At 36.0% G+C, this 144,179-nt stretch overlaps 8 protein-coding genes and 1 long non-coding RNA gene across 20 annotated transcripts in view; 3 read left to right on the top strand and 6 right to left on the bottom strand.

The window, feature by feature from the left end:
- Positions 1–40,893, top strand: part of nectin3b (nectin cell adhesion molecule 3b) — a 112,321-nt gene extending 71,428 nt beyond the window's left edge. The window contains exons 6-8 of the mRNA XM_068215860.2: positions 20,794–20,938; positions 35,327–35,432; positions 37,462–40,893. Coding sequence (XP_068071961.2) covers positions 20,794–20,938; positions 35,327–35,432; positions 37,462–37,629 — 419 coding nt within the window. The 3' untranslated portion in view covers positions 37,630–40,893. The remainder of the gene's footprint in view (positions 1–20,793; positions 20,939–35,326; positions 35,433–37,461) is intronic.
- A 19,672-nt stretch (positions 40,894–60,565) lies between these two features.
- Positions 60,566–73,228, bottom strand: rtn2b (reticulon 2b). Of its 4 annotated transcripts, none has more exons than XM_073934800.1 (8): positions 72,820–73,228; positions 71,108–71,315; positions 67,730–67,868; positions 64,704–64,773; positions 64,509–64,555; positions 64,218–64,276; positions 62,150–62,553; positions 60,566–61,314 (listed from the first exon to the last, which is right to left on the bottom strand). In XM_073934800.1, the coding sequence occupies exons 2-7, from the start codon at positions 71,185–71,187 to the stop codon at positions 62,463–62,465; spliced, it is 486 nt and encodes a 161-aa protein (XP_073790901.1). In that variant the 5' UTR covers positions 71,188–71,315; positions 72,820–73,228; the 3' UTR covers positions 60,566–61,314; positions 62,150–62,462.
- Positions 73,229–74,261: 1,033 nt separating this feature from the next.
- On the top strand, positions 74,262–78,829 carry ppm1nb (protein phosphatase, Mg2+/Mn2+ dependent, 1Nb (putative)). The gene is given in 6 exon segments (NM_001103117.1): positions 74,262–74,963; positions 75,399–75,970; positions 76,876–76,993; positions 77,129–77,243; positions 78,542–78,605; positions 78,709–78,829. Coding segments are annotated over 6 exon segments (1,308 nt in total). The 5' UTR covers positions 74,262–74,551; the 3' UTR covers positions 78,736–78,829.
- A 4,024-nt stretch (positions 78,830–82,853) lies between these two features.
- kcnk12l (potassium channel, subfamily K, member 12 like) lies at positions 82,854–91,700 on the bottom strand. Its single transcript, XM_021469073.3, has 3 exons — positions 90,747–91,700; positions 89,599–90,388; positions 82,854–86,987 (listed from the first exon to the last, which is right to left on the bottom strand). The coding sequence occupies exons 2-3, from the start codon at positions 89,999–90,001 to the stop codon at positions 85,978–85,980; spliced, it is 1,413 nt and encodes a 470-aa protein (XP_021324748.2). The 5' UTR covers positions 90,002–90,388; positions 90,747–91,700; the 3' UTR covers positions 82,854–85,977.
- Positions 91,701–96,997: 5,297 nt separating this feature from the next.
- On the bottom strand, positions 96,998–101,156 carry si:ch211-191j22.3. The gene is given in 3 exon segments (NR_131904.1): positions 96,998–97,574; positions 100,664–100,795; positions 100,973–101,156. It is a non-coding gene; the product is annotated as a si:ch211-191j22.3 (long non-coding RNA).
- A 408-nt stretch (positions 101,157–101,564) lies between these two features.
- On the bottom strand, positions 101,565–106,536 carry sdhaf1 (succinate dehydrogenase complex assembly factor 1). Its single transcript, XM_002665941.8, has 2 exons — positions 106,398–106,536; positions 101,565–103,564 (listed from the first exon to the last, which is right to left on the bottom strand). Exon 2 carries the CDS (start codon positions 103,518–103,520, stop codon positions 103,257–103,259), a length of 264 nt encoding a protein of 87 aa, XP_002665987.2. The 5' UTR covers positions 103,521–103,564; positions 106,398–106,536; the 3' UTR covers positions 101,565–103,256.
- A 1,497-nt stretch (positions 106,537–108,033) lies between these two features.
- Positions 108,034–120,399, bottom strand: qpctlb (glutaminyl-peptide cyclotransferase-like b). Its single transcript, XM_001921843.6, has 8 exons — positions 119,908–120,399; positions 119,457–119,702; positions 117,608–117,754; positions 117,210–117,503; positions 114,446–114,607; positions 112,562–112,661; positions 111,529–111,645; positions 108,034–109,553 (listed from the first exon to the last, which is right to left on the bottom strand). Exons 2-8 carry the CDS (start codon positions 119,664–119,666, stop codon positions 109,408–109,410), a joined length of 1,176 nt encoding a protein of 391 aa, XP_001921878.1. The 5' UTR covers positions 119,667–119,702; positions 119,908–120,399; the 3' UTR covers positions 108,034–109,407.
- A 154-nt stretch (positions 120,400–120,553) lies between these two features.
- meiosin (meiosis initiator) lies at positions 120,554–128,075 on the top strand. 2 transcript variants are annotated; one of them, XM_068216040.2, is made up of 10 exons: positions 120,554–120,904; positions 121,856–121,961; positions 122,054–122,140; positions 122,227–122,433; positions 122,533–122,620; positions 123,310–123,515; positions 123,757–123,839; positions 124,499–124,725; positions 125,717–125,806; positions 125,939–128,075. In XM_068216040.2, exons 2-10 carry the CDS (start codon positions 121,871–121,873, stop codon positions 126,081–126,083), a joined length of 1,224 nt encoding a protein of 407 aa, XP_068072141.2. In that variant the 5' UTR covers positions 120,554–120,904; positions 121,856–121,870; the 3' UTR covers positions 126,084–128,075. The 2 variants fall into 2 exon arrangements, with proteins under 2 accessions (XP_068072141.2, XP_073791396.1); XM_073935295.1 differs by lacking the exon at positions 120,554–120,904 and having other exon boundaries at positions 121,849–121,961.
- A 603-nt stretch (positions 128,076–128,678) lies between these two features.
- On the bottom strand, positions 128,679–142,918 carry LOC101882370 (uncharacterized). 8 transcript variants are annotated; one of them, XM_073935286.1, is made up of 12 exons: positions 142,512–142,918; positions 142,263–142,391; positions 142,083–142,195; positions 141,880–141,992; positions 139,232–139,527; positions 136,293–136,778; positions 132,058–132,229; positions 131,808–131,940; positions 131,594–131,725; positions 129,863–129,983; positions 129,607–129,688; positions 128,679–129,514 (listed from the first exon to the last, which is right to left on the bottom strand). In XM_073935286.1, exons 2-12 carry the CDS (start codon positions 142,373–142,375, stop codon positions 129,374–129,376), a joined length of 1,902 nt encoding a protein of 633 aa, XP_073791387.1. In that variant the 5' UTR covers positions 142,376–142,391; positions 142,512–142,918; the 3' UTR covers positions 128,679–129,373. The 8 variants fall into 8 exon arrangements, with proteins under 8 accessions (XP_073791387.1, XP_073791390.1, XP_073791391.1 ...); XM_073935289.1 differs by having other exon boundaries at positions 142,095–142,195; positions 142,512–142,693; XM_073935290.1 differs by having other exon boundaries at positions 132,067–132,229; positions 142,095–142,195; positions 142,512–142,693.
- Between the last annotated feature and the right edge of the window lie 1,261 nt (positions 142,919–144,179).

Below are 144,179 nucleotides of genomic sequence, written 5' to 3'. Positions count from 1 at the left end.
ATTTGCTTTTAACATTGACTTTTAAAGAACTGCTGCTAAACGTATGCCATTCTGTAATCAAGTTAGGATCTATGTGAATATACAGCAGTTAATGTAAGCTTTAATTTTGAAGTTTTTTTTTTTTCTGTATTTTTGATCAAATAAGAGTGTCCTGGGAGAGAATAAGATGCTTCTTTCAAAAACATGCAAATTGACCTCAGACTTTTGAATGATAAAAATTTGGCTGGTTTGTTTTTACCCAAATTTTGAAGATTTTTAACCTTGGGTATTTGGGTTGAATTAACCCAGCATTTTTTGACAATATAATGTTCAAGTTAAAATTAGTGTTTTTTTTTTTTTTTCCTGTTTTGTTTGAATCAATGAATTAACCGTTTATATGTATTTGTAGAGTGACCGGGTGTTCTATTTTCCCAAAACATCAGTTCTGTATTAGTGTCCTTGTTACCGTTCATGTTTTGTGTCTTGTTTTTCTTTATATAAAAAAATATGTTAATTGCTGCGTGCTATAATTGTCATCTTGTCACACAGGAATTATGGATAACCATAATAAATGGTAGGAAGTCAAGAGCAATATTACCATTCAATCACATTTCATATTGAACAAGCAGCTGTTTAAGGCGAGCGCTATGTGCTATGACATCTAATTCCAATGTCAGTAATGGAGAGCACAAAGGTGAAGTTGGACACTAAAAAAAGTTTACTGGGCATGATTGAGAAAAAAAAAATGCTTCTAGAAACCAAAAAAAAAAAAAAAAAAGCAAGAACCATTATAAGGACCCAATCCAATTTTACAAAATGTACTCTTTTAAAGAATTGCTGAGTCTTAAGCACAGACTAACTTTGGTTATGTCATAAACTCGGCTGTGTCACATAACCATATCTTTACCAGAGGAAAGCTGTTCAGTATTCAAAACTCTAGCGAGAAGGATAAATGGAAAGCAACTTTTGCAGAATATATTTTATAAATAATATATCCATCCTGACTGCCTGTTCTGGATCCACTTAGAGAAATCTGATCACCCTTATGTATTTGTCAATTTTTATATCAGGAAATCACATTGTGAACAATTCAGATTCCTTCACAGACCATCAGTCTGGAATCAAAGCCTCCTCTTATGAACAAAAGTATTTTTATTCTCAACTATAACACCAAAATCCTCTTCTTAGAAAAGACAGTATACAGACACATTCATTCCTTCAGGTGTGTTAAGCCCAGGTTACTGTTTAATTCGCTAGAAAGGGATGTTGACCCACTGATAATAACAATGTCACTCATTATACGATTAGTCACCGTGTCACGGGTGAGGAGGTCACTGTTTGAATGCATCTTCAGAGGGACAGTGTCACCTACCAGCCCCCTATCTACCGACTCCTGTCAGGGCCTCTGATTGGTTATATTAGTCTGGTAGAATAGTTTTGTTTGCCACAGCCTCATTCCAGGCTGTTGGCACCATCCCCATGGCAACAGACTCTTTCTGGGCTTCTGATAGAGCTTGTTCTCCTTAGGGAAACCTGTGTCTCGCTCTCCGTCACTGAGGGGGAAAAGACAGACCACAGAGTGGATCGAAGGGCAAATTTCTTTATTTTTAATTCATTATTTTAAAAAGTGTGTTGACGTACTACCAATGAACAACTGTATTTTCGTTACCTAATGTTAATAGATGTGTGATAATTGTATTGTTCATTGTTAGTTCATGTTAAAAAAATTAATTATCTAACATAAATGATTACAACCTTATTGTAAAGTGTTGCCCTTAGTTTTATAGTGTCATATGAAAGTGTCAAAGTCATATGTTTGAAATTTAGAGACAAATTATTAACAGATGACCTTCACAGGCTTAACAGTGGCCTTCAGTCACATGATGTTTAATCAGTCAAACAATCAAACTTTATTAACATAGCACCTTATTACATGGAGGAGGTTGCCCAAAGTGCTTTACAGTATTAAAAACAATATTAAACATTAAAACACGTAAGATAGTAAAAAAAACAAGTCTCAATAAAACAGTATTTTGTACTACCGGTCGCTTAACCTGCAGTCTTTGAGTCCTAAAGCCTGGTTTATACTTTTGCGTCAAGTGATCGGCGTAACCCGCTGAACATGCAATGCGTGTTACCATGCATTTATCGTTCTGCGCACTATTTCTGTTGCTCTGCAATAACACTTCCTAAATGCTAGCTGGCAGTGAGATGTTTATGTTCCTCTGTGTCGAGTTTCTTTGCTCACATTGTTTTTTCTGAGCGCTACCTTAATGTACAAGTTTCTTAAACTTACTCATTTTGAGGCTGGAACTGGTGGACGTGCAATAACATTAATCATAAGGTAAACACAAAACAACAGTCTCCATCTGGAGCTCCTTCACAGGACTCCACACTTGTAAACATTCGCTGCATCGGGTTTGCGTGGCTCTCACCTATGCCCACACTGGTCAGGACTACCAAGCAGACCAATCACAGAGTTTGCGCTACACATCATTGCGATGTGTAGTTACATTTTTTGAGAAGTGTGCGTCAGCATTGCTGACAGTCACGGCAAGGGCTATGCATCCAAACATGCAGAAGAATAAATCAACCTTAATGCTCTAGTGATGTGAAGGGGATATTATACTGTCAGTGAGCGCCGTCTTTTCTTAAGCCAAGTTCCTAACTCTCTGTTGTCATTAAAAATTTCATGGCACTTTTCGTAAAAAGTAGGGGTGTAACCCTGATGTCCTGGCCAAATTCCCTCCATTGGCCCTTACCCATCTTGGCCTCTCGTTCCCATCCACCAAATTAGCTCCATTACGGTCTCTCCACTCCCCCTGTAGCTGGTGTGCCGTCACATCATCTAAGTGGATGCTGCATACTGGGGGTGGTGTGGATATAATATTTTTAGATTACGCTGGCTCAAATGTTTTGACTTTGGCAAGAAGGCGAAGCTGGAAAAAATATGCCTTGATCGCTGAATTAACCTGTTTATCAAATTTTAAACTACTGTCCAAACTCACTCCCAAAATTTTAACTTCGACATGGGGAGAAGTTAAAATAATTTGAGGGTAACTCTTTAGGCAGATTTGAGTTGCCCAACACAATCCATTCTGTTTTGTCTTCGTTAAGAGAAAGTTCTGTGATAGCCAAAGTTTGATGTCAACTAAACATCTGTACAGAGAATCTAGTGTACCTGAAGAGTCTGACGCAACAGGGAGATAGATTTAAACATTGTCAGCATACAGATGAAAGGAGACATTATGATTGACCCTAACGGTAGCATGTATAATGAAAATAAAACGGGGCCCAAAACAAAACCTTGTGGAACACCAGAAGTCAATGGAGCTGGAGAAGTGACGTTATCAGCCATAACTGTGAAACTACAACCAGTTAAAAAAGATCTAAACCAATCTAACACAGGCCCCTGTAGGCCAACCTGATGGGCCAAGCGAGACAGGAGGACTGAGTGGTTCAAAGTATCAAAAGCAGCGGTGTGAATGATAAAAACTAATAAAAGTTTTCTGTGGAATTGCCTGATTTAAAATGAGCAAATACTGTAGTGTCACACCAGAGGACACAGTTGTTGACAGCAACTAAAAGAGTCAGGTTTCTGTTTTTAGAAATGTATGAATGTGAAAAAAAATTATTGTGATTTGCTAAAATAGCCACTTGTTAAATTAAGCCTGAGGTATTTATTAACGTTTTTATGATTTTCTTTTTAATTTGTAAGAGTTGTAGTTTCTTAAACTATGCTTAAGACGATCATACCAGATTCGAGATTTGGCTCAAAAATGTAACAAGATATATGCACATGGAAGACAGAAATGTTTAACTATTTCCTGATTTTAAAAATGATGATACTAATTATATACATTTTTGTACCATACAGGTAAAAATTAGTACCTTTTGGGCACACTTTTCTACATTTTGTGGTTAATGTTTATACGCTTAATGCACTAAATGGTACACATTGGTACTTTTTTAGGTATTAATATGTATTTTTAAGGACCTGTTAGGAACATTAATGTACCTTTTCAAAAGGTACCGCCCCAGTGACTGATTTTGTATCTTGATTTCTGAGAGTGTATTTGATGATGCAGAAGCAACGTCACAACATTCCATATAAAGGCATACTTTTACATAAATACATAATATAAATTATTTAATGAATTCATAAATGTGATATAAATTTACCTTTCTTCCATTTGCCATAAGGCTTTAAAAGTTAAAAATTGCTGAAATGTTATAATGTACTTTTTTGTAGTATTAATATATTTCTAAAGATATGAAGCATGCTGAATTTTGTGTTAAAGCATGTGTTTATTTTAATTTTCTTCAGCATTTTTTGTGTGTGATTTTTGTTTTTATGTGTTTGTTGTGTCATCATTGGGCTGTGCAGTGCGTGGCATGGTTACCTCACAGCAAGATGGTCGTTAGTTAGAGCCTCGGCTGGGTCAGTTGGTGTTTTACTGTGGAGTTTGCATGTTCTCTCCGTGTTTGCGTGGGTTTCAGACAACCAAAATGAAGAAAGAACAGGCTGAATTCTGAGAACAAGAGAGGGATGTTGAGCAAAAAGGTGAAGACAAAGATGATCCAAAGTTAAGCAGCAGAAACACAAGGAAAATCTGTGTGGTAAAGGTGAACCATGCCTTTAAAAAAATCTGTGAAAGTCTGTTAAAGATGGTCAAAATGATAGATCACCGCCTTTTCTTTCTTTCTTTTTTCTCCCCCTCTTCCGAAGAGAATATTTCCTTTGGAAAATTTGTCATTTGCAACATTCTCCCTCTCGGATATCCATCTTTTATGACATATTTTTCCAGTAATACATCACAGTGGTCGTGAAATCGTTCCCTCAGTGGTAGGCTGTTATTAAATGTTCACTGCTCCATTTTACAGACTCTCACATTTATCAGACATAGAACACTGGAAAGCGTTACTGTACTTTATTATTTCGCAGTCACAGATGTACTAGGTTGCTATATTAACTGGCCTTCTGTTGGTTCTTTAGATGTTGTGTTAACCTCACTAAAATGAAAGTATATTTAAACAGAAGGATGCAAGCTTTTCTTTTTACTTCATGGTAAATTGTTATTCTAGGGTTTTAAAGATAAACTTTTCAGCTAAATGTGTTCATTAGCCATGCTTCTCTACAAACCCAAGGGGAAATTTATCAGCATGGCAGCAGTATTGGCATTAATCTTATAAGAATTGAAAGTGAGACGTTTAATTTCTTTTTCTTTTCTTTTTTCACAGTGTTTGATGGTTTTGTAATCGATCTGTTTAGAGTAGATTTTTAGATTAGGGCAGTTATTGCTTATAAAAATAAAAATAAAAACCTTTAGTGTATGTATTCATGCATGCATGACTGCTAAATGTGCATCAGTGTAAATAAATGAATATTTTATATTTCAAATCTAAGGAACGAATTCCGATAGGACAGTTAATAATGTTTACAAATTTGCTATTCATTTTCTCAACCTCATTTTATCCATGATTTAGTAGTTTGTTTGTTTGTTTGTTCATTTTTTTGTTTGTTTGTTTGTTTTTTGAGTATAATATTAATGATTTTTTTTTTCTTTTCTTGAAACTGTGGTCCTTGGTGATTTTAAAACATGGAAGAAGAAAGAAGAATAAACATACACCCAAATCAAAGTTAATACCCTTGGCTCCTGATAATACGTTAATGTCTTATAAATTGAAACTAAAGTCTTATTTAGATTAGTTAAACAATATGATCTTTAATCCACAACCTCTTCAGTTTGTTCCAATAAGAACTAAATGTATAATGGATTTTGAATTCCTGGCTTCAGTTACATTTCAATTAAGCTAGCAAATGGGATACAGATGGGATAATTTTTTTCATTTAAATTGAAAATCAAAAGTTACACCCTAACGTATAAAGTCAACTTTATTTCTGTAAAGGTGCAGTAGGTGATTGTCTTCAGAAACATTTGTTGTTGTGCTGGTTTAAAGTCTCTTTACATTCCAAAAGTAATGATTAAAATAAATGATCTAAATGTATTTTTTATGATTTTTTATACTCTGGGTAAGGCATAAGACTAAAAACATTTTGTCCAATTAAAATTTGGTTTGGCCGATAATTCCCGTAATTCTGATAAGGACCTCACACTGTCTGTAAACAAATGTAGATTTGTACATCTGCACACTCCGTTCACAGACTGATCTGCCGTTTATGTGTGCACATGCGTTCACATGCGCGAAAGAGAAAGTGACAGCAGTAAAAACAAATGCTGAATCAAAACATTTTAAAATCCCGAATCAATAGTGGACTGGCCGTAGCCAGGAGGGGTTTAGGTGGTTCGAGAGGCCCACCCCTTACAGACAAAGTTTCCTAAATTTGTTCCATACACAAGCTCATTTGTCCTATTTTGACTGCTATGCCATAATAAATTGTGAAAATAACCATCAAAGAAGGCTTTCCAAGCAGAATTCTATTTTGGCTGTTGCTTCAGCGTGTTTGCCTAATAAATGACAATAAGCTAGTTTTTAATTTAAAACTTGAGCAGCATCCTTTTCTCTAATGATATATAATGTTTTGAATTTGTATTTGAAAAATCACATACATCAAAAAGTGTGGTTGATGACCATCTGACAAGCTAATCCAGCAAAAATTAGTGCTTAAAAAGTACTTAAAGAGCCCCTATTATGGGTTTTTGAGAATGACCTTCCATGCAGTGTGTAACACAGCTAGTCAAGTGAAATATCCAGCTAAGGCTTAAATCTAAAAGTGCACAGTGTTTAAAACTATTGATTCATTTATAAAAGATTCGACTCATAGTGCTTCAAATAAATCGTCTGGATAACAAGTCTTTAGCCGTTTCAGCGTGACGTTGATGCGAAACTTAACCCCCACCCAATTGTTGCACGCGCAAACCCTGAAAAATATAAACCTGCGGCCCCGCCCACAAACACAGTTGCAAAGAAAAAGAGTAAGACAAGTCACGAAGATGCTGTAGCTGGATATTATTGGAAGTGTGAGAAAAAGTTACGGTTATTTTCTCTACCCAAGGATGAAACTGAAGAGTCAGTGGTTGAGGTTTATTTTTGCAAAAATACCTCAGCATTATAGCTTCTTAGAGTGCTTCTGCAATCTACATGTTTACAACGGGGGATTCGTTGGCCGTTTGTTTACGGAAGGAGCAGAAAAGACTATTAATGTAAGGGACTTGTCAGAGCTCCACAGGAACTTTATCAGTTGATGGATCAGTGGATCATGAATCATTTTCTTCCTCCATTTCAAAAGTATGAGTAAATGGTTGCCTCCTTGTTTTCTCTAGCTTGCAAATTATGTACTTAATTGTGTTTTGTTACTTTTATCCGCTTGTACTGTATCTGGTTAACTCTTTATACGCTCATATCGCGTCTAATGCCATGTTGAAAACATGACATGTGCCACTTTGTTTACAGATTTAAATGCGTTTGTGAGCTCGCGTTCCACTGCCATTTGTCGCTGTTATGGCCACCGTCAGCTGTTCTTACACAGGTGCAGCGGTCAAGTTTCAGAATATTTCAGCTTTTGCCGCTGTGTGGATTAATACTGAATGTGTTTAGTTTAAAACTTTATTAATCCCCTTAGGGCAATTCATTTCGACATGGTGGTGCTTCACATATAGAATAACAAAAATGACACACTTAACACTATAAACATCGACACTTAACAGCAAGTTCAAAATACAAATAATAGTCCATCGATTAACTACATTTATTACATATCCTAATTGCTTCAGGCACAAAAGTAAATTTATAACGATTTGTGGAACATCTTACTGTCCTTAGACGTCGACCAAAGGGCATCCACTCAAAATGTTTATTTAGGGGGTGTGTGCTGTCTCCTAGTATTTTATGTGCCATCATCAACACCTGCTGTTCGTAATAGACTTCGCAGGAAAACTCCCAAAATCTTTGAATACAAATTAACGATGCCTTGAAGACGATTCTTGTTTTTATGGACAGTGAAGAAAACCAACAAAATAAAGGAAAAGGACAAAATACTTTCAATAAATGAATTAAGAATAACTGTGTCACTGGGTCTTAAGAATAACTGTGTCACTGTTTTACTTATGGTTAAGAAATTTTGGGAGTTTTCCAGGATAGATAACAAAATGGGTGGGTGGCTGGAGATGGGTCTGAAATACAGGAGACTCCCGGGAAAAACTGGAGTGTTGGCAGGTATGCTCACACACACTGCACTCTGACTACTTCAATATTGTTGATAAACTGTTCTTGGCATTTCACTCTGTTTCGGGCTGAACGCTGTCGACCAATCGCAACACTCTTTCATCGTCCAATCAGCGCAGATTAGCTTTAGAGTAAGGAAGGCTTTGGGAACAAATGAGCTGCTGAGCAATTCATATAGGAGTCGCTGGGAGAATCAGGTTAAAATAAATGCTTATTATAAGACAATAAAAGTGTTTTTGACCTAGCATGCATAAAAGCTTGTTGGAGACCCTTAAAACCAAAATATGACGCTTTTTAATGTATAATAGGGGCTCTTTAAACCTCACAATTAAATAGAAAATGAAGCTAATAACTGCAAAAAGGTCCATATTTAAAGATAAATGTACCACCCCTTTCACTAGGCTAGGCTTGGGGTTACTTTTGCACACTGGTGGAAGGATGACACCATGGCTGAAGTATTTCTTTTAGACAGGTAATTTTATGTTTTAAAACCATTTTAGCTTAAGCAGAGAGCTTAGAATGACCAAAAGGCGACAATCAATAGAACGTTCCAATGCAACAGCACCGGATTCCGCCATTTGAGTGAAATCGGTAGGCTGTCCATTGAATCTTATTGCTGTTGTGATGGCAAGCAGCTGCTTTGTTTATTTATTTATTTTTTTAAAGCCCATTAAAGCTGAGATACAACCTGACAGACGACAATACAACACTTACTCTCACAATCAGCATCATTTAATAGTTTATTGTACAGAGTTATAATATGCTGTTGTTTTATTGGAATTTTCATTCCAAAATGGCCACCACACCCTCTAGTGGCTGTTTCCCAAATCGCACTTAAGTGTTGCCTCTTGGTAATTCTTTGCTCTTTGGCTTAAGTAGCTTGTATTGTTTTACAAATGGGTTACATGCAAAGAAGTGCTGTTCAGCCACTGAAATCTTTCGAAGAAAGATTCATGTGACTATTTTAAATTACAAAAGGGAACATTTACAGCATCGATAATTCATTCATTCAATTTCTTTTCAGCTTAGTCCCTTAATTAATCCGGGGTTGCCACAGCGGAATGAACCGCCAACTTTTCCAGCAAGTTTTTACACAACGGATGTTCTTCCAGCCGCAACCCATCTCAGGAAAGCCTCGCTAATGTTGATTTTTATTTAGTTTAACAACAAAACATCAGTAAATAGAGCTATTCTGCCTAGCCTGCTTTAGAGGAGGCAGTATAATCACTCTCATAGGAGAATTTCGTTTTCACAATCCAAAATAAATAAAGTTATCCGACATGTGCGCCGATAGCTCCACCCCTTCAGCCACACGAGCAAAACTCATTGCTTGTGTGAAGTGTCCAACACTACACACTACATTGTACTGGTCGAATGAGTGCATTAGTAATTAATGTGCACTTCTTGAGTGTAAGAGTTTTCAGTGTAAGCACACTACTTACACTATTTATACTACAAAAAGGCGTAGAACAGTGCATACGTATGCGATTTGGGACACATCTAGAGTTGAAGTAGCTTTACAGATATAAGCATGCACTAGAAGTATGACAGGTGACATTGACGTTTTGTTGGATGGGTGCATAGATGACGGGAAGATCAGACAGATGAATAGTCAAGCACTTAGTGATTTGAGAGACCACCCAGAATCAGCTGCTCTTCTCGACACTTGTGTAAACTACAGCCCTTCATAAAAACCTGTCCGTTTAAACAATGGCAGCCTCAACAGAAGACGACCTCTGACTCTTGACCTCTCTGTCTCTCTTCAGTCTTAACAGCAAAACCTCTCGATGTGACTCAAGAGCTGCTCTTCCTCCTGTCTTCCGACCTCTTTTAGGAGAGATGTGTTATATTGAACGGCCATTGAGCTCTTCTGGTCAGCGGCATCATAAACCTTTGCCCTTTTCAAGGACGTTTCTCCAGCTCGTTCCATTGGCTTGCAAACTGCACTTTAGCTTCGCAGTAATTAAAACTCATGGCTCGCTAACACAAAACGGAAACCCTTTCCTGTCCAACACAGACAAACTCCCTACCTGCACTCCAATATGGCTATCAGGTGTCAGGCAGCAGGGAGGGCCAGCTTTCCCCATGTAACTTTTACCAGAATGCATTGTGGTGATTCTCCCCCACCCAGCTCCTGTTATCCAAACCCGCTGAGAGTGTTGAATGAGTTACGGGCTGTCTGTGTCTGATACCACAATCTGAGACCCATAACAGACCATCTAAGAGAAACACCTGATCCCTTTAATCAGGTTTAAAAATGCCTGCCACCCCTGAACCGACTCTAAGCGAGTGTGAACTCATTTAATCCTCCTTTGCTCTGGGATCACCTCTGCTCTGAGCCGTGAATTTCTCTGTCAGTTTCCAGAAAGCGTAAATCTGCTTGGTAAACATCTCTAAGAAGGGGATGAGAGCTGCTTTAAAGGATACGGTTCAGGTCTGGGCTCACCTGTGAAAGGTCTTTAGTCCAGTGGGGTTAAAGCGAGATGCTAAAAGGCCACTGAATTATGGTCAGGGCACTTTAGCAGCACCAAAAACAGAGATAAAAGATTAAAACTGACTTCTGAAGATGCTTGAGGATTGTAGAGCCTTAGGTAAAAAGCTTTTAAAAAGATATTATTTTACTGTATTCCAAAAACTTCAATCCCTTCATTTATATAGTATTATTTGTTGTAAATGGCTTTAAAGAATAGAAAGAAAGACTGATAGATATATAGACAGATAGACGGATGTCGGACTTATAATTCTATATGACTTATCTTTCTAGTGTGTTTTTACTCTTTGCTAATGCTAACGTGTGTTTATTATATCAATATTCAGCAAGTAAACCAAATCATCTAGAGCTTTATTATTTGTGTTTTGTGAGGTGGATGTAGTGCAGTTGAGGGACAGTTTTAACCCTTGGCGATGTGAACTGTACAGGGGTCTTGTGACTCGCTGTGGGGGGCCCATCTGTGGTATTACCCGCCAGACGGTAGAATGATGGCCTCTCCCTGCCCCCAGCCTCAGCCCTGCCATCATCCCTGACCATTGTTCCTGTACACTCAACCACATATAATCCCAAATGAAGTTAAACCTCCTGAAAACATCTACAGGGCAATAAATAGCTATGTGCTAATTGGTAATAAAAGAGTGTGGGGGCTAGTGAGGGGATATTAGTCAAGAAACAGGGTAACTGATGTTAGGAACGTTCTCATTTAGTTATTAGTTAAGTTATTCTGCTTAATCTCTTAATCACTTGGAGATTGTGATTATACATGGCACAAATAGCTAACAAGTTCTTTAATTTTGTTAATTTTTACATAAGCCGTGATCAGTTTAGCACAATTTTAAACAAATCTATACATTGTCATTGGTCTAGTGAAGCATAAAGCACCATTTACTAAGAAGTTACTTTCAATCCATGTTACTTTTTTTGTTTTTTTTGGGTTAATTTAAAACAGGACTGGTAAAGGGAGCCAGCTGAAGGTGGGTGAGTGAGATTTTGTAACAAAATCTGAGTCACTTTTGTTACCCAGGATAAGGAAATGTTTCACCTTAATTCAGAATATCAGATTGAACAGGTTTCTTTTGAAATGGCTGGATTTCACTTTCCATTTGTCACAGAGCAGTACTACTACAGTGGGTGACACTTCAAAAGCACCATTACCGCTGTGTGTGGTGTCGCTACGGCACTGGGGGGTTAGAAACATGTTTTTAGGTGTAACCCTGGCGGCCAACAGAGCTTAACGCACTGCAATTTAAGAAAGCACATGCAATTACACAAAACACCAGCAAATAAAGAAATGATCTTCATCAATTTGACAGCCTATGTGTTGCAAATTGGTCACAACCAGAGGTGGAAAGAGTAATAAAATCTTCTACTTAAGTAAAAGTACTGTTACTTCCAACAATATGTACTTAAGTAAAAGTAAAGTTACGTGTCTATAAATCTACTTAAGTAAAAGTAAAAAATAACTCATTAAAAATGTACTCATGAGTAAAGAGTAAAGAGGAACTATTTCTCAATAGGGACAAAGCAATATAAATCTCCAATTAGTTGTTTCATTTGTAATAAGTAACTTTAGAAATTAAAGACCAATAACAAAAAATTATATAATTATTTAAAATATTTTACAGATTATCCTATTTATCAATTTATCCAAAATTCACTAATTCTAATGCAACATCTGCTGTGTTAGCTAAATGGGCTATATGCACACAGACCTAATTTTCAGCCAGGCAGCCCAAGGGCTTCCGGTGAACTGTCTTTTCATTACAAAATTGTCACGTTTAAGATCTGATTTCTTTAAAAATCAGCGATCTTCACTGCCTGTTAGATATACGATATGAAGTGGATCTCAGATCAGACAGGAAGCACTGCATTAATGTCCATTCCCAGTGTCCTGGCCAAATTTCCTCCATAGGCCCTTACCCATCATGGCCTCCCAATCATCCTCATCCACCGAATTGGCTCTATCACTATCTCTCAACACTGGCGCTGTTGTCCTGTGGCTGCCGTCGCATCATCCAAGTGGATGCTGCACACTGGTGGTGGTGTGGAGAGAACCCCCCTCCCCTCTTGATTGTGAAGCACTTTGGATGTATGGCCAAACATTAAATGCACTATATAAATATACAATACATTAAATTAGAGTCATGAGAGTAGAACAGATCTAGTATGCTGCCTTCTGATATTGCCGTATGGACTTGCTGAGCACAAATCTGTTTAATCAACACTTTGCCAAACCTCAAATTCAGTGCCAAACTTTTCACCAACGCCTTTCCATCCCAGCTCAGTTTCCCTCCCCGATCTTCTAACACCTTCTGCCCTTGACCTCCTGCTCTCACTGTCTTTACTCGTCCAGCACCAGCTCCTCTCAGCCCCCGTGAACCGGACGTGGGCTCCGCAGGCCAAATATTTACCGCCTGCTACACTTAAACGATCACTATTGAATAACTTGTGACTGAACATCCTGTTCTGTTCTCCAAGGAGAGCAGAGGTGAACTAACAGTACAAAAGCTGCAGTAATTATTGGTTTGCCGGCCATAAAACCTTAAGGGAAAACACTCAATAATATGTTCAATTGATTTTTGCTGGGGGGGGCTTAAGAAGGCAAAAAAAATGCAAATGCTGAATCCTCAACTGCTGTTTTTTATTTTTTTTATTTTGATGGACATTGTTGGGGTGATACAGTGTTATTATTTCTCCCTCATGTCCGAGAAGTCTTTTAATTGTCTCTCTTTGAGTTTAATTGCTCTTAATTAATGGATGTAATCCTTTTACAGGAGCCCCGTTGTGGAGGTAACAAGCTTGCGATCTCACCAACCTCATTGATTCTGGTGAACTTGCTAAATGAAGTTGCGCAAGAGTGTGAAACTCGGCATAAAAGTGAAGGAGAGCAGGTAGTAATGACCGCAAATGAGAGAGGAAGGAGTGCAGCAAAGCATAAGAGCTCTGCGGGGTGGGAGAGACAGTAACAGCACGCTTTAAAGAAGGGCAGCATGAGGTCCTAATTACTGAGGCTCAAAGCGGCTGAAAACGGCTTGCCCATGCCAACCGCTGCATAACCAACCCACCCATCCACCTGACCCATCACCACAACAATCATACATTGCCCATTCTGTCTGACTCTTGATTAATCATCGCTCCAACATTCATTCTACTCCAAACTACACTCAATCATTGACATCAGGAGAAAGATTTGATAAAACTTTGCTTTGAAGGTGCCCTTTAGACATTCTGTTGACTGTAGTTGTGTTTCCACTTAGTATTAACATGCATTCGCTCTCTCTTTGGACTGCTTGTTTGGGATTTCATCATGCTTTATATCACTTTCTTGGGATCACTTACAGTTGGGCCATCAACAACTATTACTGAATTGAAATCACATTATGAACAAGTAAGGTGCATGGGAATGACAGTGTGCTGGTGGCACCATGAGTTATTTTGTAGCACAGCAAAACATGAATGCCTTGTTATTGCTCTCTTATCACACATTCCATAAAAATCATGAGTTTGTTCAGTTCCCAGCCAGCAAAATTCATATGGTTCAAATCCGACTCACACCAGACACTTACATCTGGCCCACATACCACATGTAATCATGGCACTTGTGCGGTACGCTCCTGTTTGCCAGATCTGGGTCACAATTAAGCCATAGCAATATCACATATCAGCCAGAATTCAACTAAATGAATTAGAACGGACCCTATTCTGGGTCACAGTTTGCTTTTATTCTTGCCCAGATCCGGCCCACACCAGACACTTGCATCTGGATCACATACTGAATGGTATGATGGCTCTAGGGCGGTCTGCTCCTGCTTGTCAGATCTGGGCCACAAATAAGCCAAAGCAATACCACATATCAGCCAGAATTCAACAAAATTAACCAGAACTGACCCTATTCTGGGCCACAATTTGCATTTATTCTGGCCCAGATCTGGCCTACACCTTACACTTGCTGGGTGTGGCAAAATACAAACATTCCAGCATGCACTGCAGTATGAATACTTTCTATAGCTTAATGATGCTCCAGTTTTCATTATTTGCTTTTGATTCTGCTGTTTATGTTGACGTTGTTGATTTTGTCACTTTAGTATCTTGTTTGTGAGGTTTTTTTATTGTCACCGTTGTTGAGGTTGAACCATATAATTTTTTAGCTTATACACCTTCGTAATTATGTAGCATGTGCAAGCATGTTATTACGTTACTTTTAATATTGGATTAAACATTGGTTAACATCAGTGAATTATATCATTTCATCACAGGTTGTGCCTCACTTTTTTTTTACTTGGCTGGTTTGCTGTAATGAGTAAACTTTTCAAGTAAAGTTCTCAAAAGTTACAGCAGCCTAAAATAAAATTTATAAGAGCCAAACTAAAGCAAACACTTTTCTTCATGATGGTGACTTTAGTCTATGTGGTCCACATATGTTTTAAGATAACTGGGCCACATTTGTCATATATTCTCTGAGCCACTATAGGCCTAACAGCGCAATAGCTGAAGCTTACTGTGCCAGATATTTGCCAAAAGTGGCAAAATATGTCTTAAGATAACTAGGCCACATTTGCACTTACACATGTGAGCCACTTTTGGTTTAGACCCAGATTACCCTTAAATGACTATGCCACTATTTTGCCAACTGTGGCCCACGTTTGTCCTCCATCATTTTTTGCCAAATTTATCATTTTCCACATGGACCACATTAGGCTCACATTCAGATTACATTTTGCCGTGCCAAATCTTTGTCTTAAATGGCCCATATGTGAATTTGAATTTTTGCCCCCCCTTTGCCATTGTACAGGTAGGCCACTTCAGGCTCACATTCATTTTGTCTGGGCCGAAGGAATACCACCATTGCTGCATAACTGCCTAAAGTGGCTCACATTTATATGCTATCTGGGTTGGCTCAAAGTGGATGGTGGTCATTGTTGTCTCTGCAAATGCAATTGAACACAGGGACATTTGCATTATGAAAGCAATCTCATCAAATGTATTTTAGGCTATTTACTCCTGGTTCTAGATCAGACCCTGAGAACACAAGTAAAATGTTTTTTCCACTTTATACCCCTTTTTCTGATGAGGAAATAAATACTCTGTGCTTTAGTTTCATGTTCTGTAATATTTAAGAATGAGATCAGAAGGCAGAGCTGAACAGATTTTTTTTTTTTTTTTGGCTGTTAGAACACTACATGAGTGTTTACACTAAAAAGGCAATCTGATTAAATGTGTTTTTACCTCTGGAACTAGTCAAAGGTGTCACTCACTCACAATGTTTAAAACCCCATTTACCTGCATTTAGCATTACCCATTTGTTATCCAACTGAAATAAAAATGCACACAGTACTAATACCAGTTGGAAACAGGACCTATAAGTGGTTGGCAGTGGACAGGCAGTGTACTCTGTTAGTATTACATTGGCATATGTTGTTGAAAGTGTTAAGTACATTCCTTTAAATGAGTAATTAGTTATAATTACTAGTTACTTCTCACAAATAATAACTAAGTTACATATTTAAAAAAGTAACTAATTGCCAGAAAAAGTAACTATTGCTTTACTTAAAAAAAAAAAATCTAATTTGTGAAATGACTATAAAATGAATATAAAACTTTGTACGTCTAAGATATTTTAATATTGTGGGACAATGTGAGAGACAACCATCATCTTCAACATATCATTATAAATATTATCTTTATTATAGTTGCACAATAAAACACAATAGATGTTTTAAAACTTTAGGTTTTTATTGCACAGACCACAACTCACAAGACTTGTGCTGCTTCATTAGATTAGAATTACTTGTCACACAGGGACTCTTTTTTTTTTTTCCTGGGCATAATTTGCTCGATACATAAACATTCTTGCTTTTCAACTCAACGAGGGAAAATTTGTGCTTATGTTTCAAGTTTGCAAATGCTATCTTTGTGCTTAATGAGTTGGATTTGCCATCTTCTGACTCCTGGTTGTTGGTGTATGTGTGACTGACTAGTGTGTGCTTGTGTGTGAACTCCTGCACTACTCTGCCACTGATTGGCAAACGATGGAAATGTATTCTAAGTGAATCATCATGTTTTCAGTAGCACCACATTAACAGACACACCAATCATCATCACTGGTTGTTTATTTGTATCACCCCAGCCCCAAACACACACAGACACACAAACACCTACCCCAGAGAAAGAGAGGTTCTGTTGCTGAGAGCAGTGATGGGGTACTCGAGTCACATGACTTGACTCGAGTCAGACTTAAGTCACAAAATTTAGGCCTTGAGATTGGCTTGACAAATATCCCAAAAAGATTTGACTTGACTTGGACTTGGCTGTCATGACTTGAAACTTGACTTGGACTTGAGTTAATTGAATCGAAAAAACTTGTTTTTGGTAAATACACAACAGTATATTATGCATTTAAAAACAAAACATAACCAAAAGTTCTAAGTCACGCATGTGCAGTATTAACTGGATCTGGACTGCATCATTTGGTTCAGAAGAACCGCTTTAAATGATTAATTTGAACGATTCATTTGCTATTCGGCCAGCAGATGCAGTGCGGTGATGAAAAATGAAAGGCGCTCCACCAAAGATTTTACGGGTTTAAAGATTACAAACAAGACGTCTAATCAAAGTTTATACTATTTAGTCTGACTCAGTGCTTGCCACACACATATTATACTTTACCTGGACGGGCCGTCTAAGTATATTTAGTGACACATTTTTTTACAGCTATTATCATTTTTCGACACTGTTTTGTATCCGCCTAATTTAACCAAACATCCGCGATCGATATTGGAAAATCCTCTCTTGTTACTTGTTTTAACTGGCTGCACAATATACCTACACCATTAGTAATCAAAGCATTCGCCTTATTTAAATAATCTACACGTTTAAATCTTGTAAATATGATTATTTATGAATATTTTTAGAGAGATTCTGTTTTTATTCCTTTTTCTGTCATTTATTTCTCATTTGCTGCATATTTTATTAATTTGATGATGTCATTAGGTTAATACATAGGCTATTTTATATACATATCTAAAATGATTTTGCATTCAAGTTAGCTTTGAACTTGAAAGAGAGAGAAAATCAGATTTGACCTCATGGCTCCTGAATAGGTAAGAGAAAGTGAAAGTCTTTTTTTAAGTTTTTTTTTTTTTTTTTTTTTTACTTTAACCCATTGAAAGTAAACAGTGTATAACATTGTCAAAATTAATGAAATTATTGTAAAAAAAAAAAAAAAAGTTTATGTTTTGTTTGTCGCATATAGGTAAATATTTATGTGATGTGGGTAAATAGTGTGTTTCAATCTGACTATCACCGCAAGTATATTTCACACCTGTGAGAAGCACTAGCAGTATTGTATTTGTATGCTAATGTTTAAAATTGACGTTTTTGACATGTTAGGGGTTAAGTTTATTCAAAAAAAGATTGCATAACAATATGGTAAATGCTATATTCCATTTTTTTTACTCGCATGCACCTTTTTAAAAACTATTTATCGGGGGAAAAATTAATTAAGTTATGCAAAACAAGAAACCATTTCAGACCATGGATCTCATCTGTAACGTGTGAAATGGGCTATATATGTATTATCTGGAATCTAAAGGTTCAAAATTGCCTTTAGAGTTCATTCTTAGCAATTTATATTACTAATCAAAACAAAACATTTTATATTGGAGTTATTGAAATGTACAAAATGTATTTGAGGAAGATGTAATAAAAGAAAAAATGATAATTTTGATTCAATAATTTTTTCCCCAAAATGTACATGTGCACTTTGAGATTGGTTTTGTCATTTAGTGTCTTGTTTAATTAATAGTAAAATATTTTAATGGCTTCGAAGTAAGCACACTCATTCCCCAGATTCACTAGTGATGAAAGTGTCATTTCAAATGACAGTTTATATATTGTGTGTGTGTGTGTGTGTGTGTGTGTGTGTGTGTGTGTGTGTGTGTGTGTGTGTGTGTGTGTGTGTTTTTTGTTTGTTTGTTTGTGTGTGTGTGTGTGTGTGTGTGTGTGTGTGTGTGTGTGTGTGTGTGTGTGTGTGCGTGCGTGCGTGTGTGTGTTTTTGTTTGTTTGTTTTTGTTTGTTTGTTTGTTTGTTTGTTTGTTTGTTTGTTTGTTTGTTTGTTTGTTTGTTTGTGTGTGTGTGTTTTGTGTGTGTGTGTGTGTGTGTGTGTGTGTGTGTGTGTGTGTGTGTGTGTGTGTGTGTGTGTGTGTGTGTGTGTGTGTGTGGGTGTGTGGGTGTGTGGGTGTGTGTGTGTGTGTTGTGACATGCACATGTGAGACCTACTCCCACTTCTGGCTGAGAGAGACGCTGCTTGCTTGAAGACCGATTCAGTGTTCTCAATTATAGTAATGTGCATTTTATTGTGCCAATAACTATAACGGTGTTGGAATGGGGGAAACAGTAATTCATTTGATTACTTGTTACTGAAAGTTTCACATTAGTAACGCTGTATATTTATAGCAGCGTTATTCCCATCACTGGTTGTTGAACATCAGAATGCTAATCAGGGTCTAAAATTGTCCCTTTTGACTACGTCTAATATACAGTAATGAGGAAACACTGCTAAATAAATAAATAAAACAATAGACTGATTCCTATTTTTATTCATTGTGACTCATGACTTTATCTTGGAAAGTGGGAGTTTAAGGGAGAGTTTACCCAAAAAATACATTTTTGTTTGAGTTTGTTTGTATGTTTAATAAAAACACAGCAATTGACTTCCAAAGTGTTTTTTGTTCTTACTATGGATGTCTGTACCTTTTTGTTTTTCAAACATTCTTCAGAATACCTTGATTTGTTCAGTCTACAACCGCATGAGTGTGAGTAAATGGTGCAGAAATGTTCTCTTTTGTGATGAACTATCACTTTATTACAAGAACGAAGCTGAAATTTTCTAAATTAATGCCCAAATGTCTAGTGCTTCACATCAGATAACCACTGTAAATAAATAGTTTACATTATTGTCACCGAATATTACCAATAAATCATATATTATATAACCAATGACACGAAATCAAGGTGCATTTTGATTTCACACTGACTTTAAAAACTACACTGTAAAAAAATCCTGGCTGGCTTACATTTTAAGCCTGAATTAAATTTAGTCTATTGAACTTACATTAGGTTAAACTGACTTAACAGCTTGCGTAACTGATAAAATTAAGTTAGAACGTGAATAACTTATTTACTTAAAAACATATGCTGTCAGAACTACTTTGTCATACATTTGTTTTACAGTGTAAAAGCTAACCTCACAAGCAAAGCTGTTTTCTAGGTTGAATATCTGTCAAAATTGATTGATGTTTATTTGGATAGATGGAGAGATGCATATTAAAATATTATCTCTTAAAATTGATTCACCATTTGTGTTCTAAAATGCATAGTCTCCTTTTTGAGGAGACTGCTTTTGATTTGATATTTACAATTAAAAAAATGTTTAAAGTCTTATAAATGACTGAAATTTGCACATACTACATTCACCATCATGTGACCTGTCTCTTCACTGCCATTAACAGCAGCTCCCTTGTGGCCTCGTGGGATACTAAAGTGGCCACTTAAGAATCTTGCTGGAAGTAGTAGGTCATCCGGCTACTTTTGGCCTACAGTTTTATGACTCCATTTCACATTTATGAATTAGATTAGGATTTTACATGCTGTTTTCACTTACTATAGCTTGAAGTGTTCATATTCAGTTGAAGCCTTTGTTCTTCATAATTGAGCTCCTCAAATAAAGTAATCTTGTTTTAAATTTGTCATTATTTATTAATGTGCTCAGTTGTTCTGGCTGCATGAGCTCAGTGGTTTTGCTGACTCTGTCCTCGCTGTTATTCCTGTCACATCTTTATTCACATCTTTATTTATTTGAACAGTCTTGAGTCTTGCTGTTCTGTTCCTTGTCTTTTTCAATTTACACCAAACACATGCTGAGCTATAGTGTGTTACATACCATTATTAGCTGCTTTAACAGGCTTTGCTTTGCTGTTCTGTCATTATTTGTGGCATTTAGTCATTCTGTGCCAAGATCAGCAGTGTTTTTTTGTCTTGGATTGTAACACACTGAGGATAATTTTGGAACTTGATGTACCTCCAACATTGTTGGCCTTGTCTGTTTATTCATTGTTTTTTAATTGCGTTGTTTTCAGACATGTCTCAGAAGCAGATGACATCCTCTATGGCTATAGCTGGAGCTGTGATGGGGGCTGTTCTGGCTCTCTTCCTCATCACCGTCTTCACCATCATCCTCCTCACAGCACGCAAGGCTCCCTCACCCACATACACAGACAAAGTGTGAGTACATGCTGTATTTTTATCTGTAAATGATATCGTTATTATTTTCAAGTACATTACTGGATGGTTCACAGGATGCATTCTGGTACGTTTATCACAATATATGTCAATATTGTTTTATTGGCAAATGTAAAATTTTTCACGAAAACATTATCAGTATTACTTTGGACCATTTTAGTATAAATTTGAATTAATAAATCAACTGTTTTGAAAATATCAACCTAATCAAATATTTTTTTGTACCTTTACTGACATCTACTTCATATTAAGAGGTGGTTTAAAACATGTTAAATTGAAGTTCAGCATAGCTCCACTATAAACTAGAGATGTCCAGATGCGATCACGTGATCAGAAATCGGGCCTGATCACGCGGTTTCAGACTCGATCGGAATCGGACGTTACCTCCTCATCAGGACTCGGATATATGTATGCAGAAGTATGCTGAAGTACAGCAGAACCAGGAGACACTATTTTACTGCTAGAGAGAAAATTAAAGCTATTTACCATACCGGAAGGAAAACTGAGATTCCAGTTGAGTCTGAAATCGTGTGATCGGGCCATAGCAAACTGGGAGATATGTGAACTTGGGATTGCCACCCTAGTATTTTAAGTTGAGACGCTATTTGTTTTTATATTGGATTTTTTTTATATATACTGTATACTGTATATATAAGTCCAAAAGTGTAGAATTTGTTATTTATCACTTGATTGTTCAAGCTACTTACAGAAGTGTTCTGTTTGTTAACAGAGATGTTGAATGTTAAAGTAAGGTGAATTAAATAAAAAATAAGGAACATCCAGGATCTGTTTCTTTGCTCCTCTTTATTCTTTTTTATGTATTTTAAAAGTGTTGGATAAGGTATCAGCAGATACTCAAAATTAAATGACTCAGGCTCAAGGGCAAAAAAACCTGATCGGGACATCCCTACTATAAACCAAGGAAAATGTTAACGTCAGTGTTGGTGTAAGAGATGGATAGTATCATACACTAATACAAAACATTCTCATGATTACGAACTAAATGAATCCAATAAACATTCATTAAAAAAAAACTGAAGATATATCATTTAACCCTACACACCACAGATAACAAAGTAACCTGGAAGAAACATAATATTAACATAAATATTCTGGGAATGTTTATGTATATATATATATGTACAGGACTGTAATTCACTTGAAATTACATTCAAGCAGTTCATAATTTCAACATTTATTAAACATATTCATAATTACATTAATAGGTTAATTAATCATTATAAAATTATTCATTTAAAAATAAAAATATAATTAATTAAGTAATATTAATAATAATGGGGTGGGTAGATGCGGTGGCGCAGTAGGTAATGTTGTCGCCTCACAGCAAAAAGGTCACTGGTTCCCCCATAGTCCTCAAAGTATAAAGTTCCATTGTTCAAGCCTTGGCTGAGTCAGTTGGCATTTCTGTGTGGAATTTGCATGTTCTCCCCGTGTTCGCGTGGGTTTCCTCTGGTTGCTCTGGTTTCCCACACAAGTCCAAAGACATATACTATAAGTGAATTGGGATTTTCTGTAGTTTATGTGTGTGAATGAGGGTGTATGGGTGTTTCCCAATGATGGGTTAAAGCTGGAAGGGTATGCGCTGTGTAAAACATGTGCTGGATAAGTTGATGGTACATTCCGCTGTGGCAACCCCTGATTAATAAAGGGACTAAGCCGAAAAGAAAATGAATGAACAATAATAACATTCTATACTTAATATAATGTACTTTAATAAAAGTTAAAGAATCAAATTGTTAGTTGATATTTTTCTTTTATCTCTCAGTCACTTGCTTTACCACACATACAGTAGTGATGTTACTTCAGTGTGTTGAAATCAGGCCAGTACATGGGCACTTGCCTGGTGAATTATTCAATCATTACCATGCATCATCAGCATCTTCCTGACCGGCCTTTGAACCTGGACTGACAGTAAAAACCCAACCATCACCAACTCTTAAGCAAGTGACCATACAGTCTTTACTGTGACTGGAAAATATATTAGTAGCTATTTATGCTCATGTGCAACAGTTTTGCCAATGTGATTTATTCAGTCATGTAAGTCTAAAATGAGTTTACTGAAGTGAATAGTTCATTGAAGACTCTTGTTTGTCCAGTCAGTCTATCATTAAGCACATTGCGCTCTGCTTCAGTTCTGTCCAGCTCACCTGTTGGCCTGTCAGAATGAGGCATTTCACGCTACAGCACCTCTTTATGGCTTAACCTTTGATTAGCCGCCTTGGCAGTAATGGATTTTGTCTGGTCAATTATTACTGAGCCCATGAATCAAGTAAAAACTGTAAATGTTCTGTGCTAGCAGGAGGATTAGATATTTTTCTTTTGTTTCCTGGAACTGCATGTCATCAGTGAGAGAGAGAAAAAGACTAGCCACAACTACTGTTTAGAATTTGCCTTTACAGTATACAGAAACTACCACACACTATACATCATATGAGAACTTGTGTGGGCCGAAGAGCTTCAGCTTGCTGTTTTTTTTTTTTTTTTTTTTGACAAAGCATGTTGATTTTTCAGTTGTTTTTGTTTGGTTCTTGCAGAAAGAGTCACTTTATTGTTCTGTCACCAAGAGTGTCTCTAGACGTGAGCCCACAGACGTCTCATTTCAGCCAGCCTGGAGGTCTCCGTTTTCCCACAGCCTTCAAAATATAGCTCTAAACTGAGCTTCAGCTCCCCTTTTTTGCTCCACATGGCTTTTCACCTCACTTATCCCTGGGTTATCTTCTATTTAATCTTGGTTTAAGGTCACTAATTAATCCCTGTTAAAGTGGCTTTTCACCATTGTAATTTTTTTAGACTGTTAGCATTGCTTTTTTAACCCTAAAATTAGCACCACAATTGTATGCCAAAATTAGAAAGCTTTGCAGTGCTCTGGTGCATTGTTAAAGAGAGTTGTTTAACAGTAGACAGACGCTAATATTTTAGTAGTATTTAGCAGCAAAAGAAAAAAGGGGAGGAAAAAGGGATCAGACTTTATTTTAAGGTGTCCTTATTATTTAACTTCTGAGTAACATTACATGTGCTTAATATATGGTTAGGGTTAGAATGAGGGTTAGGTTTAGGGTTAGCTACATGTAATTATGCATAATTGATTTGAATTATTACTATAATAAGTACACTTATAAAAATCTTGTCGTTGATGCCAGTTGTAAGAGCAACAAACAATACCTTGACTTCTAGTTGATAATTTGGAAAAGAAGCAGAAGGTGGATTTTTCCCATGAATCATCTGTTGAACTGCATCCCAATCATCACAAATACTGCAGAAGATCTATTGGAACCCACATGGACCAAAGATTCATACAGAAGTCAGCCAAGTTTGGTGAAGAAAGAATCATGGTTTGGGGTTAGATTCAGCATGAGGGTGTGCGAGAGATCTACAGAGTGGATGGCAACATCAACAGCCTGAGGTATCAAGACATTTGTCCTGCCCATTACATTACAAACCATAGGAGAGGACAAATTCTTCTTCTCATATTTCAGCCACCACATCAACGTTTCTGGAAGCAAAGAAGGTCAAGGACTGGCCAGCCCAATCACCGGACATGAACATTATTGAGGATGTCTGGGATAAGATGAAGGAGGAGGTATTAAAGATAAATCCAGTGAATCTTGATGAACTCTCGGAGTCCTGCAAGAACATTTTATTTGCCATTCCAGACGACTTTATTAATAAGTTATTTGAGTCATTGCAGAGATGTATGGATGCAGTCATCCAAATTCATGGGAGTCAGACACATATTAAATCTTTTTCAACTGCACCATGACTTTATATTCTTTACTGTACATCATTTCTGTTAAGCGACAAGACTTTTGTCCAAGCAAAGTCAGACCTTACTGTCCTAATTAAATAATTAAAAATCAAGATATGATCATGATCATATTTTATTTTAGAAAAAAAAGTGTAATTTAGAGGTGTTTGCTTTTCATATAAACCACTTCTGACAGCAAATGATCAACTAGAAGTCAAGTTATTATTTGATGTTCCTAAAACTTGGATAGGCAACAAGACTTTTGTCAGGTAGAGTACACAGAACACGTGTAACAAGGACTTTTTAAAATGAAGTATTTTCCAAAATACGATTTGCTTTCTATTATAAAATAAACGCTTTCTCTTAAGAAATGTTTTATTCGTTAACTGTTCATAAACTATTGGGATGAAAAAAATAAGACGCAAAGTTTATGGGAAAGCTAACCATTTTTGAGAGCAAACGTGAAATTTCTCACTGGAAAGCAACAGTTTTGTGTGAACAAATGTTTTGCCAATACAAAGTTTCTTTAGGGAACGCAATACATTTTTTTAACAGAATGCAAAACACATTGTAATGTACTATTTATTGTCATATTTTTAATATACAATTTGAATCATTCAATATTGCTGTGTGCAATTGTAGAAACATTCACACGCTTTGTTTTAGAAAAATTACTGTTGACTGTCAAACAAATGGTCAAGCAATGATGGCAAACGTGTCAACTGCAAGAGAAAAAAACAGTAATTTTGCTTTGGTTTGTTTGATGTGGCTAAAAACAGCTAGAAAACCTTGTCAGGATTGTCACAGATGGACAAACAGTCAAGTAAAACAATCTTTGTCCAATCCTTGTTACTGGCCATATAAATATGCAAATTACATAGTCAAATGCATTATACCCTCAGAAGACCACATGGATCGGTTGTACTGTAGATGTTTTTATTCAGTCAAAGACCCATTGTTAGTTTGCCACAGGTTGTTAGTGTTTGTGTCAGCAGAAATAAAACTGAATATTGGACGTTCCTCTTTCTCCTACAAACCAAAGAGCTAGTGTAAATATATGAATATAAATAGTTAAGCAAACATTGCTAAAATCATGTTTCTTGGTGATGGATGCAGTTCTCATGAGGATGAGGTCACAGTGGAGGCTCTTGCGTGATACAGCTGTTCACAGAGAAAATTGTATCAGGGAACAGAAGAAATGCAGAACGTCTGGACTTTATATGATTTGTGGACCCTGACGTTTGTCTCAGTTTTTTCCCCCAAACTTTCTATTGTACAACATGACCTGATCTTGTTATCCATGAGAGCTCGTGAGAGCTAAGGGTATGTTCACACAGGATGAGCTCTGCTCTTCTCTGTTCTTTGATGCTATAGTGTAATCTTAAACATAAAAAAATGGCTTTTTCTCATTTGGTCTGTTAAAAGTTATCAGTTTATTGAACTAGGATGCTCTGAGTTGATTAAAAAGGGGTGATAGTAAAGATAGAAAAAATGTTAAAAGAAGATGTCCTTTGAGTATTAATTTTTTATTTTATTTTTTTGAAGCACGTTCAAAACAGCTATTTCAAGCTGATTTAACTAATTAAATGATTATTATTTTTTTTTTTTTTTGCTATAAATTGTATTTACGCTAGTGCAGCAATAAATAAAACCAGCAAACTTGGATCATTACAACTGTTTAAACAAAAATATTAAGTTGGTAAGGAAGAAAAGATATTGTAGCTCTGAAGACCGGATGAACAGTGAAAATTCAACATTGTTACTGCAGAAAGACAAGAAAAATGTAAATAAATTAGAATAGTTAACAAATTTGTTTTTTTAAAACATTATGGTATACCACAACATATGAGAGTAAATAATGCATTTTTGCTTTTTTCAGAAGACATACATTTTAAATAAATGAAAAGAAGAGTTGAATACATGGACAAATAATAAAAATATATATCAAACTCATCCTGAAATTTCAAACTGAATTTTAAAATCTTTTAAGACCAGATTTGATCATCAAAGGCATATGCATTTCTACTAAAAGGTGAAGACCCTACTCAGTGTTTCACACGATTTTATTGGACTGTCCTTATTTCAATATTTGTAGAAGATTTTTTTATGAAGTGAACTCAATTAAAGAATTATTTAATAAAGTTTTGCCCAAAAATTATTTAAAATGTTGCTCATATATTAATGTAAAAGTAATATAATGTGTTTCTGTTTGAATGGTTTTGTTTAATTTATTATATTTGTATTATTTTTAATAGTTATTTCTATAAAGAAAGCCAGTGAAATTGATAGACAATAAATAAAACATATAGTCGATTTACAGAAGACACACAGTATATTAAATTAGGGCTGCACAATATATCATTTCAGCATCGATATCACAATGTGATTATTCGCAATGGTATTATGCAATGGTAAACCTTGCATATCCTGTGATGTGACTATTGAGAATAACCACATTGCGAGTCTGTATTATCATTGATCTTTTGCATGTGATTTTGAGGCCTGTGACTGTATGAGGATTTCAAAAGCACTCAAACAAAATAAATTATACTATTTATAGTGTTAATAATGATACATTTTTATTCAATTATATTTTTTCATTATTATGACTTAACTGTACTTGTATACTGCTAGACTCTGAACATGATAAAACACTGTTTATTTCAATTGTAACTTTCCTTATAATCCACATGGCTACAGAATCATCCCAATCAATCTAAAATTAGCAATTATTTCAGCAATTATTTTTAGTCATCTGGTAAAATTGTTTTCATATCACAGACTAACAAAACAATATATCACAATGTTAGATTTTTTCTATATCACTAGTTCGTACTATCGAATTACCGGTAATTTTAATCTTTATACTATGCAATTATAATCTGGCATCTGAAGGACTCGCAGACCATAAGAAACAAAATTCTCTGGTCTGATGAGGCCAAATTGAGGTCAAATACGTTTGGAGAAAACCAGGCACCGCTCATTACCAGGCTAATACCATCCCTACAGTGAAGCATGGTGATGGCAGCTTCATGCTGTGGGGATGTTTTTCAGCAGCAGGAACTGGAAGACTGTCAGGATAGAGGGAAAAATGAATGCAGCAATGTACAAAGACATCCTGAATGAAAACCTGCTTCAGAGTGCTCTTGACCTCAGACTGGGATGACTGTTCACCTTCCAGCAGGACAATGACCCAAAGAACCCCACCAAAATATCAATTGAGTGGCTTCACAACAACTTGGTGAATGACCTTGAGTGGCCCAGCCAGAGCCCAGACCTAAATCCTATTGAACATCTCCGGAGAGCTCTGAAAATGGTTGTTCACCATCATTTCCCATCCAACCTAATAGAGCTTGAGAGGTACTGAAAAGAGGAATGGGTAAAAAATCCCAAAGACAGGTGTGCCAAGCTTGTGGCATCATATTCAAAAAGACCTGAGGCTGTAATTGCTGACAAAACTGTATCAACGGAGTATTGAGCAAAGGCTGTGAATGGAGTATTGTGTGTAGAATTTTGAGGAAATAAATTAATTTAATCCATTTTGGAATAAGGTTGTAACAAAAAATATGAAAAAAGTGAAAGGCTATGAATACTTTCCGGATGCACCGTATAATGCATGTGTGTCTGTACTGCACACTTTTTAGATATTTAATGCAGACACCAAATTCTCTCAAACCCACCCATATCCAACTAAATCAAGTAAAACTAAAGCTCACTGACTAAATTAATTGGCTTTTTAAATAAAAAAATATAAAAACACATGCTGAGCAGACCCCCAAGGTTTTCAATTTTGCTGAATTGTTGACTGTTAGTTTTTATTTATTACTTTATTTATTTATTTTTTACAATGCTATCTTTATCAACATCATCTATCTCCAAGTAAAGCCTCTCTGAAAGTTCTCACCAGTGCTGTCAGAAGCGTCACTCTCAGAAGAGACATTCTTATCTGTTTGAGCTGATCCCTGTTCAGCCTCTGCGTGTCTTGGCTCAGCTTTACTTTGGCTGCAGGCTGCATGCAGATCAGTAGCGGGACAGCTGGGTTTGTGCTGATGGATGACGCTGCTGCTGCGCTGGAGACAGCAGGGACTCTGCGAGAGATAAGCAGCGCTGGGACATTGACACATGGCGCTTATGCCGGAATGAAAGCAAAAGAGAAAAAAAGTCCATATAACTCTTGACATTTAGATCTGATTACACCCAGAAGCCAAGATTGAGAAAATTTATTTTCTTTAAGAACTATTAAAAAAAAAGAAAAGGATTTAAACATTTTCATCAGATTTTACTGATCTTTCTCCATGTTTATTTCCATTTTATGTTGTGATTTGGTTTTGGCGGCTTACAATTCACCCAAAGCGACCTTGAATTCATCCTTGGTTTGATGATGTGGCAGCATTTAAAGTATTAAAGCAGTTTAAACGTCAAGGTCTTGGCTTAAAATCAAGACGATTGGAAAATGTTCCAGGAAAACAAACGAATCTGACCTTCAACTGTGCATTTAATACGTGAGAGGATAGAAAACTGCATGAGAACAATACAATCTCGCTCACCCTCTGATGCAAAGTCCAAAATGTTGGCCCTTATTTGGTCTCTTTGGACATCCAGGTGGATTGTATGAGAGTTTCCAGGCCCGTCTGCGTCTCTTCCTGCTCTCCACAAATGTACTCGCCATATCCTCTCTCTAGATTACGTCTCCTGCTTTTAATCCTCTATATCAGTCATAACTTTTAATGGGAAATACTAATGTGAGTCCGTATAGACTTAATGAGTCATAAAACACTGTTGTAGACTGCTCAATCTCCTTCCGATTGTTTTTTATTTTACATGGGAAGTGCCAGGGACACATTAGAAAGACTGATAGTCCATTGAAAATCAATTATACAAAACAATGTACTAATGGTTGGAGATTAATGTCCATAGGAAGTGGAAAAACAAAGGCAAAGTCGATCCCTTGAGGAATGGAGAGCTTATGGACACGTATATGAGGAAAGGTCACAGTTCAGGCATTTTCCCTGAAGGGCTTTTAACTAAGAGGTGTGAATGAACTCTGTATTTCAAGAGCTCGTTCTCATTGGTTGTCAATGCAGAGGTTTTAAAACTTGCAGCAAGGATTTGAGATTCCTTGTTTGTTCTCTAATGGCTATCTTTATGCCCTCAGTTGATGACCTTTGGGACTCACATGCCAGTATCTAAATCTAGGGAGCGAGGAAAGGTGTCTCTCTATTTATTAGGCATTTTGGGAATTCAAGGTCAGGGTAGGGTGACCCTCAGGACCTCCCAATGCTCAAAGCTACAAAGCAGAAGCTTAATAGACCTTAGTCCATCGGGGTACAGACAATTAATCAAATCATCTTGATTTCTGTAGCACTTTCACAATGTAGATTGTGTCAAATCACCTTAATTTAGATAAAGAATAAGAAAAAACATAACAATATTTCAGATTGTGGAATATATTCAGCATATCAGACAGACAGAGTAGAAGTAGAATGTTGGTGAAGTTCTAGTTCAATTAAAACAGTTTAGTTTAATAAAAATAATACTGAAGAGTTGCTCTACTGGCTCCAATGAAGCATGCTAGAGACAACAATGACAATGGAACCAAAACTCCATCAATTGACAGAAGTGGAGAATCAACTTTCAGAGAAACCAGGCTCCATTTCAGAGAGGCAGAGTTGCAGACTAAATTATTATAGATATCTCAATTACACCACGTCAAATCTTATCAATATCGAAAAAGAAATAGAAGAGGTTCAGTGGGAGAATAAACCACTTTAGATTGAACCGAGAGATGATGGATGAGGAAAAAGTAGGGACCAGGAAGCCATCTCTAATCATGCCAATGGAACTTTAGTAGAAATATGTGTCCTTGAGGTCCAAAGTAATATTATAAGTACATTTCAGTTGAAACGGTGTCTCAAAATGCAAACATTTACAGATTTCCATAGTTGCTTTAGGTAATATCTGATATATTATTTATATGAAATACATGCAATTAAATAATTTGATTGAATAATTCGGATTGGGCAATTAATCGAAAAGTAATCAAAATTGATCTTAAGAACCTCTAATTCATCAAAATTTTCCAGGACAATTTTTTTGATTACTTTCCTCACCACGTGTGGAGTCACGTAACCCTGCTCTGTTAAGGCTGATTTATACTTCTGTGTTGAACGCACAGATATGGTCTGGCGCAGCCTTCATGCGGTCGCACCTCTCAAAAAATGTAACTACACGTCGCATGTTTGCATTACATTCACTATGATTGAAAGCTGCACCAGATATGCCTTAAGACGGCATATTTTCTATTACAATAAAGTCATTTACATTGAAAATAAGTATTAATTTTTAAGTTAATTTTGTTTCCAAAAGTGCAAGGTATTTGTTAGTTTTAGGAAACATGTGTTTTAATTTCAGTTGTTTAATGTTGTTGTGTAATAAATAATCATAGATAGCAGATAGTGAGTGTTTTTCTTTAATTGTTTTAAAATCAAGTAATGCACCCTTCATTCAAAACTCTCTCACTTGTAATATGTGAGCATAATTACTATACAAAACCAGTCAGTTAAATATAAGGACAAAAATAAATAAATAAACAAAACAAATATTCATTCATTAATCGTAATCAAGTTAAATTGTTCAATTAGTTGAGATTTTGATTTTAGGCCAAATCGCCCTGCCCTAATTTAAATTAAACTTCACTCTTAGGTACAGAAGCTGTCACTGAAGTGGTTCCATATTCATATATCCACAAGGATCCAAGGGTCCATATCGGACCCTTTAGGTACTAAAATATGGCTTTAAGCTACTAACACGAGGGACGTTCTACGGAAACGTACTTTATCTTTCCCTGAAATAGAAACATAAATACAGAGAATAAAAAGTATTTCATCCCAAAAATGTCTAAAATGGACTGATGGTTGATTTCTGTGAGTTGTTTTGAAAGGAATACATCAATCAATTGCTTCTCTGATTTTTGTTCTTTATTAAAAACACTTTACACTGTACAAACTCTATCATTGTTGTCCTCAGCCTAATTGAACCTACAGCTTTAATAGTTCTGTTATGCTAAAAACTATTATTTAAAAAAAACAAATACTTCAGAAATAGCAAGTTTAAATTGTTATCATTCACATCAATTGATTTAAAAACATGAAATTATAATTAAATTCTACAAATAAATACTACAAATATATAATACAAATACATTTACAATTGTCCCCATGTTTCGTTCAGTCCTGTCACATTTGCATTAAATTAAACATAAAATGTATGCAATACACCTTTAAGTCTATGACATGATTTAATAGAGAAGCTGACAGTGATCAAGGATGTGTTCTATTGAATTGTATGATTTTATGCTTGTTTTCATATGATTTTTTTGAGGTAGACAAGCTTAAAGGTCAGACTCTGTCACATTTTTATAAGTGAAAATGTACGTTTCTGGTAGAATGTCCCATGAATCATTTAGGTACTGACATGTACAAATAAATTACAGTGTATCTTTTGAAAGGATGCCACCCCATTAACAGCTTTATTTCTGAGTGTGTGTTTGTGGAAATGATGGTGTTTACTCCAAGGTTTTAGACTACCTTAACAGTGGGTACATTAACAAATAAAAATGTGATTTAGGCTTTGTGCACTTTAGCCATTCATGTGACAATAACATGAATCCAAGCTTGCTTTAGGTGAAATGTAAACATATCACCATTTACATCACTGAGTTGATGTCGGGGCAAACTTTTACTTTAGAGCTAGACGCCGATGTATGTATGAGGATTTGTGAATGTTTTCAGAGGCTGAAGTAGAGCTGTATATTTAGGCTCGATAGGGCTTGTGGAAATAAGTTCATCAGCAGGTCAACCATGAGCTTATCCCATCAAATCTGTGCACAGGACATATATTTAATTCATCTGTATAATGCTGGTTTACTTGTGGTCAGTGTCAGATCATAAATAATTATGCAAGCTTATTTTAGCAGTGGATGCACTGGAGACCAGCAGTATGTAGTTATATATCAAAATAAATATCTTATAGAAGTTTACCACATCAAGGGCATTTACTGTACAGTACAGGCGTATTACTTTGATCATATAGAATCACAGCAGTAATTCAAAACAGAGTCATTTGTTTCCATTTCTCTCTTTATTGTTTGAAGGTTTAAAATGAGCTCCAGTTGTATTTATGTATATCTCTAATATACACCTCCACCCACATGTGTATCCACACAAAGTTCCTGTAGTCAGGCCTTACTGTGGCCTGCTGGTGTTTGGTTTAGAGGTCCAGAGAGCATGAGAAAGTATGTCTCCGTGTGACAGAAAGGGCTTGAGGACACGGTAGCCATTTTGAGTTGCTGCTGATTGAGTCAAAAGTGACACCTTGCATGGGAAGACTGGAAAACTCTCAAATTTCCATTTTTGTTGTATGTTCAGTATGAAAAATATGGATGTGAAACAGACTGTTGGGTTCCCAGAACTAAAAGAAGGTGTGGTTGTTATTGTGCCTCAGACTAAACACATTTCATTCTTTAGACTAGTCTTGACCAGCATTTCCTCTAGTGACTGACAAGAAGGCAAACAGAGACTCCAAAAAGTATTACAATGTTTTACCATTCTTGTGAAATGTTTAGCCTGAAAATAGTGCCTAAAGAGTATATTTCTACAAAACATGCCATTTGGTTTTGTAATTTTTGTAATGTAGTCACATTCATAGGTCAAAAGGTGATACGTCCATTTTATTTTCCACACCATTTTTTTACATACACTACCTGACAAAAGTCTTGTATTGTTATAGAAACAACAAATAATAGCTTGAATTCTAGTTGATCATTTGGTATCAGAAGTGGCTTATATGAAAGGCAAAGGCCTATAGATTACGCTTATTTTACCAAAATAAATTATGATCATGTCTTAATTTTTAATTAGAACAGTAAGGTCTGACTTTGCTTAGGCAAAAGTCTTGTCACTTAATAATAATTGAGTGATTCTACACTACAGTAAAGAATATAAAGTCATGGTGCAGTGGAAAAAGAATTAATATTGTGTATGACTCCCATGAACTTGGAGAACTGCATCCCTACATCTCTGCAATGACTCAAATAACTAAAGTAAAGTAAATAAGTAAAGTTATCTGGAATTTCAAAGAAAGCATTTTTGCAGGACTCCCAGACCCAGAGTTCAGCACTTTGGATTCATCTTCACTGCCTCCTCCCTTATTTTACCCCAGATATTCTCAATAATGTTCATGTCTGGTGACTGGGCTGGCAAATCCTGGAGCACCTTGACCTTTTTTGCTTTCAGGAACTTTGATGTGGAGGCTGAAGTATGAGAAGGAGCACTATCCTGCTGAAAATTTGCCCTCTCTTGTGATTTGTAATGTAATGGGCAGCACAGATACCTCAGGCTATTATGATGCCATCCACTCTGCTGATCTCTCGCACACCACCGAACTAAATGTAACCCCAAGCCGTGATTTTTTTTTTTCAACAAACTTGACTGATTTCTGTGAGAATCTTCAGTCCATGTGGGTTGCAATAGGTCTTCTGTAGTATTTGTGTTGATTGGGATGCAGTTTAACAGATGATTCATCAGAAAAATCTACCTTCTGCCACTTCTTCAAAAAAAGTCAAGTTATTATTTGTTGCTCTTACAACTGGGATCAACGACAAGACTTTTGTGTAGAAGTCACATCTTAATAACATCAATATATGGGTGAAATTTTATTGTAATTTAAATAAACAGGTTTATTGGTGTAAAAATGATGCAGCATTTATTCTGAGCATTTACGCCAAATTGTATTGTATATTTATTTCACATTATTTTTATTTAATTTTAATTAAAAGCATTTTGCTAACATGTTGCTATGGGTAAAACCTAGTGTTTTAAATTTTTGAATTTTTGCTTAGTATTTTGATGCTGATCAGTGATATTTAATTAAATAGAGTTGTAACCCTTTATTTTGACGGTCCATTTGAGTATTAGTAGACTGTCTACTTAAAATCTGCTGATAATGCTCCTTCAACAGACATTTAACTGTCTATAAGAAACTTTACAAGTACATGTTAACACACTAATCCTAACCCCAACCTAACAGTCTACTTATAATCTAATGAGAATTAGTTGGCATGTTGCTTAAATTCAACAAAATGAACCATCAAAATAAAGTGACCAAGAGAGTTTTTAAATATTTAATTTACCAATTATAACCAATATTTATTATAAAATACCTCAAATTACATATTTAAAATAAAAAAGTATTTTTTTTTTCAGTTTTTGATTGATGTTTGGAAATATTTAAGTAAATTCTTTGACAATAAAATACTTTATTTAAAAAAGCTCTAATGGATGGAAAATAATAAGATAATATTCAAGTATGTTGGTGCTGTACTGTGATTCAAAAAATTATTTGAGCTTGTAAAATAAACTGATGTTACATTTACTAAGAGAGTGTCTACAAGGGTCTCACTACATATATTTAACATACAAATATAAATTAAATAAATAATTTAACAATATAAATTATGTTTGAGCTCACTGTGTGAAAACATCAAGTAACGTGTGTACTAAATAATATAATACAACCATTTGTTGTTGGTGTTTGCTCTTCTACAGGATTGACCTTCCTCCAACACACAAGCCTCCTCCTCCATACACAGAGAGAGGAACTGCTGGCATCCCGCTGGCCTCTCAAGCCCCTCAGGTGGCCTCATTCTCTCAGGTAAAGCCCTGTTTATTCACTAGACGACCCACCGCTCATCTGATTTATTCTCCAACTGTGGTACTTTATATTGGAGCTGCATTTGAAGAATGACTACTGGCATGTTCCTTATTATTTAAGGAGTGATTATATGCTCTCTTTTAGCTCACTTTTTCCATGTTTTTTTTTTTTTTTACTTTGTCAATTTTTGTCTTTCCTGGCGTAACGCTGCTATGATATATATATATACACTTGGAGTCTCAGGAGTTTTGCTGGTTCAAGGTGGTCTAAACTGGTTTAGAAGGTTTCCCAGAAAGGACCAGCTGCTATGTAGCTAGTTAGACAGCTGATTGTTCTCTGGAAAGAACATCTTTTCAACAACTTCCTGTAAAAACATCTTGTAAAAACCCTTTAATATGATTGTTATTTCACTATAGACTAACTTTTTTGTGTGTTTTTATATAATGTAGCTTTTTTTTGTTAGGTTTCTATTGTCATATTTACTGTTTTATTATAATTTACATTAAGATATTTGTGTTTTTTTGTTATTTTCTTTTCTCATTTATAAATCTTTATATAGATTTAATTTTTTAAACATAATTGTTTTTTAAACATAATTCTTTAAAGTGAATTTCCCCCTTTTTATTCAACAATTCTTACCAAGGAAATTAAAATGAAAACAGAAACAATAGAAAAGCTTGTTATATATAAAATAATAATTAACAAACATCTATTTAATAATCAATTTATAATACTATATATTGTAAAAAAATATATACAGTATTTCACATCAATAAGTCATGTTTAGTGTTTAACAAAAAAGTGGGTCATTATTCAACATATTTAGGCCATACAAGATTTACCCTGATGTTTTAAGTCAGTTTTATGTAATGTAAGTTAAAATAGCATGGAAAGTAAATTTAACTTAATTTTTAAAAAATAAATTAAAATTTGAACTTCTTTATTGATTGGTTGGTTTGCTGACCAATTGATTAGTTAATTAATTAATTGGTTGGTTGGTTGGTTGGTTGGTTTACTGACTGCTGGTTGGTTGGCTGATTGGTTGGCTGGCTGGCTGGCTAGCTGATTGATTGATTGATTGATTGATTGATTGATTGATTGATTGATTGATTGATTGATTGATTGATTGATTGATTGATTGATTGATTGATTGATTGATTGATTGATTGAATGGCTGGTTGGTTGGTTGGTTGGTTGGTTGGTTGGTTGGTTGGTTGGTTGGTTGGTTGGTTGGTTGGCTGACAATTTGATTTGATTTGATTTAATTTGATTTGTTGATTTGATTTGATTTGATTTGATTTGATTGGCTGGCTGGCTGGCTGGCTGATTGATTGATTGATTGATTGATTGATTGATTGATTGATTGATTGATTGATTGATTGATTGATTGATTGATTGATTGGTTGATTGGTTGGTTGATTGACTAGTTGACTGGTTGGTTGACTGATTGGTTGACTGGTTGGGTGGGTGGCTGGGTGGGTGGGTGGGTGGATGGCTGACTGACTGACTGATTGATTGATTGGTTGGTTGGTTGGTTGGTTGGTTGGTTGGTTGGTTGGTTGACTAGTTGACTGGTTGGTTGACTGATTGGTTGACTGGTTGGGTGGGTGGGTGGATGGCTGATTGATTGATTGATTGATTGATTGATTGATTGATTGATTGATTGATTGATTGATTGATTGATTGATTGATTGATTGATTGATTGATTGATTGATTGATTGATTGATTGATTGATTGATTGATTGGTTGATTGATTGATCGGGCAGTCGGATAGCTGACTATAGACTAAATGCTTGGTTGGTTGACTGATTGGTTGTTTGTTTTGTTGGTCGACTAGATTATTGATTGATTAATGCTTGGCATCCATCAACTGGCATCCCTGATATGTAGAATAACTGCATTCCTTTCATATAATCACATTAAACAGCTAATTTAATTGTCTCCCTGCATAAGAACCCATGGGAGCTCCTAATAATAGATTGGCACATGAATACTAACACACTTTCTATCTGTCTTGTCATTGCGCAGGCTCATCGGATGGAGCGACGTTATGAACTGTCGGAGCGCGTGCCCAGCAGGACTGGGCACAGAGACCACCACAGCCCCACACACCACTCACTGTCCTATCAGGAGTGGATCTGCCATCAGAACGGAGCCGACCGCGTCTACATCAACCATAGAGAACACTACGTCTGACAGCATCCTCATGTCCACTGCAGCACTGCCAGACCCAAAGTCAACACGGTTTATGAGCAGAACAATATCACCGATATCCACCTTTTTCCATATGTGACTCCAGCAATTCAGATTATGGTTTGCACTTCCTGTTTGAGGTACTTCCTTTAAAAAAATCTAATTAAATAATAGGTCTTTGCTACAGTTGAAGTCAGAATTATTTAACCCCTTTGATTTTTTATTTTCTTTTTTAAATATTTCCCAAATGATGTTTAACAGAGCAAGAAAATTTTCACAGTATATCTAATAATATTTTTTCTTCCAGAGAAGGTCTTATTTATTTATTTTGGCTAGAATAAAAGCAGCTTTGATTTGTTCAAAAACCATTTTAAGGTCAAAATTATTAGCCCCTTAAAGCTTTTCGATAATATACAGAACAAACCGTCATTATACAATAACTTGCCAATTTACTCTAACCTGCCTAGTTAACCTGATTAACCTAGTTAAGCCTTTAAATGTTACTTTAAGCCAGGGGTGGGCAAATTTGGTCCTGGAGGGCCGGTGTCCTGCATAGTTTAGCTCCAGCACTAATCAAACATTCCTGAACATGCTAATCAGTGTCTTCAAGATCACTAGAAATCTAAAAGCAGGTGTGTTTGATTAGAGTTGGAACTAAACTGTGCAGGACAGCGGCCCTCCAGGACAGAGTTTGCCCATCACTTCTTTAAACTGTATATAACTGTCTAGTCAAAATATCTAGTCAAATAATATGTACTGTCATCATGGCAAAGATAAAATAAATCAGTTATAAGAAATGAGTAATCAAAACTATTATGTTTAGAAATGTGTAGAAAAAAACTTCTCTTCGTTAAACAGATCTTGGGGAAAAAAACAAACAGCGGGGCTAATAATTCAGAGGGTTTTAATAATTCTGACTTCAACTGTACATAGTGAAAATTTATTTATCCATCAACATGACGTTATACCTCATATGTTTTATGTGACATAAGTATTACAAGTATTTCTGTGGCCAAAGCTCTTTTAGTTCACTGTGTTTTCATTCTCCAGAATATATGCATTGCGACCATAATAGTAATATTCTACTTTGAAGTACTTGAGGTAAGTCAAAATGAATGTAATATGTTGTCTTTTAAAACTTGATGGTTGAAATATGAGAAGAATAATACCACCTCTTTATATATATAATTTTTTAAACAAGTCACTAATTGTTTACAGTCTAATGGAAGTTACTCTTATAATTCACGCAAAGCATAATATGGTGTAGGAAAAAGGTGGATACTGCATTTAAACTGCCGTAAATACAAGGTCTATATAATGCACAGTGAAAACTCTGGCAGCATATATGTGCAATTAGTCTGGCTTGTTAAACATGTACAGTATAGTCCAATATAAAATATTTGACCTAAGCTGCCAACGTATATATGAATCTCATTTTAAATCAAGAGATCAAACTGAGTGTGAATATGCTGTACAAAAATCTATTTTCTGTAGGGATTACTGCCCTTGATTGATTTTTCTAGGTAAAAAGATATTTTCTTATTTTGTTTTTTTAGACCGGTTGGATGTTATTTTAGCTGTCAGTTTGACAATCTGAGTTTTGATTTGTTTGTTATGACTGATAGGGGTCTTTACGTTTTCTTGTTTACACTGTGATGTACAGTAGATGTGAATTTGCATTCTTATTACATTATTTGCATTCTTGTCACATTATTGCACACAGTATGTGTGAAGACTCTGTATTATGTGTCATGTAAATATCTAAGCATATATTATCAGTGAACTTCATAATTAAAGTATTAATAGAGGCTTTTTAAAGGCTCTTCCTCAGTAATTTTATCTTGTTTTCCAGTACAACTATCGAAACATTCCTAAATCAAGATGCTACTTGCTACAGTATATTAAGCCTTATTTTCCTACAGTATGTTCACGTTTTAAGCATAAAATTGATCAGTCTACTAAAACATTTTTCTGTTTTAGGGATTTGTTTGTTTTTTATTAGTTTTTGCTCTTCCTTAAATATTTCTTAAAATTTTGTAAAAATGTTTTATTTATTTATTTTATTTTTTGTTATTTTAGCTAGGGATGCACAATATATCGGCGACCATATAGATATCGGCCGATAAATGCTATTTTTAATGTTATCAATGTTATCAATTTGGCCAATATCTTTAAGCCAATAGGTTACATAATGCACAGAACTACCTGCCTTACGCATGCGTGGGTCGAACTTGTTCAGACTTGTCCAGTGCACTTTAACGAAGCTTTTCTGATTGTTACATTGTTTATTCCTTCAAAGTCCGTCTTTTCTTTGTGTGGTTTCTGTGCACTAATAATTCATCAAGTATATTCCTTATCATTGTAGATGTTTGATAGAGTGTCGTTGTGTATTTTGGTTTAAATCGCCTCAGGAAAAATATTACATGTAAACGTAATAGCAGCGGTGCACTTGTGCTAAACAACTCGTTGGGTTGTTTGTAATCTAATATCATTATTTGTTATTAATAATGCGTTGCTTGCTTTTACTTGTTTAAATAAATCCCATTTTGTTATTTAACCTATTTTTTATGCAACATTCAAGTTGCTTGTTATTTGGCCTAAGTGAAAAATGCATATTTTTGGCATGCTGATTTATATGAAACCGGGAATATAGGTCTATAAAATCACCTTTTGAAATTAAGTAGTCTATTCAACTATTCATAAAATCAGTTCAAACTTTTATGAACTTTTTCTTATCAGCTGTTCGCTGTATAAAAATATAATACTTTGAAATATTTATATTTATCGGCTAAAATATTGATTATCCGCCTCCAAATCTTAAGAGTTATCAGTTATCGATATTGGCCCAAAAATCCATGTCAGTGCATCCATGATTTTAGCTACTTTTGTGTGGAAACAATTAAACCTATTTTTATGGCAATTAGCTGTAAATATTATACATTAAAAAATAAAATTTCCACTCTTGATCACTAAAATGTAAAAATATTTTGTTGTGAAGCACACGCTTGAGGTATTTGTGCTGAAAAACAAACCAAAAAAATACTGAGGAATCTTTAATTAAATATAACGCATAGACTGTAGACCACTTTCATTATATAAAGAGAGTTTGCTTCATATATTAGCCTGCTATCTATACGAGAAAAAAGTTGCAGTTTAGTTAGTTGGTTTTTGATAAAGGTTTTTTTCCGACACAGTAAAGCATGAATTTTCAATCTCATAACCAAAGCATTACAGTATAATGATAATCAAATAAAGAGATGTTACCTGGAGATTTAAAGTCTTGTTTTATTCTGCTGCACATTATCAAACGACGTCATTTTCCAGTAATGTTAGTTTGCAAAAAACACTCACATATAAAACAACCAAAGCCTAATATACCATACAGACTAGACAGCACTACTTCCCAAATCGTATTAGACAGAGGTTTGAGAGTCAAATATAGGTTGTAAAAACCTGATGAATGCTTAAAACGCTGCTGTAAAGTCATCAAGACTGCTGGACAGCTTCCCCCAGTCGATGATGGAAAATCTCAGACCACAAAATGCTCTCTGGGAAACGCGAGAGACAGCGAATGGGGGCGGCAGGAGAGCTAGAAAGAGCCTTTCTGTCTGCATGTCAACTTCTGACTCGTGTTGTAGGTAAACAAACCGGTTATCTGCTGGGCAACTGGATGGGCAAAGCCATTAAACAGCAGGCTTTTAATGAGGTGACGGCCACCAGGGAGCAATCTATACTATTTTGGCCCCAGTGTTCGGGCAAATGTCAGCCAGTGGACCCCCGAACACTCAATGAGAGCATTGTTTATTGCATCGTTGAGTCACTTCTCTGGAACGCATCCATCATTGCTGTATAAAAATGTGTATGATAGGACTCATCCAGGATAAATCCATTTAGGCTAATAAAGGTGTGTGTGTGTGTGTCTGCGTCCAAATCTATTACCAAACATGCAATAATTTAACAGGGACACCAGAGACTATAGGCGTGCTTTGATATATGCGCTCTTCTGCCGTTTCTTGACAGAGCTTGTGTTTTCTTTCATGTTTTGTCTCCCGTTCGCTTGTTTGTGTGTCTGACCTGTGGTGGATCTGATATTTCATGGTAAGGAGCCATCTGGGGTTCTGAGGTCTATAATTTTCAGGTGAAAGATTTCGTATTTGTTCTGGATGTGCGAATGCGTTCTCAATCCAGGAAAGGTCTCGGTTTTTGTGAGGCTCTAGACGCAATGTGGAATGTTGCATAAATATTTTTGCAATGGTATCTTCGGAGATTAAAACCTTTGGGAGCTTTATAATATGTAGACATCGGGACTCCGCGCTTCTTTCCAGTGAAGCAAGGAACATTTAGTTAACTGCAGCGTTAAGTAATATTATACACCAAAATTTCACCGAGAAGTAAACATTCAGTCATCGTTTACTCATTTCACTGTTTATGACAGGAGAACAGTTTGGAAGCCAACTTTCTTTTGTGCTGGATCTGTAGAAAGTATTGGTTTGGTTTGCTTCACTGGTCTGAATTATTTGACAAAACATATTTGAGTTTCTTTCTTCTGTTAAACAGGAAGATATATAAAATTCATTCAATTCATGTTTATTTATACTGTATAGAGCTTTTTACAATGTAGATTGTGTCAAGAGAGCTTAACATAGTTCCAGTAAAATCCAGAATTCAGAGTTAAAGTTCAGTTTAGTTTAGTTTAGTTCAGTGTGGTTTAAATTTCACTGCTGAAAGTTCAAACACTGAAGAGCAAATCTATTGAAGCGCAGCTCCACAAGTCCCGATCCAAGCGAATCCCGATCCAAAAAAATACCTAAGCTGGGCATCCATCGTGAAGAAGGACATTCCTCCATGACGACCACAGCATCAGCTCAGAGTCGGGATACAGCCTGGTCAAGGATTAAGTATACCTTGGGATCATCTCTTCACAGGTCTTGGATTGCATCAATGGCGCTGCATAGTCTCTAGGGACCTCAGAATGAGTATCCCCAGGTGGATATATTGAAGAATTGACACATAATGTGTATATATAACATACAGTAAAAACTTGTCAGCATATATGTGCAATTAGTCTAGCTTGTTTAACATATAAAGTATAGTCAGATATAAATATATGACCAAAGCTGCCAACGTATATATGAGTTGACACATGAATCGAAAGTTGCTGAGACTTTTATTTCAGTACGTTTATGTACTTCTGTCTAAAACTGAATGTTGAGCAGGGGAGGGTCTTTTTGCGCTTCATTCCTTCATAGCAAACTAATGGTAAGAGGGTTGTGGTTAGGAATATTGTGGCTAAGGCTGTCAAACCTAACAAGACAAAAAATGTCAATGGATTAACCTACAAAGATTAATTCTTCAACCAAAGATTAATAATGTCATTTTTGAGCACATGTTTTTTGCACCACTTTCGATGGGATGCCCTTCCAGCTGCAACCCATCACTGGGAAACATCCATGGACTCTCATTCACACATGTACACTATGGACAATTTTAGCTTACCCAATTCACCCATACAGGAAAATGGAGCACCCAAAGGAAACCAATGCGAACATGGGGAGAACATGCAAACTCCACACTGACCCAGCCAAGGCTCGAACCAGCGACCTTCTTGCTGTGAGAAAACAGGGCTACCCACTGTGCCACCTTACCGCCCAGCTCAAAACAAACATTGTACTGTCATTTTGATTTCACACTGACTTTAATGAAAAGCTGGGTTGAAATGTTTGCAGGCATTTTCTTAATATGCAGTCTGACCCAATCGTCTAGTCTGTACAATCAGAGGGTTATAATGTTGAAAACTAGTTGAAACATGATATATTTCAAAAATTATCATGACACTATTAAAACAATGGTTCTAAAACTTCCTGAACCAAAGGTCACCCAATTTCCATCCCAATTTAAATGGGTATTTCCACTGTAGTTAAAGGGTCATTTCCCCCAAAATTAAAAAGTCCTTGCCAACTTTTGTAAATTTCTTTCTTCTGTTGTACACAAAACAAGATATCCTAAAGAATGCTGAATAAACAGCCATAATATGAACCAAAAAATATATATATTTTTTTAACATTCTTCAAATTTCTTCCTGTTCAACTAAAGAAATTTGGACAAAGGAAAAATGAGTAAACAATGACTGAATTTTCACTCTTTGGTCAACTTCATTAAGACATGCAATTAAGTGATAGTTTTGTTTAGTTTTGATTAGGATTTTAACTTCATTATTTTAGTCCATCTGTAAAAAATGGGTTTTTTTTCGCATTAAATCATTCATTCATTTTCTTCCACTTTTTTTCTGGAGCTGAGACACAGGGGCAGCTGTTGCAAGAAAAATACAGACTTCCCTCTCCCCAGACACTTCCTCAAGCTCCTCCTGGGGGATTCCGAGGCGTTCCCAGGACAGCCAAGAGACACAGTCCCTCTCAGGCGCCCTGGGTCTTTCCCGAGGCCTATTTCTGGTGGGACATGCCTGGAACACCTTCCTAGGTAGGAGTCCAGGAGGCATCCAAAACAGATACAGGAGCCACCACAGCTGACTTCTCTCAATGTGGAGGAACAGCTGCTCTATCCCAAGCTCCTCCCGGGTGACAGAGCTGTAAGGATGCACCCTGCCACTCTGCGAAGAAAACTAATTTCGGCCACTTGTATCCGAGATTGTGTATTTTCAGTCATAACCCTAAGCTCATGACCATAGAGAGTAAGAATGTAGATTGACCGGTAAATTAAGAGTTTTGCCTTTTGGCTCAGCTCCTTCTTTACCACAACGGACCAGTACATCAACCCTATTACTGCTACCGCTGCACCGATCTGCCTGTCAATCAGTTTCTGTGCAGGATGATTTGGTTGTCATGGTCCTAACCTTCGCCTACCACCCATTCCACAATGCACCAGCCCCTTACGGCTCCCCCTGCAGGTGATGGGCCTGCAGGAGGATGGTCCCACTTTGCTTCTTCAGGCTGAGCCCGGCTGGGTTTCATGGGATAAAACCCAGCCACCACGTTTCACTCATGTTTAGTTTATTTTTAATTCGCTTTAAACAATATGATGTACAAACGAGATTGCTTACAATCAAGAACCAGCTTTTACAGTTTTAAACATTAAAGTAAAATGATCAATTCTGTATTGTATTCAAATCCTTGCACTTTAAAAATAATTTTTAAAAGTCCCTAAATCTTCTCTTTATCTCCTGTTTTTAATCACATGAACAGCCAAAAGTCTGTTCATCTTTTTTCTTTTTTGGTGTAAACATGTTGTGTAAACACCTCTTCTATCTAAGCAAAGCAGAGGCAACAACAATAAAAATAGTCCATCAGGGGACAGACATAGATACTGATCAGGATGCGTCACATCGGCATAGCAATTACATAATATTTATGAGTGACTTAACATTAAGCAACACAGACCCCTTCCAGTGTATCTGCCTTGCATTAGCGACTAATCCTTGAATATCTTTGTGAATTCCAAAAAAGCAGCAGGGAATGCAGGAAAATTCTTCTAGATGCTTGTGAAAAGTCATTTGTCACTGCAGATTAACGTGGACCGTCACTGGCAAGAATGAAGTAGGGCCATAAAGTGTGTCTTAACACAGCACAGCTCATCCAAAAACCCCGTCCTGCAATTGTTATCAGGAGACCGCTTAAGTTTAAGAGCTGGAACAATCCGCCGTGTCCCAAACCCTGTCTGTCTGTCTGCAATGCTACCTCTCTTGCATTCGAGAACCAACCATCAACGCTAACATGTAATGGAGATGCAGTCATCGGCAGCCATATTGGACACCTGCCACGCTGTATACGACCATTAAACTATTAAGTCAAGCGGCCCCAGAGTGACCGTCCAGCGAGGATTTACAGCCCTACAGGAGCGGGGGACAGTGGGGGATGGTTAGCATAGTCCAACCTTGCAGATTTATGAGGATGGATGGAGTAGGAGGTGTTGTGGGCCTCCTCTTTTTCTTCTCTTTTCTCCTTGAGAGCTGAAAGTCACCCTGTTGTCTTCGAGAGACAGAGTTGATGTAATAATGACTGTAATATCTGAGAAAGCTTGGTACGGGTAAGGACTGGAATGTAATGTTCCTGACAGACAATTTGTGAGACAAAGGAACATCAAATGAGCCTGATTATTGGTGTTAAAGCAATTTGGCAAATCTTTCATAATGTGCTCCATGAAGAGAAAAAAAGCTGTAACTGACCCTTCGCAAAGACCACTGTCAGTTTAAACACACTCTACAGGGGGAAGAAGAAGCGTTTCTGAAAAAATCACATGCTGATTTCAAACAGAAGCAGTCAGAAAGGTGTGCAATGTATATTTTCAGGATATAAAAATGTCTTGAAATGAAATATACAAAATATTAATTGAATTTATAGCCTAGAGATCACATGTGAACTGCAGGAAGACCTGGTAAAAGAGAAACAACAGGTGATTCCTCAAATCTCAACAATAATTGACCTATTTAGAGCTTTCTAGTCTAAAATCAGTCATCTACTGTACAGCAAATTTAAGCACATGTGCTGGCTTGTTCGCTAAACCCGGAAGAAAAAAAAGCCAGCATGTTTGCTTAAATATCCTGTTAGCATTAACATAAGAAATAGGTCCTTTAGTCATTTAAGAGCACAGGTCACATCATTGGTCCTCAAACCACTTGGCCGCGGATCAGTACCAGTCCGTGGATCTATTTGGTACTAGGCTGCACAAGATATCATTAATTATTTTAATTTTATTTATTATCTGAGTCTCATTCATTCATTTTCTTGTCGGCTTAGTCCCTTTATTAATCCGAGGTCACCACAGCGGAATGAACCGCCAACTTATCCAGCAAGTTTTTACACAGCGGATGCCCTTCCAGCCGCAACCCATCTCTGGGAAAGTTATCTGAGTCTGAATCTTTATTTTGAAAACTCTTTTATTTTAAAAGATGACTCTCGTTTACATCTCGGTCACTTGTGTGCCCAAATTTAACCCACAAGCAGCAAAATGAGTAAGAAACAGACTTCTTTGGAAAGTATCTTTGCCAAAGGGAAAGGGCCCGGTGAAGGTCCTGCGAACTGCCAAGGAACGGATTCACAACCCATTTGTCAACAAATCAGTTGAATCCAGCATGTCTGTGCAAGAAGATCAACTGCTGGAGATAGTAAATGACGGCAGCCTTTTAGCAGCCATTCGCATATCACGTCTTTTCTAGAGTTCGCTCAGGACTGTTATTTCCAATGGAGGTGCACAGCACAATGCAAGCAGTGTGATGCGTGTGCACCTTCCAGACGTCCCCAATTGAATGAATCTCGTAAGCGACGGCATTGGCAAGTGACAATTTCACCACGTCACCCCCATCCAATACCAACCCTCCCCCTCCCAATTACAATCCCCCCTTCCCTGATTTTGTGAAATTATTGACGTCACATTACAAATTCATTCTCTGTTTGACAACCAAAATAACAATGGCGAACAGCAGAACTGAAGAAAGAAAGAAAATGTTTCGTTACCAAGTGAAATCAGAGAGGCAGATGGATCTGGTAAGCGTTTTTGGTTATATTTGCATAGAAGGATTATTAATGTATTTTTTTGCATACTTGTATTATTATTATTATTATTATTATTATTATTATTATTATTATTATTTTGCATTGTTTGCATGTTTTTTTGTGTAATAGTACCTTTAGCTAACAGAAACAACAGCCCAATCTCATGAGGAAAAAAGTATTTTGTGGTTATTTTTGTGCATTTTCTATTTTGTTATGTCAGACAATATGTAAAATACTTTATCATTTGTATGAAAATTGCATTTATTTTTCTTCAGCTTAGTGTCTAATTCAGAGGTTACCACAGCATTCATACTCACAGTCATACACTAAAGCCAATTTTGTTAGTTCAGTTCACCTATAGCGCATGTCTTTGGACTGTAGGGGAAACTGGAGCACCCAGAGGAAACCCACGTGAACACGAGGAGAACATGCAAAACCCACAAAGATACGCCAACTGATTCTTGCTGTGAGGCAACAGTGCTAACCACTGAGCCACCATGCGGCCTGTATGAAAATTTATAAAAGGAATAAAGGCCCCAAAACCCCAACCATAAACCCATCCGTTTATTGGAGATGAGCAAATCATGGTAAATTGTACAGTGGTGATTGTACAAATTCATACAAATTAGCCCCTAAATCAAAAAGTTATGGGTTGCCATGAGATTTTAAATAACACTGTTACTATTGTTAGCATTGTACACCGGTTGGTGGAGACACTCACTCAATATCCTTTGGTTTAGTGCCAGATTTATCAGGGGTCACCACAGCAGAATGAACCACCATAGATTTCATTTGTAAAAAACAACATTCGTTCCAAACTTTGTCTCCAGTGCTGCTTGTTGGTTTTGCTGTTATTTTAATTTCTTTTAGAGAGAAAAAGAAAGAGAGAGACTGTAGGTGCACTAATCTATGGGCGACGCAGTGGCGCAGTGGGTAGCATGTTCGCCTCACAGCAAGAAGGTCGTTTCGGCTCAGTTGGCGTTTCTGTGTGGAGTTTGCATGTTCTCCCTGCGTTCGCGTGGGTACCCAGTACTCCGGTTTCCCCCACAGTCCAAAGACATGCGGTACAGGTGAATTGGGTAGGCTAAATTGTCCGTAGTGGGTGTGTGTGTGTGAATGACTGTGTGGATGTTTCCCAGAGATGGGTTGCGGCTGGAAGGACATCCGCTGCGTAAAAACTTTCCGGATAAGTTGGTGGTTCATTTCGCTGTGGCGACTCTGGATTAATAAAGAGACTAAGCCGACAAGAAAATGAATGAATGCACTAATCTACGCCATTTTGTAGTATAAATATTGTAAGTAATGCGTTTAAACTGAAAACTAATAAGTGCACTTAATTACCCGGATCAACAGGTAATATGAAGTGTGTAATGTTTGACACTTCATGTACTCAAATGACCACAGTTTTGCTCACGTAGCGAAAGGGGCGGAGCTATCGGGCGCACATGTCGGATAATTTTATTGGATTGTGAAAGCAAAATTCTCTTATGAGTGTGATTACAGCGCCTCCCGATGGTGAACGCGGCAATACTCATGGCAGGTATTATTTGATACTTTGTTCATTTATTCCACTAATTTGGCAACCGTCAAACGTCATCAAGGAAACGGTTTGAATTTCCGATTAGTAAAAAACTGTTAGTGTTTCATTTGGGACGATACTACAAACATATACTATGCTGTTGAGTGTGTAAGTGCATAAGTGCATAGTGTATAATGTACCATTTGGGACGCAGCTAGTGTCCACATACTTTTGTACTATATAGAATGTGAAAAACAGTAGCCCATGCAAGTATATCTGAATTTGAAGTATTTAAAATAAGAGTAGGCAAAAAGTACCCAAATAATGAACTACATCTAGTGAGATTCTGAAGCGCACGTGCAATGAACACTACGCTATCCCATGAGGCCTTGCAAGAGAATTCATGAATGGAAGTGAAGTGAAGTAACTGGGATGTTGCTTGAAGGAACACAGCTGCAGCCAGAAGTTAACAAGAATTATTTATTTTAACTATTAAATTTTCCATTAATTGTCATTTATTAAGGCGACGCAGTGGGTAGCGCTTTCGCCTCACAGCAAAATGGTCGCTGGTCTGAGCCCTGGCTGGGTCAGTTGGCATTTTTGTATGGAGTTTGCATGTTCTCCCCATGTTTGTGTGGGTTTCTTCCGGGTGCTCCAGTTTCCCCCATAAGTCCAAAGACATGCGTGAATTGAATAAGCTAAATTTGCAGTAGTGTATATGTGGGTGTGAATGCAAAAGTCAATGGGTGTTTCCCAGTGCTGGTTTGCGGCTGGAAACGCATCTGCTGTGTAAATCATATGCTGGATAAGTTGCCGGTTTGTTCTGCTGTGGAGACCCCAGATCATTATAGGGACTAAACTGAAAAGAAAATTAATGAATGATTGTATTTTATTAACATCTTCCCCAACAGCATTGTAAAAACAGTTATTATAGAAAGAATAATTAATATTGTTTATTAAATTACCCATTAAATTGTATTTTATTAATGCCTACCCCAGCCTTAAACCCAACCCCTTACATTAATGTTTGCCGCTGTATCCCATCTAGACTGCCACACAACTGAAGAGCGTAGGTCATGTAATAATGACAAATGTTGGATGTTTCGTAATACATCTGAGTTTCATTCATACTAACATTTATACCACATAGAGCTTACTTTTCTTATGGTCATATAGTAAATTCAAGCAGTTAATTTCGGAAGCAGCCAGACAAAGAGAGCTTTGACAATTTCAATATGGTGGTCAATTTCAGTGAAGCAACCAATAGCCACTAATGAGGCAGCTATGCATACAGTATAAATAGTTGAAGTCAGAATTATTAGCACCCCTTTTATTTATTTATTTTTTAAAAATATTTCCCAAATGATGATTAAAAGAGCAAAGAAATTTTCAAAGCATGTCTGATCATATTTTTTCTTTTGGAGAAAGTCTTATTTGTTTTATTTCAGCTAGAATAAGTGCAGCTTTTATTTTTTTAAACCCAATTTATGGTCAAAATTATTAGCCCCTTTAAGCTATATTTTTTCAATAGTCTACAGAACAAACTATCAGTATACAATAACTTGCCTAATTACCCTAACCTGCTTAGTTAACCTAATTAGCCTAGTTAAGCCTTTAAATGTCACTTTATGCTGTATAGAAATGTCTTGAAAAATATCTAGTGAAATATTATTTACTGTCATCATGGCAAAGATCAAAGAAAATTAGATATTAGAAATGAGTTATTAAAACTATTCTGATTAGAAATGTGTTGAAAAATATCTGCTCTTTGTTAAACAGAAATTAGGGGGGAAAATAAACAGGGGGCAAATAATTCTGACTTCAACTGTACTTCAAGCAAAGATGACAGCATCTGTGACAGTCCAAGCAGCTTCCATATAAAGCACGCAAATATTAATGAACGGCTTTCTTCAAGTATAATACACTTCCTTCATTCTATATGATAAAGACTTCATCAATCATATATACATTGGGCCCATTTCAGTGGACAGTGAAATAACCCCTCTTACTTGCTGAGTCATATATTCTGTTGTCTAATGAGATATCAGATCAAGACGGATGAAAAAATATGCCAAGTCATTCATTCAGCCATTGATTTGTGTCAGTATATGGGACACAGCGGTTCATCATAACTTCCTAAAGAGATTATAAAGAGGAGCCTCAGAGCTGCAGCAGAACTGAACATCAGCCACATTTATCTCACGTCTAGATGAAAAACATCTGTTTAGAAAGCCTGTCACCAGTAAGTGCCTGTTGTCTTATGGCAATAAAAATGTAATAATGGAGAGACACAATAATTCTGTCTGTGTGTGTGTGTGTGTGTACGTGCGTGCGTGCGTGCGTGCATGCGTGTGTGTGTGTGTGTGTGTGTGTGTGTGAGAGAGAGAGAGAGAGAGAGAGAGTGAGAGTATCATGTACTGTATTTCATTGCATTGTGGGGACCAAATGTTACCAATCTGGAATACCAGTAACTTTGACCTTTGTTGTGACATTTATTTTGGTCCCTATGAAGAAAATGGCTCAAAAATCACACAAAATTAAGCATTTGGAAAATATAAAAATGTTGTTTGTTTCCTATGACAGCTGGATTTAGAGGTAGGGTTGGGATGGGGGGATAGAATATACAGTGTGTAGAGTAGAAACAACATTACAGTATGTCTGTGAGAAGTCCACATTAAGATAGCTGTGTGTGTGTGTGTGAGTACTATGTGTTTTTACATTGTGGAAACATGGAAACCGTTTCATAAATCAGATGTTTGTGCATGCATGTGTGTGTGTGTGTGTGTGTACATATAGCATGTTGTCCAGTTTACCAAGTTACCTGCTGTACCTTAATAAAGTCCCCACTGGAAGGGTTTCAGGGTAAGCACGACGGATACAACTCAAGTCACTTTTGAACTTCTATTGTGTACACATACACAATGTTCATCCACAAACTAGGCAGAACTAACGCTACACTAGTGTATCAAAACTTTGTTTTCTTCATTAAACTAAACAGTTGCTAGGTTTTAAACCGGCAAATGTACCAGCCCCGAACAATAGCAGACTGAGAGAAAAGTAAAAAACGGCTCTTGCGTCTTGACGCATACATGGACACAATCTATTGGCTAGGAATGGATATACAGTTTCTTTTGTGGTGGTTTGTTTACTTTTTTTATTATTATTATTATTTTTTAAATAAATTTCAAGAAACTGCGTAACACAACTTAAAATAGAGTAAAAGAGAACAGTTCTTTTACAGAATTTTTACATAAGATACTCAGGATAAAGAGCAAAACCAAAAAAAAAACATTAAAAGTACATTAAAAACGTAATAATTCAAATAAATAATAATGCAATAAAAAAAAAATTTCAAGTACCATGAAAGATCTCATCATATTTACACAAGAAAGAAGCACATTTCTTACTGTCAATTAATCTAAGTGATTTAATTAAATGTTATATTTCACATAAGAAGTCTATGAAAGTTACATTTTTTTTAAGGAACCTCTGTTTGTGAAAGCAAAATTTCCCAGTAAGTATAAGAAAGTTCACAGTGGGTTCTAGCCACTTGTTTTGGTTTTCAAATTAACAAATTACATCCTTAAGGTGCAAAGTGCCCCTCATATTAACCTTGAAAAAGCAATATGTACTCAAATCATTCAAAAGCAATGATTGCATGAAAAAAAAAAACAAGTGAGAAATGTCTTCACACTTATTCCCACAAAAGGTGCAAATATCAGTAACACCACAGTATTTGCGTTACATGGTATAAAATGGATATGGTAATAACCATGTTTTCCTCTATTACATGTTAACAATTATAGTACCCCCAAAAAAACTTTCAGAACGATAAAAGATATATCCGTAATCTAGTAGAATTATGACATATATGAAATACAACATAAACAAGTCTGCATTTAAACTATAGCATTTTAAATATACACACTTATTTTTTCAAAAACCCGGAACATAATAACGTCTATCACTTACTTAAGCAAACAATAGGGTCACATAAAGAAAACAAAAGTTTTCATTTAATTTCAACCTAATTTTGGGGGAAAAACAAAGCCTGGATATCAACTTGTGAGGTCAAGAGTAACATGACAAAGCAAACAAACCAGTTCTTTTATGAGGAACAGCCTGATCATTCCTATTGTTTGTGTTGTAACTTGAACACTGACCTGTCTACAAGCAAGTTGTATTTTCAGATTTTATATTTAAGTAAACCTACACAGCAACATTTTCCTAAACAATTCTAATTCCAGCACATGAGTTCGTGAATATGAGGATTGATGGGATACACTTGCAGTAGGAATAGTCACCTACTTTTTTGGATGATCTGGTGAGTAAATTAATGGCAGATATTAGTTTTTGGGTCAACTATTACCATACCTGTCAACATTGGGATGTAAAAATAAGGGATATGCCCACCATAATAGAGGATTACCACCCAACCCTGACCCCGTTTTATTACATTAAATAACGAGTGTCACTTTAAAAATGCACACATCTGACATTAAAATGAAAGCATTCGGTTTCTTTCTTAATCTTTTATGCTCATTTAGGACAAAATTAGTTGTGTTTAAAAAAAAATTCCACAAGATCGACATCTTTAGATGATATTATTATTTATGGGTAAATGTCTGTTCAAGCATGCACCCAAAACCCAGGCTTTCGCTCCTCTTCAAATCTTATGTACAGAATATGTTTGGGAAACTATGTATATTGTCTATTTATCAAGATGGAGCGCGTCAGTTGACAGTCACGCATGGAGACTAATGAAAAGGAAGAGAAACCCACTGTTTTTAGATTTATTTCAAAGGGTTTTAATGCCTAAATAAAACGAAAGCACAGAACAGACTCACATTTGAAAGAGCGGCCCCTGGTGGTTCGGCAGTATGGTTTGGATTAAGGGAGGACCAGCTCTGTTATGTTTATTGCCACCCTTAATAGAAAGACTGAAAATATGGGAGAAATACAGGAAAATACCTTTACGGGATGTTAGCGGGATAGAACTGTAAAAAATGGGAGAATCCTGGGAAAAACAGGAGGGTTGACAGGTGTGACTATTACTTTAAGTATATGGAGGCATATTAAAACACATTTTTTTCACAGCTAGAAGGTTGCTGGTTCGAGTCTCGGCTGGGCCAGTTGGCATTGCTTGATGGAGATTGCATGTTTTACCCGTGTTCACGTGAGTGTCCTCCGGGTGCTCCGGTTTCCCCCATAGTACAAAGATGAGCCATAGGTGAACTTGATGAACTAAACTGACCATTGTGTGTGTGTGTGTGTGTGTGTGTGTGTGTGTGTGTGTGTGTGTGTGTGTGTGTGTGTGTGTGTGTGTGTGTGTGTGTGTGTGTGTGTGTGTGTGTGTGTGTGTTTCTTAGTACTGGGGTGTGGCTGAAAAGGCATATGCTCCATAAAACATTTGCCAGAATGGTTGGCGGTTCATTCCGCTGTGGTGACCCCTGATAAATAAAGGTCAAGGCCAAAGGAAAATGAAATAATAAATTCTTACAAAACAAAGAGATTTTTTATAAATGTGGTTCAAATAGAGCCAAGATGGGAACGACTGCATCAGACTAGGGGGAAAAAGCATTATACAAAGAGAAAAACACAATCTGAGGAAACAAACTAAAAGCAAAACTAGTCAAGCACCTCTGCAGTATGCAATGACTTTGCTGTATACAAATCAATACAAAATTGCGCTTTACTGTATAACATTGCACTACGTCTTCCTCTCCCAGACACCCTTGTGATTACTCTGCTGTTGTTAAACCCAGTCACTCCCCTTATTGGATTGAAACTGTGAGACTCTTTCGCCCAACTTCTCTTCTTTTCTAATCATTATTTATGAGTTTTTTCTCAGTTCCGTTCTGGCCTTTTTGTAAGCGAGAGGCTTTCTTTGTTCTTTTCTCTCTCTTTTTTTTTTTACAGGAAGCCAAAAATAGCATACATTTTTCTTTGTTAGTGAATGTCGAGGCATTTCAGGCTCGGACATAGGAATTGTGGACGATACATCTGGTGTTTTAAGAGAGAATATGTGTATGCAAGTGTTTTGTTAACACCAGGGGGATCAAGGTGCCCTATGGAGGGAGAAGATCACGTGAACAATTGATTCTGCTCAATGTCTAATACGTCATCCACTTCTCTCTCTCTCTCTCTCTCTCTCTCTCTCTCTCTCTCTCTCTCTCTCTCTCTCGCTCAATTCCCTGCTTTTTCTCCATTTGTCCATCCATTCCCTGAGGACTGCCACTGCACAGGCAGGGTTTTTTTTTTCAGACTATTTTCACAGCTTCCTCAGGAATTTGGATTGCTTATCTGTGATAGTACTGTACTTCATTTGACCTTCAGTGTAAGGGAAATGATGTCAAAGATTGTCATGTACATATAGTTGAGGTCAGAATTATTAGTCCTCCTGAAATATTACGCCCCTTTGCATTTTTCCCCTAATTTCAGTTTAACAGAAAGATCTTTTCAACACATTTCTAATCAAGTTTTATTAACTAATGTCTAATAACTTATTTTTGCTTTGCTCTGATGTAAGTAAATATTATTTGACTAGATATTTTTTTAAGTTATTAGTATTCAGCGTAAAGTGACATTTAAAGACTTAACTAGGTTAATTAGGCAAGTCATTGTATAACAATGTTTTATTCTATAGACTCGAAAAAAATATTGCTTAAGGGGGCTAATAATATTGATCATAAAATCTTTTTTTTTTTTTTATTAAAAACTGCGTTAATTCCAACCTAAATAAAACAAATAAACAAATAAAACTTTCTCCAAAAGAAAAAAACATTATCAGACATACTGTGAAAAAAATATTTTCTCTGTTTAACATCATTAACGAAATTTGAAAAAAAGAAGATTTACAGGAGGGCAAATAAACTTGACTTCAACTGTATATTTATTTATTTAGCATAAACTTTCCGTAAGTGACTGTATTCAATTTTTCTTTGTTGACCCCAAAATGAAAGTTCTATAATCGTTTTTTCACCCTCCATAAGCCTTTTGTCGATACTCTAAACACAAGGGAAGATATTTTTAATGAAATCTGTCATTTTAGTCCCTTCTAAATGCACCCAAATCTATGTAAAAAGATCAAATAATAAATATGCAAACCAGATGGATTATTCCAACTATTCTGCCCACACAGTAGCTTTACATAATGAACACATGTAATTTTAACTTTTATTCACATTTAATCATATATCATCAAACATAAACAGAATGTCGGTCAAACCTGCTCAATGACCAAGAACAAATCTCATTGGTTCTCACATGTCAAGCAAGCATGATCGAGGCTCTGTGACCAAATTTAAATTTTGTAAACATTGTTAACTAATCTGTAAATAAAAACCCAAAATAAATCTGTTCATTATATAACACTTTTTTTCTCAGTCACTTTGATACATTTCTTAAGCATTTCTCAACACCACATACAATTAGTAAACCACCATGAGTTACCTGCAAAAGTCAGTCTCTTGCTCAAAATCCTTAGTTCATTTCTCAAAAACAAAATATCTGTGTCAATGAACATATCAATGCCATCAGAATGACAAGTCCTTGATCATTGTGTGCTGATAAGGCAGTCAAATTGCTTATGTTTTCAATATAACCGTGTACTCTGCTTTTTTTTTGGGATGTGCGCAAGTGACATGATGATGAAGATTGAACTGGTAGTTTCAATTCTTCTCTGAGAAATGTACCAAAGTGACTGTGACTTCTATTAAGACTTATAGAAAACTTATATTACTTTATTCATATTGTTTATTCAGAGAGAGTTTTATTTTTGACTTTCAAAAAGCATGCAATAAACATCTCAGCGTGATTGGGGCATTACTGATAGCAACACTATTTGGCCAGATGCTATATGGATAGACAGGGAGAGCAATGCATATCCTTCGGGATAGTACAAGACACACACTGCTTCCCTTCTCCCGACCCCTTGTCCGGATACCCAACAAAGTCATCCAGGCTGACTTGGAGAAGTTTCCTTGAATAATTTCGGGAACAAAGAGATGCTCTCTCAGCCTGTCCCAGTCATTATCTGTGGCCATTGTGGCATTTGGTCTCAGTGAATGAGATCATTGAAGCGTTTTCCGCAAAGTGAAAAAGGACAGAGAGAAAGGGTTCAACTCTTAATTAAAACTGCTCGCTATAAAATTACAAGTCAAAAAGGTCAGAAGTTTGCCAACTATAAAAACAACTCTATTTGTATGTTTGATGTCGGTGTCTAAGGGTGTTTTCAAACCTACCTTATTGAGTTCAGTTGAATCGCACTAGAGTTCGTTTTCCCTCTTGGTGCGGTTCGTTTGGGCAGGTGTGAATGTAGCAATCGCACTCGAGTGAACACCAAAAGAAGAAGAGGTGTTCTCTGTATGCTTTAAAACGAACCCTGGAGCGGTCCATTTGTGGTGAGAACATGATCCGAACTAAAACAGAGTCGACCGCAAAAAGTACTGCGCCTTTTTGGAGGAATGCCAGCTGCCACAGTCCGATGAGCTGTCTGGCCAATGAGTGATGTAAATTTTGTCACATGACTGCATTTTGGTTCTTTTTCTACTGGTTTGAACCAAAGCAATCAGTGTGGTGTGAAAAGGACCCAAAACAGCAGAAAAATGCTATAGTGTACAACTGAAGTCAAAATTATTAGCCCCACTTTGATTTTTTTCTTTTTCTTTTTTAAATATTTCCCAAATGATGTTGAACAGAGCAAGGAAATTTTCACAGTATGTTTGATAATATTTTTTTCTTCTGGAGAAAGTCTTATTTGTTTTATTTCGACTAGAATAAAAGCAGTTTTACATCTTTTTAACACCATTTTTGGGTCAAAATTATTAGCCCCTTTAAGCTATTTCTTTTTTCTATAGTCTTTAGAGCAAACCATCGTTATACAGTAACTTACCCTAACTTGCCTAGTTAACCTAATTAACCTAGTAAAACCTTTAAATGTCACTTTAAGCTGTATAGAAGTGTCTTAAAAAATATCTAGTCAAATATTATTTACTGTCATCTTGGCAAAGATAAAATAAATCAGTTATTAGAAATGAGTTATTAAAACTATTATGTTTAGAAATGTGTTGAGAAAAAAAATCTTCTCTCTGTTAAACAGAAATTGGGGAAAGAAATAAGCAAGGGGCCAAAAATTCTGGGGGGCTAATAATTCTGATTTCAACTGTATCATTTGTTGCCCTTGATCCAGACCGAATGAACTGAACCACCGATGTGAAAGCACCCTAAAACTAGTGCACATCAGCACAGAGAGAAAACAAGACTGGAGAGTGCTCAATTTATAGCATCCATTTAGACAATCAATACTATTAAACCAGCAATAAACGGTTGCTCTTTTTACCAAATGAATTCATATCGTTTCAGTCATTGTGGTAAAATTTCTGACTTTCTGATCTATAAAAAGAGATTTCTGTGACTTACCTTGCAATGATCTCTCTGTGACGCTGCTCTCGCTGTGAAAGCACTTTCTCTAAAACTCAATTACCACATCTTCGCCAGACGGCCTCATGTATGACCTGCACTCAGCTGTAGAGCACTGCTTCCTCGGCTATCCCATCATGCCACTGGACAGTCCCTGCTGTGAGATCATGTTCAACCAATTGTTGAATACAAAGCTTAGTGTTCTTTAATTGGCTCAAGGTGCTCGTATCCGTGTCTGATGCAGCTGCAGTCTGGTGTTGTTTGTGTCTGATGGCTGCTGATGAATTGCATGGCCAATCGATTCTTCATTTGATGTCACTTTAAGGCATTTTGAGTTATTTTCTGTTTAGTTATTTGTCTCATTTCATTGCAAATGTTTCTGGTCAAGTGCAAGAAGCAGAGCTCAATCTTGCTGACGCACTCGAGATAGTATTTCCCTCTGCAGCTTTTATACAACCACAATCCTTAAATGTGTTGGCAGAATCATCGGCGAGGATCTCATCATGGACAAAATTACAGTTTATTATCCTGTGTACTCCTTTGCTTTATGATCATGGCTTTGTGAGATATTGGATCCTGGTGGTGAAGAATGGGAATGTAAATTATTATAAGAACGTGTAAAAAATTGCTTCTCGAATGTGTTTAATCACAAACATTAGATTGAGTGATTTGACTAATGTACTGGTTATCACTTGTCACATATTGGACTGTAGCAAACAAGCTTTTTGTGCTTTTTAAAGATGTATAATATGCATCTAAATATGGACATCATGGCTAAAGCCAGGCAAAATTTAAGCTGTCAGTGAACATCTAATAGAAAACTAACAATAGTGCAAAAATAGACCAGTATAAGTCAAATAGACTTCACATGCAGCCATTTAAAGCTTATCTAAGCTTATTTTATACTTGTGGGGCTCCTATTTTGAAAACAGGACAGGTTTTAAAGAAAAGTAAGCAGTTCTGTGAAACCAGAGTCTCATCTGTTTACTGCTGTTTAACAAAAATTGAAATTAACAGTTAATTAGTATTTTGGAGTGGCACTGTGATTTGTAAATATTTTATTTATAAATATGCCTTTTCTTAACATGATCTTTAAAGTTGAGATAAAACAAAAATAGGCTTAACTCTAAATCATAAATCCAGAGAAACTGAGACGTTTAATAGTTACAAAAAGTAATTTATAACTTTTTTAGGAACCTCAAATAATAACTTCTAGTTGATCATTTGGTATCTTTTATATGAAGGGCAAAGGCCTCTAGATTACACTTATTTTACCAAAATAAAATATGACCATGCCTTGATTTTTAAATGATTTAATTAGAACAGTAAGTTCTAACTTTGCTTAAACAAAAGTCTTGTCACCTAACAGAAATGATGTACAGTAAATAATATAAAGTCATGGTGCAGTGAAAAAAGAATGAATATTGTGCCTGACTCCCATGAGCTTGGATGACTGCATCCCTACATCTCTACAATGACTCAAATAACTTATTAATAAAGTCATCTGGAAAGGCAATGAAAGTATTATTGCAGGAGTCAACATTTATTTGGATTCATCTTCAATGATTTCTCCTTCATTTTACCCCAGACATGCTCAATAATGTGCATCTCTGGTGACTGGGCTGGCCAATTCTTTAGCACCTTGACCTTCTTTGCTTTCAGGAACTTTGATGTGGAGGCTGAAGTATGAGGAGCGCTATCCTGCTGAAGAATTTGCCCTCTCCTGTGGTTTGTAATGGGCAGAGCAAATGTCTTGATACTTCAGGCTGTCAATGTTGCCATCCACTCTGCAAATCTCTTGCAGGCCACCATACTGAATGTAACCCCAAACCACCAATTTTTTTTTTTTTTTTTTGGTCATCATCCAATCTGACATTTATGTACATACAGCAATAGAATGAAACTTGATAAAGCAAATAACTTCAAAATCATTTCCCGATACTGCCATAAAACAAACAGTGTTGCAATTTAAAGCCAGAGTCAGTCTGAAAAAGGTTGTTTAAAACAGCAATGAATACAGAGTGTTCCTTCGAGTGCAGTTGTTCTTGTCAGTGGAGTATTGTGTGTTATTCCTCACATGCCTGAGACCATCCTGCTTCAAACTGTCTTCCCGCGATGTGCAAAATGTTCCTCTCGTGCTTTCTAAACAGACCCCTCCATAAATTCTGAAGCAATGTCATTTTACGGATGGTAGTCTCTTAAAAGCCTGTGAAGACAACTACCAGATTTTGTTTATCTCCACCCTAGCGTGGACGCATTTGTACATCAAAGGCCATCTTCTATCTGTCTCTGTTCAGCATGTCATCTGCAAGCAGTATTTAACTGAATGTTTTGAAAACGACATACGTTTTGACTTTCTGAACGAGGTTACATCCTCAAGCAGATGCTAATTTGCCACAAAAGAAGCATTTCTGAGCTAAGAAAATACACGATGTGATGTTTTGTGCTATGTTGTCAGATGCAAAAAAAAAAAAAATACAAATATGAAGGCAAATAACATTGAAAACACGTGTTTACTGGGGGTCATGTCGCACAAAAGATGTACAAACACAGGGAAGCAAAACATGACTTGTTTTAAAGTGACATAAATTTGTTTTGAATTGCTCTGTGAGGCAAAATAGAACTGAATATTTTTTAAAAATACCAAAACATTCTCATTTTAACCTCTAATATGTTAAACAGTTTTACAAAACAGAATTTCTACAACTTCAGCCAGAACTGTCGTGATTTTGTGGTCGCATTGCGCCCTCTAGTGGACAACAACATACTTGCAACTGTCACTATAGATTCACCATTTAATATGAAAATCAGTAAAAAAGCTTGGTTAGGCAAAATGAACCAATAATTATAAATATTACACAGCGGTATATAGTAATTAATTATAAAAGAGAGTTTATGTTAAATAAAATGGATGGAAAGTTTACCTAAATATGAAAATGTACTAATTTATTCACCCTCCAAACCCCTTTCTCCTTTCTGTTAAACAAAAAAAGAAGATATTTGAAAGCTGGAAACTAATACGATGGAAATCAACGGCAAATACGTTCTTTTTTTGTTCGAAAAACACTTTTTGTGGTGAATAACACTTTATTTTGATGGTCCCTATTGCACATTTTGTTGACTAAAAGTTGCACTGAAACTTTATGCCAATTACTTCTTATTTGAGTATTAGTAGACTGTCTGCTTAATATCTGTTGATACTGCTCCTTCAACAGACATTTAACTGACTATAAAATACTTTGCCTATAACAGGGGTTTTCAAAGTGTGAGGCGCGCCTCCCCTGGGAGGCGCCAGAGCATGTCAGGGGAGGCGCGGGAAAAATATTATATTATAAAAATATAATTATTAAGTTTAATTATTATATGTATTTTTTTATTATATTTAAACGTTTTAATTAAACAAAGCTAAAAAAAAAAGAATACGTCTAAAATAAGAAAACCTTTTTTTACCCAGAAGGCCATAGCTGTGAATTCGCTTCTGTTTGGCAAGCCCGCCAATACAGGTATTTGCCTGCTAATCATGCTGCTAATGCAATGGATCGGTTTCTGAGATCCCCTGATTCAAGGCCTTCAAGTTCAAGGCTTTAACCCAAAAGACGACGATATGATGATCAGTATTTGAGTTTAGGATTTACGTGGACAGTACCAGCTGATGAACCACGACCTTTATGTGTGGTTTGTCAAGATATTTTGGCTAATGACAGCATGAGACCTGCTAAACTTCGACTGTTTTGACTGGGATGGACAGTTCTTGGATCTGTTCTATTCATATTGAATCATCATCCTAGTTTTAAAAATGTTATATTAAAATAATTGTTATTACTCTGTAAATAATTGCACTTTCATGCAAATGATGATAAAAGTGAGTTAACAGTCTGACATCTGTCTGTGTCTTTATATATATATACTGTATGTATGTATGTATATATATATATATATATATATATGTGTGTGTGTGTGTGTGTGTGTGTGTGTGTGTGTGTGTGTGTGTGTGTGTGTGTTTGGGAGGAGGGGGGCGCCAATGGATAAGTTGTGTCAAAAGGGAGGCCCACTGTCTTAGACTTTGAAAAACCCTGGCCTATAACAATACCTAACCCTAACCCCAACCTAACAATCTACTTATAATCTATTGAAAATTAGTTGGCATGTAGATGTAATGTAACTTAAAATCAACAAAATGCATTAAAGGACCTATAAAAAAAGTGATACCTTTTGGTGTCCTGTTGCTTTAATTGTATTCCAAAATAAAATCATAGCACCTTGAGAAATGTACTGTAAATCATAATGCTCATTCATAAGCCCCAAACCATTGAACCTGTCTGACATACAGGACTGCAGCTGCACCGTAAGACTTTCTTTGTTTGTTCAGTGAGCTCCACATTTCTCCACATTCATTTAGTCTTCTGTTTATGTTTTAATGCAGGGGCAGGAGGAGGTGCTGGGGCTGGGGGAGGTTTGGCCAGTGAAACCACAAGATCAACCCTTGGGGGAAAGTAAAAATATATATAATAACAGCAAGTGGAATACAGAACATGTATGATAACATACATCATAAAGATTAAGTTTTGGCTGTTAGATTTAAAGGTTTATTTATTCATTTGTTTTCTTTTCGGCTTTGTGACTTTATTTATCAGGGGTTGCAACAACGGAATGAACTGCCAACTTATCCAGCATAGCGGATGTCCTTCCAGCCACAACCCAACACTGGGAAACATGCATACACTTTTGCATTTATACACATACACTCTGGCCATTTTAGCTTATTCGATTCACCTGTACCGCATGTCTTTGGACTGTGGGGGAAACCGGAGCACTCAGAGGAAACCCACACCAACAAGGTGAAAACAATTTAAAGGTTCAGTGAAATCACAACTGGCGAAGCAGTGGCGCAGTAGGTAGTGCTGTCGCCTCACAGCAAGAAGGTTGCTGAGTCGCTGGTTCGAACCATGGCTCAGTTGGCATTTCTGTGTGGAGTTTGCATGTTCTCCCTGCATTCGCGTGGGTTTCCTCCGGGTGCTCCGGTTTCCCCCACAGTCCGAAGACATGCGGTACAGGTAAATTGGGTAGGCTAAATTGTCCGTAGTTTATGAGTGTGTGTGTGAATGTGTGTGTGGATGTTTCCCAGCGATGGGTTGCCAGCTGGAAGCGCATCCGCTGCGTAAAAACTTGCTGGATAAGTTGGCGGTTTATTCCGCTGTGGCGACCCCGGATTAATAAAGGGACTAAGCCAACAAGAAAATGAATGAATGAATGAAATCACAATTCAATTTTATTATTATTTATTATAGAATAATGCATGATTTACAGAATGCAAGAGTCAGGTTCAGAGTGTAAAAACTTCATTCATTTTCTCAACAGGGATATTAAATTATTTTTACAGTAACTGGGCAAACCGGTTTTGAGATCTAATTGATTGTTGACATTATCTGTGTTTAATGGCATATTTTGTGCAGAAAAACTACATTACCCATGATGCTTTATAGAGAACACCAATCATAGAAGGCGAACTAAAAGTGATCTTCCTCTGAAAGTACTGGATAGGTAATAGGTAATAATAGGTAATAGGTATGTATTTGAGTCAAATGTTAATATTTAATTGTTAATATTGTAAATTATCTGTAAATTATCTAAGGTTAGACAACATTTCTTTCGAATTTCAATTAAAAATATTAATAATTTTGATTGGTCACAATAACAAATGTTTTCATTTGCTGAGATTGAAGATCGGTTATTTCACCAAATATTGATAGCTTAACTCTTCTGAAGTTAAAACATTAGTGTTGTGTTATATAAAATGAACATAAACATATGAAATATGGCAATATATGGTCTGAAAATATTTTGTACTTTGTTATTTATGTCAAAAATGATTTAAAACACAAAACTTCTATTATGCATTTGGAATAAAAGCAATGAGAAATGTACAAAATATAACAAATATGATGTTTAGTCAAAGTAGTCCAGAGAAACAAAGAATTTTGAGAAGTGGTCTCATTCAACATCCGTTTTTCATCAACAATATTTTCAACAACACTATTGCTTTTACCCAAACGATTACAAAATAGCAAAGTAAACCTTTTTTTGTTGTTAAATAAACTCTAAGTTTGAACAGTTTTCAGTATTATGCCAGAATGATAAATACTTACATTTCAGTGATTTTTTCCACAAGTAGTTGGACTGCTTTTATAATCTTGTCGATCCTCTCCTGTAAAAAAGTGAAAACAAAACATGACTGTCAAGTCACAAACAGTCTAAACCTGATAATACCTTTTTTTTTCAAGAATTTGAATATAAACCAATGTGCAAAATCCAACTAAGGCACACAGCAAACACAGAACCTTCCGCTAATATTCCCATGTGGTTCCCCTTTGGGTTTTTTCTTCAGGGTAACCAAATAAGTACATTCTGTGAACATAATTTCTTTGCTGGGCACTTACCTGCTGGAGTTTATACAGCAATGGCAGAGAAAAAGCGCATATCACACCTGTCAACAGGTCAAACAATTATTTTACATTAATAACAAAACACCAGTACTTAATAAAGAATGATCCACTTCACTGTAACAATATTTTCAGTAAAATTATTAGCCATGATTTGTGTTAAACTTTACAAAATCAATGGGATATTCTTACCAGACATCACCAGCGTGAGACCGTTGGCTTGGACCCCCACATAGGTCAACAAATACAGGAATACAATAAACTACACAAACAAAAATATACAGTCATTGAGATAAAAACATTCTATTTCATTCTTACTTCAGACTCCCATCATATTTACATGCATTCATGTGTGAGTTGCTGTGAGGAGATCAACCATGCAAAATTCCCAATATGCTGTCTAAACCACAGGAAAATGCATAGAAGCTTCTAAATCATATTAAGAATGGCTTAGTAAGCTGGAAAATGTTAAATATTTTGACAAATTGACTTTAAAAGGTTATCTTCTGCTTAATTTGTTTTTTGTTACTCTATACATCTTATATCTTAAATTTCCTGTCTGCTGTATTAGTATAGGCCAAATCATGACGATAATTAAGCATTTTCAGCATATAATCATTAAAATATGCAAGTTTTGTTTGATTAAGTGGCATTGTTTACATTCTGCTCTCCATCATGGCCGAATAATGAGTTGTGAAAACAGTCTTTATATTGTACCAGGTCATATGCATTTATCCCAAATAAGAATTTCTTAACTTTCACACTGGCTTATTCTCTCAACGCCTTTGTGAATGATTTACATAGACACTGTAAAAAAAAATGATATTACAAAAAGTTATGTCAACAAATGTTTTTGTTACTTTAACTTATTTTATTAAGTTAATCAGGTTTCAGCTACTTTTCAAAGCTACTTATCAAAATCAAAATTATTAGCCCTCCTGTGGATTTTTTTCTTTTTTAAACATCTCACAAATCATACTTAACAGAGTATGCCTGATAATATTTTTCTTCTAGAGAAAGTCCAGTTTGTTTTCATTTTAGCTAGAATAAAAGCAGTTTTAAATTTTCTAAAAATAAAAAATAAAAAAAAACATTTTAAGGTCAAAATTATTAGAGCCCTAAAGCAATTATTTTTTTCGATGGTTTCCACTGGATAAATCATCATTATACAATAACTTGCCTAATTACCCTAACCTGCCTAGTTAACCTAATAAACCTAGTTAAGTCTTTAAATTTCTGAAAACTAGTATTCTGAAAAATATCTAGTAAAATATTATGTACTGTCATCATGTTATGATAAAAGAAATCAATTATTAGAGAATAATTAGTTATTAAACCTATTACGTTTGGGGAAAAAAATCATTTTTCCAATAAACAAAAATTGGGGGTAAAATATAAAAAGGGAGGGCTAATTATTCTGACTTCAACTGTAAGTTGAGATGACAAGAAAAGTAGATTTTTTAATGGCGTGACAGTTCAGGACTAATTAAAAGGGCCAGACTTAATCTGTGGAATTTCTTTTTCTGCAGAACTTATTTTATTAGATTTATTCCGAATGATTTTGAGAGCTGAAAACGTCTTACAGAAATGTTCATTTAAGGTTTACAATGTAAATCTAAATAGAACCACTTTATATAAAAAAGGGATTCGTTGACATTACTTTTGAAAGGTGAGTTAACCTGTTTCTTTTAAAGCGATTAGTTGGCTTTACTTTAAAGTAAATGAACTATGTGCATAATCATTAAAATTAAGTTGTCAACTCAGGATTTTCAGGTAAAGTCAACTTTTTAAAGTAAAATAACTAATCACTAATCACAGTGCATTTGGTAGGTCTACAGTAGGTCTCTAATAACCTATACACCCGCTTAAAGATTGTATTGTACACAAATCATCTATTCATCCTCATCTATTTCTAGATTTTAAATCATCTATTTTTTCAGCAATATAACTGAAATAAATATATAAATGCTGAATAATTAAATTTATTCAACAGTTCTGTCTGGTTCTTGAATCTAAATGGCTTATCAATAAACTCACTACAGTTTACAATTATTGCAAATATACATATACATATTACCAAAATTAGACAACATAATGTACTTTTGAGACTATTTTAGGCAAGAATGTTTACATTGTAACTATGCAGTTTCATCCACAAGATGGCGACAGAGACCACATAATAAGCCCTTAGAGGAGGAAAAATCCAGCTACAGCTGATCAAATCATTATAAAACTGGTAAGTGACTTTCTAAGTCGATATCTCTCTTTTGTATGTTGTAGTGCTGTATTTATACCATATAATTGTGTGTTGAGTGTCAGATAGACTCACATATTTGAAGTGCATGTATTTTGTTTTGGCCACTCTTTGTATAACCTTAAGTTACTTTTTTGGTGGCCATCTGTTTGTTTCTGAGTCTCCTGCTTTTATTACTGCAGACTAGTTTAGTAAAACGAAAGAAAGAAGAAATGCCAACATTTGTTTGACATTTTTCCTTATCATAAACACAACAGTAATCTGGTAGTGTTTGCGCTGCTTTTTGGGGGCTTAATTATTGTGATATCTCAATTGCAACTGAGAAATATTGGGAAATCTCTGTAGACTGATAGCATTTCATTCCGTTCAGCCTCATAATCTTAAAATGTTTGCAAAATCTCCTGTTTTGTCATCACTTTATGCTAGACATTACGCTAGAGAATCATTCAAATACTAGCTCTAAAATGATGTTGGTGAATTAGCAACGGTTTCTGCTGTTCTGATGTCAGCTGAAGATGTGAATGAATGGTGGAAGAAAGTAGTTCCTTTTACAAAAGAGTTTTTAGACTCTCACATCTGATTTTCTCTTTTATATACACACAATTATGCCGTCAAACTGTTGTATAATCCCAATATCACGCTCGATGTGCAGTGTGATGTGGCTGTATATCGTCACTGGTGGGACACTAAGGCTTCCCACCAGTACCGAAATACAGCCATATTGCACAAAACTCTTGTGATATTGCTCATATATTTAAACACAATATGTACATAGAATGAACAATGGGCTCAAAAATCAGCACTGTTTTCAGCAGATTTCTGTGGACACAGATTCAGTGTGGGCCTACTAATTGCGTAAGCCAGAAGTCTCCCCTGATGTAGTGAAAGTAGGTCATAAATTGCAGTGCAAGTGTAAAAGCTGCTCTGTGTAGCTGAGGTGAGATATTTAAGGCATGTGAGAGACCTTCACTGAGTCCATGATGCTGTCGATGAAGAACAGCCTCTTCAGCTCACTGACAGCCGTTGCAATCAGCAGAACCATTTGTTCCGCCATGCGAACTGTGTCCTCGTCTGTCAGCGTGTGGTCCTCATCCAAATATGACCTTTTTAATAAAGAAAAGTGGACCAGCTGAGAAAGATTACATGTATTAATCCAGACTTATGTGAGTTGCTTTTTCCCTACGTCAAGCTCCTGCCAAAGGTTTAATATTTGCTGTAAATCTGAAAATCACATCTGGTATGCATCTCAAGAATTGATATTTTAACTCCGCATTTACTTGATAGATCAAAATAAACTTCTGCATTATAACTAGTTTTTTTGCGAAAGCACGAAAATCAGAAAATAATAAAACCTGTGTTATTGCATAAAATGATTATTTGAAATATATTTGTCTCTGATTGATTGATTCTGCCTTGTCATCACAGAACGATGAAAAGATGACAGTATTTCACAGTGCCAATTATTATTACATTATTAATATTTTTATAATTTTATATTATTATACAGTATGTTATCTTATTTTTATTAAAATTCAAAGGATGGATGGTTTAATAGCACTCATAAACTATATACTGTTGCATATGTGTTGATTAAAATTTTTCATCAGTCAAAACATTTCTAATTTTGTTCGGCTGCAATGTTAGCTGGATGCATTTGTCCATGTAATGTATTTTCTCAAAGGATTTTAATAAATTGTTTGTTCAATTGTAAAATTATTCGAAAAACTGTGGCTCTCTGTTTTTGCAAAAGAACTCTTCATTTCAAATATATTATACAAGTTGCATTTTTAATAAAAATGGTTACATTTAAAGGTGCAGTATGTAAGTTTGACAGTGTTTGGACTAGGTGTTGCACTCCTGGATCAAAACACACGCAAGCGCAGGTAGCCAGATTGACATGAGTGTACCTGAATATTAAGCCTAAAGGCTTATTTGAACCATTTTCTAACTAAAAGCAACGACACACAATAGAAGAAATATTTTTCATGCTAAAAAGAGTTTTTGTCCTAACCAACACCTAATATGTATTATATTTTAGAAACGGCTTCTATTCTCACAGGTGAACAACATGATGAACTATAATCACCTCAGGTACACCTCATGTGCTTTAATCAGGGTTAATTAATATATAAATAATAATAAATAATAATAATAAATAATGTGAGTTTAAATGACATTTTACATGACATTCATTGTCATACTACTGAAAACAGCTGCAGATAGTTCACCTCAGATCTTGAAAATAAAATAAAGCATTTGATATTGAACTTAAGAACTGTGACTGTGCAACCCAAGCAACAAAACAAATAGCAATCAATCAGGATATACATATAATGATATTAAAGAAGTTTAATGTTTATTAATTAGTTAGAACACTGTGAAACATCGTGGAATACTGATCACTCATGCACACTAGCAGCGACTTTGTAGCTGTCTATTGCTCTGGATGCCGACCTGCTGCAAACAGCACGAATACAACCAGCCTCTGAGCAAGCAGAGAGTGGATCACGTGAGCTCTACTGGTGCTTCTATTGGCTGTCGCTCAAGAAAGTCGCTCTTCATTTGCATAAAGTTAAAGGATTCTCAACTTTGTCGCATCGCTCGACAAGCCCACCTGGTTGCTGTCGCTCGTATAGACGGAGGTCGCTGGATGCAGCCGCTCTCCGTTGAAATAAACGGTCACTTGACACTTTGCCGTTGCAAAAAAAAAAAAAAAAAAGTCGCTCATAGTGTGAATGAGGGTTGAGTTTGTGTCTTATTTCGGAGTCTGTTACTGTCTACCAGATGTCACATTTCAGTGGTGAATGCATACTATGAGGGCCTTCATGACTGAATGAATCAAATGAACAGTTTTCCAGCAAGGCAACCCGGGGTGCAGAAATATAATTGGCTAAATTGGGCAGGTTAAAATAACCAAAACGAAGACAGCCATTCCGACACAAAAAGCACATTTTCAAAGGAAAACATTTGACTTTAGCATTGTTTTTCAGATAAACAAGAAAGTTCACTTAGCATGTTTCTTAAATGTCTGCAAATATATTATAGCATTTTAATGCTTTAGCAGAGTCAAAAATGTACATACAACACCTTTAAGACATAGAAATAGCGGTTACTTATTGTGTTTTTCCTTCATCAATGAAAATAAAGTCACTGCTGAATCTTCAAATCTCTTTGAGTATTACATTTGAAAACTAGATCAATCCTAAATAATATTAAAAATTATAACTAGTATTTCCCAAATCGTAATATGTTTAAATGAGTGTGTCAATGGTGAGTGGATGTTGTATACTCTTCCAGGTCAAAATTCTAAGCAGACCAACAGATCAATCCACATTCTAAAGGTTAATATTTCTTTACCATTTGAAAGAAGAATTAGTTAAGGAAAAACATGCCTAAATTTGGCTTATAAGAAAGAATGATTATTAAAGGAATAGTTCACCCAAATTTAAAATTTTACATGCTATTTACTAAAGTGGTTCTAAATTTTCAACCTTCTGTTGAACGCAAAACAAGATTTTCTGAAAAATGCTGGAAAGACGCAGCCGTTTACATCCATACCAACAAAACTATTTTGGAATTATGGAAGCTGCAACCTCTATTTTTTCTTATTGTGATGCAAAAACAAAATTTTAAATGTCTACTGCAAGATGAATGGATGTAGTAAAGTAGGCATTTCATTTAAAAAGATGGGGAAAGGGTTTGCGGAGAATTATTACAACCTAACAGACACCTCCTGTCCACGATTTCTGTTTGTTGTCAAAACTGACAGTTTTGAGCAGCAGTGCGATTAAATATGTTAGTCACGCCCAATTCCTAAAATATACGTAATCCGACCATTTTACTGAAAACAAACAGGAAGTGGATTTTCAGAAGTCAATTAAAGATTAGAAGGGCTAACTTTTTTTTCAATGACATGCACAGATTATATGTTCACAACAAAAATAACAATGTGGGCTAACAGAATCACGCTTAGTTTTGATTTCTTTGGAACTTTAAGAAGAGATATAGGCAGATAAAGGGAGTTCAGTCTATTTTAAAAACATTCAAAAATATGTATTTTTGCTTCACAAAAAAAAAAGATTACATACTTTGAGGGAAGTTGGACAACTAAAATGTTGCAAAAGGGTTTATGAAACAACCATTTCAGTGATTTAAATGCACATACTGTAAAGCCAGAAACAACAACAACAAAACATCTTACAGAAAATAAAAGTGAAGTGGGAGAAACTATTCCTGTTGTTACAGTTACCTTAATTCAAAATATAAACAAACAAAAATATCAGTTACATATTTCAGGTTCTAATTGTATACAGTCATTGGTTATCTTGCACAGCATACTCACTGGAAGGGATGCGATCCATCATTGAGACGGGTAACTGTCATGGCTTTGTAGAGCAAGCGTACAGGGAGGGTGAAGGCCATAATGCTCAAACCGAGGTTGGATAGAATTGTAATGGCACTGAGCTGAAACAAAGAAGCCAAGCCCACAACCAAACCTGTAAACACCACCCCGGTGGTTGCCAAATTCCGCCAGTATATCAGATCCAACACTAGAGAGGGCAAGAAAAAGAAAATGTGTGAAATCTCAGGAAAATAAAAATATAAACAAATAATCAGACAGAATGATTGAAAGAAAGAGACTGAGGGGAAAAGGCAAAGATCATTGAGTATTACTTTGAAGTCTGTCTCAAGGGGGATTTGTAGTGAAGTATTTGTGTGGTCAGATGCGCATGTTTCCACTGGGTGTCAGGCAATTTGTGTGTTAGACTGTCTGCCACAGACTAGCAAATTACAAATTTCATCCATTTTTTTGGTCCATTGCAATATCTTTAGTAAATTAATTCACTTTAGTTATTTAATCTATTAAATGATGTAAATGGTCCTCTAAATGTAAAACAGGTTTTGGATTCAATGAAAATAGTTGAAAACTGGCTTCAGTTCAGCAGGACTTCTAATATCATAAAAGAAGATCATATGTTAGAATTATGCTTAAAATGTCACCTTATTGGCCAAACACAATGTTATAAAACATAAACACATTATTTTCAATAACTTTACTGGATAATGCTAATTTACAGTAATTTAGCCAGCCAGAAATCCACTTTGTTTGTATGCAAGTGATGCAGGGGTAATAAAAGGGGTTCAGTATATATCCAGTAAGCATCTAAAAACTTAAAGATTTTTAAAAATATACTTTGTCATGCTATACATTGCCAGGCATTTGGTATTTTGGTTTTGTCAAACAGTGTGAAAACAAGCAGACTGAAAACACTCAAACAGCACAATAAAACTGAAGAGAAAAGAAAAACTGAAAAATTCTCATGCGCAGGAGTGGCCTTAATATTGTCAAGGACAATATAAATAAAATGTATTGACTGATTGATAGAGACGGCCAGAAGTTTTCATTTAGCATTGTTTTTTTTGACAAGCAGACATGTGATCATCAAGGCAGACTCAGCCAAAAACACTTGATGAAATCGTGCAATTGTCAAACAGCTTGGTCACGTTATACACTCCAGGCTGTGCCAGACATGTCAAGTCTGTAATCACATTCAATTTTTTTTTTACACACACAAATAGAATAATCTGAATCCAAAGTCCACTGCAGTTGTCCATGAGCTCATCTATCACATAACTGCACATTAATTTAGTGCAAATGTTACATCACCAAGTCAAACACATGACATAAATGGCCAAGAAGCTCTTTAGAGTGTTAGAGAGCACATGGACACAATCAGGGCAGAACAGCTAATGGCAGTGTGCATTAGAACGCCCCTTCTCTTGTGAAGCCAACAGAGCTCAACAGCTGTTGACTCTGATTATCCTCCAAATGCAGGTGCAAATCTTGAACGAATGCTGTGTGCACACTGGTGCAAAGCCGAATGAGCCTGTATTAGATCAGTCCAAACCTTCAAAAATCTTCTCTGCATAAAACCCTCCACGAGGCCTCCTGCTAATGTACTTTACTGCAGCCTAACATGGCTGGGTCAGATTGAATCTCTCCGGGGAGACGTCTGCCAGCACTGCCAAAATAAGACTGAGAGAAGATCTCACCTACTTCATTCAGACATCATTGACTCCTTTTCTCCCTCTGCCTCAAAATGTAAATCCTAGTGTCATGCATCAGTCCGCTCATGAAGGTAGTCCATCCATCAGATCCCATCAGCCTGCCAAACTTCCATTGGGAAAAGTCCTGTATGATGTGCTGACTAGTCAGCAGCATTACTATACCTCTACAGAGCACCACTCAACTTCAATCTGATCTCTTATCCTCCCCCCAACCTACCTCAGTTACTGCCAACCTGCTATTCGTGTACCAGCAGATTACACGTGTAAACAATACAGCTCATGAGAGCTTGATTCCCTGTGCTGTTCAGTCCTGCTCAAGACTCTCACCTTTGCTGGCCATTTCTGCTGCTTCCACACCAAACCCCCTCTCCTCCTAGCACTCCACGAACCCTCTGGGCTTTTTTTGGCCATCTTAGCGTTGTCAGCTGGAAGGGGTTGGCCTGACCTAATAATATCTCAACCACTTGGACACCCCATCTTTACGAACACACACAGCTATACTCCCTTATGAGCTGTTCCAAGCTTAAGGAACCTGAGACGTCAGCATGTGTTTGTGTGCATCTCAAGGGAAATGGATAAGCTTAGATATAAGCAAATTGCTCAGGCATTGCTCAAAGAGTGCTGTGCTTTATCTTCCGACATACTAGCAAAAAAGCTAGCCTTTAACACCTACCTGAGGATGCATGTAGGTTTTTATCTACATATAACTTCGGTAATGAAAAGGCCTCTCTTTTGTCAGGTAGCTTGACCCAGCAGATGAGTCAGTACTATCAGAATGATGCAATCATTGTTCAGCTGTCAAACACATTTATTCATGTGACATTTGTGTTTGCGTCATTCCGCAGACACACAAGAAGAGTTACAAAGACAAAAATATCTTGTTACGTAATAATGTTTATGAATGCATTTTTGATTTACATAATCCACTAATCTGTCTGAAACAACCCTTGTTAGAGTCTCCTGAGTTCGTATCTGAATATGCCATTTATGAATTCTGCTCAAGGCAAACCGTGTTCTTTAATGTGAATCACTGGATCTGGTTCACATAACAGTTTTTAAGAAAAAGCAATGGAACGTACACTGTCTCTCTTTCTTTATTTATTTCCCTCATGCTGGGCTACTGTGAAAAATCTGTTATGCACATTAATCTGTGCATGTTAGGTAATCCAAAATTATCAAATGCTCAGCACAGATGATTAACAGAGGGAGTTCAGGAGGAGAAGCTGAGGGAGGGAGAGAGGGAGAGGCACTGAACATGTGAAAGAGAGAGAGCCACTCTGCGAAAGGATTGCATGTTGGTGTGTACAACAAGAGGGAGGGCCAGCGAGATCATTGGTGCACAGAAATAGCTCAGCCAATCGGAGGGATGACAGGAAAATAACGGGCTCAGACAGAGAGAAAGCTTAGAGAGAGGGAATATCACTGACATATAGGAGAGGAAGGCAATAAAAGTGGATCAAATTGGACGGAGCAACCGTGACAACAGATAGATTAGATCTCAGTGAGATTTGTAGCAATGGGTAGACTGAGAGAAGGGATATCCAAGCATTCTATATTGGACCACTCGATGATGCTTGAAGGTGCAGAATCAGTCTCCCGGGAGATAATGCTGTGAAGGCCCTGAACAGCAAGGCTGCACACAGCCAAACCAAAGCCAGCGAGCTACAGCACAGGGTGGAGGCCGTGAACGGATTCAAACGAGTGCAAAAAAGACATCATGAGGACATCTAGGAAAGGAAGCGTTGAAATGCCTGCTTTTGTAAGGCAGCTGGTAAAGGAGACAGAGAAAAGGGTCACCTCCTTTTTTAAAGGGGGACGAGGAGGAGGCGCAGGGGAGCTGTCCGAAAGCGAAGAGGGGGCAGAAGAGGAAGGGGTGATCCCTAGCCCCTATTTGGACCGGCCAGTTCTGGACAAGCACATGCAAGAGGGTTGTGCCTCCTGGGGACTTACCTATGCCCTGGCTAGTATGCAGGGCTGGAGGGCCCACATGGAGGATTTCCATAATTGCTTCCCTCAGCTTGGAGGGGAACTGTCCCACTGGGCATTCTTCGCTGTTTTCGATGGACATGCAGGAAGTGCTGTGGCCCAGAACTGCTCCCGAAATCTACTTGATCACATCTTAGGTACAGGTGAGCATCAAGCTGTCCTAAAATCAGTTGGCGTTTTTGTTTATTGTGCTGTAGATACATAAAGTACATAATGTTACTGTAGATCGGATCATCACATCACGTGTTCATTGTTGATCTCTTTAGATTACACCTGAGACAATCCCTTGAGACTGGATTAATTTGTAGACCTGCTGTACAACCAAAGCCACTGCAACATTAAAACTTCATTAGGCTGCGTTCTGACAAGTTAATTGAGGTGTACAACATGTTCCCTATGTAGGAAACGCAATTATCTTCACATAACGCTTTGTCCTTGCAATCTTCACTAATAAAGCCTTTATATTCATTTGTGAATAAGCAAATGTGATCTGTTTGAAGATCACTGATAGATCCTGCACTAGCAATAGCAGACTAGCTTGGGTTGGTTCATTTGTTACATGAGCGGTTTCTTCTCAGGCAAGATCCGAGCAGATGAAGATGTGGAAAGGGTCACTGAGGGCTTCAAGGAGGGCTTCTTTCTTATGGACAAGCACCTTCATGCCATGGCCTGCCGTGAGGGTTGGGAGCGGGGTGGGACCACTGTCGTTTCCACTGCTATCACTCCGCACCACATCTACTTCGTGAATTGCGGGGACTCTCGGGCTGTTCTGTGCCGTGCTGGGCGAGTGGCATTTTCGACAGAGGACCACAAGCCTTTTAGCCCAGGTGAGAAGGAGAGGATAGAGAGTGCTGGAGGATCGGTCACTTTGCAGCGAGTGAATGGCTCTCTGGCAGTCTCCCGAGCATTGGGGGACTTCAGCTACAAGACAGTCGAGTGGCGGTCAGTCACAGAACAGATGGTATCACCAGAACCAGAAGTGTCTGTGGTGGAGCGCTCGCCAGCAGATGAGTTTCTGGTTCTGGCCTGCGATGGTGTGTGGGACACTGTCAGTAATGAAGAGCTCTGTGCCTTCGTACATAGCCGACTGCGTATCTGCACCGACCTGAGGGAGGTCTGCTCCCAAGTCATCGACCTTTGCCTCTATAAGGTTAGTATGAACAAAAGATTTCATGTAGTATTTGGTTCAGACCAATTCATGCCCAATTTGGTCTCTTTTCCCAGAGCAACTTTGGGTCTGTGCAGCATCAGCGGTTCTGGTGACAGCTCTTTCACTGGGTAAAACCTTTAGTACCAGAAAATGCCAGGTTCACATTTTGTCACATTGGATTTACCACCAAAACTTTACATCCAGTGCTTATGTTTGATGGCCAGATCCAAACTGTTCTTCAAAAGCAAGACACTAAAATCAAGCAGCTTTAAAATGTGCTTTAGATGGTCTAAAATATATATATATAAAAAATAAAGTCATTAAGTATTTTAGCGTTGGAGCAGTCAACTACATTTTCTAATGCGAAATCTAGAGTCTGTTGGTTATGACACTGCAAGCTGACTTAAGCCAGGCTGTTGCATTACGTAAGAGAAACACAGAATGGCCTTTAGGCTGCAGAAAAGGATGCGTGCTGACCTGAAAATGTCAACATCTTTCTCTGCGCAGTAAGCCAGATCTTTGCTTTGTCAGTGCTGCACATTCGACCACCATCGCAAAGCACAAAGTGAAGCTGTATTCAGCGCTAAGCTGTATGGGATAAACTACTTTTAGCCATGGTGTGAGGAGATTACAGCATTCTGCCACGCATTGTACGGTGTAGGGAGAGACAACCTACAACATCCCTAAGAAATGAAGGATAAGGTTTGCATTAGTGACACCAACTCCAATCCACTTAATCATCAACGTGAGGTGGCTGTCTTTAAAACAAAAGCCTCAAGGCTAATGACACGCGACTGCCTGTCCTGTTTAAAGTAGCACCGGAAGAAAAGCAGCTGCTCAGTTTAGCGATGAAATCGTATTATTTGTTTTTTTTACTGTATGTGTCTTTGTGTCTTTGCTAATAGGGGAGCCTTGATAACATCAGCATTATTCTAGTGTGTTTCCCTGGCGCCCCCCAGCTGTCACCTGAAGCACTGCACCATGAGGCTGAGCTTGAGGACTTCTTGGAGTCTAAAGTAGCTGGTAAACCACCAGAATAAATCTGGTTTCCTTTGTTATTGATTCTAAGACATGACTTGCATCACAAATAGTAATGGTGATGGTCTGTGCATGTCAGCATGAGGAGTTAAATCATTGTCATGCATGTCTCCTTGGCAGAGATATTTGAAGAGCTGAGCATGAGAGGTGATGAGCCTGATCTGCTGTCAGTTTTGACAGTGCTGGCCTCAACGGTGATTCCTGGACTTCCACCAGGAGGCGGCCTTCAAAGCAAGTGAGTACATGTTTTATATCATGCTTTACTTCTGCTCAAAATAACAGACAGCAACGATGTTAGATAAGTGTGAAAACTTGATTCACGCTGAAATCATTAGTAAATCTGTTGCATTAAATAGATGTCACACTTCCAGTTGATCTGAACGGCTTTTAAATAGCATTATTTTATTTTTCTAACTTATTAATACATTTAATTATTATTATAGTTTTTTTATATTATTTACAACTCCATGATATCATTACAGGTGGAATTAAATATTGACATTGACTCATTTATTCCCAAATGACAAAAACGGAAATAGTGAGTAAGCCTTAATAAAATCACTGGCCGTTGAAGGATTCAGGCAGCAAACACAGCAGACTGATGGTTTGTTATTTAAAAGGGGGCTGGGAATTGAAATATTAAAAACAACTGAATTGTGATGATCAGACATATAACCATCTTCAATGTCTATATTTGGGATGGAAAGATCAAATCTAAGTGTGTCCAAATTTATGAGTAGGCTTTGAGACAGATTGAGTTAGATTAAAGAAATGAATGATTTGTATGATTCCTTCACCATAGGCTCTTTAGGACAGCAGATATGCCAATTAAAATTCACCTAGTATTAAAATATTCTCAAAACTTTGTACAATTGTAGTTAAAAACACATTTTGTTGTATTTTGTTGTCTATATAAGTGCACAAAATAATTGAAATAATGGCTAAGAAGCAATTATTATATTACTTATTTATTTATTCCTATTTTGATTGATATTAATGAAATAATAATAATAAGAAGAATAATAATAAGCAACTATTAGAATGCTTTCATCTTTTTTTCATGTAAATAATAATTTCAAAATTTATCAGCACGTTCAAAATCCACTGAATTGGGAAACAATTTTATACCATTTTCTACAAATATTTTAAAATAACATTTCTATCAATAGAAACCTTTGGACATTTATTTAAATACCCAGACATTCACAGAGTCTTAGAATATTTGTTTCAGTTATGAATTTTTAATATTCTTCTAGTTTTGGAAGTGTAAAAGGGCTTTATTGGATCATTAAACTTGTCTTTCATGTAGCAACAGATTAGACAATCATTAGATTAGATTAAAACTGCTAGGATGACATATCCACCCTGGAGGTGCTGAATGATGTCCAGGTACCCTGTGTACAAAGCAGCTGCTCTCAGATTCAAGGTCCAGACACCTTTACTGGAGCACCATTCAGATCCACAAGCAGAGCTCAAATCATAAGTAAGACAACTGAACACATGCCTGAACTTTACAATTTTCTGAATTCGCAGGCGGAACTGTATAATTTCTGCTTACTATCAACAAAAAGATGCTCGAAGATCTAGATTAGCCCAGGTAAGTTTCCTTGTAGTGATAATAATGAGTAATGTTTTTGTCATTACTGTATACAAAAATTTAAGCATTTTTTTTTATAAATTCTTGCCTTGTATCTTTTCAGGAACTCAGTCCCACTGATGCCAATTAGAGTCCATCTTATTTAAGCATTTACTGGATGTGTTAGATTGAGGAACTGAAGGTGATCAGTTTTCTGTCTTTAAACTTATACATGAAAAAAAAAAGATCTTCTTTATGGACAGCAACAATCAAGCATTTTACTTCAGTCTTTTTGTATGTTTCCTGAATGATCCGAAACTTGCAAAAAGCAATGCTGTGCCACATTGCAGGACAATATCGACTGTATATAACTTTGATTCTTTAGATTGTAATACGTTCAGTATTTTCCTTACCAAATGTATACAATGAGTCTTACAATCGAAAACACTCAGGTAAAATGTTCAAGCAGTGATGACAAACCTTTGAGATTATCTTCAGCCTTTGCATATGACAGGTCATTTTTTAAAGTGATGCCATAAAATATTGATTTATCTGGACATAAGCAACAAGCAAATCACTGATGCATTATTAAAGGAATAGTTCACCTAAAAATGACTTACAGCATGTGGTCAAAATAGTCAATAAAATATTCATATTCATATTAATAATATATATAAAGTTTATCTTGAATAAATAAAACTACATAAAATACTTATATTTAAATAAAAAATGATTTTTGTGTGAACTATTGCTTTAAGAATTCAAACTTGAAATTTTCTAAATCACTAAGAAGCAAATTCCACTTAAAAACATCACGTCTTGGGGTTTACAGGCCCATAATATTATGGTCACAGATTGCAACTTTTCCTGTTTTTGAATAGTTGTTTCCTGTAATACGCTCTGCTCCGTTTGCATGATCTGTACTGTGTTGCCTTACTGACCTCTTTGAAATTATGCCAATATTTAAATGTGTTAACATTACTGAGATATTTCCTAATGACTAGCAAATGAACTGATGCAGTGCTGTATCATGTTGTGTAATGATCTTTGTGCACATTTGACAGACCTTGTGCAATATTTGTGTTAACATAAAGGTTGAAGGTTAAGTAGTAAAATAAACAGATCGAGTCGTATTCATATTTCTGTTTATTATTATATGCCTGCCCTGCTACATAACCAGACAATTTTGATAATTGTAGTCATATATTTTGTGTGTATGTTCTTGATTTCAGCATAAAAGACCCATTTCACTGTACACCATTGACAATAACGGTAAAGATATGGTTTTAAAACATTGTTCTGAATTTAAAAGTCAATGCCAAATCTACAAGATTATATAAAAATTATAATATTGTTGGATTCACATTCCTTTTTTTCCGCCTATATATATATATATATTGATAGATAGATGTTTAAATGATGTTTAACAGAGCAAGGAAATTTTTACAGTATGTCTGATAATATTTTTTTTCTTCTGGAGAAAGTCTTATTTGTTTGATCTCAGCAGGAAAAAAAAGCTGTTTTAAATTTCTTTTAACCATTTTAAGGTCAAAATTATTAGCCCCTTTAAGCTATATATTTTTTTCATAGTCTACAGAACTATACTAATTACTAATACTAATACTGCCTAATTACCCTAACTTGCCTAGTTAACCTAATTAACCTAGTTAAGCCTTTAAATGTCACTTTAAGCTGTATAAAAGTGTCTTGAAAAATATCTAGCCAAATATTATTTACTGTCATCATGGCAAAGATAAAATAAATCAGTTATTAGAAATGAGTAATTAAAACTATTATATTTAGAAATGTTTTGAAAAAAATCTCTCCGTAAAACAGAAATTGAGAAAAAACATAAGGAGGCCAATAATTTAAGGGGGCTAATAATTCTGACTTTAACTGTATATATATAAAGTTAAACCCAATCATATATATATGAGCAATTCCGTTCAAATGTCAACCTTGCCATGAAAAAAATTTAGTTTTCACCAAAATACAGAAACCGTTTCTGTGTTTTTTGGGGTAAGCAAGTATTTTACAATATTTTAGAAATACTCAAAAACGCATCTGTCAATGTTTTCAATCTATTATATTTGATTTACCTAAGCCACACAAGTGACAATTTCACATCCGTCACATCCATAACAGAGAGATGTCACATCCATAACGACACTTTTTCCTCATAAATGTGAAAATATTAAATTAAATAAACCCAATCATTGTTGTTTTATAAAGAGCCAACTCTTATCCTTTTGATTATCATTGTTTCTTTTGGATTGTGCAATTTAGTTCACAGAATTTCTACAAAGTATGTGGTAGACTGTAAACCCGCAGACTTTTTTTGTCACATCCATAACGCATGTTTATTTCCCTCATTTAAAGTAAAGAACATGTTTACAGATTGAGATTGTTCTGGTCCCATAACTCTGTGGTCAGTTGTTCTGGAAAATATAGAGAGATGTTTCAATATAATGTTAACATATACTTTCTATGTGAATTATGTTTTGAGTTTTTACTGCAAATACCACATCCATAACACTGGAATTGCTCATATATATATAGATGTTCAATATTATATAAAAATAATAGTATTGTTGGAATCACATTCCATTTTTTTCCGCCTAATAACTATTGAACCTGAAAAATGTTGACTGCTAATCAGAACCAATTAAAGTAGTTTTTATCCTAAATATAGTTATATATGATTAAAGTTATTGTTTTTGTGAATAGGCCTTAAAGGTGAATAGGCTGTGAATAGGCCTTAAAGGGATAGTTCACCCAAAACTGAAATTCTGGCAACATTTACTCAACCTTCACTTGTCACAACCCTGTTTGGATGTTTTTTCTGTTTAATACAAAATAAATTATTTTGAAAAATGTAAGAAACTGCTAACCATTGACTTCCATGGTATTGTCTATGGAAGTTAATAGTTACAGGTTTCTCATTCTTCAAAATATCTTTTTTGAGTTCAACATGAGTGGTTTGAAACCACTTGAGGTTAAGTAAACAGTGAGTGCATGTTCATTTTAGGGTAACCCCAAACTCCTTTAATTAGGACATTAAACCAGAAACGTACATTTTATAAAAAATGTGACAGAGCTTGACTTAAGCTTGTCGTCCTGAAACAAATCATACAAAAACAAGCATAAAATGCAAATGTGACAGGACTGACTGAAACATGGGGACATTTGTAAATGTATTTGTATTTATATATATATATATATATATATATATATATATATATATATATATATATATATATATATATATATATATATAGTATTAATTTGTAGAATTCATAATTTCATGTTTTTAATCAATTGTTGTGAGTGATAATAACCTAAACTCGCTATTTCTGAAGTTTTTTTTCTAAATAATAGTTTTTAGCATAACAAAACTATTAAAGCTGCAGGTTCAATAGGGCTGAGGACAGGGACAATGATAGTTTGTACAGTATAAAGCGTTTTTAATAAAGAACAAAAACTGAGAACCAAATGAATGACTTATTCCTTTACAGAACAACTAACAGAAATCAACCATCGACCATTTTAGAAATATTGAGGATGAAATACTTTTATTCACTGTATTTACGTTGTTATCTCAGGGACAGATAATGTACGTTTCTGGTAGAACGTCCCAATTTAATAGTTCACTTAAAAAATACAATTTGCTGTTCAATCACTCAGGCTTGAAAATCATCTAAAACCAGCTATTTCCAGCTGCTTAGCTGGTCTTGGTGGTTAAAAAGTGGCTAAAAGTGACCTACATTTTGAATGGCCTGAGGGTGATCAAATGAACAGCAACTGTTTCTTATTTAGAGGTGAACTATCCTGAGTAAGCTGTACCACTATTATCCGCTGGGGGGCAATAGTACCCTCCAAACAGCAAACCCACGTTTATTTTTCATTGATATCTGCAAAACAGCGTTGTCTGTCACTCAGAAACCTTAAAAATCTCTATGAATGACAAGAGACTGCTGTAATACAGATGTGTAAATATGTGAGTAATTATTTCATTTAAAACATACATGCTGAAACCAAAATAGACAAAGTACATTTTACAATATACAGTATCTACAAAGTCTATAAAACATATCTACATAAATAATGAAGCAATTTAACGTAGATGACTTGTATTTTGAAATATTATAGGCTATTGTGCCATTAACGAAAAGTCTATTTGTATTCAATTTAGATAAATCATGTTTGTCAAAACAATCAACATGGCTGCAGCAGCGTGGGAGAAACGATTAAACAATGAATAATACTGACCATCATCTCCTTTCGATTTGACACTTGTGTTTCTTCCTCCGGGGACTGCCTGTCTGTAAGTGGCGAGGCTACATCTGTCTGGCTCTTGATAATCAGTCTGTTTCCGTGAAGAGCTGTTAAAGGGTCTCTCCAGAAGCACAGTGTGATTGCTCACCACACCGGCCAATCACTTCAGCATCAAAGTGACTCTGAGAAGCGGTGTTACCATTAAAATTACAGTTTGTTTATAATGATGTAAAAGGGGAAAATGAAAGTCTTTTCTTAAAAACTGAGCCATTCAATTTTCATCATGATAACATTCGTCCTTGTGATCTTCATGTATATTGAGTAATTAGCTAAACTAATTACGAACTGTGTTACAGTAGTAAATGTACAATTTAAATCTTGCTTGCATGCAGTAGGCCTAAATGCTGAAACCTTTGTGAACCTAATTCCCCAGTCAGCTAAGCTACCAAAGACTACGCTACCTGTCGCAGTTGTAAGAGCAAATAATAACTTGACTTCTAGATGATCATTTGGAAAAGTGGCAGAAGGTAGATTTTTCTGATGAATCATCTGTTGAACTGCATCCCAATTATCACAAATACTGCAGAAGACCTATTGGAACCCAAGGTCCTCACAGAAATCAGTCAAGTTTGGTTAAGAAGAAATCATGGATTGGGTTTAGATTTAGTATGGTGGTGTATGAGAGGTCTGCAAAGTGGATGGCAACATCAACAGCCTGAGGTATCAAGACATTTGTGCTGCCCATTACATTACAAACCACAGGAGAGGGCAAATTCTTCAGCAGGACAGTGCTCCTTCTCATACTTCAGCCTCCATATCAAAGTTCCTGAAAGCAAATGTAACCCCGCCAGTCCTACGCCACCCAACCTGCTCCGAGCTGGTATCGAACCGACAACCTTCGGTTGGAAGTGTGGGAGTGTTGCTCTACCAAAGAGGCTAAAGACCATGGCCTCTAGCGTTTGTCGCTAGAGCACCTTTAGAGGTCAGAAAATTGGGGTTTACCTGCACAGCACACACTAGCTGGCATCCGTTACACTTACCCCCCCAAAAGTAACTCCCATCCGGGTCACGGCACCAATGTAACCCTGCTGGTCCAACGCCACCCAATCCGCCCAAGCTGGTATCGAACCGGCGCTCTTCCGCATGGGAGTTGTTTGCTCTACCAAGGAGGGTAAAGACCATGACCTCTAGCGTTTGTCGCTAGAGCACCTTTAGAGGTCAGAGGATTGGGGTTTACCTGCTCAGCACACACTAGCTGGCATCCATTTCAATTACCCCCCCTAAACCTAACTCCCATCCGAGTCATGGCACCAATGTAACCCCACCGGTCCTTCGCCACCCAATCCACCTCCGAGCTGGTATAGAACCGGCAACCTTCCGCATGGGAGTCGTTTGCTCTACCTCCGTTACTCTAACATGGTCCAGGATTGGCCTGCCCAGTCACCAGACATGAACAATACTGTGCATGTTTGGGTAAGATGAAGGAGAAGGCATTTAAAGATGAATCCAAAGAATCTTGGGAGTCTTGCTTTCTTTGCCATTCCAGATGACGTTATTAACAAGTTATTTGAGTCATTGCAGGCATGTATGGAGACAGTCGACACGCTCATAGGAGTCATACACAATATTCTTTTTCCACTGTACCTTGACTTTATGTTTTATACTGTAAATTATTTCTGTTAAGAAAATAAGACTTTTATTCAAGACTTTTGTCTAAGCAAAGTCAGAGCTTACTGTCCTTATTACATAATTAAAAATCAAGGCATGATCATATTTTATTTTGGTACACTGAGTGTAATCTAGAGGTCTTTGCCTTTCATTTAAGCCACTTCTGATACCAAATGATCAACTAGAAGTCAAAGTATTATTTGTTGCTTCTAAAACTTAAATAGGCGATAAGACTTTTGTCAGGTAGTGCATAGAATACTCAATACCTTAGGGACTTTTGGTAGTAACGTTATTTCATTCAGGAATAAACAGAACTAAACAATTTTCCAAAATCTGATAGGAAAAAGTTTGACTAGGAATAATAAGAGTAATTTTTTCATTCTAATTCCAAACAAAATCTGGGAAAATAAATGCTTACACCGGTCATTTCATTTAGAAAATATTTTTAAATATCTAAATACTGGGGGTGAATTCAGGTCAATTGGCACACATTTTGCTTTTGAAATGACCATTGAAAAGTGTCCTAATTTGCCATATTTAGATTACAAGTTGTATAGCTGGCCTTTTAAACATTTCTACAGTATTTGACTGTGAGACTTATACACCATATGTATTTTACCAAATTTTTAAAAATGCTTTTTAAAAAAACTTGTTCACCAAAAAAGCGACAATTTTGTCATAATTTACTCACCCTCATGTCACTCCAAGCCCACAAGACTTCTGTTCATCTCTAATCTTTAATGAAACCTGAGAGATTTCTGTCCCTTCATTCCAAAAATGAAAAATTGGTTTAATCCCAATCTTCGAAAGAGAACTTAATACTTTACATGAATCTAATTCTGTTTAGGCATACAGTATATTCACATATGAACAGGCTATTATTCATCAAAACAAATTTTCATTTGTTTTTTTAGGAGATGAACAAAGTCTTGCAATCCTGTGTTGATGTGAAATGGCCTTAATTTTCAATTTCAGTGAAACATCCCTTTTACCAAACTTAAACTTTGCTTTACTTCTTAAAAATTAGCTATGTGTCGGTGCCAGCAGCCTAGTGGTTAGTGCGTCGACACATAGCAATGAGGTGCTCGCAGCGACACAAGTTCGATTTCCGTCTTGAGGTCCTTTGCTGATCCTTCCCCTATCTCTGCTCCCCACACTTTCCTGTCTCTATATCTCCACTGTCCTATCAATAAAGGTGAAAACCTCTAAAAAAAATTATTAAAAACAAAAAAATTAGCTATGTGAATATAAATGTCCATCAATTGCCTGACATTGTAATTAACTTCATCTCAGCTTTCTTACATTGTAAATTACATTTCTGCATCCAGTTTTTCATTAAATGTCCTGCAATTTAAAGCTGTCCTCATCCTCAAAGTCATTCTGAAAGATAGACATCTTCTGTATATGCAAGTAGTGTTTGTATGTCCAGCATCATCTTTGTATAAGCGAGCTACCTGTCTACGCTGGTCTCCTGAAGGCGGTTATTCATGATAGCAAAAGCTCCCACTCCACCAGAAAAGCCATTCTGGCGAACATGGCTCTGTCTTGGATTACCGTGAGCGGTCTCTGAGAGTTGCTTCTGCAGAATAGCCAGAGAAACCTTGTTGGCCATAAAGTCATTGACTGAGATCATTTCTCCAGACAGTCTGCGCCCTGTCAGATAACCTCCATCTGGTCCTAAGCCAGCATCAGTCTCACTATCACAAACTGTTTCCACTGATGCATTAGTGAAGCGCTTTCCTGACGCTTCATTTGCTGGGGCAGGGTGCACAGCGTTACGTTTTTGTGCCCTCTGTCGGGAATTTCCTGGTGGAGGATGGTGGTTGTGGCGCTGGTTGGGAATACGTGGAAAACAGCAGCAACCGCAGGCCCGACCTCGCCGCCTGTATGGACGACCACGACAGGGACACTGGGTCCTACTGCAATCCAGCTTGCCGAGGATCCAATTGAGCGTCTGCTTGATAATGATGGAAATGACATTGAACAGGGAATAAATGCAACACACACCCATCAGGATGAAGAGGCAGTTGCCGAAACGGTAGGCCTCCTGAGCTTTATAGTTTTCCCGCTGGCTGCTCACCACATCCCCAAATCCAATAGTGCTGAAGGCCACAAAGCAGAAGTAAAAGGATTCAAAGTAGTCCCAGCCCTCCATGGCAGAGTACAAAGCAGACGCGCTGCATGCGATCAGCAGGGCAGCGATGCCCAGAATGAGCATCACGTAGTAGACTGAAGGTTTCCAGCCCTCCAGACTGTCGTCCTCACTTCTGGCCTCCTCTCCTCCCACGCCGGACCGCCGAAGCTGGCGCTCATGACACCAGCGCATAATGTAGGCCAGCATCGTGATGATGCGCTCCAGAAACAGGTTGAAGAAGAGGATTGTTGCTGCACAGCCGAGGAGTCCGTAGAATATCAGAAAGATCTTACCTGCAACGGTGACAGGAGTGGTCATGCCAAAACCTGGAGGGAGATATGAAAACAGAGCCAAATTTGGTCAATGGATAAATTCCTATGAAAAATGGTGCACTTCAACTACAAATGGTTTTAAAGCAACCATAAATGGTGACTTCATTGATATTGCAATATTTAATTTTTCTGTCATAAAGGTTAACCCCTGGAAAAACTCCATGGTTTTCTAAAGAATATTCATTCATTCATTTTCTTTTCGGCTTAGTCCCTTTATTAATCTGGGGTCGCCACAGCAGAATTAACCACCAACTTATCAGCACATTTTTATGCAGCGGATGCCCTTACAGCTGCAACCCATCACTGCAAAACATCCACTCACATTCATTAACATTCATACACTACGGACAATTTAGCTTACCCAATTCACCTGTACCGCATGTCTTTGGACTTGTGGGGGAAACCGGAGCACCCAGAGGAAACCCACGTTTCATGGGGAGAACATGCAAACTCCAGACAGAAATGCCAACTGACCCAGCCGAGGCTCGAACCAGTGACCTTCTTGCTGTAAGGCGACAGCACTACCCACTGCGCCACCACGTCGCTGAATATTCTAATGAGTAAATCTTTTCTTTCTCTCATGTCACTCCAAAACATTTCATGCATTGAAAGTAAACAGTCGAAAAAACAGTTGTCAAGCTCAAAAACAGACAAAAAAATTACAATATATGTTATGATAGATGCAAAAACTTCCAAACGCCATCCAAAATACTCTTTTAAAATCTGCATTTTTCTCAGCCTGTTGTTTATTTGGTTATTTCACTTATAACACATTGAAAATAACCTTTAATAACCTTTGGATTTGAGACTGCATATCTCAGAGATGCAATGTCAGACACAATGCACACAATGGAGCATCAATGGTGACGTGACTGTGAGGGGTAGAATTAGGAATAGGTGTGGGCATTAAAAGCATTGCACGCAACTGCACCCTCTCGATTAAAGAGACAGCATCAAGACAGAACTTAAAGGCTACTACATCTAAACATCTCTTCATATTAGAATATTTCTATTTTAATGAATGCTCATAGACATTCCATTTGTGTACATTGCAAGTTGTCCTGAGAGCCATAACAACTGATAACATTTCACTCCAATCAAGTCCAACCTGATGGCAAGCCTGAAATTTTTCAAAGTTGCAGCAGATAATTGTTAACTAATTCCTTTATTACGTTTTTGACACTCGTTGACCAGACAGAAGCGTATGGTCTGTGAAATCCTTTTTTTCTCAAACTTTGTAATTTGCTGGATTTAATTTTCCTCCACTTAAGTTATTTCCTCCATTTTAAAAACTACATCTTAATTTTTTTGTTAAATTTTGGCAATCAAATGTATGTGATTTCAATTTAAGACCTTTATTAAACGCATTTTATTTTCTAACAAAAGTTTTCAAGTTAAACACTTTCAGTTTTATTTTAATGGCTTGTGCAGACCCTCTGTTTTTCTCAAATAAAACCTAAAATGCTTGTAAACTAGAGATAAAGTTTATGTAATATCCTCTGAAAACAGCACAAGAGCCACACATGGTTTGAGTACATGTTGTAAATGAATTTAATTTAAACAGACTTGCAGAACAGGCAGACTTCATATTTACATAATACTAGTATATTTGGAGATTTGATCAGAAGTACAGACCTATGTTTGATTTATTCTTTTAAAACATGCCAAATTCTGTGATATTCTGTTTTATGCAGTAAATTCCAATTATAGGATGAAATTCTGCAATTCACATCATATACTGCATTCTGAAAATCAAAGGGCCTGGTGCTAGCAAAACCCCAGCAAGCATTTTCTTTGTTTTAAAAGATGTCTAATAGATGTCTTAAAAATGTCTAAACATAGTGGTCTTGGCTAAAATAAGGCTAATTTGGTTTGTCAGTGAAAATCTAATAGACGTCTAAGAATAGGCCAGAACTAGGCTAGTCTTTAAATAAACAGAAATGAATGACTACACATATAAAGTTTGTCTAATATGTCTATTTGATAACTAGTCTAGTTTTGGGTTATTCTTAGATGTCTATTAGATTTTTACAGACAACCCAAGTTTAGCCTTGTTTTAGCCAAGCTGTTTACGTTTAAATGTCTATTAGACATCCATTAAACACAAAATTGTTTGCTGGAACCATGGTCCTGGCTCATCTTGGTCATCAGCTGTTACCTCCTGACAAAATTGCATCTGAATTTTGCACAACTGTAGGTATGTCAGACTGCATGTCAATGTACACCGCTTTTCTTATTTATTTAAAGCTTATATTGATTGATGTTTACTTTTTCCATGCTATGCACAATTGCCTATTTTGTAAAATTATAAAACAATTTATACCTTAAACCTTCCTTGGCATTTAGTGTGGACAGCAAACTATGAATTTCATTGTACATGGAACCACTTTCCTTACTGTGCATATGAAAAAAACACTTTGAATTGAATTGGTTTGTTGGGGGGCTGGAGTACCAGTTGGAAATTTAGCAATCAAAGTATTCATTTAATAATGATGCATAAAAATGTATTAAACTTGCAACTTGATTCTTTAGTTTATTTCTAATTGGCAAGCTATTTTGGCAAGCTGGTTTGCAGATAAGGAAATTTAAATGCAACATTACTCACCTATAGTGGAAATCACTGTACCAACAAAGTAGAAGGAGCCTGAGAAATCCCAGCGGGCCCTAAGTTTGTCCACCCGGATTCCAGCTGCAAAGGCCTCCTCATATTGCCTGAGCAGGACCTGCAGTGATTTGAGATGAACACTGTTTTGCTCTGTGAAGTTGGCCAGCTGTTCTTCCCAGCGCTGGTGAGCCTGCAGCTCAGAGGGATGCTCGAGTGCGGAGAACACCACCGCGCCACACAGCAGGTAGAGCAGGATGAGGGCTGCCAACAAGCCGAAACGGGCATTGTCTTCATTCAGGTGAAGTGGGAGGCAACAGTTGTTGCTGGCATCTCTTCGACGTGGCATGACTTGACCATCAGCAGGAAATGACAAGAACAGGCAAACATGCACAGCCACTTTCATACACACAACACAAACACTCTGTCACACACTCACCACAGCAGCTTTAGATGAGGTGCAGAGTCACATAAAAACTGTGTGATGCTCTTGCACGCAGATGCAGTTCAAATATGAAGGAGCACAGGACAAAGTTCTTCATTCTGCTGGATTCATAACTGCATCACTTCCTCCAGCAGCCATGAGACCAAGACACAGTAAAAAGCAAGGTTATCAGGTAAAATGACACATGGTCCGGGAAATAAGACCTCAAGATACACCTTTTGGATTAGCAGGTAACAGTAGGCAGGCAAGCGCAAGATTGTAATCTTTCCCCATCTCGCTGTCCAAGTATAGCTGGTGCTGCAACAGTCAGATATAATGCTGTGGTCTTGTTGTGAAATCATCTTTAAGCTGTTTGGAGGATACAAATAAGTATTTTAATTAATCTAGTGTAATAATAGTTTAAACAAAAGAGTATAAAATCACACAATTTAAATATATCTAGATACTGACTGATTTAAAAAAGTTAAGCACACATTAATTATCATTGGTCCATCATACACATGTTGTACATTTAAAATGATATATTTTTATGCTTTTAAAGAGCAGTATTAATACTAAAATTATACAATTTTGAATTACTGAATTATAGTTGGATTATTTATTATCATAAAAAAATATGGCTAATATTTAGGAAGTCAGTCATATTTGTCCGATTGAGTTAATAACGACAAAACTTTTAGAGTGAAACAAATTGAAGGGTACGTACCTGACTGTACATGTGATATTGGATGAAGAGCACCTCTGATGTCTCCGTAATTCTCCAACAGAATCGAGTCTTTTAAAAAGAGTTAAAAGAGTCAAAAGTGTTGGAAACGTTTAGTTAAACCTAAAGGCGCATTTTATTCGTGGCAAGTGTGAATCCTTGGCAGTGCGTGATTGAATGATGCAGCTGACAAAATATGGGAGAGAGAGAGAGAGAGAGAGAGAGAGAGAGAGAGAGAGAGAGAGAGAGAGAGAGAGAGAGAGAGAGAGAGAGAGAGACGAAAATGTAATGAGCCGAGCTTGTACTGGTAATACATGTGGTAATCTTTATTAATTTAACTGAGAATCCTTCGCATTCTTTAAAAACAAGATAATTCCCTGATTCATTCCTTTGGTTGCAACAAGTACTTGCCTCTAAGTATTTTTGTCGTGATTTTTTATCAATACATGTTATTTTATTATTACATGTTAATAAGTCAATCCAACTTCGTTATTTATTGTGACGTTTGTTTTCGCCTAGTGAATTCATGAGTTAATGTATATAATTCGGATACATTTATGTTAAAAATGTCTAACTATGTATTAAAGAGATGCACGTGACTGATATTTCCATTACAATTGGCCACTCGCGTGTCACGCCCATCCTCGTACCCGCGCTTTAATATCCAGCGGTCAGAATTCTGGATGTATTGAAAATGGTAAACAATCCTTTCATCTTTTCATTAGGTCACCTTAAGTAATGCGTAAGTGTCATTGGAATGTGGCGTTTAAATTGTGTAGCTCATTAATTTGCTACATTAAAATGCACTCTATCTGGCTACAAGTTTTGATGGTAAGTTAGGCCTGTAAAAATATTAGATACCTGCGCAAGCATGACAGTATATAACCTTCGTGTATTTAATGCAGGCCCGTAACCAGCCCAGTGAAAGGGGTGATTTTTTTTTCTCAAAAAGTGGATTTTTTGCATGTATTCGCCTCGTTTATATTTAATTATTAGATTTAAATATTCCTCTTCGTGATGTTTTTAAGCACTATTTTTAAGCTGGATTAGCTTGTCAGATCGTGATTAAAACCACACTGTTATGTACCAAAAATGTTTAGAATAGATAAAATAAATAAATAAATAAAAATTTATTACATCATATTTCATTAGAAATAAAATGGGAATAAAATAGAAATAAATTAAAAACTACTATATTGTCAATTATTATACAAATAACAAATAGTCCAGTACATTTAACTTTCCTTTGTCAGAATTTGGCCCTTTGAACAAGAAAAAACATAATAATATTAATAGTAATGAAGAATGATTTATCTAGCCTCTCTTGTGAAAAGTTTTTTAAAATCATAAATAACAATAGTCAAATTAGTATTCAAATTAATTTTAATAAGGGCCACTTTTAGTGCTTCACGCCTTTTTATTGGTCATTTTTTTGTTTTTAGAATAAAGGTCCAAGATTTACAATAATAGTTACTTGTGAAAAAAAAAATCTATTTAACAACAATACAGTAGGTCAGTAGTGAAAGATGACGTCTTTTACATCAGATTCTTATGTTTTCTTGCACAGCTGGATGTTGGACTGCTGTGACTTCAGCTAATCAGTTTTGGCAAATACAAACAATTATTTTCCATCAAAGCGACATAGGTTCCACTTGGTCTTAAAGTCTTTTTAGATGGGATATTTTCACAATTTATGATGGCATAGCAGTCAAAAAAAAGACAAATGAGCTCATGTATGTGACAAATTTTGGACCTTTGTCAGTGAGGGGTGAGTCTTTCGAACCACCCAAACTCCCCTTGGCTATGGGCCTGTAACATTAACAATTTTGTAAACACAGTAAATATAATAAAAAATATCAGAAAATACACATCATTTTTAGGATAATGTTGTATAGAGGTTAGAAGTAATAATAAAAAAAAAACACACAGCAAGGCAGAGAAAAAACCTTGGCAATTTTGAGAATGGAGATTATTTAATTAATGTTAAAAATTTATTTAATTAATGTTAGAAATACAATTAAATATTTATAGCCTATAAAATACTAGTGAGTTCTAAACACCAACTGTTAAGCCCTATCCATAAGAAAGTTGTGCAATAGTTGCTGAGCATTTCAGATAAAATGACATATTTTATAAGGTTTAGCGTTTGGATATATTTATGCATTAAACAGCCAGTCATAGACAAAAACTGCTTTTGATCCCACTGTGTGAAAGTTGAATTTTCATAGAGATACCAAAGATGGTGACAGTCAATGATTTAGATACTCTCAAAAAATGCTTGTTTTAACCCAAGTTGAAGTTTATTGAATGTTCTTGCTCTACTGATAGGTCTTCTTACCATGACATGTTTGTCAGTTTATAGGATATTATGGGGTTTTAGTATTTATGTTTTTTCCTGACATAATCTGCACACACCAACCACTTTATTGGGTACACATTACTAGTACCGGGTTGGACCCACTTTTGCCTTCAGAACTGCCTTAATCTTTCGTGGCATATATTTGACAAGGTACTGGAAGTATTCCTCAGAGATTTTGGTCCATATTGACGTGATAGCATCACGCAGTTGCTGCGTATTTATCAGATTTATCTATTGGATTGAGATCTGGTGACTGTGAAGGCCATGTAAGTACAGTGAACTTATTGTCATGTTTAAGAAACCAGTCTGAGATAATTCACGCTTTATGACATGGCACACTATCCTGCTGGAAGTAGCCATCAGAAGATGGGTACACCGTGGTCATAAAGCAATGGACATCAACAGCATCAATACTCTGGTAGGTTGTGGCTTTGATTTGACGCTCATTTGGTATTAATGAGCTCAAAGTGTGCCAAGAAAATATCCCCCACACCATTACACTACTACCAGCAGCCTGAACTATTGATACAGCAGGATTGATCCATGCTTTCATGATGCTGATGCCAAATTTTGACCCTACCAATCAAATGTTGCAGCAGAAATTAAGAGTCATCTGACCAGACAAATGTTTTTTCAATCTTCTATTGTCCAATTTTGGTGAGCCTGTGTGAATTGTAGCCTGTTTCCTATTTTTAGCTGACAAGGGTGGCACCCGGTGTTGTCTTATGCTGCTGTAGCCCATCCGCCTCAAGGTTGGACGTGTTGAGCGTTCAGAGATGCTCTTGTGCATACCTCAGTTGTAACTAATGGTTATTTGAGTTACTGTTGCCTTTCTATCAGCTCAAACCAGTCTGGCCATTCTCCTCTAACCTCTGGCATCAACAAGGCATTTGCGCCCACACTTCAGACCATACTCTGTAAACCCTAGAGTTGGTTGTGCATGAAAATCCCAGTTGATCAGCAGTTTTTGAAATACTCAGACCAGCCCGTCTGGCACCAACAACCATGCCATGTTCAAAGTCACTTAAATCACCTTTCTTCATCATTCTGATGCTCGGTTTGAACTGCAGCAGATCGTCTTGACCATGTCTACATGCCTATATGCACTAAGTTGCTGCCATGTGATTGGTTGAGGAAATTTGCGTTAACAAGCAGTTGCACAGGTACCTATTAAAGAAGCCAGTGAGTGTAAAAGAGAATAGAACAAACTTGTATTACAGCTGATTCTGTCCTACTCATTTAGCAAATTATGCCAAAAGCTTTACATAATTAACCAAATTCATTTTTGACAGAATCAAAAGTCTTATCATTTATTGTTGACATATTGCCTGAACAATATGCATGTTATAACCATTTTCTAAAATTGATACCCATGTGTCACTTTTTTCCAACTTGCTTCATATCATACTGTAAAACATACAAACATGGTAGTCTTATTAATACTAGTTCATTCAGTGGTTCTGGTCAGTTAACAGAGGTAAATGTCAGTGATTCATTTTTATGCCGAAAAAAATTGTTAAAACACTATATTTGAGTAAGTCCAGACCAGACTTGGCACTTGGCTGTCTTGTTAGGCTGCTCCAGTTTTTGAGACACACTCAGAGAGACGTATTGATGATTACTGTGATTTACTTAGATTTCAGACACCATGCCCTCAAACCGTATAATCTTCATAGAGGTGACATGGATATTTGAAGACTTGATTTGCATTCATTTCCACTGACGTAAACTGAAAATGTTTTATGAATCAACAGCTGATGATATGAAGCGGGTTCATATATCTGCATAATAATATACATTTTTAATCACCTGCTTCCTGTTATTCATAAGGCCAAAAGTCAATACGCACACACATTTTGGTAGCTCCGTAACAGTACTAGTAATGGCATTTTAGTGCAATTTATGGTCATTTATATTTAAGTACTGTCATGATAAATACCTAAACACTCACAATCGCCCTCTCCTCTATCCGATTACAATCATCTCCCAGAAAATTCAAGGACATTTCAACAAGGGTGATTTAAAAGCTCCAAACAACTGACAGACCGCTATTTCCTTGTTGCTTTACCGACATTAAAATATCACTTTGTTTGATGTTGACAGACGAAAATATAGCCGTGGTACTCTCTTTCTATTGTGCGATGTGCTCAGATGGCTGAGACGACATTGCTTTGTTCTCTCTGACCAGCCCACCCTTGCCTTTCATCTTGTCTGCCAGCTCACAAGACTGTATTCCCCATCATTAGAGTACTGGTCATTGCTTGTAAGTGCCCAGGTGCGCTGGAGACAGACACACAAGCGCTATATCAAAAGAATGAGGGGTATTTTATTCATAAACTTTGTCCTCATCAGGAAGACAAGTGTTTGGGCAACTGCCGCCGCAAGACAGCAAAAAGCCATGTCTTGCGCTCGTATTATTCCAAAAGCAGCGGTGCTAATCATGGGTTTTGCTTGTCTGAGTGCTACACTGTCTTTAAAGTCATCAAGAGATCTGAGAAGTGTGATCTGCATAATGTAATTCATCACAGGTGCTGCGTGATGAATGTAGTGATAGCCCAAAGCTCATTATGGAGTCTGTCTCTTTTCTCTTCGTCCTCCTCACTGTTCTCTTTGTCGACTACGTGTTAAAATCAGCACTCTAAAATGTGGTCTTCACACTACTGTAAATGAATGAGTCTTTGTTTGGCGTTATATACATGTATAATGATGACAAACACAAGACATGGTCACGTATGATCACTTTTGTTTCAGTTTAAATTTAAATTGCAAGTTTTAAAAGGACATTTCACCCATAATTGCCAGTTCTGTCATCATTTAGTCTCCCTTGACTTGTTCCAAACCATTTTGGAACAAATTTCTAATCAATCCAATTACATGCATTACATGATTTTCATGCACAACCATCTCTAGGGTTTACAGAGTATGGTCCGAACTGTGGGCGCAAATACCTTTTTGATGCCAGAGGTTAGAGGAGAATGGCCAGACTGGTTCGAGCTGATAGAAAGGCAACAGTAACTCAAATAACCACTCGTTACAACCAAGGTATGCACAAGAGCATCTCTGAAGGCACAACACGTCCAACCTTGAGGCGGATGGGCTACAGCAGCAGAATAAAACACTAGAATTCACTCCTGTCAGCTATGAAAAGGAAAAGAAAAGACTACAAGGCTTGGCTCACCAAAATTGGCCGAGAGAAGATTGGAAAAACGTTGCCTGGTCTGATGAGTCTCGATTTCTTCTGCGACATTCGGATGGTAGGGTCAGAATTTGGCATTAACAACATGAAAACATGGATCCATCCTGCTGTATCAACTGTTTAGGCTGGTGGTGTAATTGTGTGAGGGATATTTTCTTGGCACACTTTGGGCTCATTAAGACCAATTGAGCATCGTGTCAACACCACAGCCTATCTGAGTGTTGTTGCTGACCATGTCCATCCCTTTATGACCACAGTGTACCCATATTCTGATGGCTACTTCCAGCAGGATAATGCACCATGTCATAAAGCGAAAATCTTCTCAGACTGGTTTCTTGATAATGACAATGAGTTCACTGCACTTATATGGCCTCCACAGTCACCAGAGTCAATCCGATTCGCATCATGGATGTGCAGCCAACAAATCTACAGCAACTGCATGATTCTATCATGTCAACTTGGACCAAAATTTTTGAGTAATATGTCCAGTATCTTGTTGAATCTGTGCCACGAAGGATTAAGGCAGTTCTGAAGGCAAAAGGGGGTCCAACCCCCAACTAGTGAGGTGTACCTAATAAAGTGGCGTGTAAATATAAGAGACTTACATTTTCACTCACACTTTGGTTTTTGTAATTCAATTCTTTTAGTTTATGGTTTAAAAAAGTACAAACTAGCATTAAAAATAAATTCTCAAGAAGTTTAATTTTGAATAAACATAAAATTGACTACATAAGAATCTTTGAGGTGCGCAGTTTACGTTGTTCAACAAAACATCAAAGCATCATCAAGTTATGTTTACCACAGACAAAAAAACAGGAAAACTTCAAACAGCATCACAGCTGCAGCACTTTATCTCTGTATTGTTACAGTCCTTAATGTACAATCTGTAAAATAAAATAAAAAATCTCATTAAGAGTAAATTCAGCATTACAATACATACACCATTAAAAAATGTTGCCCATAAAATATCTGTTTATGACTATTTTGAATAAAATAAAATAAAAATTGCATAGTAAACAAATTAGATAAAGCTCAACAGATACATGTATCAATATACAAAAAGAAAAAGGTAGAAAAAAGAAAAGCAGCGATATAGTCTGGTCAGTAAAGAAGAGTGAAGGTCAGTGCTGTGGTGACGTGTTCACTGAGTGTTTTAGAGAGCCTGCACTCTAGAGGCAAACAGCAGCACGTTCTTCTCAACCTCAGCGTTGAGCTCTCGCTGGGAAGCCCTGGGATTTTTCTTCACATAGTCTGCAACACTCTGAATGCACTCCATCTGTGGAAACACGTCATGATTGTGTGAGTCTGGTCTACAATGTGTTCTGATACTCCGTGATAGAGTTGATGGATTAGACTGTGTGGTGTAGAAATCGCAATAATAATGAACAAGTGATTTCAACATGAATTAAAGAATCATGTACAATTCAGTACAGTGAGTATATAAAACAACACAATTATTTTACACCTTTTTTAATTGTATTATGGGACATTCACATACTGCTCTATCTTGTTGAAACTTTTTTCAACAATTTGTGATTTGTATTATTTTTATTTGTCTGATACAGAATATTGCCTAGGTCAGAATTGTGTATTAATACCAAAAAAAGGTTTTGAGCTGCCACTATTTGTTCTGATGTTGTACAGATTTATTTAATTCATTAATTTTCCTTCGGCGTAGTTCCTTTATTAATCCAGGGTCGCCACAGCAAAATAACCCACCAACTTATCCAGCCTATGTTTTACACAGCGGATTCCATTCAGTGAACACATTTTTGTAAAATGAATTAAATATTCGACCTGTAGTAAATTATAAAGTAATAAGTGATTTCACAGATAAGTAAAAAAATATAAAAACGATAAAGATTGACAGTAAAATTGACAATCAGTATTTTAGGGTTGTATGCAGGGTATCCGCTGGCTTTTAAAAAGTCTTAAATCTACTGAAATGTTGGGTTGTAGATCTTAAATCTTTTTTTGTTTTGTTTTTCTTTTTTTAGTTTTTTTTACTTAACTTTTCTTTGTTCATGTATAGCTACCCCATTTGGCCATTAACACCAATGCAATCACCAACAAATTCAAGTGATATCTCGGTAAAACGTTTAACTTTTTATTTAACAATAGCATTTAATAACTTTCCTTATAACAGTAACATTTGTTTAAAAGTTCTCCATTTAGTACAGGGGATACTGACCTGATCTAGACTTTTCATTGTTAAATTATTATTATTGTATTATTAAATGTATTCAATTATAATTATTTTTAAAGGGCAAATGAAAATATTTTTTCCAAATAAGATATTCAAATAAAATCTTTAGCATTTACTCCTGTATAAGTCAAAATTTTTATTCATAATGGTCTTAAAATGTCTTTAAAGGTCTTCAATTTAACTTGGTGAAACCTGCAGAACCCCTGTTTATGATATGTCATAAAATGATACTTGTGCTGAATCTTGTACTGCAATTACTGACTTTGTAATATGTGTCTTCTGTAATAGGGATGGGAAGATTAACCGATATGTATCGATACGCGGTCATGCGCGTGCACGATGCGAGTGCATCGGTTGAGCAGCAGAGGATGAATGAAATTTTGGAAGCAAATCGAGATGCATCGGTTTTTGCGAGATGCATCGATTTTTCCGAGATACAGCTTATATTTTTAATATAGAATGTATTTTTTATTTATTAACAAGTGTTGTCAACCTGTTTTTGGCGCATAATTTAATCGACCTACATAAAGTAAGCCTTAGCAACGGATTTGCGGATGTGCACACTTACACTACAACTATCAGGTGTGCGGATGAAGCTAGTGGAGCGCCCTCAGAAAGCGCGAGAAGCAAAACAAACATTTTATTCCCCACTGAGTTTTAAATCTAAAGTATGGCAAGCAACATTATGGATTTAAGAATGGACGACATGACAGGACAGATGCAATTTTATTTTTATTCAAAATGTGCCGCGCGTCTGTAAAATACGCGGGCAGTACGACTAATCTGAAATCTCACTTGAAGCAGCGCCACGGTGTTGTTGTGAAAGCATCTTCCAGTGTTTCTGCATCCCCGGCTTTCGCACTGCTTCAACCAGCTCCAAAAGTGGTGAGAAAAGCATTGCAAGTTTTTTTTCCATGCGCAACAGTTCTGCTCGCTCTACGCCAATAACGAATGCTATTGCATTGTTCATCTGCAAAGATATTCAGCCTAGTGTCACGGAGAACGAAGGTTTTAAACACCTCCTCCTGTTATTTTTTATTTAATTATAATAATAATAATATTTATAATAATAATGATAAAAATAATTGGGTGTCACGGTGGCACAGTGGGTAGTTTGACCACCTCACAGCAAGAAGATTGCTGGTTTGTTATATTTTTATCAGCCTGTTGTTTACAGTGACAGTGATGTTTCAAAGCAGCATAACACTGCTAGTTCACAACCTTAAGTTTTGAATATTCAGTGGCAAAATATATCTTTGTAAAACTTGTTTTCATAGTTGAAAAGTTAAATCACAATTCTTGTTGAGCAATGCTAAATTTATTTATGTTGAAAGAGTGCAAATATATACATATTTTTTTAATATATATTGCACTTATACATTCTGTTTATCTTGAAAATACTTAAATAATATGTGCTATATGTTCTAAAATGGCCCTCTACTGTAAACTGACACTCTGGCTCTGAGAGAAGAGCCAGTTTGTAAAAAAAAGTCTTGGTTTTGCTTGGTTTATAAATAATCAAACTCATTCAATGGCACAGCATCCTCTTTCACATCATCTCATAAACTTGATCTAATTAGTTAGTGCTGAAATATCGCATCGTATCGTGATATGGGTGTGAATCGTATCGTGTTGCATCGCAATATGTCACAAATGTATCGCGAATATATCGGATCGTATTCTTTGTATCGAGATGCGTATCGGATCGGCATTATAGCTTAGATGCCCAACCCTATTCTGTAAATCGTGGTAAAGATGAAGGACAGTCCTTTCAGCTGTATCACGTTTTATTGATTTTTTTACTAAATAAAAGCCGTTTTATTCTGTAATGACATGTGAAAAGTGCTTTACAAATAAACGAATAAAAATAGCTAAAGTAAAAAAAAATCACTATCAGTGATAGTGTTCACTTGTAATTTACATTAACTTTTAACTAACAACCTTTAATAGCAACACTTTAAAAAGCAGTTTAATTAACAATTAAACATTTTTCAAACATTCTCAAAAGCGTAAGAAAATAATCTGTCATGATTTCTGGCTTGTGGGTTACAAGAAGTTAGTTACCCTTGCCTAGGCTCAACATCAAATCACTTTACAATCACAGTAAATTTTAGCAAGACACCAGTAAAAAGCAAATGCATCAGTTCTAAGGTTCTTACCCTGTAAGCATCTATTCTGCTTTGCCCAGAGAGTCTGTCCAGCAGCTCCCGGCCGACCTGCAGCCCGGTGACCGCAGTGAGAAAATCCTTACACTGGACACTGTCGCTCTTCAGCCAGCCGAGCAGAGCCAGCTGAAACCAACAAATGCGTCGGTTTCAACATATCAGAGAATTATTTGGTAGAATTATGAAGCGTACTTTTAAAAAAGTACGATATTGTGATTTTAATGATATTATGTTATTGATTTTATATGATACACGATGCTTTATATGCTGAATTATTTTGAACAGTACATCTGTTTGACTCACCTGCTGAATTAACTGAGCATCTGTCATCCCGTTTGACTCCGCCATAATAACGCACTTCTTAATAATAAAAAGAAATGCAGTAACGTTACGTGGTAATTAAGGTATATTAAACAGTTCAGTTAAATTTTAGCGTATTAGCTCCGCTGCCACCGCTCGCACAATCTTCCTGTTTACACTGAAGTTTGTTCTTGTTCCGCAAGGAAAAAAACAACACATTTCGCAATTGCGCCCACTAACGGACTGGCTAGTCATTACTCGAGGTTTCTCTACTACGTCAAAGTGTAACAAATATAGGCTATATTCATTAATATAAACAAGTTTTTTTTTTTATTTGTTTCTTTTTTAAAAGTTATTGCTATTAAAAGAAATGCTGAATAGCAAAAACTCTCTCGAACAGATCACCATTTTATACTTTTTCCGCCTCTTAAAAAATGGAAAGTTTAGTGTTAAATGAATACAACCCATGTTCATTCATTAATTTTCCTTCGGCTTAGTCCAACTTATCCAGCATGTGGTTTACACAGTGGATGCTCCTCCAGCTGCAACCCATACTGGGAAACACCCATACACACTCATTCACACAAACACTACGGCCAATTTAGTTTCTTTAATTCATCTATAGTGCATTTTTTTGTACTGTGGGGGAAACCAGATCACCCAGAGGAAACCCACACGAACACGGGGAGAACATGCAAACTCCACACAGAAATGCCAACTGACCCAGCCGAGGCTCAAACAAGCGACCTTCTAGTGCAGGGGTGTCCAAACTCGATCCTGGAGGGCCAGTGTCATAGAGAATTTAGCTCCAACTCTAATAAAGCACACCTGAACCAGCTAATCAAGGTCTTACTAGAAATACTAGAAACTTTCTGGCAGGTGTGTTAAAGCAAGTTGAAGCTAAACTCAGCAGGACACCGGCCCTCCAGGATCGAGATTGGACATCCCTGTTCTAGCGACAGTGGCAATGACTGAGCCACCGTGTCACCCCATCCCATGTTCAGTAAAAGTAACTTGGAAGAGAAAAAATAAGCTGTTAGAGTACATAACTAACATTAGTTACAATCAGCTGAAAATTAGGTATTTTTGTTGTTGTTAAAATCAGTATGACCAAAAAGTCGCATCACATCTTTAGTAGCATGCAATCATTTAAGCAACAGGACAACTTTTAAGTTTGGGAGTACATTATTATCTGTTTTTAAAGTTTTACAGCAAGGAACCAGTCAAAAAACATAAATGTGTGTTCATAAACACCTGTCCAACAGATAATAGATACCACAAACACAGATTAACCTCTAAACCATAAGTATCAAACTCAATTCCTGGAGGGTTGCAGGTCTGCACAGTTTTGCCCCAACCCTATCAAACACAGCTGATCCAAACTAATGGAGGTTTTCATGACTCTTTTGAACACCTCGATTGTTTGGATCAGCTGTGTTTGATAGGGTTGGAGCAAAACTGTGTAGACCTGCAACCCTCCAGGAATTGAGTTTGAGACCTATGATCTACACTGTCGACATTTATGAGATTCAAGCAAAAGTAACTTTGAAGATATTTCAGTCAAAAATGATACAAGTTTATTAGAGCAGTGTTTCTCAACCACATTCCTGGAGGATCACCAGCTCTGCACATTTTCTAAATCTTCTTAACACACCTGATTCAGATAATCAGTTCATCAGCAGAGACTGAAACACCTGTTATGGGTGTGACAGAAACATGCAGTGTTGGTGGTCCTAAAAGAGCGTGGTTGAGAAACACTGTAATGGAGTATAATGATGTAGCAGCAAATAATCATTAAGGCAAAGTTGGTTTTATATTCATACATTCGTTTAGTAATACCTTGCAACAGGCTCCCTATACTGTTTACCATGGTAATTTAAATATAACTGAAATCACATGTAAATTAAACATGACTTAAAACAACATTAACAATATTTAATTGACTGTGAACAATGTTGTACATTGATAGTCATTGGCAGCTAATATGGTTTCACTACTAGCATTATGCAAAAATACTTTTCTGAAACTGTATTATTAAGGAGAAAGTCTGAACGTGTGAACATAAAACCAACTTAACCTAAATAATCTTAGTTTTGAACCCGCCAACTACAACACTGTGTAAAAACTGTAACAAGTTGTCACCTAAAACATGCCTTTACATTGTAAACATCCCTGAGAACAGTACGAATCTAGTTGGTCTTGGCTTTTTATGAAGGCTCCAGCCAAGAAAGTGATTTCCCATAAATAATATTACAAAACAGAAAAGATGGCATGACCAACAGAGTGGTCAACTGTCCTCTTTCGACTTGCTGAATGATCCCAGTTGTTTTGTGTTTGCATCTTTAAGCAGTTCAAGCTGGCGTTGGGCTCGGCGATAAAGGTATTCTATGTGCATGACGTCCGTCTTCTTGATGGCTGCGTTGGTGCGAAATTCATCTCGTATTCTGGGTATGAAGCCGGGTTTGTCCTGTGCTGCCCGCAGAAACTGTCGATACAGTGCTAATACCTGCTTCTGGAGTTTGCTGTGGCGCACCATAATGTGCTGAATCATAAACTCACAGCACTGTTGACTGAATGGACCGCGGAGACTTCAGCCTGTGAGGGGAATAATGTAGTCACTAGTCAGTGCATTGCATTGTAATTCATAAGACCCTGTGTGTGCATCTTTGAAAAGCAAATGGGTCATGGATTGTATATTTCAATAACACTCTTTAAGTTGTACTTAATGATTAGTTTTGTTTAATGATCTCATAATGAGAGATTACATATATTGTTGAATTTTTAAAGATGTTTTTGTGACATTTCTATTGTGTTCGTAAATCAGTTCTGTTCTCTTGTTTTTCTTGAGCAATTATTGACATTTTTTAGCATAAGCTTAAAACTTATACAATGCTCAGCATAGTCGAGTATACCCCATTTCGAAAGTGAATAATTTTATCCATTTCTCAGTAAAATATAGGCATGTATTTTGGTGCATTTAAACAAAAAAGATTTATTAAACAGATATATTTATTAAAGTAATATTTTAGTTACCAAACATATTTAGAAATTAAAAGATAATACAATTAAATAAAAAAATACAACCTACAAAATTTCAACTAATCCTTTTAAATAATTTTGTTTTTGTTTTTCTTGTTTTTTCCTCTTTTTTAAATTTGTATTTAATATTTTTTTATAACATATACATTTGGGTGTACTAGTTTTTACGACGGTTATCATAAGTTATCCTGTTAGATAAGCTCAAGATTTGGTTCCAGTACTGGCTAATCTAATGTATATGCACAAATACAATATTGTATAGCTTCTTAATAAAAATATGAATTTAAAAAGTAGATTTGTGAGTGGGTGTACTTATATCTGCTGAGCACTACACTAGGCATGGGACAATAACAGTTTTCAAGGTATACCGCGGACTGAAAAAGTCAAGGTTTTAAAAAAACATTCATAAGGTATATGTGTAAGATTTTTTTTAATGTTTATTTGTTGTTTTTTAGGACAACAGTATCTCCAGCAGCAACGATATTCAAAGATGTCATTTTAAAAAGTGAAAAATCTGTGTTTTTGAAAGTAATAAAGACAGCAGAAGTCAATGAGTGATTTGAATTATTATCAAATTAAAATATATTGTGTTCAAAGGGGATAAAAGTTGTCATTTTTTTATACCCAGACATTTAAAAAGAACATATTTTAGAGAGGACTCACAATATCGTGAAACCATGATATTATTATCCAAGGTTATCATACCGTCAGAATCTTTTACCGGTCCATGCCTACTGTATACATAAAAAAGTATACAATTTAACATTATATTGAAACATCTGTTTATATTTTCCTAAAGAACTAACCACAGTTCTGTGTTATTGAATCAGAAAAATATCAATCAGTAAACGTATTTTTATATTTTAAATGAGAGAAATAAACATGTGTTATGAATGTGACCAAAAAAGTCTGCGAGTTTACAGTATAGAACATATTTTGTTGAAATTCTGTGAATTAAACCGCACAACCCAAAATAAATAATGCTAATCAAAAAGATAAGAGTTGGCTGCAAGAACAAACATTATTGATTTTGTTTTATTTTACATTTTTTTGTATTCATGAGAAAAAAAAACTTCGTTATGGATGTGACAGATGTGTAACTGCCACTTTTGTGATTATGGTAAATTAAATATAAATGTTTGAAAACACTGCCAGAGACATGTTTGAGTATTTTATTGTAAAATAAAAGCCTGCACAAAAAAAAAACGTAGAAAGGGTTTCGCTATTTTGGTGAAATTTATTTTTAATGCCAAGGTTGACAATTGCATGGAATTGCTCTCATTTTGTTAACTTCATTTTCAAATATAAAGATAAAAACATATCCAGGAAACTTTTTAGCAGTTTTGGTGCAAATTTTGGTGAGCGACAAATTGCACATATAGAGGTAAAGTTGGTTTTATATTCGCACATTCAGACTTTCCCCTTAATAATAAAATTTCTTTTAAGTATTATATGCAAACTCCAAACAGTGAAATTATATCAGCAGCCAATGACTATCAAAGTACAACATTGTTCACAGTGAAATAAACAGTCTTAATGTTGTTTTCAAATAATATTTGCATGCCAATTCCGATCGAATATTCAAAGTAACATGGTAAATAATATAGAGACTTCTAAATGAACGAATGTGTGAATGTAAAACCAACTTTACCTCTAGTTGGCACATGGCACTGTTCACACTTAATCAAATAAACTGTGATAATAAGTTTATTAGGTCTTAAATTAATAATTAATAGGTCTTTTAAAAACTAATTAATCAAACCAAAATCTACTAAGTTAGTATAAAAGTTCATTCACACTACAGGTGCTTTTCCCATTGGTCAATTTTGAAAATCTGATATCTTTCATAACATCTTTTTTTTTCACTAATAAACATATAAATATTTAAGTATTTTACACTTGATCTATTTGTATTGTATTGAGTGAAACAAATGATATTTTGTGGTATATGTGTTTATAGTTGAACATGACTGTAGATTTTAATTCAAGGAACTATCCGGAGAAAATCATTTTGGGCATAATAGGCCATTTCACTTCAATCAATATTCTGAAGTTTTTTCTTTTTACAAACAATTCCCCTGATTTATATAGCACTTATTTATTTGTTTTGACCTTTTTATGTGGAGTGATGAGAAACAAAGGAGACAAGAATTGTGAACCAAAAATTGCATTACCTAAAACATAATTTTTTTTTTAATTATAACCTTAATAATTCAAAATTTAGTAAAAACATGTTATATGTAGTCTCTCAATTATTATGATGAAGCACAATGATTAACGTTAGTAAACAATTCTGATGGCATGTCATGTCAACACCAAACACTCTTAGCACACTATACTTCACATACAAATAAACAAAGGTAGCTAACGTTAATAAACGACACTTTACCTTGTCAGTTACAGCGCTTAATTTCATTCATTCCTTGTCAGCTGTATATGTTTAAACTTAAAATAGAGGTCTTCTACACAACGACCGCAGCAGTCACAAAAATATGACCTGTGTTTCCTAACTCATGCTGTGACGTTATGAAATGCAGTAATAGTCAGATATACTGACATCTAGTGGTCAGGCTGAACAGCAACACAATCAACAAAGACCAGCCAAAGTTCAGAGTTTATCCTTTATTTAGATATAAATAGACTATAACAGCAGGCTATACCAAGTTATTAAAGTCTATGTTGCGACTGCAAAATACATATATTTTATATTTACTATTGGATTACAAAACAGACACGTTCACATTTTCAAGACATTAATAAGTCGAGTTTTTCAGTCAAATCTGTGTCGAGTCTAAAGTCCTTGTGTTCATTTTATTATAACAGTACATGCTACAGACTAACTTAATGCAGCATATTTAATATACAGTGCTCAGCATATATAAGTACATCCCCACAAATCTCTCATTTAAATGTATATTTTCTATAGGATGCTTTACAATATTATAATTGTGTGATTAGTCAGTACTGAAGCCAAATCTGAAGCTAATCTAACAAAATAACTTATAATTATGGTTCGAAAATTAGTAGCCAAATGTATATGTTAGAGAAAAATATTAAATTACATTTTTAAAAAATCAAGAAAAACAAAAAATAGAAAAGATTTAGTTGAAATGTTGTAGTCTGTACTTTTTTTTGCAATATTTTGCATAAATTTAAATATATTATCTTTCCATTTATAAATATGTTTTTTGACTAAAATAATAATATATATGTTTAATAAATTTGTTTATTCAAATACACATATATATAGTACCCATATTCACTGAGAAATGGATATTTATTTTAAAACATTCATGCTGAGCACTGTATGTTAATTGTGTATTGCTAAAGTGTTTTCCTGAACATTAACTAATGCTTATCTATAACATTTTGAATTAATGGTCCATAAGTGCTAAGGAGTCTAAAACATTTATTTAAAAAAACACAAATAATAATAATATAAAAAAATATTACTGCTTCAAATAAAAAAAGTTAAATTGGATTACAATAATCTAATAAATATAAAATATATAGATAAAATAAATAATAAATTAAGAAAATTTTTAAATCAACTATTGCTTAGAATAAAAAAAGGATTAAGGTAAATAAATAAACAATGTTCAAACAAATCAGTAAAATTAATATTTGAAAAAATTACTAAGTAAATAAATTTGTCCAAAAATGTATAAATACGACAACATGGTGGCATAGTGAGTAGCACATTCACCTCACAGCAAGAAGGTTGCAGGTTCGAGCCTCAGCTAGGTCAGTTGGCGTTTCTGCGTGGAGTTTGCATGTTCTCCTCGTGTTTGCATGGGTTCCCTCAGATGCTCCGGTTTTACCCACAAGTCCAAAAACATTTGATATAGGTGAATTGGGTAGGCTAAATTGTCCTTAGTGTATGTGTGTGAATGAGTGTGCATGGGTGTTTCCCAGTGATGGGTTGCGGCTGGAAGGGTATCCGCTGCAAAAAACATGTGCTGGATAAGTTGGCGGTTCATTCCGCTGTGGCGACCAAGAAATAATAAAAAGACTAAGCCGAAAAGAAAATTAATGAATATATAAATTCAGTACAGCTAACAGTACAGTAAACTAATAGCAACTATAATCATTCAAAAGTCACTTATTAGAGGTCACCACGGTACTGGGAAACACCCATACACTCTTGCATTTACACACGCATTCATATACTACAGCCAATTTAGTTCATCCAATTCACCTCTAGCGCATGTCTTTGGACTGTGGGGGAAACCGAAGCACCCGGAGGAAACACACAAGAACACAGGGAGAACATGCAAACGTCACACAAAAACCCCAAATGACCCAGCTGGGACTTGAACCTGCGACTTTCTTGCTGTGAGGTGACAGTGCTAACCACTGAGCCACCGTGCCGCCCCCAAACTATAATATTAAAATAAGATTTTCAAACCCTTTATAATTTTATATCTTTTATGGTATCATTTGTCTTTACATAAGAACATTTCAGGTACCTTAGATCCACAGCATGAAATTAAATCAAAACGCCTATTCCAATAAAAGTAAATTGGGTTTTACTTTAATCAAAATGCCATATTTTTAGACCCTTTATTAACCCATTATATCCACAGCATCAAATAAAAGCAAAACTCTTATTTTAAAGGAAAGTACATTGGGTTGTACGTAAATCAAAATGTCATATTTTTATTTTTTTATTTTACCCTTTATTATTTAACCCATTATAAGAGACAATCACTACTACCCTCTCAGTAAATGCCACTCAGTAAAATAATCATCATTTGTGAACGAAAAAAAAAAAAAACCTAAAAAAGCTGCATTATTCAAAGGTATTCAGATCTGAAGAGTCTCTCTGTTGAAGCACAAGTCAAGTCTATGTCAAGTCTGAAGTCAGAATTTTTTGCTACTTAAGTACGACTTTCCATATCTTTCAGAAAACTATATAATCAAGACGTGATTGAACATTTAGCTACTAGAGATTACAGACTGCTCTTTTGAGAAAATGTTTGTGAGATTAAATATATTAAATATGATCAGAACTGTTGTAGCATTATAGAGCTTCATTGTAGTGCATAGTATAATAATCTCTTACATAGCATCAGGTTCACATCCATTCCTGAGCTTATCTACTTTGCATTCTGTTGATATTATTGCACAGTTATCGAACAGATGAATAAACATTGGTAAACTTTTTTGGCACAGATAGTTATATTATTTAGTCTATATAGTGCATTGCTAGATAGCAGAACTATCTGAAGGCACAGTACCAATTGACTAACATGGCAGAAAGTCTAAAGGTAAGCATATGTGAGGATACAAGATGGCAGCCTGAGAATATACAGTACATCACGCATCTCTGAGAACACATTGATTTTCAGATATCCTAAAGCAGTGCAGCTGAGGTATCGACCGCGGCAGATGTAATATTATAGCCGCAGATATTCAGCCAAGAAAACCACCAGGATTTTGGTGAGATTCTCCACAGTGTGTCTGTGAATCTTGTCTGCCGTGTCCTCCATCGTGTGCAGGAATGAAGGGAACGGTGTTGCGATCAAATGTAGCACTGGTACTCCTGCGTTCATGAATGGAAGATTCATATAGTCAGTCCTACAGCAAAATACAGTGCTCTTATTGACATTGACTCTTATTTTGAAAATGGGACAGGCTTTAAGAAAGAGTAAGCTACTCGAGATGCAGACAGCAAACCACAAAGCATCTAGATTATACATTTATGGATTTTATATGTATTCAGTGCCACCCACAAGTGGCATAAGGTCTGTTTAAGTGAAGTTTATTTATGAATGAATTTCGAGAGGAGCACATGATTATGAATGATCACAACTAGTCCCGCATTAACTAACACATGATTCACAAATCAGATGATTCCTTACCTATTATAAATACCCAGAGTTGCTTACTTTAGTTATCTTCGCTTTGAAGAATTCCCATTTCCAACTCTACTCCTCCAACTTTTCCTTTATAGGCCAGCATGGCGGCCCAGTGGTTAGCACTTTTGCCTTAAGCAAGAACATCACAGGTTCAAATCCTTAACAGGGCAGTTATGCGGAGTTTACATGTTTTCCCTGTGCTCGCTTGGGTTTCTCCTGGGTTCTCCCGTTTCCTCCCACAGCCCAAAAACATGTGTTCTAAGTGAATTGATCAATCTAAATTAGCACTATAGTTAAGCTCTTAACCGGCAGTATATCTCTATATAGCAATTTATAATCTGTCATCAGCTCTAAATAAGGGAGGAGTTCATGAGACCTACCAGAGCTTAAACTACCCTCTCGCCCTGCAAATGTGAGGGAGCCCCGGGCTCGAGGGCTCTCTCCCAGGACGGCATGTCAAACTCGCTCATCAGCTAAGTGCGAGCTCTTGAAATGTATGTTTTGTTAGTTTAATGTGTATATTTTGAAAATTGCTGCTCATGTTTGTAATGAGGCAGCAAACACATGTAAATGGCTGTTTAAAGCACGTTTATGCATCATGTCATATCACTCAGCTCTTACTGTTATTTTTCTCGAATGAAATATATATATACATATTACTGTTTCACTGTATTGTGATTACTGCTCTAAAATCTGTTCTTTTTAAATGTCCGGGTAAAAAACAAAATCTTTATCACCACTGAACAAAATATATTTATTATTACTGTTTAGGTCTATAACATGCTGGCATGTTGGTTTATAAGAGATTTGTTTTTCAGATGTTTCCTGAATCGTGAGCTGACCAGTAGATTTTGAAACTAAAAAACTAAAAATATTGGTAAAATACTATAAAAGAAAATAATAACTGACATATACACAAGGAATGGTATAACAGAACATTTTTGTGGTATTAAAATCTTGACTTTTTCAAACTGTGGTATACTTTGAAACCGATTATGGCCCCATGCATAGTTCCAACACCCAAAAAATCTCCAAGAATTACTGCTGGAGAATTGTAAAAGATCTTGGGATTATAAAGTCTCCGAAACAATCATCTGACTTTACCTGCATCATTGCAAACCATAGGGTTTTATGAAAAAAAAGCCTTTACATTCATTCAAATCTCGATCATAATTTTGGTAATATTTTGCACTAAAAATCAAGAGGCTATGCTATAAAGACATTTTTTACAACCTTTTTTTGTTCATATTTAAAGGGTGCCAATATTAGTGGAAGACGCTGTTCTGTCCCAGCAAACATTTTTGGTTTTTTATGACGTCTAATAGATGTCTAAAAGACATCTAAATATAGTCGTTATGGCTAAAACAAGACTAAATTTGATCTGTCAGAGAAAATCTAATAGACATCTAAGCATAGGCCAAAACTAGACTAGTCATCAAATAAACAAATAAATGACTACACATGTAAAGTCTGTCTAATCTGTCTATTTAATGACTAGTCTAGTTTTGGGCTATTCTCAGATGTCTATTAGATTTTCACTGAGAGCCCAAGTTTAGCCTTGTTTTAACCAAGCTGCTTACGTTTAGATGTTTATTAGACGTCTATTAAACACAAAATTGATTGCTGGGGTAGGATATGTTGGTCACATTAATATCTTACCTCTCTGAAGAAAAGGAAGATGATCATCTTCGACTGGGCCCATGTTCATATCCTTGATAAAATACCTCTGCTCTTTGGGATGGGAAGACAGGAGCCCCAAAGTGTGAAGTCTTTTCTCTTAAAAATCCAGAAATATAAGTAAAAGAGATTAAAAATCAAGGTCATGTTTAGACTTTAATACCTAATAATAGGGCCTATAGCTATTTACAAGAAATTATCAGGACTTGATGACATAGTATGTAACTTTGCTGTGCATATTAAGAAGCATAACATAATTTAAACACAATTTGATGACACCATGACTAAGTGTGGAATCATGGGAGTTGTCATCTTCATTATATCCTAAGAGGCTTCTGCAAAAATTGTTCAAAGATGAGCATTCAAAACTGATGAGATGAGTATTCAAAACTTATTATCATGGCAGTATTAAGCAGATTAAGGATGAAAGCTGTTGTATTTCTAAGACTAAAATTGTACATGTTGTGCTTTTAACAATAGTGCTCAGTCAAGAAAAGTGGATCATTTTAGGGGATAATATGTGAAAGAGAATGAAGATGCCTGACAAGATAAGTAACCTATTTAAAACATTAAACTACATAAATTTCATTGAGAAAGTCTCTGATTTTATTACATTATGTGTATATGATTAGTGATAATAGATAATATATGAGCAGTTACAAAACTACACACAAAGTAATGCACAGAACTAGCATACTAACTTGTATATATTTAATTCAAACTATAAAAAAAAACTTGATAGTATCTCACTAATACTAAAATAACATTAAATGTTGTGAGCACTCATTTATTTTATTCAATACTCCATATTCTTCACAGAATTTTTCTTTAATCTTAAAATATGGACAAAAACTTGGTAAATGTAATGTCCTTTTTAAAGCAAGGTAACAAAGCAAAGGTGGCAGGTAGTTTCTACTCCAGTTTCAGTCATTGCAAATCAAACATTAGTTTTTAAACACTATTAATGAGTAACCAGTATTACTTTAGTATTAATGGAAAGTCAAATCAGCTTTACCAGCAGCGATTAGGCGGTCAAACCAACGAGCTGTGTTGTCAAAGTGATTCACAAACATAGGGTCAGCAGCACCAATCAGATCCAGAAGGACCAGGAGATCCTGCAAATAACAGTCATTACTCAATATATTTATATTTTATAAAAAATACATTCATAGTTATTTAAAGAGATAGTACACACAAATTTGTATTTACTCATCTTCATATTGTTCTAAACCTGTATGACTGTATTAACTGGAAGATATTTTAAACACTGTTTTGGTCAATAAACTTTAAATTCCATTTACTTTCGTTGTATACACAGTTTTAAAACTTATTAATTTCTGCCATACAGCTATGCAAAGACATGAGGATGATACTCGATAATGGAATGTTAATGTTAACTGAATTCATCACCATTTACTTTACATTTATTCAATAAATCACCAGAGAGCTATTTAGCCATAGTTTAGCAGTTTTTGTTTATAAATATATACAGTACACACATACTGTACATACACTACTTTATTAGGTACACCTTAGTAGTACCGGTTGGACACCCTTTTGCCTTCCGAACTGCCTTAATCCTTCGTGTAATAGATTCAACAAGGTATTGGAAATATTCCATAGAGATTTTGGTCCATATTGACACAATAGCATCACGCAGTTGCTGCAGATTTGTAGACTGCACATCCATGATGTAAATCTCCTGTTTCACCCTCTCCCAAAGGTGCTCTATTAAATTAAGTTCTGGTGACTGTGGAGGCCATTTGAGTACAGTGAACTCATTGTCATGTTCAAGAAACCAGTCTGAGAGGATTCACGCTTTATGACATAACACATGACCTGCTGGAAGTAGCCATCAGAATATGGATACACTATGGCCATAAACGTATGGACATGGTCAGCAACAATACTCTGGTAGGCTGTGTGGTGTTGACACGATGCTCAATTGGTAATAACGGTGGGCCAAGAATATATTGTCACACCATTACACCACCACTTCCAGCATGAACCGTTGATACAAGCAGGATGGATCCATGCTTTCATGCTGTTGATGCCAAATTCTGACCCTGCCATCCAAATGTTGCAGCACAAATCGAGACTCATCAGACCAGGCAACAGGTTTCCAATCTTCTATTGTCCAATTTTGGTGAGCCTTTGTGAATTGAAGCCTTAGTTTCCTGTTCTTAGTTGACAGGTGTGACACATGGTGTGGTCTTCTGCTGCTATAGCCACACCTTACTATAACTCAGCTGTAACAAGTGGTTACTTGAGTTACTTTTGCCTTTCTATATGTGATTGGCTGATTTGAAATTTGAGTTAACGAGCAATGGGACAAGTGTACCTAATAAAATGGCCTGTGAGTGTGTGTGTGTGTATGTACACAGAGAGGAAAGCGTAACCTGCATGACATATACTCATAATTGCAAAATGTTTTCCAGAAATATGGTGTTTATGATAAAACATGGGGCATATGTAGAGGAAAAGAGTGTATCGCCACTAGCAAAATGAGTTGAATGTACAGTAAATTTTTTATGTATGTTTTACCTGTTATAGTGACGACTGTAACATGACCATTCACACTGGATTTTGTATCTCTACAATGCACGTAAACAACCTTGATGTCAAGACAACATCAACTTGACATCTAATATGGGCATCAAAAACACATAAAATCAATGAAAGAACAGTCCTGTAAGTGATTTTTGATGTGTTGATCGACATCAATTTTAGATGTTAATTTCATGTTATTTTGACATCAAGGTAGTCAATTTACATTAAATCTATTTGCATTTTAGAGTGTTTTTGAATGGACTGCTGGGTTTTTCTTTTTCAAAATGTACTATCCTTTTAAAAACAACAAAACACACACGCAGGCACATACACATTCATGTCATCTTACCACGGCATTGAGAAGTGTGGTTTGTTCAGATCCCGGTGGATGAGGAATGCTGGACATGTATTCTGCGAGATGCCGTGAACCATATAATGAGTCTGTCGGAGACCACTGCTCGAACGCCTCTCCTCCATCAAAGAAGACCAGCTGAAGGGTCACCCTGGACATCTTCACAAAAATAAAGTGAACAGACAATCAAATCACACACAAAAATCAATCAAATGACACTGCTGCAGGACCCTGTTTACCAAACTAAAATCATGGCCATTTTACTTCCACATTGAATGAGGAGGAAGTTGTTTTATTATTATACTAAACTTTGCAAATAAAATCAATAGCAAGTCCCCAAGGATGAGAAACTTGATATTCCACAGCTGCTATGTAGGTTGCAACGATCTTCTCTCCTCATCAAAACCCTTTCCAGTCTTGCAGTGTTTTGTAGCTGCTGGCTCTGGTGCAAGTTAAACAACAGATCTGACTCTGAATTCAACAGCACTGCAGCTATTCAGAAGTCTTGAAAAAAAATGAAGGGACCTCCTCTGAGACTTGCACAGCTCTCTTTATTTCAGGACAGCATGAGCTACTAATGCACAGTGGTGGACGAAAAACACAAATCAAGTGCTTGAGTAAAATGACCCAATAAAGCATTGGTCCAGTAAATACATTCATTTTCAATTTGAATAGTGCTCATTTTCAAGGTAGTTAAAATACTGATTGATGAATGAATGTTTACGTAAGACATTTTACATAACATTACGTTTAGTCACTCTTTCGTCCAAAGTGACTTACAATTGAGGAGGCATTCAGTGATTCAACCACAAGAGGCAGCACACACAAGAAGTGTCAATACAAAGGAACTGATAGTGCTCAGAAAATAACGCTAGAGTAAGAAATGGGGAGTGTTTTGTTAAAAGAGAGAAAAGTTTTGCTACAGGTCAAGCCCACTTGCCTGGATGAAACACACTTCATAAATGCAAGTAATTGTAAAAAAGTGTCTGGTGCAAATGTGCAAAGACCGGTTAAAGTGTCAGAGAGATGAAAGAGTGTTTTCTACAGGTGATTTGTCAAGCCCACTCACATGTGTGAGGCACACATTTTATTGTATTACAGTATGTGTGCAAACAAGTGAAAATAACATTTATTATATAGCAGCACTAGTAAAAACAAAAACAGACAACAAATATATTGAAAGCAACTTATATTACGATTTAAGAGAAATGCTAGGTTTTTTTTTTTCAAATTCCAGATTTTCTCATTTTTTTCTTCTTTTCCATGTTTTTATGCCTAAAATAAATGTGATTAATCTAAAGAATTTTCATTTAACTGAAAATTTAATCAGATATGTTTAAATGAAATGACTTTGTTATATTATTTATTTGAATTTCTATGATAATTTTTGTGCAAGTTTTTCTGAAGATTATAAAAGAAGTTTTCTTTTTCCATTAAATTCCATTTTATTTCTGGTCAAATTAAACCATGTAAATAAATGTGAAGTTATTCTTTAAAAAAAAAAAGAAAGTATTACTCATTATTTAATTAAATATAGCACTAATAGCAGATAGTGCTGTACTTCTATAATATTTAAAATAATAACTCCTAAAATTGGGTGTAACATCAGACTTTAAGAATCTCATATTCTTTACTAATTTGAGCCACACATGTAAATTCAGGAAATTGTAACTTGTCAGTTTCACAAATTAGTCATTTAATGAAATTTGTAAAGCACAGGCATGTAGCCAGGAGAGGTTTGGGTGGTTCGAATGACCCACCCCCCGCTGACAAAGGTCCAGAATTTGTCCCATACATGAGCTCATTTGTCCTATTTTGACTGCTATGCCATTATAAATAGTGAAAATAACCCGTGAAAAAATGGCTTTAAGACCAAGCAGAATCGTCTTTTGAATGTCGCTTTAAAGTGAGTTCAGCTAATTTTTCATGAGTCCAACATCCAGCTGTGCAAGAAAACATACAATCTGACGTAAGTGACGTCATCTTTTACTACTTACATACTGTATTGTTGTTAAATAGAGAAAACATTTCAGAAGTCATGTTTATTCTAAATCCTGGGCCTCTTTCTTATAACCTAAAAATGACCAAAAAAAAAAAAACGTGATACACCAAAAGTGGCCCATATTAAAGTTAATTGTAATACTAATTAGGCTATTGTTGTTAAGTAGACAGGCTAGGGAAAATATTATTTTTTAGCATTTTATTTTTATTTATTATCAAAGTTGTGCTGGCTAGTTAGCTATTTGAATATTAAATAACAATAGGCTACAGTTTTTCATTGAAATCTTTACAAGATTCCTATTTTTTGCTAATGATATATGATGTAATACATTTGTATTTTTTTTAAGTTGTTTTTTCTTCCATTTCTTTATTTTAAATTTTTTGGAAATATTTTTGGTCTATGTGGTTAAGATCACCATGCGACAAGCTAATGCAGCAAAAAATAAAAATATATTAGTGATTAGAATATTACTAAAATTCCTTATTTAAACCCCATAATGAAATAGAAAATGAGGCAAAGAACTGAAAAGTTTCAGGCTGGCTATCTGAAGCAGTATAACAGTTTAACTGAAAAGTATCAGCTTGTTCATGAGTCAGACAAGGTTATAACATAATAATTAATCCAAAGCAAAATAATGAGAAACAATGTGTTTTTGGTAAATTCAGTGGAGTTACAATTTAAAATGTAGTGACATCAAAAGTTTATATAAATATCTCAAAATAGTTTCTTTTAAAGAATAACTGTAACACTTTGTCTCACCAGCTGCTTGTGCTTTTTCAGGTGTGCGTCCAAAGCTGTGACCAGTTCCAGCATCATGGCACAGGGTACGGCTGAGTCACTGGCACCCACAAACACCTTCTGTGGCTCACTTGCGTCTGAAGGTATCAATTTAGAGTCATAGTGACAAGCCAAAAGCAGTCTTCGGGGAGCCATCGGGTCCAACACAGCCAGGATATTAGAGAAGCTAACTGGGCCACGCGGGGTTTCAGAGATGAAAGAGTCCACTTCAACAGACCAGCCAGCCGAAAGAGAATCCAGCTGAGAAAAGATGTGCTAAAACCACAGAAATGGCAGACACTGAATTATGATGGATTCTAACATATTTAATAGGATCTGAGATTTCATTCAAATCTGATAGTAAATCAGACATGTCTTACTTTACGAACAGCTCGACTTCCTCGACTTCCAGGCTGTCGCTGAATGAGAATGGGTCGCAGCTGGAAATACCACAGTCTTTCCCAATTCACCTGCGAGATGAGCCGCTTCACTTGGGCAACAGTGGGTTTACCTGGCTGGTGATTCAGCTACAAGAGAATAAAGATGGTGAATATGTGGTGACAGAAACATAAAGAATTAGCAAGATATTCTCATTATTGCAATATACTCATGAAATTTCAGTTTTAAAAAGTAGTGCCTATTTACAGACAATTTCCAAAAATGGGTTTTCACAGTGATGGCATAGAAGAACTGCTTTGCTTTCCAAAAAATGTTAAAGGAAACTATTACTAACTATTTACTCACCCTCACATTGTTTAAGTGAAGTTTATTTATAAACTAATTTCGAGAGGATCACATGCTTATGATTGTTCTCAGCTGGTCCCACATCAGCTCACGATTGATTATCCAATCAAATAAATCCTTACTCACTATAAATAACCAAAGTTTTTTTTCTCTCAATATTTTCGTCTTGAAGAATCCCCCCTACCCACCCCTACTCTCTCTCCTTTCCAGATGGGCAACACGGCAGCCCAGTAATTTGCACTGTTGCCTCACAGCAAGAATGTCTCCGGTTAAAGTCTCTTCTAAACCAGCTGACATTTCTGAGCAGAGTTTGCTCGTTCTCCCTGTGCTTGTGTGGGTTTTCCCCGGGTTCTCCAGTTTCCTCCCACAGTTTAAAAAACACGCAATCTAGGTAAATAAACAGACCAAATTGATACCATAGCCAAGCTCTGTGCGAGTACACCTCTCCTCAGCCATTCTATATCTGTCATTAGCCAGAAATAAGCCGGGAGTTTATCGAGATCTACCTAAGCTCAAACCTCCCTCTCACCCTGCAAACAGGGGGGAGCCCAGGGCTCAAGGATCTCATAAGCTCAGAGCTTTCTCCCGGGGCAGCATGCCAAACATGATTTATGATCAATCATCAGCTGAGTGTGAACTCTTGAAACCTGTGTTCTTTCATTCATTTTCTTTTCGGCTTAGTCCCATTATTAATTTGCGGTCGCCACAGCGGAATGAACCACCAACTTATCCAGCACATGTTTTACGTAGCGGTAGCCCTTCCAGCTGCAACCCATCACTGGGAAGCATCCATACGCACTCATTCACACACAAACACTACGAACAATTTAGCCTACCAAATTCACCTATAGTGCATGTCTTTGGACTTGTCAGGGAAACCGGAGCACCCCTGGAGGAAACCCATGCGAACACGCGGAGAACATGCAAACTCCACACAGAAATGTATAATTAAATAGTAGGAAAACATTATGGATGTCAATGATGGTTTTCAGAACTTTTTAAAAATAACTTCAATTGTGCTCAACAGAGGAAAGAAGCTCAAACAGATTTGTAACAAGTGAAGGGTGAGTAATTGATGAACATTTTTTGTGGGTGGGGAGGGGAGGGGTGAACTATATACAAAAAGCCTTTGAGCATTAAGCAGGCACTGTCCTTTTAGAGATCAGTTCTTCTCAGAACCATATTTTTTTCTAATTGTGATGAACATTTTAAATTTCTAAAGAAGCATTTTCACCATGAAAAAACCTTTGATTAATGTAAAGAAATGTTATTCTGTCAACCACAGATGACAATTTGGCAAAGAGCTGATTGGTGTAAGCTAATTAGTCCAGATTTAGAACAGCAACAAATCTGCTTTTATTGTTTTCTGAAACATATTATCTAAGCAAACAGCTAATATCATGTTCCAAAACAGGGCTACAACAGGACTGTATTTCTGAAATGACCATTCAATAAAATAAATAAAAATGTCTGTAGTCCCTTTACCTTGTCTTTGATCAGGTCAGGAGGTTTTGGTGGTAAGTCAAACTCCTCTGGGTGCTGGTTAGCTAGTGATAATGCCAGTGTTAATGTCATTGCCACCAGCACGCACAGGCACAGCAGCAGTAACCGGACGCGGCACATGCGGGGCTGGTCACAGCGCGCCACAGAGCAGCTCCATCTGACCGTCGCTGCTTTGTACCGTATGCTCTTCATTTTGCGTTGATGAGAGATGCCAAATCTGGATTAATCCTGCATGGAAGAAGAGTATAGAAAGAATTTAGATTCCAAACAAAATGTATAAATGAACACATAAAATAAACGTGAACGCACAAACAGCCAAAAAAATAAGATGGGTAATAAGAAAACATTTAGAGACTTAAATGAATAAAACAGGGTTAATTCGTGGAAAGTTGTAGCTAATGCCCAGCATATTCTGCACAACAGACACACTCACCAGTTGTCCGGGACTGGCATACCACTGCTCTGGCAAATCCACTGCGGTCGCTGTAAATGAGCAGCACATAGTGCTGAACGACGAGAGGATTGAGTCTGGGGAGCATTTCATCAACAACGCCGGTCTGATTCGTCCTTGTTATGCATCTCGACAATAATGCAGGCTGTACATGATCGTATTCACAGTCCTGCAGACTGCAGTAGTCGATGTTATTGAGACCGAACCGGACAGCGATCTGCGCAGGTGCTCATCTCTCTCTGCGCGTCCACGCTGTCACTTCTTCTGGCAGTGATGGAGGATAATACACATCATATATTTCATGTCCAGTATGAAAATAAAAAGCTTTCATTATTCACTAATAGATAAAACATGTTTTAAGTCTCTCATTAACATATTTTGAAATAGAGATGTTGCGCAGATTTTTTATTTTATCTTTTGAATTTGACCCACATATTTTACGCCCCTAGTGTAACAAAAAAATAATTGACCTATGCATTTCAAAAGGGTTTTTCAAAATCCACATAATCCTTTCTTACCTTTATTATTATTATTATTATTATTATTATATTTATTATTATTATTATAAACTATTGATTATTACCGCATCTTCCTTTTACAGACAGCCACGCCCCCAACACACGTAATTGGTCGAAGCTTGTTGAACTTTTTGATGCTCAAATACAACTTGAAAGTGCAATAGTCTGCGTTTTCACATTTTAGAAAAAAAATCTGCATACAAATGATAAAACATTTTAATTTTAGACATAAAAACTCACGAAGTTCATAAAAACAGGCCCCGGTAACCAAATATCACGAGGTCTGTGTAATGGACCTACTGGAGCAAGCGATGCCTCTCGTTAGCCAATCTGCGTAAGCGCTAAAGCTGATTGGCTCTTTTCTTGTCCAATGTCATTGTAGGAAGCTCTGTATCGGACATTTAATTCTCTATATTTAAGCAATATATTGTGACTATTTTCAACTCCTCAAGAAAAATCAGGTAAGGCAACTACATCTACCAACGAAAATATGCATATACTTAAAACGAATATGATATGAAAATAAAGAGATGCTTCAGAGTTTACAAAAGTTAATTACGCATACCTATTTACATAGCAATATGCTTGACATGCCAGTGCAAAGTATTTAAAATATATCTGAAGCGCGTAACTAACACTCCACCAACAGTGCCTTTTATTTGTGTGTATAATTAGTATGTTTGATGTATATAATGTGTGTACCTTATATTCCTTATGTTAAAGTATACACAAGGATGCAAGCCACAAGTGTAGAAATATTAGTCAATTTTGAGCTTTTGGGGACATTTTTTGGTCACAATGAGGAAAACAGCTCATAAAATCACACAAAATTAATTATATTTTCAACATGTAAAAATGCAGGTTGTGTTTAGGGCAGAGATGCCTAAAGTTGGCCCATTGTAATTTTTGATTCGGCCCACTAGCCTCAATCAAAGTTGGTTTTTCGCCCTTCATGAGAAAAAGTTTGGCCACCCCTGGTTTAGGGGCAGGGGAATAGAATGCCGTTTGTACAGTATAACAATCATTACGTGTTTGGGAAGTGCCCATAAAGCTAGCTGAACATGTGAGTGAATCTGTGAAATATATGTTGCTTTTTTTAAATTCTTATATAGCTCAAAAAATTAAAAATAAATTAAATACAATTTCTAACTCATTAAAATACACAATAAATCCATTAGGCCCATAAAGCCTAACCGAAATTAAATATATTCATTCATTCATTGATTCATTCATTGTCTTTTTGGCTTTGTCCCTTTTTTAATCAGGGGTCGCCACAGTGGAATAAACCACTGAAATCAAATATATACAAGCTATTTTTATATTGCTACATGACCTGAATCAACGCAAAGCATACATAAAAATGCTGATAATACAATTTAAAGTATGTTATTGACTGAGTTTTATGTCAACAGGAAAACGTGACAAACATGCTGCAGTGCCTCAACTTTCACCAGAGTCACATTCATAACCAAAATAGACGTGTGCTTTCACACTGTCTCCCTCAATATAATGACAAAAGTCAGTTGCTTCATTATTTGTACATTTATTTTCAAATATGTAAAATGGACATGTGAAACAGACAAATCTATATGGCCTGTGTGTGCTTGCAGAATCTGAGTCGGAGAGTAAAGACACACCACCACAATTCATGAAAGCCAAGAACATGAACACTTACAGTCGCATAAACAAGTATACAGGTAAATGTATGTTTTTAAAGGATAAAACATTTTGTTGTTCAAAATTGTGTTTACACTTACACTACTGTGCTTGTGTTTCTGAACAGTACAACTGAGTGACAATAAGAGGGACTCACAGACTAAAGACTGCGTGAGATTTATCATAAATGCCGTTGAGGAGCTTGTTTGCAACAGACAAAGCAACTCGTCACAAACTCAACCTACAGAAGACAAAGAGTCGTGGCCTGTTGAAGACAGTGAAGCATCACAAAGCTCTACAGACTCCAACTCCACAATTTCCTCTTCCTTTACAGGTGAAACCTCTTATGTTTCTTTGTTACTAAACATCATTGTCATACATGCATTACTAAAATTAGAAAAATAATACCTGGTGTTTTTATTTTGTTTGTTAGCAAGCAGCAGTGAATCTACCTGCAGTGTGCAAAGTGAAAGTGAGGATGGAAGTCCAGGGAGAAAGTCATTGGATACACCACCATTAGGGTTTGTCTTTTTAATGTTCGTGAGTAGCTTAAAGGCATAGTTCACTCAAACATGCAAATGTACTCACTATTTACTCAATCTCAAGTTACACACCAATATGAGTTACGAAAGAAGATATTTTAAAGAATGTTGGTAAACAGATGGTTTAAAGTAGAATAGTGTTGTCACGATACTGAAATTTCCAACTCCGATATGATACTTTGAAAAATATCTACAGCTGATACCATTTTCGATAACGTGGAAAACCAATTCCACAACATTAAAAATATGCAAATAAAGGACGAAGGGAAAGAAATAACTAAAACTTATAATGATTATATGTCAGCAGTCCAAACGGCAATAAATGACAAAAAATAGTAATAGACTAGTGATATCTTATTTTCTGATTAAAACCTTAAAATCTTAATATTATTATTAGTTATTCATCTTCTTCCTGGTGTACAAGAGAGTACTAGAGAGCTAAGCCAGGATTAATACTAACCAATAGCAAGATTGTATTAATTTAAATATTTCAGTACCAATATTTATTGATACATCAATATTTTTGAAAACAGTACAGTAAACATTGACCTACATTATGTTTTTTTAGTTATGGAATTCAATGTAAACCATCAACTGTTTGATTCCCACCATGTTGTTTAGTTACTATAAAGTTTGTAATTCAGTTTTATGCTTTACCATGTTTTCAGATCGGGAATCCGTCTTAAAGATCCAATGCTTGGAGCTTTTCCAGTTGCATGGAAAAAGCATTTTGCTTTCAGCACTACACTGCCAAAAACACCAGTACGGCCTCTGCAGGAAACAGAAAGCCTGATCCTCAACCCGTCTCTGCTCATATCACCTTCTCAAGGCCTCAGCTGTTCGCTTTTTCCTGAAGGACAAGGAGCGCTAGAATGTAAAGATGATCCTACACACATTTCATCATTTATTCATTTTATTTGTGTTTGCCATTTATGAAATTGATACATTAGTTGTTTTATGGATGCTCTTCTTTATTTAAATCTCTCTGTTTTTGTTATGGAACAAAAATAGTTTAGGCAAATCTGCTCAGAGCCAAATGTGCAGATTTCTGGCAGTGTGAAATTACAAACAATGTTGCTGTAATGCTGACTGAACAATATTTTTTACCATAACAGCATTATTCGAGGACGTGTGGGTCACTCATGAATCTACCATCTTGAAAAGTCCCAGTTCGTCTGACAGCTTTGAACATGACTCTGTAAGCCAAACTTTTTGCCTAAATATACTTTAAACATTGTATTGGGGTCCAAAAATCTGAGACAACTGAAAAATCTCAAATGCATCATAGCAGAACTGTAATACCTAGCTTTAGGGAAATATGAAGAGTTAAAAAACCCTAAATGCCATCTAAAATGTTCTCCTAAAATTACAATTTTTGCCAGCCTCCTATGTTCATGTTCAGTTATTTCACTTTAAAGGCAAAGCAAATAACTTATCTGTCACTATAAAAGTAAAATTACTGAGCCTACACAAAGGAATTGTGGGAAAAAGGGTCTTTTTCAAAGAAAAAATCAAATGGCTTTTAGAGGTTTTTGCATCTAAACTCTTCATTCGTCCTTTTTCTTTAAAGCAAAATAAAAGCTTTTCCACTAATGGTCTTTTGGACCCACTTTAAATTAGTTCAGTGAGAATGATAACTATAATGGTAAATACTTTATCATTCTATTAACGATAGATGTCTTGCTTCATCAGCAAAGAATTAAAAGCTGATTCCATTGATATTATTGCTATCTGCTGTTATCTTTACCACAGTATATTTAGAACTCTCTCTTAACATTTTCAGTCATCATCCATGATGTGAACAGGCCTTTGTGAGTCAGCTCTCTATTTATGACTTTTTTTTGTACTTCAAATTAGGAGTCTGTCATAAATGTTGAAACGGACAGATTTGCGTTCATGAAGAATAAACCAAAGATCAAGGACGAGATGCCAAAACAACTCATTCCTCTAAAAAAGGCGAGAAAAGTCTGTCCACACCTGCACACTTCAAGAAGAGGACGTGTTTCAACACAACCGAACCCTAAGAAGAAATGTGTGAACGGCTTCCTCATGTTCTGCCGAATTAACAGGAAGTTATATATCAGGTGTGTATGCTACTACAATGTAAACAAAATTCTTGCTCTCTTCATTTCCTTAGTTCAACTTATAATCAAACCGACTAAAAATATTAAGTTAAGCTTTGCATAACTCTGAAAATCTCGTTGAAACCTGATTAACTTATTAAAATAATTTAAGTAACATACATAACTTTTATCATGACTTTTCTCCATAGCATTTTTAGTGTATTATAGCAAAAACTATGGAATACACAAGACATGTCACTCGTATCTTTTTGAATGGGGAAAAGTGTGATGGTCAATATGGTGAATAAAGCCTGTCTTCTAGTACAGGAGCCAATAATTGATCTCTATAGACTGTTGATACTTCGAATGAGGGGCTTGGACCAGACATGAGTTTCTGCAGATATTGTGTGATTTGGACATTTATAAATGAAACTAAAGAGACAGTTGTTGTTTTTTATTTTATTGGTGATACCTAATGTTAATTTTTAACGGTAAGCTTGGCAAGCAGTTTTGGAGAATTTGATGTTTCCCCATTCAAACTGAATGCCCGAGTTTACTGCCCGAGAGGTGTTTCAAAGATGGCCGCCGAGTGAAATGACCAATGACTTGCCTTAAAGGGACTTTGATTATACTCATCTAGATAAATAATCTGGTAACACTTTACAATAAGGTTCATTAGTTAATGCATTTACTAACATGAATTAATCATGAACAACACATGTACAGCTTTTATTAATCATAATTGAACATTTACTAATGCATTATTACATCCAAGTCCTTGCTTGTTAACATTAGTTAATGCACCATGAGTTAACATGAACTAACAATCAACTACTGTATTTCCATTAACTAATGTTAACTAACATAAACATATACAGTAGTAAATGTATTGTTCATTGTTTGTTCATGTTAGTAAATGCATTAATTAACATTAACTAATGAACCTTATTGTAAAGTGTGACCAATAATCCTTTAATGGCAGACAGTATTGATATGTTTTTTGAAACAACAGATCGTATCCTGGCATCCCCTCCACTACAGTCACCAAAGAGTTGGCTAACCTGTGGCACATCTTACCCAAGAGGGAGAGACGTTTGTACTGGTAGGCTCTCTGAATTATCTAAACTTCAGTCAGGCTAGTGTTTTGACACAATCTACATTGTAAAAGATAGAAATAAAGATGAATTGAATTGTACTGCATTCCAGTTTCAAATAAACCTCTCTCTGTTTTTAGCCTGAAAGCCTGTAGCTTCAGCCGCAAACAGAACCGAAATGTTCGTGCTGAAGTCCACGAGGCGGAGAGGAAGGCTGAACAATCTGCGCCCAGTCCTCTGCACATCCTACTGGCCTATAAAGAGGTGATTGAGACTGTCAAATGAAGGTTTTCACAGCTCATTTACTGGGAAAAAAAGGTTGGAAAACTCTAAGAAAAGCAAACACAACTCACTACAAGTCTTTAAATGGCAATATTGTATAGTTCAATACAGTTTGATTAAGGTTCATTGTTGTGATTAAACACAGGTATTTTAAAGTAGCTTATTTATTGGGTTAAGTATGTATATTTTTATTGTTCTACTGTTTTTAACCATCATAGAGCATTTGTACATTTTCTGTGTTTTTTGTATACTGTTTTTATTTTTTAGACTTTGCATTGTTTGATAAAAAATAGTACTTATTTATAATAAGTGGCAAATGCCAAGTATCTGTATGTAAAATATATATATTTATGTATTTATTATAATGTTTTACATTAAGCTGTTTTATAGCTTTTTTTACAGATGGAACCTAATTATTCTCCTGTAACACGTTTTCCAAGAGGGTTAGCAACCTTATAGTGTTGTTCTGGTTTGTACACCTAGGGCTGTTATTAAAAGTTGATTGAGTTGACAGTTTGTTTGACTTTTATTTTGCATTTTTATTAATTTAATTCATTTTCTTTCAGATTACTCCCTTATTTTTCAGGGGTCACCATAGCAGAATGAACCGCCAACTATTCCGGCATATGTTTTATGAAGTGGATGCCCTTCCAGCCTTAACCCAGTACTGGGAAACACCCATACACTCTCTCATTCCCACACACTCATACACTACCGTTAATTTAGTTTATTTAATTCACCTATATGTCTATGTCTTTGGACTGTGGGGGGAAATCAGAGGACCTAGAGGAAACCCACTCCAACATGGGGAGAACATGCAAACTCTACAAAGAAATACTAACTGGCCCTGCTGCGACTCGAATCAGCGACCTTCTTGCTATGAGGTGACAGTGCTAACCGCTGAATCACCGTGCCACCCATTTTTATTCACTATATGAATAATGTTTTACTTTAGGTGCAGTTATGTTAAATGTAGCATCATTTCACAAAACAGATAATAATCATAATCATCATTATTTAAAATTATATCTATTTAAACATGTGGCGCGGTGGCACAGTGGTTAGTGCTGTCACCTCACAGCAAGAAGGTAGCTGGTTCAAGCCTCGGCTAGATCAGTTGGCATTTCTGTGTGGAGCTGCATGTTCCCCCCGTGTTAGCGTGGGTTTCCTCCGGTTGCTCCAGTTTCCACCACAAGTCCAAAGACATGTGCTATAGGTGAATTGAGTAAGCTAATTTGTCCGAAGTGTGAATGAGAGAGTATAGGTGTTTCCCAGTGATAGGTTGCAGCTGGAAGGGCAACTTCTGCGTACAACTTATGCTGAATAAGTTGGCGGTTCATTCCACTGTGGCGACCCCTGATTGATAAAGGGACTAAGCTGAAAAGAAAATAAATGAATGAATCTATTTAAATCACTATCTGCCCACACTAATATAGGCCTATGTTGAATCTTTGTGTGGATCATGATGGAATCACATACTTATTTTCTCCTATAATATGGAATTTGCTAGTTTAAAAAAAATCCAGTCTATCCTGAAATATCAAGATCAATGCATCAGTGTATTTATTGACGATAGTGTTGAGTTGTATTAAATGGAAGTCTAAAGTTTCATTAATTCATAGAGACGTAGAGGTGACGCACAAAATCCAGATGAGGGCAGGAAGTAAAAAAACTGAATGGAAGACAGGAAAGTTCGTATTTTTGTGATTTATACCATATTTCAAAGAAGATGTAAATAGAAAATAACCACATATGTTGGAATGATCTTGATATCATGAAGAGGAGCGAGTTTTCTACTGAACTAACATATATCTGCCTGTCATCGAGGCGGTAAACACTGCATAAGTTATTACGTTCCATGAAAAACACTGTAGCGCTTGGAAGCATACTATAGGTAATTGTTTGAATTAAATATAATTACCATGACCACTTGTCGTAGTATTTATATTGTTGTCGTGGTACAACACAACTGTATTAATAAACAAATTATTCAGTAGTCTTCAGTTTTCTACGCTGTAACTATACACTATCACAATGCACCACAGTTTACACTAACATTATTTATTACAGTTTATCAGTTTACTATGCTGCAGTATTCTGTAACATTCATTACCAAAGAGTTGTACACATTATACACTTTACTATGTGTTTTAAAAACACGTTTATTATAAATTACTTGAGTTTTCCCCCATGCGGATATCTTCCAGATAACACCAAATAGCAGATGAAAGTATACAAAAGCATGGACGCATAGTCTACGTTATTATTTAGTTATTTTTGTAAGGGGGAAAATGCTCCACAATAATAACCTTCAAGTTTTGTCGCAAGAGTTGCATTTCATTTTTGTTCTTTTGATGATTTAACCATCAACAAACATTTACCGCTGACTGCTTGCACATTTCGATGTTCACGTTACTGTTGTTTATTCTGCTGAAACCCCAGTAAAAACTTGGATTATTGCAAAACAAGACGGATATTGTATCGTAGCGTTTACATGACGGGGTATGTTATTTATATTCTCCTAGATTTTGTACGAGTGTGGTGGTGTTTGTATCTGATTTTTATATAACACATTAACATGTTTATACACATAGCAAGGCCTGTATATAATCTTTATTAGTGCTGTCAGACGAGTTAATGCATTCAAAAAAAGTTTTTTACACATGGATGTATTCAAAAAAGCTTATTACATGCTGCCTTTTCTTCTGTTTTTTTAGCCAGTTTCTTAAAACAACATAAAACAAAAACATTTTGATGTTCTTATAGTGAGTCCTATGTAGAAAAATCACTTCCTGCCTTCCATCTAAATTTCGTGCTTCATAAATGACGTCATGTGAAGACACACATATTGCAGACACATGACAGATTTTCTCTTTTTTAATATGTGAAGAAAACTCTACAATTTATATATTTTTTTAGATATTTACCTCAAGAAATGTTTCTGTTGTATACTGACTGTTTCAACAGCAGCTGGAGCTTCTAACAGTAGCTACAGTCACATGATGGCTTTTTCTTATTGCCGATTAGCACTTTATACAATGTATTTTACAAATACAATGCTTACATCATATTCACAATCAAACAGAAATGCTGAGCAAAAATACAAATTTTTCACTTCTGTTGACCCATTGAGCAGCCATATTGAAGTCAGAGATGCTGCAGGTTCTCTAGATTTTCTAATATGAGTCTGGAAATAAATAGGACGCACCATTTTTCCACTATAAAGTGTACTATAAAGTATTTTTCCCATTCACAAGTAATATGAGGGTACAGTCTTTTCTTCCAATCTTGCATTATTCTCCAGGTGTTGTGTTTAAAATGTCGCTGATTTTGTGTAGCTGTTCTACAGCACAGAGCGACTCTTCTCTCAGATGCTGGTTGCTAATGCGAAGCTTCAACACCTCTGCCAGAAGAGCCACCTTGTCTCTCTTCTCCTGAACGGAGGACAGAGGAACACATGGTGTTTGTGAGCAAGTTTGCCCTCTATAACACCTTTCTCATTTATTAAGCACCAAATGAGTCTCACCTTCAGCAGATCACCGCTCAGTCGCCTAACCATCCCTTCTAGGTGAGAGAGTTGGTCAGGAAAGTCAATAAATACGTCACTGCTAAAAATAACAATGCAGGTCAATTAATTTACATGTAGGTTTTTTTTAAAGGTGTATTAATCAATAAAGGACATTACAGCTACTGTAAAATATGAATTTACTCATATATTCCGCTTAAGGTAAGGATGTTCGATGCAGTACAGTATTAATTGAGTACAAAGATGCCTCACTTACTCTAGATCTTCTTCACTGAAACAGCCACTGGACTGGTGGATCTTGTAGGTTCCACAGGATGGTGTGTCTGGCCGGCTTGATACAGGACTCATTTCTGACAAAAGTGTTGCCATCCTTTGTGCTGCAAATATATTATATCAACGGAGTTGTTAATTTTACTACTGCTACTACTGTTGCTAATGATAACATGTCCTCTTCCTCTATGTAACATAACTATGCCTGCCTACGTTCTTTAATCGTCCACCTGAAAACAAAACTGATTCTTTAACAAAAAAGTCGACTCCGAAGAATCGAATTGGGTTCAGATCTTTTGTTTGATCGCATTGATATCAATAAAGTACATCACCAAATATGTACTTCCATTTCCAGTAAAATGTGAACGCGCTTTCACTTCAGACACTAGCAGAGGCGCAAGGGATCACGGGACTGATCATGACGCGAAGATGGCAAACACTGACAGATTGGAGATTTGGCTGAGGGGAATAAAGGATTAAACTTAATTTTCACAACAATAACACAGTATAGCCAACCGTGTGTTGTGTTTGTTCCTGTCATTTTTCTAACTTTGGATATAATAACCTACGCTGCGACGCAGGATTCGTCGGCCGTTTGCTATTGAAGGAGCAGGAGAGACTATGGGACTTTGGCAGACTTTGACAGGGACTTTGTTAGTAAATTTTACAGTTCAAATAGACCATAACATAACATGTAAGTGTCATTAAAATTCTTGCCTCGTTTTGTGTAGTTTTCAAAATATGTGTTTAATTGTGTGTTATAAGTTGTAATCGCCCTGTGCGGCTTGTACTCACGTATCGATTATAGATGAGTGCTTGTACTGTATCTCTCAGGGTAAATCTGTATGGGGCTGTTCACATATCGCAAAACTATGGTAGAAACGTGACGCGTGCTTCTTTCTTTAACAATTTGAAATACGTTTCTGAACTGGTGAACCTCTGCTGTTTGCCTTTGCTATGGCCACCATCAGCTGTTCCACACACGCGCTGGGCGGTCAATTTTAAGAATAGTTCAACTTTTGCCACTGTGTGGATTAATACTGAATGTGTGTCTTACTTGGGGTTAGGTATAAGAGTAAAGTATATGCTGGTGTTTAACTGCATTGCTTTATTGCGTTCCTGCAGTGGGCTCTAGCTACTGTAGCCGTGGTGGGCATTTCTTTCTGTCTAGTGCTGAACCCAGTCGACCGATCCCAATATACTCAGTCATCGGCCCAATCAGCGCAGATTAGCTTCGCGCTAAGGAGAGCTTTGGGAACAAATGAATCGCTGAACAATCCATATGGGAGTTGCTGGGATAATTAGGTAAAAATAAATGCTTATTATAAGACAATGAAAGTGTTTTTGACCTTGCACACATATCAGCATGTTGTTGGAGACCCCCCAAAACCAAAATATGACCCTTTAATGCAAAATAGTGGCTCTAAAAGACCACATAGATACCTTGCAATATGTCTTAGGTACTAATATGTTTAGGCAATAATATAAATATGGCCCCTTTAGGTGTGTACATTTTGAAAAGATACCACCGTAACATGTGACAGTGACATCATACCAAATATTAGTCTAAGGATATCAACCAATCTGTAAAATCTCACCAAAATAATGTTGGGTTGGACAGACAGATTTATTATGACTGGAATCTTTGTGTTTAAAAAATAAGGGGTTAGTGTAAATAAACAATCCCAACAATATTATTTTTTCTTTCAACACTTACTCTCATATTCTTGGGCTGCTTGAACCAGACTATTCCAGTCAAGCTCGCAGGCTGTGCTTGGCAGGGGAATGAGTTCAGTGTCAGGATGTTCCCACAGGTCAGATTCAGCCTGCTCAGGCAAAACATCACATTCTAGAAAAAGACAACCAGTGAATGCAAACGGATACTATAAAAAGTCCATAGCATAAATCACTCATAAAGAAAAAACCCTTGCCTGATTGACATGTTTGCAGGTGAAGATGGACTGGTGTGAGCGCTGGAGTAGGACTGAATAATGATGGACTGGCACATGAAGCTGACATTGGCGAACTACTGCAAAGCTCTGGCACTTTTCGTTGATTTGTCGACTAGAAAGAGACACATTGCAACATGGTAACACTGCACACATACCAACCCTCAGTAGAACAATACCTGCTTTTTTTACATTATTGTCCTTGTTCAGGGTCATACTGCACATATTTCACCTCACGTACTAAATCCCCCCGAGCGCTGTCCTCGGTGTCATCCATCACAATGAGTTTTTTCAGGTCCTCCACCACTGTGCTTTTGCGAACGGGCCGCGGTGAACAAGCTGCTCGCAGAGACGCAACAACTCGGGGCTGACCAAACACATTCTTTGAGCTCACATCCACCTGACTGAAAGATATACAGTTCAAGTCACAATTATTAGCCCTCCAGTTACATTTCAATTCTTTTATATTTTCCCCTAAGTTAATGAAGAGAAGATTTTTGAACACATTTCCTTACTAAAACAGTTTTAATAATAACTGATTCATCTTATCTTTGCCACGATAACGGTACATAATATTTGACTAGATATTTTTCAAGATACTAATATTCAGATTAAAGTGCAATTTAGAAGCTTAACTAGGGTAACTTGGCAAGTTAGGGTACTTAGGCAAGTCATTGTATAACAGCTGTTTGTTCGGTAGCCAATCGAAAAAAATTTTTTGATCAAGCTGGGTAATAATATTGACTTTAAAAAGTAAAGGAAAAAATAAATAAATAAATAAAATAAAAAATAAAATTTATGTTATAGAAAAATATTGTTTTTTAAAAAAAAAGAAAATCAAGAGAAGCAAAAACATATATTAAATTTAGTTGAAATTTAGTTGTTTGTAATTTTTTTTTTCAATATTTTGCTTGAATTTATTTGTATTATCTTTCAATTTGTAAATATGTTTGGTGACTAAAATATTATTTTAATAAATATATCTGTTTAATAAATCTGTTTTGTTTAAACGTACCAAAATACATATATTCACTGAGAAATGGATAAATTCATTTTCAAAATGGGGTGTACTCGATTATGCTGAGCACTGTATATTCTAGCTAAAACAAAACAAATAAGGCTTTCTCCAGAAGAAAAATATTAAAGAAAATACTGTGAGAATTTTCTTAATGCAATAAATATCACTTAAGAAATATTTGAAAAATAATAAATATTGCACACTGTATTCAACTGTGTGAAGCCATCACGAATCAAACAAATGAAAACATTTTACTTTTTAATATTAGTCAATTAATTAGGTACAGTGAATGTACAGGGTGATTAAAAAAAGAATACCACAACTTTGAAAATCGAGAACTCTGCAAAGAAGAAAAGGAGAGCTAAGCTCATTCTATTATCGATTTAAGCAAGTTCTAAAGTTTCATTTGGTTGCTTAACTAAAAAAAGGAATAACTGCAGCTATCTAAACTGTTACGCCTGAGATGCTACAGAGAGTGTGAAACGAGTTCAAGTATGGGGTTGATGGCACTCGAGTGTCTGGAGGGGGTCATATTGAACATCTCTGAACTTGTTTTCTACTGAAAAAAAAACTTTGTTAAGTTCTCTTCATATTTATTAATTACCCAAGGTTCCATCATGATTCTTTGATTAAATTCAGATTTTCAAAGGTATGGTATTCTTTTTTAATCACCCTGTATTTTACAGTTTTTAAAATAGGTATGACGCACAAAGAAAATACACCATACCTCAAATGTCAAATACTGACTTGTTAAATATTTGATCATTGTACCTGTAGTGTGTATTATCGTAATATTGAAGCCCATTTTACATGTTATTTTTCTGAATTTTTATCTTGCAATTTGCAACTTGCCGTTTGTTTCTCGTATTGCTGGGTTCTTATTTTACTATTTTGACTCTTTCCTTTAAATTAATTTCCTTTCAATGGTTTACGGAGAAGAAAAGTACTAGTTTATAGACTCACATTTTGAACTTTACTTTCCATAATTATCAATGTATACAGTATCTAGCAGTTTTTACTTTTTCAAACAGTTTAAAACTAAATTTAAGACAAATTCAAAAACTCAGGCTATTTTCTTTTCATAAACATGAGCCTGTATATCACAGTATTGTTAAAAACATTCTATTCAAAAACACATGTAGATATGTGAGACGTGGTCATATTACCATGTCTTAAACCTATAAACAAACAATTGCACAACATCCCCCAAAAAAGTGTGTTTTGGATTCCACTGTATTGCATTACCATTGTTTATTGTATCTATTGTTTTCTATATAATTATCTGGGCTATTTTGGGCTTGATATTTTGCACATAACTCAATGTTATGTACAGTAATCAGACCTTAAAGGCGTAAAAGGTGATTGTCTGCAGAAACAGATTTTGTTATGCTGGTTGAAAGTCTCTTCACACCCTGATAGAAATTATTAAATGAAGTGGACCAAAAGTATTTATATGTATTTTAATATTCTGTGGAAGGTATAGGACCAAGAAAAGTTTGTCCAATCAAAATGTTCCAAACAAAAATTACAATAGGCTTTCCAACCGTCCTGTCAAAATAAGCAATTGAACAAACTGTGTTCACACAGAAAGAATTACGTTGCATATGCCATTAAGACAGACTTCCCAGCAAACAATTTTGTGTTTAATAGACGTCTAATAGACATCTAAATATAGAAAGCTTGGTTAAAATAATTCTAAACTTGGGCTGTCAGTGAAAATCTAAAAGACATAAGAATAGCCCAAAACTAGACTAGTCATCAAATAGACAGATTAGTGAGACTTTATATATGTAGTCATTCATTTCTGTTTATTTAATGATAGGCTTAGTTTTGGCCTATTCTTAGACGTCTATTAGATGTTCACCGACAGCCCAATTTTAGCCTTGTTTTAGCCAAGACGACAATGTTTAGACGTCTATTAGACATCTATCGGGCATCTTTTAAAAACAAAAAATGCTTGCTGGGTTATGTTGGAATTCTCAATCAATTCCATGCATGTTCAAGAAAAAAAGGTCAGAAGAGGTTTTTCTTCAGTGTCAAAAATCGTAACAATTTATTGGATACAAATGAATAATTCGATTAAATAACAAAATTGTGTTATCCTTAATGCAATGCAGAAGTTACGCAAGAAGGTGCGCAACAACTTTCTTTTTCTGACTCCAACTTATATAGGCAGTTGACATTAACAGGTGGAGTTTAGTGAAATTCGTCATTTGTCAATCATTGTTCAGTCCTCCATTGGCCGCACCCCAGACATAAGTCCTCTTTTTCTACGAATTCCCTGCACAACAATAAAAGCATAAAACTTTTTGCGCTCTGTGTTCAGTTTTAACACCTTTCTTCAGACAGGAAGTTTCTGCAGAGCTGAATTTAATTTTGGACCAGCATTTATCTACTTCTGCAAAAATGCTAATTAGTATGCACAGCATCTCATACACAACAGTACAAGTTCAGTTAATATATGACCGTTACATAACCAATACAAATAATTGTTTGATTAAAGTAAAAGATACACATATAATAAAAAAATTGATTCCTATTTTCTAACAGTTATTACAAACTGAAAAGTTTTCTCATTGGTGAATTTCATGTGAAGTACTGTACACTCTCAGAAATAATGGTACATGATCTGTCACTGGGGTGGTACCTTTTCAAAAGATACAAATTTGTACCTTAAAGGTCCATATTAATATCTCAAGGGTACATATTAGTACCTAAAAAGTACAAAAGTGTTCCTCTTAAAATTTGTAGGTACTAATGTTTACTTTTGAGGTACCAATATGGACCCTTCAAGTACAAATGTGTAACTTTTGAAAAGGTACCACCCCAGTGACAGCTTGCCCACCTTTATTAAGTGTTCAGGAGGCATGGCTTTGGATGGTGCTATTAGACTAACATAAGCATATCGTTTAAGAAGCAAGATCCCACCACCAGTTTTGTTTTTATGAATAGAGAGAGCAATACGAGAGACAAAATGTGACAAGGCATAAAAGCAGTGGGTTTTTTAACTAATAAGAACAACTAACAAGTAGCATTCCAAAAAGCAGAGGAATAATTGTCAACAAAATTAACTTTATATGAAAGTGTTACTTATTTGTGCTTGCACACTCAGAAATCGATGTACAAAACCTGTCATTGGGGCAGTAGCTTTTCAAAAAGGGACATTTCTGTACCATGTACAGTAGGTAAACATTAGTACCTTTAGGTTACACTTTTATACTTTTAAGGTTCACTTTTGTACCTTTAAGTTACTGACGTACACATTTGTACTTTTTATGTATTAATATATACATTTAAAGGCCTGTTATGAACAAAAAATGTACCTTTTAAACCCCCAATGACAGATTTTATCTTTTTTTTTTTTCTGAGAGTGTATGATTATGCAATAGTAATCAAGACTTTGAGCTATAATTATGATAACAGTACATTCAAAATGACAAGTTGCTTACCTTTCTATATAGATGAGGTCATTGTTTCTGACATCAACAGTGTCTCTGTGTTGTGTGTACAGTATATTGTTTTGTTGTGGGCTGCAGTGAGGGCTGGTTTGAAGCTGACAGGACCAGTCAGGGTCACCTTGAGATGGTTTAAAGCCAGCACCATCAACACTGTCATGACTTGCCTCTCTCAGTTTTAGACAAAGCTTTGTAGGCTGGTTTACTCTAGACTGGCGTTCGGGGAACAGATGTTGTTTATTAATATAAATCTGAGGATCCTCATTGGATAAATCCTGTCTGTCCTTTCCAGAAGCATTGTGACTGAACAAACTGCGATCCTGGTTCTGGATGAGACGGTCCTCTCTTGGCTGAAGTCGGCTGAAGCGCTCCTTGCCTTGTTGATTTGAGATCGCTGAAGTTTGAGAAACTGTGGCTCTCATCAAAGGAGGCGTTTTCACCATGGAAGTTTTAACCTCTTGCGGTTTGGAGCACAAAGGACTGGAGAAAATAACATACCAAGACCACAGACACACACATATTGAACATGCATAAAAACAAAGAATGAGGTATGCAGCGAACACATTGCAAAAGGACATACACTGCAAGCATAAAGACACAGCCATGTTAAAATACAAAGCTACTTCATTGCATTTAGAATGTCCTTCGTTTCCTCATGAAACAGCAAATGAGACGTATAACACCAGTGATATATGTGGTGACTGAAAGGAGACTGAATTTACGGTTAGGGTACTGGTGGCACTGTGTGGTGGGAATGTCCCACTTTTGTCTGTCTGCCACCCCTCCCCGTGGGATCTTATGAATGGGACAGAAAGGTGGGGCAGAAGAATATTAGGTCATTATGGAAATTCAGAATGGTTTGGTTTTTTAATTGGTTTGGTACTGTTTTTATAAGTAAGGTATGCAACTGATTGCACTTGTAATACCACTAGTCATACTTTTAAAACCTCATGTCATCATTTCATCGTAGTTGCACATATTTTCATTCCACGTAAGCATTGTTTCAAAAAATAAGATCATTGTGACGTGTATTGAGGACATTTGGTTTAATCACAAATCAGATCATCAGTTCATTCAGTAGCAAACAATACAAGGCACAGGTTTCAAATTACCCATGGTGCTGAATGATTGCTACTGTACTGGAACACTGTAAACACAGCCAACGCCACAAATGTTACACTTATGTTGTATTAAAAAAATTCAAACACCATGAGAATGCATCATCTCATTTACATTTGCAATCAAAAATTATTTACTGTACTGTGATTTTAATTGTACTTTACAAGTTCTACTTACAATTTAAGTCAGAATCATAACCTCTCCTGAATTATTAGGCCCTCTGTTTATTTTTTTTCCCAATTTCTGTTTAACGGAGAGATTTTTTCAACACATTTCTAATCATAATAGTTTTAATAACTCATTTCTAACAACTGATTTATTTTATCTTAGCCATGATGACAGTAAATAATATTTTACTAGATATTTTTAAGACACTTTTATACAGCTTAAAGTGACATTTAAAGGCTTAACTAGGTTAATTAGGTTGACTAGGCAGGTTAGAAAATTAGTCAAGTTCTTGCATAACGATGGTTTGTTCTGTAGACTACCGAAAAAATATAGCTTAAAGGGGCTAATAATTTTGACCATAAAATGGGTTTTAAAAAAATAAAAACTGCTTTTATTGTAGCCGAAATAAAACAAATAAGACTTTCTCCAGAAGAAAAATTATTATCAAACATACTGTGAAAATTTCTTTGCTCTGTCAAACATCATTTGGGAAATTAAAAAAATAATAATAAATCTAAGGGGGGCTAATAATTCTGACTTCAACTGTATATGGTATCTAATTGTGATCAGCAGGCGAAAATAATTAGTAATTGGTATTTTTGACTAAAAGCACTTGCAGCAATTTGCAACTTACAAACTATCTGAGAACAATCATTGGAGAAAATTGGGTGTATATATGTGTGTGAGTAGTATTTGGCTCTTGCCTGGATAATCAAATTTATTGTCTATTGATCAGTGATTATTGTGTATGATAATTTTTATTGTAAGGGAAAGGGTTTGTGAGGTTTGGGGTGTGGAAGATCTTCTTTAGTGTTTAATTAAGTAAATTAAATTAGTAATTTAAATAAGTAAATAATTAACATAAGTTTTTGACTCTTCTAAAGCATAAAAATACCACAATATGTTTGCAAATATTTAAAAAAACATGCTAAGTGAACATTCCTGTTTACCTGAAAAACAATGCTGAACTTATCCTGTTTTAAAAATGCGAGTTCTGTCTGTCTTCGTTTTGGTTATTTTAACTTGCCCAATGCCTTGTTGGAAAACTGTGTATTTCATTCATTAAGTCAGAAAGACTCTCAATGTATGCGTCCGTGACCGAGATGTGACCTCCAGTGGACTACAAATGAGACGCAGATTCAGAGTTCCACATGAGGTGGTTAATAACTAGCAAATAATGTAAGAATTATGAGCGTAAATATTAGGTAAGCAGATTACATTTGTTTATCCTTTAAATAAATTGAATCATACAAATCTATGGACATATTAAATGATTCATTGATGAAACATTAAGATCAGTTGAATTGCATGATAAACAAATATAATAAACTGAAGGATGATAAGTGATGCAAATCAAATGTGTAATCGTAATATGTTCATGAAAGGCAGTTACTCTGAATGAAACACTGATATAGATAAACTCTTGTTTTGTGTAGCAAAAAGAATATTTTGAGATTGTGTTTTGTACCAAGCCAATTGAAAATATGCTGCAATGTTTGAATAAAGTCCACTTTTGATGATCTATTTTCCTATACTAAGAGTTTTAAAAATGTACCAATTTCTTGCATCAATCGTGTTAAACCAACAAAAAAGTAATCTGGTGTCATAAATAGGTGCTGTGTTGCGAAATGATTTATGCATCTCACCTGGTTTTAAGAACAGCTGTTTTGGAGCATGGAATAGGCAACGTAAGAGCACAGAACTCCTTTAAGTTGTTTGTAGAGGAAGATCCTTTTAAAGACTTTTTTGTGGACTGCGCAGCTTCGCAGTGTTTAGATCGTGGGATTTTTGGACTGTAGAAGCCCGGCTGTGTCAGCGGGTGCAGCTTTCGGTTGGTCCTGGGGGACTGAGCAATGTTCTTGGCATCTTTACCATTCAACCAAAAGTCATTAGCGTAAGGTGAAAAATCACTCGATTCTCTATTTGGCTGAACAAAATGTGCCTACAAAACAAAAAGAAGATTGGCAAACTATAAATCTCCATGGTAAACGGCCTAAATTAACTGACATGGTATTTACATTTCAAATGCAATATTCTTTTATTGGCAAAATAAATAATAAACAGTATCGAAATAATGAATTGGAAATGTAAACAAAAATATAGAAATATTTATGTAGCTTGGATTCTGATGTTTGAGAAAATAAATGGCATCACCAACTTAATTAAAAATTATTTTTTATAATAATTATATTATTATATTTAATAATTATATTATTACTATATTTTTATTTTATTTTTTGAATTTTCTGAACTGTACCATATACTGTTCTCTGTACTTTGTACTGTGCTTTGGTGTGACATAGCAAAAAAAAAAAAAAAAAAAAAAAACACTCTTAATTAATACAGTGTGAGAGTAATATAAGTTTTTTATTTGTTTTATAGTTATTTTTTTGGATGTCCCAATCGGGTTTTCCAGCCCTCAAGTCAATAAATAAATACATTTTAAAGACTGCAGACTGCAGACATACTCGCGCTTTCCACTTCAAGCTGCTTTTGTGTTCTACTTTGACAGCATTTAACTGATAGCGTGTCTGCAAGTGTCGTCATACTGTACGCGTTGCTGTTTCTGTGTGAAGTCAAGAAAGAGGTCTAACTCTGTGCCACCCCATAACTATAGATGTGTTAAAAAACTATAATAATAATATAATAATAATATATAACTGTGTATGCATGTTTATATATATATATATATATATATATATATATATATATATATATATATATATATATATATATATATATATATATATATATATATAAACATGCATACACAGTTGAAGTGAGAATCATTAGCCCCCCTTTGATTTTGAATGAAGCCCCGCCATCTATTGCAGGAGCCAATCATCATTAATTGCTAGAAGGTTGATTAAAGCCCGCATTCTAGTACAGTAACCAATCGCCGATCTCTCTAGACTGCCAATACTCACAGAGAGGGGCTCAGACCAGACGTGAGTTTCTGCAGATTTTGTGTGATTTGGACGTTTATAAATAAAACTAAAGAGACAGCTGTTGTTTTATTTTATTTGTAATTCATAATATGAAATTAAATCGTTAGCTTGGCAAGCAGTTTTGGAGAATTTGATGTTTCCTTTTTCAAGTAGAATGCCCGAGTTTACTGACCGACAGGTGGTTTAAAGATGGCTGCCGAGTGAAATGACTTGCCTTAAGAGGACTTTGCCTCTTCAAAACCTTAAAATTGCGATTTTTTTCTTCTGTTGAACACAAAAGAAGATATTTTGACAAATGCTAGAAGCCGCATCTATTGACTTAGTCATTTTTTCCTACCATGAAAGTCAACGGATCCAGTAACTATTTCTTCAGAATATTCTCTTTTGCATGCAAAGCGCCAGATTGCCATTCACTGGAAAAGTATTCATGGTCCATCTTTGTCACTCTGGATTGAGGAAATTTCTTGTATAGCAATGGAAAGACTGACTTCCTCAAGATAAAAAAAATGCACATATTTTACAAGATTTGGGACTTCTTCCTTCATTTTTTAGATAAGAATGGACTGACTGCTTAGTAATCCAAACAGTGCACGGTGTTTGTTATGACTAACTTTAATATAGTTTTCACTTTCATGGGAGTGTATGTGTGTTGAACTGTTTTTGTCTTAATGTTTTGTTTTTAGAAAATTGCCCTTTTTATTATTATTAGATAATTTATATATATATATTTTTATGGCCTTGTCGGGATGGGGTGGGTGTTAATACAGAATACAGTATACAGTATGTACGCATCACATTTTTTTGGAACAATAAAAGCATTAAAAATAAATAAATAAATATCTTCTTTTGTGTTTTATGGTAGATAGAAGGTTTTAAACCTCATGAGTGAAAACAATTGCACCCCATTCATACAGGGCGTCAGCATCAACGCTTCCAATTCACTTTGAATGGGTGACGTCAGGCGTTGCCGAACTGCATTGTAGATCCGTCAGCGCTGCTTTAGTGTCATTGCTCACTGCAGAAGTTAGGAAATTCTCACCTTTTCAAGTGCCAACGGAAGTGTCAGCCAATCAGATCAGTTTATGCAAATACCGCAGCTCAGACAGTCACCGTTTGCGGGTTAATTTCATTGGCTGATGCTGCTTTGACAATTACATCAGCCACACCCATGTCAAGCGTTGAGGCTAAAGCATTGTGTGAATGCATGGTTAATGTTGTCATTCTCATTTTGGGGTCAAATCAATTCTAACCAACACTAGACTCAATTTTTTGTAATCTTATGTCTTTATTAGATATAAAAGACAGATTATTCAAAATAAAATTAAAAACATTGATTTCAAACTCACTCTTGGCAAGCTGTTGTAAGACCCCTTCCTCTGGTCCTGCAGACCCTCCCTTTGGGCTGCTTTTTCCCATCCAATTAAAGGGCGAGTAGACATTATCATATGCCACTCTCCTTCTGAAATGAAGGATAAAATTGCAGAGGCAAATGACATTAAGCAAAATGAAATACAAACTAAATGATGTTGCTAATAAAAGCATGCATAACCTGCTAGCAGACCTTGTTTGTCTTTAGTTCTGGAGGGGTTTAATGTTGAGAACTCCACTTGCTCAGATGAAGCCCAGTCGAAACTGCCTAGCACTGGTGAACCACCATAGGAACTGAAAAAGATGGTCTTTTTTCACCAGGTCAAATGATAATCAAATATGGTAAAAGACAAAATCTCACCTCGCAGAGCTGGTATTCCTGAACTCAGAGCCGAAGTGTAGAGGTGGAGTCTTTGGAGGAGTAGTAGCATCATTCAAGTCCCAAAACAATGCAGCCATCTTCCTGGACTCCATAGATTCTGTCAATATCCTTATTAGTTAAGACAAGTTGTAAGCAGTAGCCTTGAGAATATCCAAACATAATTTTCATCTAAGACATCCTTTCTATGTGTTTTAACCATCTGAAATGTGTTGAATTGGGCGGACCAACCGATGGTACAGACTGCTCCAATTGAACAGAGAGAGCGGAGAAAGCAGGGAAAGAGCTGTGTGGGCTCTTCAGCAGCTCAGTGGAACAGAGGATGGGATTGTGCTGTCTGGTCTGTTGGCTGTTGTTCACACTGTGCTTGTTTGCTCCAGGCAACATGATGCTGTTGTGCACACCGCAATAAACTGAAAATAAAAGATTGGCATTCAGTATGTGGCTTCCAGCAGATTATATTAAAGTGTGTATCTGAAACGTTTTAGCACAAATTCGAGAGCTCACGTAGGTGATTGAGCGATACAATTATCCTGTACAAGAGGTGTGCATATTGAATACTGGAGAGCAACAGAGCTGAAGAATTGCACTCCAACTCAAATATGGCTGAACAATCTAGTTCAAGATCTAAAGGTAACTAGAAAGCTACTGGCAAGTACATTTTTACCAAGGCTGGATCAAAATTCCACATGTAATTGGCTCTCCTGGACTTATCATCTGAAAATTGAACACAAAGGGCCCTATCATACATCCGGCGCAATGTGGCGCAAGGCGTGGCGCAATAGTCTTTTTCTACTTTAAGCTCGGCGCAAGGGTCATTTTGAGGTGTTGCGCCACACTGTTTAAATAGCAAATGCATTTGCGCTCATATGTGCGCCCATAGGCGTTCTGGTCTAAAAAAGCAGGCGTGTTTTGGCGCGTTGCTATTTTGAGAAACTGTAAATAGTCTGTTCTTTAGACCAGAACAAAGTCGGTCTTTTGTCTGGCGCAAAGTGCGCCTAGATTACTCACCACACACAAGATGTAGAGCTTTACCCAAATATCTTTACATATGAAAAAGATATGATATATTAAGGATATATATAATAAGGATATATATAATAAGGATATATATAATAAGGATATATATATATATATATATATATATATATATATATATATATATATATAGGATATAAATATAAATTATTAAAATATTACAAAGCATTAATTTCTAGCCTACATGAATTTAAAAACCACTGCCTTACTTTCTTCATCTCGGGAGGCTTTTTCAGTTCATTCAATTTGCTTTTGTATAATGTTATTATTTTTAGCAGTATTATTTATTACAGTATAACCATATTTGTATTTGTTTTATTAAAAACAAGCTTAGATTTGTCCACCTGTCAGGTTTTAGACCATATGGGGCATAGCAGGTGTATTTGGAAATAAATATTTTGACCACACTTTGTTATTATTTTTCATTTATTTGTTTGCTGGAAATTAGAACTGAATTTAGAAATAGTTTTTAACAAATCTTTGCGCTTAACAAACAAAATTAATTATTTATAGGCTAATTGATGTTTGTGCGGTAAGGTTTCCCTATCCATGAGAGCAAAAGCGAAAGTGAACTTACTTTACGTCATGTTAATAGCAATGCGCTTATGGAGCCCAAAATATTGCTGATCGTCTTCTGATCATTTTCTACCAAGGCATTATAAAGGTCTGGGTAGATCAGATGGTCAGCAGGCAAATCCAGAAATCAGTTCTTAGAATAAAGATCTGCACAACTTCGCCAAGGGCCAAATTGTATATTTCAGAAATGGTAAATGTTATTTCTGAAAAGGGTTGAGGATACACTGTAGGATGATGACAAACAAAATGTTCTACTGAGAAACTTTATGGACATTCCTGTGGACT

This window comes from Danio rerio, chromosome 21, assembly GCF_049306965.1.
Source record: "Danio rerio strain Tuebingen ecotype United States chromosome 21, GRCz12tu, whole genome shotgun sequence".
In the NCBI taxonomy this organism is placed as follows: domain Eukaryota; kingdom Metazoa; phylum Chordata; class Actinopteri; order Cypriniformes; family Danionidae; genus Danio; species Danio rerio.
Note: the sequence above shows the minus strand (reverse complement) of the source record. Positions and strands in the feature narration are given on the sequence as shown.

Excerpts from the sequence above, each read along its gene's own strand:
- rtn2b (XM_073934801.1), bottom strand. Across the intron at positions 64,556-64,703 it reads TCTCACGCTGGTGATGTCTG|GTGTGATATGCGCTTTTTCT; the intron begins GTAAGAATATCC and ends ACCTGTTGACAG. Across the intron at positions 62,554-64,217 it reads GTGGAAAAAATCACTGAAAT|GGTTGATCTTGTGGTTTCAC; the intron begins GTAAGTATTTAT and ends CTTTCCCCCAAG.
- kcnk12l (XM_021469073.3), bottom strand. The coding sequence starts at position 90,001 with ATGAAAGTGGCTGTGCATGTTTGCCTGTTCTTGTCATTTCCTGCTGAT. Across the intron at positions 86,988-89,598 it reads TACAGTGATTTCCACTATAG|GTTTTGGCATGACCACTCCT; the intron begins GTGAGTAATGTT and ends ATCTCCCTCCAG.
- sdhaf1 (XM_002665941.8), bottom strand. The coding sequence starts at position 103,520 with ATGATTCAGCACATTATGGTGCGCCACAGCAAACTCCAGAAGCAGGTA.
- qpctlb (XM_001921843.6), bottom strand. The coding sequence starts at position 119,666 with ATGAAGAGCATACGGTACAAAGCAGCGACGGTCAGATGGAGCTGCTCT. Across the intron at positions 117,504-117,607 it reads GAAGTCGAGCTGTTCGTAAA|CACATCTTTTCTCAGCTGGA; the intron begins GTAAGACATGTC and ends CTGTGGTTTTAG. Across the intron at positions 114,608-117,209 it reads TGAAAAAGCACAAGCAGCTG|ATGTCCAGGGTGACCCTTCA; the intron begins GTGAGACAAAGT and ends ATTTTTGTGAAG.
- meiosin (XM_068216040.2), top strand. The coding sequence starts at position 121,871 with ATGCTGCAGTGCCTCAACTTTCACCAGAGTCACATTCATAACCAAAAT. Across the intron at positions 123,516-123,756 it reads AGGACAAGGAGCGCTAGAAT|CATTATTCGAGGACGTGTGG; the intron begins GTAAAGATGATC and ends TTACCATAACAG. Across the intron at positions 123,840-124,498 it reads ACAGCTTTGAACATGACTCT|GAGTCTGTCATAAATGTTGA; the intron begins GTAAGCCAAACT and ends ACTTCAAATTAG.
- LOC101882370 (XM_073935286.1), bottom strand. The coding sequence starts at position 142,375 with ATGGAGTCCAGGAAGATGGCTGCATTGTTTTGGGACTTGAATGATGCT. Across the intron at positions 141,993-142,082 it reads CAAACAAGGTCTGCTAGCAG|AAGGAGAGTGGCATATGATA; the intron begins GTTATGCATGCT and ends CCTTCATTTCAG. Across the intron at positions 129,515-129,606 it reads TGAGCGGTGATCTGCTGAAG|GAGAAGAGAGACAAGGTGGC; the intron begins GTGAGACTCATT and ends TCCTCCGTTCAG.